General features: G+C 37.0%; 4 protein-coding genes across 11 annotated transcripts; 3 read left to right on the top strand and 1 right to left on the bottom strand.

Annotated features, from left to right (window-relative positions):
* Positions 1-24998: 24998 nt before the first annotated feature.
* LOC138870336 (uncharacterized) lies at positions 24999-25703 on the bottom strand. The gene has a single exon (XM_070148135.1). It carries the CDS (start codon positions 25701-25703, stop codon positions 24999-25001), a length of 705 nt encoding a protein of 234 aa, XP_070004236.1.
* A 31220-nt stretch (positions 25704-56923) lies between these two features.
* On the top strand, positions 56924-59891 carry LOC104214829 (heavy metal-associated isoprenylated plant protein 32). Its single transcript, XM_009764551.2, has 3 exons — positions 56924-57450; positions 57791-57866; positions 57985-59891. The coding sequence occupies exons 1-3, from the start codon at positions 57421-57423 to the stop codon at positions 59505-59507; spliced, it is 1629 nt and encodes a 542-aa protein (XP_009762853.1). The 5' UTR covers positions 56924-57420; the 3' UTR covers positions 59508-59891.
* Positions 59892-83696: 23805 nt separating this feature from the next.
* On the top strand, positions 83697-88054 carry LOC104214830 (replication protein A 70 kDa DNA-binding subunit B-like). Of its 8 annotated transcripts, none has more exons than XM_070159334.1 (11): positions 83697-83921; positions 84048-84203; positions 84321-84591; positions 85137-85199; positions 85321-85445; positions 85528-85612; positions 85760-85840; positions 85935-86089; positions 86153-86273; positions 87209-87402; positions 87677-88054. In XM_070159334.1, the coding sequence occupies exons 2-5, from the start codon at positions 84054-84056 to the stop codon at positions 85380-85382; spliced, it is 546 nt and encodes a 181-aa protein (XP_070015435.1). In that variant the 5' UTR covers positions 83697-83921; positions 84048-84053; the 3' UTR covers positions 85383-85445; positions 85528-85612; positions 85760-85840; positions 85935-86089; positions 86153-86273; positions 87209-87402; positions 87677-88054. The 8 variants fall into 8 exon arrangements, with proteins under 8 accessions (XP_070015435.1, XP_070015411.1, XP_070015430.1 ...); XM_070159310.1 differs by having other exon boundaries at positions 85705-85840; XM_070159329.1 differs by having other exon boundaries at positions 83697-83928.
* Positions 88055-93511: 5457 nt separating this feature from the next.
* LOC138870332 (uncharacterized) lies at positions 93512-97348 on the top strand. Its single transcript, XM_070148129.1, has 5 exons — positions 93512-93908; positions 94004-94358; positions 94506-95064; positions 95494-95563; positions 95667-97348. The coding sequence occupies exons 1-5, from the start codon at positions 93512-93514 to the stop codon at positions 97346-97348; spliced, it is 3063 nt and encodes a 1020-aa protein (XP_070004230.1).
* Positions 97349-144179: the final 46831 nt, after the last annotated feature.

Genomic DNA, 144179 nt, shown 5'->3' with positions numbered 1-144179 from the left:
CAAACGGCATAAGTGCCACTATCGCCGGCCAGAGAATCATGGAAATTTATGGGTCGGTCACAGCTCGAATCACAATGCGACTCAAAGACTAGCCCCAAAAACTGGAATATGCCCAAGGGCACGGCATAAATTCCACTATCGCCGGCTAGAGAATCATGGAAATTTATGGGTCGTTTACAGCACGAATCGCAACGCGACTCGGAGACTGGACCCAAAAGCTACAATATGCCTAAGGGCGCAGCATGAATGTCACTGTCACCAGCCGAGTAAACCTCCGGACCAAGCGCCCATAAGGTCACTTCGACCCAAAGCACAAAAGCCATCATCATCCGCCCACGCAGGCAGGAAAGAGCCTGAGGGTCAATTGAAGCATGAGTCACAATGCGACTCGGAGACTAAGCCTAAACGGCCAGGCCCGGCACAGTGGCCCCAGCACCTACTCGCATCAAGGAGCGCACTTAAGAGCCCCTAGATCTGTCCGATCCATTTTGGACCTATGAGGACCTCGCCAAACACAAAAACCGGCCTGACCGGTCGAAAGCAACAAAAAAAAAGAGGTACAGAAGAAATAAAGCTTCAAATTATTTCTTATATATTACATACGCGAAAAGGGCGCATTCTCCATCTACGAGCATGTCCTACGTATATTAGAGACAAAGCGACAAAACAACAAAATCTACACTCTGCGTTAAAGGGCTACAGCTTGTCAAATTCGCCCTCCGCAACATTAAAAAGAAGTGACTGAGCGACACGCTCGTCCACCCATGCTCGAGCCAATTCCTCCTAGAGAACGAAGCCCCTTGCACCGACCTCCTCGAGTACCTTTCTCCGGGATCTACAGCGAATATATTCCTCGATCCTCTTCTCCTGGTTGAGGGCTCACTTTAGTTTAGCTTGGGTATCAACAACATCTTTCATACGAATTACCATCTCACGATCAGCCTTGGTTCAGCTTAATGCCGCTTCTGCCTGGGCATCGATTATCTCGGCTCTGACCTTCGAGAGATCAAATTCAAGTTTCCTAATCATATCTGCTTGAACTTTGGCGTTGTCATGTGTCAAGCCAAGTTGGGCCTCGAAGGCAGGGACCTTAGCCGAGATGCTCATCTGCTCTAAATCTCAATCTTGCACCTGAGCCCTTAGCTCCTTGCAAGCAACTCTGACGCGATTGACGTCACCCTTGAGGTACTCCAAGGCCTCCACCTTTTTCTACAACTGATACGGAAAAAGGGAATTAGCCTTAAGGTTAGAAAGGAGCGAAGCACACACTACAGGAAGTTACCTGCTCCATCAAATAGCTCTCATAGTTTGAGCTCCGGTACGCCTCATATCGCCAATGCTGCAGCTCAACTTCCTTCTCCTCTTTAAGGAGCATAAGAGATTCGCCCTCACTCAGAATTTTTTGAATCTTGGCCCCTTGATGAAACAGCTCATACCTAAGCCCATCACAGGCCTGCACGCGGAAGATTCAATAGAGGGAGGAGGACACGAGATATAGGGAAACTGTACATAAAACTCACCAAAAAGTGAAGCCGATGGACTTCCTCAAAGTCAGAACACACTCCTGTTGATCCTGCCCATGAGCCCCCAAAGGAACCAACCCCGGGCATAGCATATTCACTCAAAGGAACCGCCAGTCGGGAATCAGGCACTCCAGGAGCAACAGACTCGGGCGATGCCCTTTCCTCGAAAGTGTGAGCCCGACCAGCACCACTTAAGGCTCCCTCACACCACGGGTGCCGATCTCTCTGATCGCCATCGCCCCTCGTCCCGAAAGCCAATAACTCCTTCCCCTCTTCGGAAGAACATTGCCCCATCACAGGAAACCGTCTGATATCTATAAACGGCACAAATGGAAGGGGAAAGGGTTACCTCGAGTATACAAAGGCAAGGCAAAGGTAGCATACACACATACCTTGGTATTGCGCTCCCCATCCGGTACGGAGTACAGCTCGCCATCTGCGCTCGTCGTAGGATGAATGGGTCACCAGCCTCTGGACCTAGCCGGGCAGGTCATGGACCTCACCCGGCATCCACGAAGTTGCTGTAACAAGGGAAACAACATTATTACTCTACTGATTTTTGCTACATGCAGAATCTGAAAAAGCGCTAAACGCCTCACTCACGTGCATAATTCCACCCTTCGGGAAATGGCAAAAACTCCACAGGGATAATATCGGTCATCCGGACCCAGATAAACCAACTGTCCCACTCTCGATCCCCGCCGTCCTCGTCATCAACAATGAAGGGTGTGGACGAATGACACCTTAGAGTTAGCAGGCCTCGATGATGAAAGGGCCGATATAGCCTGACAAGGTGGTCAAGCGTGAATTCAAGCCTGACCTTCTCCATGAAGAATCTCATCATCAGTGCCATTTGCAAAACGACGGATGAATCTGTGCCAAGGTAACACGATACTTCAGGCAAAAATCAAGCACAACCCTATCGGGGGGACAAATACGAAAGGGTATAGGTACACGCTCAAGAACCCATCAGTGGAGTCCATAATGCCCTCATCTGGGGAAAGCACCTGCAGTGTTACCCCCTCGCTCCAGCCACAGTACCTCCTCACCATCTCCATGTGTTCCTCTCTTATCGAGGACGCCATCTCCAAAGCAAAATCCCTCAGTTCCTGAGCACCAGAAGCAGCGCCCCCCATTGCCTACCGGATCGGCCTCGAAGTGATTCCCATGACTATGGTGAAACTAACAGGTCAAGGCAAGGGCGCGCACCAACACTTTTTGCGCCTAAAGAAATGAAGTGCCCCGTGCCAAAACAGAAAGGCATCTATCTAAAGGTGATGAAGTCTTGCCAAGGAGCTGAATCCACCCCACATATATGCGAAAAGCAGTGACGATGCGCCTGCCCGAGGCAAGCCCCGGGTAGCCAACAGACTCGATACAGATTGACGGGTCGATACCTGATCCAGAAAACATCCTCTAACGAGGAGCCAAGACTCAAGGGGTCGTTCATATTATCTCCATGCTCGGGGCAGCACTCTATGTCAAGAACCCCTAGCCCAAAGAAGTTGGACCTCAATGAGCTTTAAACGCTGACACTCGATGTAAGGCAAACACCTAGTCTCGTGATCCCCTCTTCCTGGAAAGAGGAATAAACACAAGAAGCTCCGATCGTGAAAGCTCCACGAAGGTCCGAGGAAGCGCCCAAATACGAGCAAACTCCCCGGTGGAAGTCAATCCTATTCATTCTAAAAAGGTTATCTACATCAAGATCAATAAGGACCCCTGGGTATCCAAAGATGACCTTCATCCAAGGTAACATTCCCGAAAGCCCGGAATTCGACGCATGATCTCCAAACAACTCGGAGGGCCTCAGTAGCCCGGATCTATCAGAATCAATCCAAGATTAGTCCGAAATACGACGACGGGTCAGAGGAAAGCCATGTCGATCAGCATAAGATCAGAATGAGCGCTCGCGCTCAAGTCAGATATCAGCGGTCAAAAAATAAAAGAAGGCATTCGAAGAGCCTCAAAGGGCATGAGAGTATACAGAAACAAAGCAAAGTAAGGGAAGCAAAAATTAGCAAAGTATATTCTTATTCATAAAAATTTGCGTACAAGCAGCCCTCAAGGGGTTGTTACATACAATTACAAAAACCTACAGGAGTCTACACCTAAAGCGGAGGAACGGAATGATGTACATGTGATGAAACCCAGACGCTCGGTCCACCCTCGAGAATCCATCTCCAGTATCAGCATCCTCGGGTGCCGCACCCTCGAGCACGTATCTTCGAGGGTGGCTCCGCCGGAGAAGATGAAGAAGAGGAAAAGAAGGGAATGCAAATGGGGGCAGAGAAAAGAGACATGGCCCACCAAAGCCAAAGGTTGAAGATTCGGTGGGCCCCAGCCTCAACGGCCGGTAGCGCCACTTTATCCCTTGGGAAAGGAAAAACCCTAGGGATAAAGTGCCGCACCAGGCCCGGGTAGGAGAGTGAGCAGTGGTGTATAATCGAACAGTTGTCTATATAAAAAGGAAACCGGCTCCCCGTCCTCCATCACCACGGGCCGACAGCAACAACAAGGGCCAGCATACCGATGACCACAGCAATAGCGGGACAACATGCTTATGTTCGACGAAGGGAGACCCTGGCAAAAAGACACGATGCAGTCTAAGGGAACTCCTCCAAACGGCCTTAAGATCATAAGCCTGTAACATGATGTTTAAGGGTGAAAGAAGATAATAGGAAGGAACAAGCAAGCAAGCCGACGGAAGCATTGAGATAGGGAAAACAAAGCCAAGGCACCCCCCATTTATAGGGGATTATGACAAGGTCATCTAGATTTGGAAGACTGACCGACGGGCGCAGTTAATGCATCTATGAAAAATGGAACCATCGGCGGTACCTGCACCTTGGGAAGCAAAAATCAGGGAGTGCGATGAATGAGATCGAAAAGCACGAGCCAGGGGTCGCATCATCGATATGGCATTACCAAAAGAAGCTCGAGGAGTCAAGTGTCAGAATCATTTCCCATCACTTCGTTATGGGAAACGTGGAGACTATCTGTACGCGACAAAATCAAAAGACTTGATTTCTCGATGTCGAAACATTTTGGAAGCATGCCCTGGGACCCCGAGGGCAGGAGGTCGCGACCGAATTCTCGACCTCAGGACTCGTCAAAGCCTGACTCGGAGAAAACGAAGAACGAATCCAAGACAAAAGAGGAAGCCCTCTAGGCACATGGCTACGTCTGACAGGCCCGGCCTATCCAGAGCCTATGTTGAAGCATCATGTCAAGCCATCCCATCACCGTACTTTGTAATTAATCCCCACATACTTGTAGCCAAGTCTCCCCTCCTATATAAAGGTGACTCGCCCCACCTTGTAAGGGGCTGATGTTGCTCCATTTCTCCACAAGTGCAATAATATCTATCTCTCTTTTCTTCTAAGTGGTTCATTCTCACTGGCCCGAGATCGCCTTGGCATTTATCATTCTCTTATCTGTTCTTCATTCTATAGCTTAATATTGGCTGAAAGAGCCCTATCTAATTATACTTTTAACTGTTATCCCATCCCCGGCCGTCCCTGATAGTTCGAGATCGATACCAACACCGACCCCGAAGTCTCGTCGACCATCTCTACACCCGGGCAACAAGCCCCTTTGGTTTGATTATTGCCCCGTCTTAGCTCGTATTTTATCATTATACTTCACTTTCTTAGCATTAACTACTTTAACAACTAGCTCGGGAATAAATCACGTATTTTTAGAATCCCATTACAAATTTAATTATTGTTACCATCTTTACGATAAACAATGAACTCATGAGAGTATGAGAATTCTGAATTTGTAAATTTTACCCGATCCCGAGACGTGGCCCGAGGGGCATTTTGGTTATTTTTTCTAATTTTGCGTATTAGCTTAGAATTAATTAGTGGAATCAGTTACTTGAAGTTATATTTATATTATGCAATTGTATTGAATAGATTTGGGACATTGGGAGTCGAGTACTCGTGGCAACAGCGTAGTTTCGGGATGATTATGAGCCGGTTCGAGGTAAGTGTCTTGCCTAACCTTGTGTGAGGGAAACTCCCCTTAGGATTTGGTATTATTGATATTTGAAATGCCCTGTATGTGACGTGACGAGTACGTATTTGTGCTAATTGTTGAAAATCCGATTTTCATTAAGTAACTATAATTGTATTTCCTTTCCTGTTTAGACTACTTGTAATTTAAGCCTGTTGTTAGTTTAGGGAAGCATGTCTAATTGACTTAATTGCTTTAATTGCTCAAACTGCCTTATTTGGATTATGTGCAGCATGCTAGGCTAGAAATATCTGTTTTACCTTGGTAAGGAAATTGAATTGAATTGTGTATTCTTCGTGTTGTTGTTGTGTGTTTACTTTAGGACTACGGGACGGTATCCCGAGAGATCCCCCTGCGTGTTTCCTTTGGGACTACGGATTGGTATTCTGGGAGATCCCCCTGCACTTTTATATTAGAACTATGGGACTGCACCCGTTAGATTTCCCCAGTACTGAGTATTTATATTGGGACTACGGATCGGTATTCCGGGAGATCCCCGCGCGCTATGAGTTGGACTATGGGATGGTATCTCGGGAGATCCATTGGATATTTATATTTGGGACTACAGGACGGTATCCTGGGAGATCCCCGGTTGCTATCTCTGTGTTGAGCTATATTCCGTCTGTGATTATTTGTCTCTGTGGGAGTTGTTGTTGTTCTTCCTCTCTTATGTTACTTCTTACTATTGCACTTAATTATGTTGTCTTATTCTATACTGTTATACCTTGTATATTATTTAACCTCAGTAGGGCCTTGACTTTCCTCGTCACTACCCGACCGAGGTTAGGCTTGGCGCTTACTAAGTACTGTTGTGGTGTACTCATGCCCTTTTTGCATGTGTTTTTCATGTGCTAATCCAGGTACTTCGACTCAGTCCTACCACCCTTGAGGCGAGGCGATTTTTCCCAGAGACTTCGAGGTATATCTGTCGCGTCCGCAGACTGGGGAGTTCCTTTCTATTCTTTCTTTAAGTATTAGCCCTTCTATGTTTTCTTTTGTTAGACGTTCTGGAGTTAGATACTTGTAGACATTCAAAAGGTTGCGATTTCATGAGATTTCGGGTTTTGGGAAATGTAGTTCCAGTTTGAGAGTTGTATTGTATATGCCGAGCGGCATCTTAATGTTTCATTTTGATATTTTTCTACAGTTTTGGCTAGTTTTATTCTGTTATTTTCTATTTCCGCAATTTGATAGGCTTACCTAGTCGTAGAGACTAGTGCCGTCACGACAGTTCATGGAGGGCGAACTTGGGTCGTGACACTTGGTTTACCACAAGTAGGGAATCACACTTGGCTTTGGAGCTGCACTCGAGTGGGTTTTGGACAATATTTTTGGAATCAAGTCCTTTCAATACCAGTGGTACCCCGGGGATCCGGTCGACCCTAAAGTTATAAGTTTCCACCTTCTTATCATTTTCCTCGATCTTCTTTTCTCCTGTCTCAATTCGCTTTATCATTTTCTCGAGCATTTTTACGATAGTAGGATTAGTCTCCGATTCTCCTTCATTTGATCTCTATGGCACCGATTTGGCTCTATGAATAACTTCTTGTGATGGCTCGAGCTCGATCTTGCTTGGTGCACGATTTTGATTTTGGAGTTGTGCTATTGTCGCTTGCTGAGTCTGCAACATCTCGAATATCATTCGAAGGCTAAAACTGCCTTCTTCACCTCTCTGTGCATTCTGATCGGTTGTTCGGGCATTTCTGCGTACACTAATCTCAGGGTCGACGCCCAAATTCCCATTAATGATAATATGAGAGCTGGCGTAGATTGGGTCCACTGCCGGAGCCCCATCGGGGTTAATTGGAGGTACTTTGTTTCCTAGGGTGGCTATGTTTTCGTTCTCGCCAAAAAGGCCAAGGCCGTTGTCTGTATGTGTGGGTGCTACTTGAGAGTTTGACAAATTGACCCTGAAATCAAAGATAGTTAAAAGAATACGCGTAAAATAATGTGTGTTACGAAAATCGTACCAGACAATCACTATTATCCTTAACTCCACGGTGGACGCCAAACTGTTTACCCTTGAAATCGGATAACAATTAAACTTATAAGTGATTTTAAGGATATATAATTTCACTTGGCACAAACTTATAAATATAAGAATTAATGCTAGGAATTGGCAATAAAACAAAGCAAACCAATGTGATGAACAATTATGGCCCTCGAACTAATTGAACAAGCTATTGAAAATATGAACTGAACAACAGAGCTTGCAAGGGATAAAAATGTGATATATTGCTTTGATATGCGTGAATGCAAGATGATTACAAATGGCTAAGACCCTCTTTATATACTAGAAGAAATCTATTTACGGAATAATTCTAATTACATAAGGAAATCCCATGATTAGCTAAACAACCGTCCTTGATTTGATCTGTTCCGAAATTTCCGCCATGATCTTCGACCAGTCACGGATATCTCGCATTTTCGTTATTATGCTATCTTCGGTCTTGCTCGATGTCTATCCCGTTCGACCTCGATCATTACTAGTCTCGATCTTGACAAGTACCTTGAATTCCGAACTCGATACTTTATCCTCATGTCTCAGTCTAATATGCTATGAGGCTGATCCTCAATCCATCCCTTGGTCTCAGTTAATCAGTAAAATCGGGTGGTCCCGGTTTTAACCGTATACAAAATTATAATTAGAAATGGAAGTTTTTCCCCGCACAGTTTATATAATTTTTGTTAATTAAGACTTTAGGAATAGGTTCAAATCATATTTATTGCTGAATAATGTTTATTCAGTTTATCAAAGCTTCTAAACTCTTCGAACCCTCCTCAGTTGAACAATAACTTTAGCTAAACTCTTATGCTCTATGGTATTATTGTTGACATACGAAGATGGTTAGGTTACAATTACAAAAGGAAGAAGTTTATTTTCTAGAAATACATTTAGAGGAAAAAAATTCCAATTGAATAATTATGTTCATTTTTAAGAACGATATCGTTTTTTTCCCTAAAGAATTCCCTTTATTTAACAAGAATGGCATGGAAAGTTTCATTAAGCATGGAAAGTGAAAAAGTTATAAAGAAAATTGTCTTGTTAGAGTAACGTACAAGCAATCAAGTATTTCATGTAAGTAGGTATAAATACCTATGATGATCCAAAATGTCATCACTTGTTTTACAAGTAAATTCTGTGATCCGAGGCCTTAAAAACCTCTTTTTTCCTCACCTCGATTTGCATGCGCAGTCCGGGCATGTATCCAAAAAGCTATCATGTGGAAATCTGTGAAAAATGATAAATTTTGCTTTTAAAATGAATTTAAGTTGACTTCGATCAATATTTTGGGTAAACGGACCCAGACCCATAATTTAACGGTCCCGAAAGGTCCGTATGAAAATATGGGACTTGGAAGTATGCCCGGAATCGAATTCCGAGGTCCCAAGCCCGAGAAATAAATTTTTGAAGAAAATTGTTTGACTGAAATTATAAGAGGTTTTAGAAATTTAAATATGTTTGAATTTGATGGTATCGGGCCCGTATTTTAGTTTCGGAGCCCGGTACAGGTCTTACATGGTATTTAAGTTGAGCCTGTAAAATTTGGTAAGAAACGGACTTGATATGACGTGAATCGGACCATCAGTTGATAAAAAATGGAACTTAAGAGTTCATGAGATTTTTCTTTGATTTTGATGCTAAATTCATAGTTATTGATGTTATTTTGATGATTTGATTGCACGAGCAAGTCCGTATGATGTTTTTGGACTTGCGTGCATGTTTGATTTGGAGTCCCGAGGGCTCAGGTGCGTTTTGGATAGGCCACGAAGTGAAATTGGACTTAGGAGAATTGCTGGTGTATTGCAGATTTGTAGCAGGCCTCTGATCTCGCATTTGCGAGATCAGGCATCGCAATTGCGATGTAAGCAGGGTTCGCAAATGCAAGGTTTTTGTCGCAAATGCGAAGAACCCCGGGCCAGCCTTATCTCGCATTTGCGAGGTACACTTCGCAAATGCGAAGTCTTCAGTTAATGCGAGAAATCGTAAATGCGACCCATGTATCGCAAATGCGACATACCCTTCGCATTTGCGAAGTCAGCAGGTTCCTTAAGGGTTCGCAATTGCGAACCCTGGTCGCAATTGCGACATCTGCAACCTGCTAAATCATAACTTAGACGTATTTTCAGCCAATTTTCAAACCTTTTCAAAACCTAAACACCTTTGGGCGATTTTTCAAAGACAAGTACACTTTCAAATCAATTGTAAGTCATTTCTAACTCGTTTTTATTAATCTTTAATGTCTTTTCACATGATTTCAACTCAAAATCAAGAGTTTTCATGGGAGAAATTGGGTGTTTTGGGTAGAACCTAGATTTTTCAAATTTTGGGGATTTGGACCTCGATTTGAGGTCCAATTTCAAAACAAATTATATATTTGGGTTCGTTGGTGAATGGGTAATCGGGTTTTGACCATGTGGGTCCGGGGTCGATTTTTGACTTTTTGGGGAAATCTTTATAAAACCCTATTTTCATGCATTAGAATTGATTCATTTAACATTTATTGATATCTGTAAGTAAATTGTGGCTAGATACAAGCATATTGGTGGTGAAAACAAGAGGTAAAGCGATAGTTGAGGCTTGAATTGTATTCGTGGCATCGAGGTAAGTGTTTCGTCTAACCTTAGCTTTAGGGATTATGAGTTGTCTTATTTTTTATGTGTTAATTGTGGAGTACGTTATATAGGCATGGTGACGAGTATCTATATGTCGGTGTCAAGCATGCCCATGGATCTAGTGTTGTAATTGTTGTGACTCCATTGAGATTTATTCATGCTTAATATGTTGATTATCATTGTTGGTTCCCTTGCCGGGATGTTATTGTTTATGATATTGTCTCCCTTGCCGGGATGTTATTGTTCAAGATATTGTTTCCCTTGCCGGGATGTTATTCCTTACGATATTGTCTCCCTTCCCGGGATGTTGTTGTTATACTCTTGTTCCCTTGTCGGGATTCTTTTATGATTGATGTTGATTTGTAAATGGGATCGGGTGGCACGCCGCTACGGTGAGATTTGAAATAGGAGCGGGTTACACGCCTGCAACAAGATATATGAAATGGGAGCGGGTTGCACGCCTGCAACAAGATATATGAATGGGAGCGGGTTGCACGCCTGCAACAAGATATATGAAATGAGAGCGGATTGCATGCCTGTAACAAGATATATGAAATAGGAGCGGGTTCACGCCTGCAACAAGATATGTAAAATGGGATAGGGTTGCACGCCTGCAACAAGATATATGAAATGGGCGCGGGTTGCACGCCTGCAACAAAATATATGAAATAAGAGCGGGTTGCACACCTACAACGAGATATATGAAATGGGAGCGGGTTGCACGCCTATAATGAGATATATGAAATGGGATCGGGTTGCACGCCTACAACAAGAAATAAATGAAAGTGAATATTGTGTTTGTTTTCCTCATTATTGTTGGCAATTAAATTCTGGTTTCTTTACATTCTTCTTTGGTATTTTATTGTTATCTGATACTCCTCGTAGCATGTTTTCCCCTCCCCATATTTAACTGTGAATATCTGCTTTTATTTTCCGGTGTATATGATTTAACTACACAGGTTTATTTGGTAGTCTGGTCCTAGCCTCGTCTTTATTTTGCCGAGGTTAGTCTAGGAACTTACCAGCATATGGGGTCGGTTGTGATAATACTACACTCTGCACTGTGTGCAGATCCCGGTGCTGCAGCTTTTGGACCGCAATGAGGGTGTTGTCTTTAGTCCATTCAGGCGACCCGGGTAGTCCTGCAGGCGTCCGGAGGCCCTGGCGTCTCCTTTTATCTTTCTATATTGTTTCTCCTATGTATTTCTAAAACAGCTTGTAGTTATCTTTCGAACCCTTATTTGTAGTATTCCTAGACAATCTGCGATATTGTGACACCAAATTCTAGGTAGAGTTGTATCTCGGATTTATGTATCAGTGTTTGGTTAAACCACTAAGTTTTCATCTTTCGCATTTCTGATTATTTTTAATGATTCCGTTGTTGATCACCCATTATAATGATCTGTTAAAAAGTCTAAGTAAAAAGGGTAATGAATCTATAACGCTCGGCTTGCCTAGCTTTCATGAGTATGCGTCATCACGACTCCCGAGGGTAGTAAATCCGGGTCGTGACAAGTTGGTATTAGAGCTCTAGGTTACTTAGGTCTCACAATTCACGGACAAGCTTAGTAGAGTCTGAGGGATCGGTACGGATACATCTGTATTTATCCCCAGAGGCTACAGAATTAAGAAAAACATCACATCTATTCTTTCCTGTCGTGCAGTTTGATTTCTCAATGCTAAATGAATTTCTACTATGTTCCTTCGCAGATGGCGAGAACACGCGCTTTCTCATCCTTTGATCAGCAGCCCTAGCCCCCACCGGTAGCTTCCACAAAGGCATAGGGCGAGGCCGAAGTCGTGCTAGAGGACGAGGTAGGGGCAGAGCTCAGCCCAGGGCAGCAGCACCAGCGGCGGAGCCTCAAGTTGAGTTTGATGATGAGATTTTGGCCCAGGCAGTTCCGATGGGCCCAGCTCAGGTCCTAGAGGGGTTCATTGCTACCCCAGTACTCCAGGATGCTCTGGTCCGTTTAGTGGGCCTTATGGAGAGTGTCACCCGGACAGGCTTACTTCCTGTAGCACCAGCCATTTCTCAGGCTAGAGGAGGAGCACAGACTCCCGCTACCCACACTCCGAAGCAGATGGCTCCCCAGTTTCAGACTCCAGTAGCTCAGCCAGTTGAAGCAGTTCAGTCGGGTATGGTAGCTCAGACCGTTGATGGAGTAGCTATGTCTACTGATGCCTTGTGGAGATTGGACAGGTTTACTAAGCTCTTCACTATCACTTTCAGCAGTGCATCTTCTGAGGATCCCCAGGATTATTTAAAGAGTTGTCATGAGGTTCTCAGGAACATAGGGATAGTGGAGACTAATGGGGTCGACTTTGCTACTTTTCGCTTATCTAGATCCGCCAAGACTTGGTGGAGAGATTATTGTTTGGCTAGGCCAGTTGGGTCGCCATCTTTGACTTGGGATCAGTTTTCTCAGCTATTTCTGGAGAAGTTTCTTCCTATCACTCAGAGGGAGAACTATCGGAGGCAGTTTAAGCGTCTCCAGTAGGGTTCTATGACTATTACTCAGTACGAGACCAGATTTATTGACTTGGCCCGTCATGCTCTTCTTATACTTACCACTAAGAGAGAGAGAGAGAGAGAAGGAGGAGGTTCATTGAGGGACTCGTTCAGCCTATTCGATTGCAGATGGCTAAGGAGACGGGAAGCGAGATTTCTTTTCAGGATGCGGCCAATGTGGCCAGGAAAGTTGAGATGGTTCTATCACAAGGTAGTGGTCAGGGATCTGACAAGAGACCTCATCATTCGGGCAGGTTCAGTGGTGCCTCATCTGGAGGCAGAGATTCATTTGGTAGGGGTCATTCTTCCAGGCCGTTTCATTCAGCACTTCAGGCTTCTCATGGTGCTCCAGGTGGTCGTGATTCTCATATTCAGTATTCTGATCAATTTCCCTATAGTGCACCGCCAACTCCTATCAGTGCACCTCCGCTTCAGAGTTTCTAAGGTCGTCAGCCCCAGCAGCCGAGGGCTTGTTTTACTTGTGGCGACATGAGGCATATTTCTAGATTTTGCCCTCAAGCACCGAGCAGTTCTCAGCACCAGGGTTCCTGTGCTATGGTTCAGGCACCGAGTGTTCCACCGCCCACTTAGCCAGCTAGAGGTGGAGGTAGGGGTGCTAGAGGTGGAGGTAGAGGTATTAGAGTTTGAGCTTAGGCCGCTAGAGGTGGAGGCCAGCCAGCAGGAGGCCGTCCCAGAGATGTAGTTCAGAGTGGTGGGGCCCAGCCTCGATGTTATGCTCTTCCAGCCAGGCCTGAGGCTGAGGCTTCCGATGCAGTTATCACAGGTACTGTTCTGGTTTATAGTAGAGATGCTTCAGTTTTATTTGATCTGGGATCTACATACTCCTATGTATCATCTTATTTTGCACCGTATCTGGTCATGCCTAGTGATTCTTTGAGTAATCTTGTATATGCGTCTACACTAGTGGGTGATTCTATTGTGGTATATTGTGTCTGTCGTTCATGTATAGTTGTGATTGGGGGTCTTGAGACTCTAGTAGATTTGTTACTGTTGGACATGGTTGATTTTGATGTCATATTGGGGATGGACTAGTTATCACCTTACCACGTTATCTTGGACTGGCATGCTAAGACTATGACCTTAGCCTTGACGGGTTTACCTCGTTTAGAGTGGAGAGGGATTCCTAGTCATTCTACCCGTAGTGTTATCTCATATATGAAGGCTCGGCGTATGGTCGAGAAGGGGTGTTTGGCCTATTTGGCATATTTTCGTGATTCTGGTGCTGAGGTTCCTTCGATGGATTCTATGCCTGTTGTTCGTGAGTTTCCTGAGATATTTCCTTCAGACCTGCCGGGTATGCCACCAGACAAGGATATTGACTTTTGTATTGATTTGGTCCCGGGCACCCAGCCTATTTCTATCCCGCTATATCGTATGGCCCCGCCTGAGTTGAAAGAATTGAAGGAGCGGTTGCAAGACTTGCTTGATAAAGGCTTCATTAGGCCTAGTGTCTCGCCTTGGGGTGCGCCGGTGTTGTTTGTTAAGAAGAAGGATGGATCGATGAGGATGTGTATAGATTACTGGCAGTTGAACAAGGTTACAATCAAGAATAAGTATCCATTACCGAGGATTGATGATTTGTTTGATCAGCTTCAGGGTGCCAAGGTATTTTTGAAGATTGACTTGAGATCTGGCTACCATCAGTTGAGGATTAGGGCATCCGATGTCTTAAGACAGCTTTCCGCACTCGGTATGGGCATTATGAGTTCTTGGTGATGTCATTCGGGTTGACAAATGCCCCAGCAGCTTTTACGGATTTGATAAACCGGGTGTTCAAGCCTTACTTGGATTCATTTGTGATAGTCTTCATTGATGATATTTTGATCTATTTCCGTAGCTGGGAGGAGCATGAGCAACATCTGAGAGTGGTTCTTCAGACTTTGAGAGATAGTCAGTTGTATGCTAAGTTTTCGAAGTGCGAGTTTTGGTTGGGGTCAGTTGCTTTCTTGGTTCATGTTGTTTTAGCAGAGGGTATTTAGGTAGACCCAAAGAAGATAAAGGCAGTCAAGGACTGGCCTAGACCCGCATCAGCTATAGAGATCCGGAGTTTTTTGGGTTTGGTAGGCTATTATCGTCGGTTTGTGAAGGGGTTTTCATCTATTGCAGCCCCGATGACCAGGTTGACCCAGAAGGGTGCCCAGTTCAGGTGGTTGGACGAGTGTGAGGTGAGCTTTCAGAAGCTCAAAACAGCTTTGACTACGGTTCTAGTATTGGTTTTGCCCATAGGTTCAGGGCCATATACATTTTATTGTGACGCATCTCATATTGGACTTGGTGCGGTGTTGATGCAGGATGGCAAGGTCATTGCTTATGCTTCACGACAGTTGAAGATTCATGAGAAGAATTATCCAGTTCATGATTTGGAGTTGGCATCCATTATTCACGCGTTGAAGATTTGGAGGCATTATCTATATGGCGTGTCATGTGAGGTGTTCACGGATCACAAAAGTCTGCATTATTTGTTCAAGCAGAAGGAGCTAAATTTGAGGCAGAGAAGGTGGTTAGAGCTACTGAAGGACTATGATATCACCATCTTATATCATCTGGGAAAGGCCAATGTGGTGGCCGATGCTTTGAGTAGAAAGTCAGCTAGTATGGGCAGTTTAGCGTATATTCTAGTCGGTTAGAGACCGCTTGCTTTGGATGTTCAGGCATTGGCTAGTCAGTTCGTGAGATTGGATGTTTCTGAGCCCAGCCGTGTGTTAGCTTGCACAGTCGCTCGTTCTTCTTTATTTGAGCGTATCTGAGATCGGCAGTATGATGACCCTCATTTGTGTGTCCTTAGGGACACGGTGCAGCACGGTGGTGCCAAGCAAGTTACATTAGGAGATGATGGAGTTTTGAGTCTGTAGAGTCGAGTTTATATGCCTAATGTGGATGGGCTTTGAGAGTTGATATTAGAGGAGGCCCATAGTTCTCGATACTCTATTTATCCGGGCATCGCTAAGATGTATCAGGATTTGAGGCAGCATTATTAGTGCAGGAGGATGAAGAAGGATATTGTTGCACATGTGGCTTGGTGTTTGAATTGTCAGCAGGTAAAGTACGAGCATCAGAGACCTGGTAGTTTGTTCTAGAAGATCGAGATTCCTGAGTGGAAGTGGGAGTGCATCACTATGGACTTCGTTGTTGGACTCCCACAGACTCAGAGGAAGTTTGATGCAATGTGGGTTATTGTTGACAGGCTGACCAAGTCAGCACATTTCATTCTTGTGACAGTCTCCTATACTTCCGAGAGGTTAGCTGAGATCTATATCCGGGAGATTGTTCGTCTTCATGGTGTGCCCGTGTCCATCATTTCGGACCGAAGTACGCAGTTTACCTCACATTTCTGGAGAGCAGTTCAGCGTGAGTTGGGCACACTGGTCGAGTTGAGCACAACATTTCATCCTTAGACGGACGAGCAGTCCGAGCGTTCTATTCAGATTTGGAGGATATGCTCCGAGCTTGTGTTATGGACTTTGGAGGCTCGTGGGATCAGTTCTTGCCTTTAGCGGAGTTTGCCTACAACAACAACTATCATTCGAGCATCCAGATGTCTCCTTATGAGGCTTTATATTGTAGGCGGTGTCGGTCGTCGGTTGGATGGTTTGAGCTAGGAGAGGCTCGGTTGTTGGGTACGGATCTAGTAAAGGAGGCCTTGGACAAGGTCAGGATCATTCAGGATAGGCTTCGTAAAGCTCAGTCCAAGCAAAAGAGTTATGCCAACCGTAAGGTTAGTGATGTGGCATTCGTGGTCGGCGAGCGGGTGTTGCTTCGGGTGTCTCCTATGAAAGGCGTGATGAGATTTGGGAAGAGGATCAAGCTTAGCCCTAGGTTCATTGGTCCTTTTGAGATTCTTGATCGAGTGGGAGAAGTGGCTTACAGACTTGCGTTGCCGCCGAGCATATCAGCCGTGCATCCAGTGTTTCACGTGTCCATGCTTCGGAAGTATCACGGCGATCCATCCCATGTATTAGATTTCAGAATTTTCCGGTTGGACAAGGACTTGTCCTATGAGGAGGAGCCGGTAGCCATTCTAGACCGGCAGGTTCGTCAGTTGAGATCAAATAGTTTTTCGTCTGTTCGTGTTTAGTGGAGATGCCAGACTGTTGAGGCAGCGACCTGGGAGTCCAAATCCGATATGCGGAGCCGATATCCCCATCTTTTCTCCGACTCAGGTACTTCCTTCTTATGTCCGTTCGAGAACGAACGGTTGTTTTAGAGGTGGAGAATGTGATGACCCAAAAGGTCATCACTTGTTTTACAAGTAAATTCTATGATCCGAGGCCTTAAAACCTCTTTTGCCTTACCTCGATTTACGTGCATAGTCTGAGCGTGTATCCGGAAAGCCATCATGTATAAATCTGTGAAAATGATAAATTTTGCTTTTAAAATGAATTTAAGTTGACTTTAGTCAACATTTTGGGTAAATAGACCCGGACCCGTGATTTGATGATCCCGGAGGGTCCGTAGGAAAATATAAGACTTGGGTGTATACTCGGAATCGAATTCCGAGGTACCAAGCCCGAGAAATGAATTTTTGAAGAAAATTATTTGACTGAAATTATAAGAAGTTTCAGAAATTTAAATATCTTTGAATTTGATGGTATCAGGTCCATATTTTTTTGTTCCGGAGCCCGGTATAGGTCTTATATGGTATTTAAGTTGAGCCTGTAAAATTTGGTAAGAAACAGACTTGATATGATGTGAATCGGACCATCGGTTGATAAAAAAATGGAACTTAAGAGTTCATGAGATTTTTCTTTGATTTTGATGCTAAATTCATAGTTATTGATGTTATTTTGATGATTTGATCACACGAGCAAGTCCGTATGATACTTTTGGAATTGCGTGCATGTTTGGTTTGGAGCCCCGAGGGCTCGGGTGAGTTTTGGATAGGCCACAGAGTGAAATTGGACTTAGGAGAATTGCTGGTGTGTTGCAGGTTTGTAGCAGGTCTGTGATATCGCATTTGCGAGATCAGGCATTGCAATTGCGATGTAAGCAGGGTTCACAAATACGAGGTTTTTGTTGCAAATGCGAAGAACCCCAGGCCAGCCTTATCTCGTATTTGCAAGGTACACTTCGCAAATGCGAAGTCTTCAGTTAATGCCAGAAATTGCAAATGCGACCCATGTATCGCAAATGCGATGTCACAAATGCGACATACCCTTCGCATTTGCGAAGTTAGCAGGTTCCTTAAGGGTTCGCAATTGCGAACCCTGGTCGCAATTGCGACATTTACAACCTTCTAAATCATAACTTAGACGCATCTTTAGCCATTTTTCAAACCTTTTCAAAACCTAAATACCTTTGGGCGATTTTTCAAAGACAAGTACTCTTCCAAATCGATTATAAGTCATTTCTAACTCGTTTTCATTAATCTTTAACATCTTTTCACATGATTTCAACTCAAAATCAAGGGTTTTCAAGGGGGAAATTGGGTGTTTTTGCTAGAACCTAGGTTTTTCAAATTTTGGGGATTTGGACCTCGATTTGAGGTCCGATTTAAAAATAAATTATATATATGGGTTCGTAGGTTAATGAGTAATCGGGTTTTGCTTCGAACCTCGGGTTTTGACCATGTGGGTCCGGGGTCAATTTTTGACTTTTTGGGGAATTTTTTATAAAAAACTTTTTTCATGCATTAGAATTGATTCATTTAGCAATTATTGCAATCGTTAAGTAAATTATGACTAGATACAAGCGAATTGGTGGTGGAAACAAGAGGTAAAGCGGTAGTTGAGACTTGAATTGTGTTCGTGTTATCAAGGTAAGTGTTTGGTCTAACCTTAGCTTGAGGGATTGGGAGCTGTGTCTTATTTGCTATGTGTTAATTGTGGAGTACGATGCATAGGCATGGTGACGAGTATCTATACGTCGGTATCAAGCATGCCCGTGGGTCTAGTGTTGTAATTGTTGTGACTCTGTTGAGATTTATTCATGCTTAATATGTTGATTATCATTGTTGGTTCCCTTGCCGGGATGTTATTGTTTATGATATTGTCTCCCTTGCCGGGATGATATTGTTTATGATATTGTCTCCCTTGCCGGGATGTTATTGTTTACGATATTGACTCTCTTGCCGGGATGTTGTTGCTATACTCTTGTTCCCTTGCCGGAATTCTTTTATGATTGATGTTGATTTGTAAATGGGATCACTGTGAGATTTGAAATGGGAGCGGATTGCACGCCTGCAACAAGATATATAAAATGGGAGCGGGTTGCACGCCTGTAACAAGATGTGTGAAATGGGAGCGGGTTGCACGCCTGCAACAAGATATATGAAATGGGAGCGGGTTGTACGCTTGCAACGAGATATATGAAATGGGAGTGTGTTGCACGCCTACAACGAGATATATGAAATGGGATCGAGTTGCATGCCTGCAACAAGAAAGAAACGAAAGTGAATACTGTGTTTGTTTTCCTCATTATTGTTGGCAATTAAATTCTGGTTTCTTTACATTCCTCTTTGGTATTTTGTTGTTATCTGATACTCCCCGTAGCATGTTTTCCCCTCCCCATCTTTAACTGTGAATATCTGCTTTTATTTTCCGCTGTATATGATTTAACTGCACAGGTTTATTTGGTAGTCTGGTCCTAGCCTTGTCACTACTTCGTCGAGGTTAGGCTAGGCATTTACCAGCATATGGGGTCGGTTTTGCTGATACTACACTCTGCACTGTGTGCAAATCTCGGTGTTGCAGCTTTTGGACCGCAGTGAGGATGCTGTTTTTAGTCCATTTAGGCGACCCGAGATAGCCCTGCAGGCGTCCGCAGGCCCTGGCGTCTCTTTCTATCTCTCTATACTATTTCTCCTGTGTATTTCTGAAACAACTTGTAGTTATCTTTCGAACCCTTATTTGTAGTATTCCTAGACAGTCTGTGCTATTGTGACACCAAATTCTGGGTAGAGTTGTATCTCGGATTTATGTATCAGTGTTTGGTAACCACTAAGTTTTCGTCTTCCGCATTTCTGATTATTTTTAATGATTCCGCTGTTGATCACCTATTATATTGATCTGTTAAAAAGGCTAAGTAAAAAGGGCGATGAATCTATAACGCTTGGCTTGCCTAATTTTCACGAGTAGACGCTATCACGACTCTAGAGGGTGAAAAATTCGGGTCGTGACAATACCAACTTATTAGCTGATTTGATGGACATTACTATATTTGCTCAAGTTCAAAATTAATCATATTCGATTAGATACTTCTGGGGAAAAAAAACGAAACAGTTAGTAACTTTTGAAGATGAATTACAAAAAAAATTATATAAGCGATGTCAACTTATTGAAAACATGCAAGCGAATTTGAGTTGAAGACCATGATGATTTTAGTGTTTTAATTAATTCCTCTTATCAATAGATATGTACTTTGTATTATTTTTAAAAGTTGTCGGGGTCCTATTTATTTAATTGCAAAGTCGTATCAAATAACATTCCTAATTGAATATAATTAATTTCGATCTCTTCACTCTTAATTAAAAATTCTAAATTCGAGTTTGGTAGTGAAGAATTTCTTTGGCAGAGAATAATTTCTTTCTTTGTGAGCTTGTCTGTCACGAATCCAAACTAGTTAGACAAGTAAATTTCAAATAGAGAACAATTATAAAAGGGTAGAAGCTTCAAAAAGAAAAAAAGAAAAAAGCGAGAAAGTGCTTGTAGCTCACAATAAACTTTTAATTGCAGGTTTACTTTCCAGGTATGGGCCTATGGCTTGAAAAGCTCTTGAAACGCGTTAAATAATAAATTGAATATAAGTAAGAAGTGCAACAAGGACAAAATCACAATGGGGTCTCATCATTAGTTAGGCTTTTAAGAAGAACAAAAATTTAGGTAAATAAAAGAAATATAGGAAAGAAAAAGAAGATGGAGAAATGCTTTGTTCATCTCCATCTTATGGCTAATTTAATTTTTCAACTAATTTCATCCTATAGGTGATAATGTAACACATAATCAAATAGAAAGGGGTTATTTTTTCTTTCCTAAAGCAAGTTACTCATTTCTTGCTTTTAAGAAATGTTAGTTTTACATGTTGATAATTTGAGGGATTTTATTTTATTATTTTTGAAAAGATTGTGAGACTATTTTCACCTTTTAATTTGGTGGTCAAATTGATCAAGCTTTTAGATTAAAAATACATAACAACATATAATCACTCTGCAATAGAGATCTCAAAACTTCATACTAAATTTACTTGAAGATAAAATATAATTCTAAAACATTAATGTGATTAAAAACTTAATTTTCATTAATGTTTACCATGTTAATATAAATGTGAAAAGAATATGATAAAGTTTCAGAGTTGGTTAAGGGATGTATTAGTTAGTTCACCACTATAAATACATATATGTCTGTGCAAAGTTACACAATATGAGGAAATTTCTTAGTTATAAGAAAGAGACTTTTGTTGTTGTTTTAATTATTTCGTGGTTGATACAGTTATTACTAATAAAAAAATTAATTTTTCTTAAATCGAGGCTTGAGGGCCATATAATGCGATATAAAATAAGCGGAAAATTAGTCGCATACTTTGACTAAGGTCACACGCAAGATTAAATTTAAACCTATATATTTCATAGAGTAGGAGCATCATGCATGTGAGTAAAATCTTGAATTCGGTTTAAAGCATCATCCAATTGGCCTAAGGTAATAAAAACTAGGAGTACTTTTCATGCATACCCTAAATTATGCACAAAAGTTAAAGAAAAAGAATAGACCTAATGATTACCAATCCAACAATAAGAAGTGCATGCACTTATAATTCCACGAAAAGTAACCAAAAAAAAATATATTTATTTTTCACATTATGAACAATGACTTTTAAAAATATTCAACTAAATTTACGTACAATTAACTATTCAAATTGTGGTCTTTTGATCACGAAACATTTCTTTTGACACAAAACATAAGCCTATCTAATTTCTAAGTTTGCGAAAGTCAACATTCTCATATTACATTTTAAACAAGCTTGCACTAGTTTTTTAATGTTAAATCATTTGGCGTTTGACTATGATCTATTTTATTAGTACCAATCCTTTTGTTTTGGAGACAATATTTCCAATTTTACGAAATAATAGAAGTGAAAATCAGTTGAATTATCTCTTGAAGAAGTAGATACTATACCTTTTGTTATTCTCATTCAAATAGATTTAATGTTTGGATTGAGCACTTTTTCATCATTATTAATAGTTTACTCCGACAAATTTAACTTCAAAGTTTTCATTCATTTTGAAACTATATTTCCCTCCAACTTTTACTTCCATTCAATCTTCAAAGTCCAACCCCCAAATATTCCCCCCTGCATGCAATCCCCAAATATGATTTATATATAAATAATTGTTAGTCTAAAGGACTAAACCTAATCAAATTACTATTTTGTTTTATAGTTACTACAAAATTTTGTTATTGAAGATAAGTTCAAACTTATATCTCAGCACACCCCTTATGTGCGAGTCTAATTCATTTTCATTGGCTAACTGTCTAAAAATATTTCTTTTTTGCTTTTTGGTGACGATGTGATTTCAATTCTGACCTCTATCTGTCTGATATCATGTTAAAATGCATGACCATCTCAATTTTTTAGAAAGAGCATACTCTTTATTACTTAATAATGTTCAGTATGTCTCAATACCTTCGAACTTTTCTGGTGTACCTTTCCAGTTTCCTTTTGTAATCTATCCAATAAGAATATTTTGAGATGAGCATAATTGCTTGCCCTACAAAACTATTGTACTAATTGATTGGAATAAAGAACATTATTAATGCTACTAATTTAGTTTATAACTCATTCGAATTTTATTTAATTTTAAAAGAAGAGAGGTCGTTTTGCAGTCAAATACGAAAAATGTTGACTGTATTAACCTTGTATTTGTTCTTCCATAGTTTTATGCAACTTTAAAAGTACGTAGTATCAACATAAAAATAGAGTAATAATAAGGTAGCATTTATACATTATATAGATGAAATCTAGTCTTTTGAAGATGTTGTTCCAGACAATATATGTTTTATTACAGTTCAAGACGAAAGTATTTTGTATTTTATAAGAGTAGATTTAGTTGTGTATTATTTTCTGCATTCATGCACTTCCTCAATTGGAGAGGAAAAAATAAAATAAAAAAGAGTTTTCATTTTTATTTTTATTTTTTTGAAAAGGAGTATTTATTTCAATAGTTTGTTGGTTTCTTTTCCCTATTTTTATTTGCTAGTGCTAAAGTAGTTTAGCAACTAGTCCTTCATATGAATTCTGATTTGAAGTTTCATTGCATTTCATTTGCTATATCATAAAAGAAGGGAGTTAGATAAATGAACAAATTAAATTCTGATTTAGGTTTGTAACATTCATTTAAAACTTGAATTAATTAACTATATGTACTTTTGATATTGACAAATTTCAGGTTGTGATAACGAAAGTAAGATTAGGTTATTTTTACAGAAATACAACATGGTAACAATGAAAGAACTAAGACATATGTACCCCTAGAGAAAAATATTCAATTGATATTTGTGCTTTATTTCTTTTCCCTTTTACATCTTACTCATTTTAATATTTGTTAGTAAATTGTATTTGTAAAATAATTCTGGAAATATAAATGAACATAAACAGAAATGAACATAAACAGAAGTGAACAACGAAATAACAAAAAACCAATTCGAACCCACTGAATTTACAGTGTTTCCTTAAGAAATTTAATCCCCTCCTAATACCCAAAGTTATGGATTATTTCCTCCCATGATAGAACGAATTACACACTGGTGTAGTGGTACTTCAAACTCCCAGTGTTTCAGCGAACACAAAGTTCGGTAGCAAATCACACTTACTATTGCTTTGTTTTATGCTAAACGTATGCAGAAGGAGGAGGAGAAACTCAAAAAATCGTAGTGAAATTCTGAGCAGAATAGTGTTGTATTTATAGCCAAAGTTGGGCTGAAATATGAAGAGGCGCAACTCTTCAGAATGGTTGTTTCTGCAAAACGGCCACAACATAAATGTCATTACATAAATGGCTATTTACTTAACAATAAAGAGGGAAAATTGAAGAGGGTAGTTAATTTTCTGTTACCAAAACAGAAAAACGGATTGGATTTAATATTAATATTCTGTTTTTAAAATAAATATTTAATAACATTTCTGTTAATATTTTACTATTAACAAATAAATTTGGTCCAAAAAGTTAATCAATCAATGGATCATTTGACCAAATCCAAATCCAAATCCAAATCCGAATCCGAATCCGAAGTCGAAGTCGAAGCTGAGCCGAGCGAGCGAGCGACGACGACGACGGCGCGAAGCTTGCCTTCTTCTCAACTCTACCCATAAAAAACCTCTTCTTCTTCCAATATGGGACAATGTCCATTTACCAAGGGGGAAAACTTAAAATTTTACTCAAAAATTTCATTTCCTTCCATTTCTCATTCACCACCTTTTAAGTATTTAATATATGTGTAAATTAAGTCTAAATGATTTGAATTCCTTTCAACTGATTTATAAGGATGCTTAATATACTTAGATTCCACACATACTTGACATTTTGATTTGTCACATTCAAACTTAGGCAATACTTCAAAATTAATCATTTTTCGCAAGGTTTTATAATTAACATGACTCAAACGTATATGTCATAATTCATTTGACTCAAGTAAGTACGACGAAACTAAAATTTTATTATTTCAACAACCATTACATTCATCTTGAAAAGGCCCTCGGTGAGGTAACCTTTTCCTACAAATATTTCATTCTTACTTATTACAACCTTATCGGAAACAAAAACACATTTAAAACCATTCTTAACAAGAAGTCCAGTAGAGACTAAATTCTTCCTAATCTCGGGAACATGAAGGACATTGTTCAAAGTCACCACTTTACCGGAAGTCATTTTGAGAAATATCTTCCCACATTCTTCAATCTTGGCCTTTGCAGAATTTCCCATAGAAATCGTCTCATCGGGTCCAACAGGAGCATAAGTAGCAAAAGCTTCTTTAACAGCACAAATATGGCGAGTGGCTCCAGAATCAATCCACCACTCTTTAGATTGCCCACCAAGTTGCATTCGGAAAGCATGGCACATAAGTCATCAACATCATCATGCTTTTCAACCATGTTTGCTTGACCCTTCTTCTTGTCTTTTTTCGGAGCACGACACTTTGTAGATTTGTGTCCGATTTTTCCACAGTTGTAGTAGTTTCCACTGAACCGCTTCTTTCTTGGGTTGTATTTCGGTCCAGAAGCCTTCTTCCTCTTTTTGTTCTCTTCAACAATATTTGCTCCCATTATTGTTGAGTTTTCACGGCCTCTCTTTTCAGCAGCTTTGTTGTCCTCTTCGATTCTCAACCGAACAATGAGATCCTCAAGGGAATCTCCTTGCGTTTGTGTTTCAAGTAGTTTTTGAAGTCCTTCCATAAAGGAGGCAACTTCTCAATTATCGTTGCTACTTGGAATGCTTCATTGATGACAAGACATTCAATGAAATTTTTGTTAGTAAAAATCCTAAGATTACTACTTTCAACATCAAAATTAATTTGATTTATACCTTCAGCAAAGAGATCGTGAATAATCACTTGCAATTTCTGGACTTGGGTAATAACATATTTGCTATCTACCATTTTGTAGTCCAAAAACTTTGCAGCAACAAACTTTTTCAACCCGGCATCTTCGATTTTGTATTTCTTTTCAAGCGCAATCCACAGTTCTTTTAACGTTTCCACGCCACTGTAGACGTTATACAAAGCATCCTCCAGCCCGCTTAGAATATAATTCTTGCACAAAAAATCTGAATGCTTCCACGCCTCAATCACGAGAAAACGTTCAGTTTCTGGAGGTTTGTCGGACAGCACATGAACATCTTCCTTGATGAACTTCTGGAGACTTAGAGTAGTCAAATAGAAGAACATCTTTTGATGCCAGCGCTTGAAATCAATCCCGGAAAATTTTTCGGGTTTCTCCGCCGGTGCCAATGCTGCCGGTGTTGTTCGGCTCGTTGAGGCATTGGCAGTCACCATCGGAACAGCTTGATTTCCGTTATCATTAGTCATTTCTGTAAAAGAATGACACAAACGTTAAAATCACGTAGATTTTAATCTCCAATAGAGTACAAAATCACAAAAGTTTTACTCTTCCAGAAATAGTGAGTACAAATACAAAAATAGTTAAATTCCTTAAGCTTGTTAGTAAACTGTATTTGTAAATTAATTCTGGAAATATAAATGAACATAAACAGAAATGAACATAAACAAAAGTGAACAACGAAATAACAGAAAATCAATTCGAGCCCACTGAACTCACTGTATTTCCTTAAGGAATTTAATCCCCTCTGAGCAGAATAATGTTGTATTTATAGCCAAAGTTGGGCTGAAATCTGAAGAGGTGCAACTCTTCAGAATGGCTGTTTCTGCAAAACAGCCACAACATAAATGTCATTACATAAATGGCTATTTACTCAACAATAAAGAGAAAAAATTGAAGAGGATAGTTAATTTTCTGTTACCAAAATAGAAAAATGGATTGGATTTAATATTAATATTCTGTTATTAAAATAAATATTTAATAACATTTCTGTTAATATTTTACTATTAACAAATAAATTTGGTCCGAAGCTGAAGCCGAGCAAGCGACGACGACGACAACGCGAGGCTTGCCTTCTTCTCGACTCTTTAAGAGCTAGAAGAAGAGCAATTGCTTATATACCCATAAAAAACCTCTTCCTCTTCCAATATGGGACAATCTCCATTTACCAAGGGGGAAACTTAAAATTTCACTCAAAAATTTGATTTCCCTCCATTTCCATTCACCTTTTTTTAAGTATTTAATATATTAATTAAATACATAAAAAATCCAACAATATTGCATAATATGGTAAATCCTAATTTTATCTTTACGTGCAATAAAAATATAAAATATAGGAAAAATCTAACTTCTACTCTATTTTCATCTTCTCGCTAGTAATTTAATTCACCTTTATCAACTATAGGCCACATTAAATTATAAGATGTCTGGCTAATATTGAACGTAACTAATTCCTCTTTTGACATGACAAACCATAATTTTTTTTTAACTCATTACTTATGTACTTTAACTATATCTGAAAAAGGTAATATTTTTTTAAAAAAAAAATGTTTTAGCAAGATATACTCAATCTAATGTATGTGTGATACGAATAACAAGTTTAACACTCTCCATCTATTAACTTCGTATTCAAATAAGTTCATTGTTCTGCTTTGAGAAATGAATAAAGAAACGCAGTACATATATACATTCATTTGTTGGAAATTCTATAATTCTTTTGTGACTTCTATTCAATTGAGCAACCCACTACAATTTGACACCACACTCCCCCAAAATTTGAAAATAGAAGGTAAGCTAGCGTTTCGACATAGATTTGATTGAAACTCGAAAAAAGAGTTTTTGAATTTATGTTGAAAAATAATTTTTGAATGTTGAAGTTGTGGTTGGACATGCATTTTATGGGTGAAATTCAAAAGTAGCCCGATTTACAAGTGGTAATTCAAAAATAGCCACAATTTCAAAAGTAATAGAAACTTAGCCACTTTTTATGTAAAGATAAATTTGAACGAAAATACTGTTCATAAGTACTTCGGTCATAAATACTCTGCTTTATTTTTTGATGATCTAACAAACTTACTATCCAAGTTTCAGATAAGGAACCTGTACACATTTACAAGACCTTAAGATCACAAAGTTCCAGTTTGGGATCCATCTTGCGTTATGATTCAACTCTTCAGAGTGGAAGGAACAGCTGAGGGAACAAGTCCCTACCAGTTCTCGAGGAGACTGTACGAAATCAACTCTCTAGCTGGAAAGTTGCTGCCTGCACATGCTACAGTGCAGGAATAGTATTGCAGTCAACTTTCCAAGGAAGACTTTTTACCTACCTTGCTTACATCATTGTAAGTGATGTCACTCATGAATATATACAATCAAGGAAGATAAAACATATTCACTTGAACACTTAGAGATTTCACAAAAGCTTAATGATGTGAACATCCAGCAAGCAAGTTTCAATTGCTTAAAATGAGTTAAATTTGGTGAAGAATAGTCTGTGTGCTGAGCTTGAGAAAAACAAACAGCTTCAGGAAGAACTAGGGAAGGTAAAAAGTGACCTTAAAAAATCACTTAAGTGGACCCGGTCCTCTGATGCTATTACTACCATATACACCAACAATGGAGGAAACAGGCAGGGGGTTGGGTTTCAAAAGAAAAAAATTCCCTACAACCCTCATAGCAAATATGTTACTGTAACCGATAACTAGTTATGTACCCATTGTGGTAACAATGGGCACATCAAAGAAAACTTCATGGCCAGGGTTCAGTCGCATCAGAAAAATAAAGTCTTTGCTAAGAGAGTAACTATTGCTAGAGGACTTGGTCTGTCAAATAGGAAACGCATTTTGCCTGCTTGGACTAAGAGAGCACTCATTCATCCCTTCTCTCTTAACAAGGGACCCAAACTCGTTTGAGTTCCTAAATCTAACCCTTGATTTCCTTGTGCAGGGAGTGGTGAAGGTGAGCAACCAACAATGACATATGGACAGCAGCTGCTCAAAGCACATGAAAGATAATACGATCAATTTCCTTCACTAAAAGCCCTGCAAGGAGAGAGTGCAACCTTTTGAAAATAGCTAAAAGGGGTACACTTTAGGAGTTAGAAGATATGTGTCAAGGGAAATAAAGTGAAATTCTTATCCAAGATAAGTGCAATCTCAAATCCTGTGACTGGTGGAGTGATGTTGTAGCCAAAAGATACAAGAATACTTATGTTTTTGGGTTTGAGACTCTGTAGAGCGGTGATATAAGTTGGTTGAGAGTTGTTGAAAATAATGCTGAACTATGGGACAGAAGGCTGGGATATGCAGGTGTTTTATCACTGAATAAACTGACCCTAAAGGACCTGGTTCGTGATCTGACCAAGTTGAGTATCAAGGAACACAAAGTGTTCAATGCCTATGCAAAATAAAAGTATGTCAGATTTCTATTTAATCCCAAAAGGGGATAGTCAGCACCTCAAGTCCACTTGGACTCTGCTCTTCAGAACCAAGGGTGAGATCTTTCAAGTAATTGTGGCTTTTGTCAAGAAGATCCAGGTATAAATAAAAATAAACATTGTTGGCATCAGATCAGATCATGGAACGAGTTTGGATAATGCCATAGTGGATGAATGTTGTATTCAAAGAAGAATTACTCAACCACTTAGCTCCAAGAACACCACAGCAAACAGAGTTGTGGAAAAAAATAAAAGGACTCTTGAAGATTGGGCATAGTCAATATTATTTGATAGAGGGATTGCAAACATCTTGACCAAAGTTGCTGACTCAATTGAGGATATCTGGGTACAACTGTTATGCTCTCAACAATGGGAATGATTGTCGCATCTCCTTTTTCCCGCACCCGCGGGGCGCGTGGGGAGTTTTCTCCAATTAAAGGACAGTCGAAACGGGATTTGTTTATTTGTTTCAGAGTCGCCACCTGGGAATTTTGAGGCGTCCCAAGTCACCAATTATAATCCCTGAATCGAGGAGAATATGACTCTGTTTATTTTTCTGCGAACCAAAAATCCTGAGTAAGGAATTCTGTTAATCCGGAAGAAGGTGTTAGGCATTTCCGAATTCCGTGGTTCTAGCACGGTCGCTTAACTGTTTTTATTATTGGCTTAATTATCTTGATTTTTATTAAATACTTTTATTTACATGATTTTTCTACCGCTTTTACTTATTGTGGTTAAGAACCCTTCTTTGAATCGAGTTACGCGTACGTATATTCGTGTTATAAATTTGAAAATACGGAATTGTGTCACGCGTACGTGTACACAATAACTTCGGATAATATATTTATTGAGCAATCATTTTTCGAAATTGTGTCGAATCAAGAATATTTGTTTTTCTGAATAGTGAACCGTACATCTCGGTTTTTTTTTTATGAAATTGATTTAACGCCTTTGGGAAAAATCCTTTTATTAAACATTCGTTCGAAATTGCGCGTACGCATAATCCGAATTTTTGCTTTTAAAAATATAATCAGGGTACGCGAACGTATCCCTAATCGCGCGACATATTTATAATGATATTATGGAATTTCCACATATAACATGTTTATCCAAGACTATTCAAGTTCAAAGAACAGAATAAAAACATGATTAGTACTATTTTTAAACATATATGACATATATATATATATATGCCAAAGAATAAATATATATATATATATATATATATATATATATGCCAAAGAATAAATTGCATATGAAACTGAAAATAAATGATTCATAAAGGAAGGAAATATTTTCCGAGAATTTTCATTATTTATTTAATGCAAATTCTACTTCTAATTATCATTGATATGAAGTGTGGCAATTTATGCTTATACATCTTTTTCATTCTTATATGCTTGCTTTTAATCTAATAAGCCTAATTACTTGGTTAATTTATTTTAAGAAGATAGATAGGCATTCGAGTTTATAAGAAAGGAATTATTATACAAGCCAATTCAACAAAATTACCTTATATGCAACTTAGTTATATGTTGTAAACCTTCATAATATTTTAAACATCGTAACAAGCTATACCATGTCACCTTTCACCAAAGTTTATACACACATCTATTATCTTATCGACATCATCATCTTGACCTTATGTAACAAAAAATATCACTACTATAGTTATCTCGGCCCTTCTACATCACTTCTTACTTAACCAACAACAAAATTTAAATAATGAACAACATTCATACCATATTCCCTACTTCGACAATTTAATATGATTAAACTAGTGAGATAATGAGCTAATGTTATTACAAATCTTTATACGAACTTTCGAAGTAAGACAATTAGCTCATAGCTATCAAATTGAATTCACTACTAATTAACTAACATAAAATAAAAAAACGAGATTTAAATTGATGAATTTGGACAGATAAAAACAGAATTTCAATTCAATCTTCATTTATCCACCATATTGAATCTCTTTCCAACATAGAATTTAAAAGGATATATATACCTGAAAATGAAGGTAGAAGAAGTAAGTTTCAGCAGTTGCAGCAGTAACAAAAACAGCGAAATACCAGTATTCCCTCAAATTTGAGCAATAAGAGGATCCGAAGAAAACAGATACACAGTACAGCTATTTTTAAAGCTGGACACTTCAAATATTAATTGAATCAATGGAACCAAGTAAGGTTGAACAAATTCAACAAAAGAAACAATATTTCAAATTTCAATTCCTTTTCAGTTTCAAAATCCCATTTTTTCTGATTTTTGTTTTTCTGTTGCTGTATATCTGTGTGTGTGTGTGAATGCTCTTTTGTTCCTTTTCTGTTTCTTTTTCCTCTTTTAAAATCTCTCAAACTCTCCTCTTCTGAAAACTGATCCTAAAATCTGAAACTCCCTCTCAATTTTCCTAAAATTTCTTCAAAAGGAACTCTTAAACTTTCTTCCAGTTTTTCTGAAAATTCCTCAAAGACTCTCCTAAATTCTGCATGCAAAACTCTCTCTTAAAATTCTCTCTTTCTCACTCAAAAATTCTGTCCTTAACTGTCTGTCCAGCTCCTGTATTTATACAGGGCTGGTCCTAGGCAATTTAAGTGCTTCTTGGACCCCCTTCTTCTTTATTAAAAAACAGAAAATCCCATTATGTAAAACCTTTTCCCTGATTTTTAGCAGCCCATTATCCCTTGTTCCCCATTAGTATTATTAACTAATAGCAACTAACATTACATTATAATATACTAGTACTAACACCCTGTTTTTACTGTTTCATTCCCATAAGTGCCCCTGAAATCTTAATGTTATTACTGAAAAATCAGAACCTTCAGCAAAACATATTCTAAAATCTGTACAGACTCAGTTATCTTTCTGATTTACAGCTAAATCAATCCTATTAACCTCCTAAACACAATTGTATTTGACCAACTTTTGTAAACTGGAATTCAAACTGGACATTACAACACTGAATTCAGAACTAACATCATAACAGCATATTTCTGAAATTATCAAAATCATTCAGACTGGACTTAACATTAAACCAAAATCAAACACACACAGGATCATTGTCAATACTGACAATGCCCTGAAACTTTTAATGTTCAGACAATAACATATACAACATACATTTGAATTCACTGATTCACAGACAATCATGATTTAATTGACGAGCATTAATCAATTGACTATTTACAACATTTGTCAATAACTAGTCTAAAATAATAGAATCAGACTGTTTCAGTCAACATTTTCAGAAATGAAAAATTCGTAATATAACTAATCGACGAACTTAATCGAGTCGATTACACACATTGTAAACAATCACAAACAATAGAAACTATTCACATTCGGATCAAGTAAATAGGTAGGAGACAGAAATGACAGAATTGATCAAAACAAATATGAAAAATTAAAAAGCTATTAAAACAGACAACAATACACGTAGAATACACAAAAGAAATAGAAAAAATACCTCTGAATCTTCACTCGAACTCAACTTGGATTTGGACCTTTTTGTTTAAAATCAAACTGACCTTAGTCGAAGTATTTTCTACTGAAAATACTTCGACTAAGGTCGATTAAACCTCAATCTTCATTTAATAGGCACAGAATCCGGAAGTTTGGTATTTTTTAGGGTTCTTAAAAACTCGATTTGGGATTTAACCATTTCTGGTCAGATTCGAGAAGAACCAAAGATATTCTAGGCACGAGGGAGGCCAGGAGGGTAACTGGTGTGAGTTTGAAACAGATCTGGGTAAATTTTTGTTTGGTCCGAATCTTCAAAAGAAGATTCGAGAAGTTCCGAACGGATTCGAACCTAACAACCAACAGATCCATACTTAGGATGACTAGGGGAAGCCATGGTGTTAATTTGGGGCTGATTGGTTTAGATCTGAACTTGGCTCGAATCTTCAAATGAAGATTCGAGAACCTCCAGGGAGATTCGAACCAAGCAGGTAACATATTCGGATAGAGGAGGCTCAGGGGGTTCTGGGGTGTTACTTTGGTGACCGGCGGCGTTGATGCCGCCGGGTTTCAGGCGAAGGGGAATAGGGGCGGCTAGGGTTAGGGGTCTGTTTGAGAAGATGATGAACAGGAGAGGATGGGGGGGTGTTTAGTTAGGGGCCGGGGTAAGGGTTTGGGATTTATATAGGGGTGGGATGGATCGATCTCGTCCGTCCGATCAAGCAAGATGAAAGGCCAGGATTAATTCATTAAACCAAACGACGTCGTTTGATTTGAAAGTTGGGGTCGGATTGAATCGGGTTAATGGATCGGGTTATGGGTTGCGGGTAAGGGTGATGAGATCTTGGCCGTTGGTTGTATTTAATCCAACGGCCCTTGATTAGAGATGACCAAACGACGTCGTTTGGTATCAGCTTGGGACTGGGTCAGACTTGGCTGTTTGGATTGGGCTGTGGGGGAGGTTTTAACGTTTTGGGCCTGGATTTTAATCCAGGTCCAATTTTGTATAACTTGTGCTATTTTTTTTTATTATTTTTTTTATCATTATTTTCTAATTTCATTATTAATTAACAAAAATCTTAATTAAAAATTATAAAAACAAAATTACCATTACAAAGATATTAATTACCTTTTTAACAACTATTAACATATAGACAACATTAATCACACAGTGGAACATTAAAAATAGAACAAAAATGCATATTTTTATGATTTTATTTAAATTATCTCTTAAATGCATAATTAAATCCTATATGCATGCAATATGTATTTTATTTTATTTTTATTTTATTATGACAAATATAAACATTTACGGACATAATACAAATATTTAACACCACGCAAATTCACAAATTACACAGTAAAAGAAATTTATTTTGATTTATTTTGGAGCAATTTTTCGTAATGCAAAAATCACGTGCTCACAGCTGCCCCTCTTTGTGCGGAAACTCGAAGAGTTTTCGTGCAAAGATAAAGTGAGCGGATACGAGCGATTTTTGCCCGTTCGAATACTCCGTGGGAAGCATTTTTAGAAAGATTTGACCGAACCTCTGCTTCAAAGGTTTCCTACATATCCTTGGCTATAAAGGAATCAGGTCAATGTAGTTCGGGAATTTTTGGTAGCTGGGACTACCGTGGGACTGTGATGTTACTGCTGTTTCGTGCTGTTTTTACTGCTTACTGACCTCCTTATTACACCTTACTTTAAAGGAAATACAAAAAGCTAAATTAGACTATGGTACATGAATTATAAAAATCTTATCTAGATCATGCCCTTGCGTTTCTTGTTGTCTTGATATCTTGGTGACTCTTGGGTATTTGGCTTATTCCGTATTCCTTTTGGAACTCTTGTTGTTTCTTGCTGGGGATTCTGTTGGACTTCTCTGCTTTATTGATTCTAAGTGTGCTCCTTTATCATATGAGCGGGCTTTTGATTTCAACACTTCAATTGTATTCCCTCGTTCTTCAGGTGGGTGTCTTGACTGCTTTAATTCTTTGTCCTCATTCTCCAGGTGGACGCCTGACTTCTTTAATTCTCATCCTCATTCTCCAGGTGGACGCCTGATTTCTTTAATTCTCATCCTTATTCTCCAGGTGGACGCCTGATTTCTTCAATTCTTTGTCCTCATTCTCCAGGTGGACGCCTGATTTCTTCAATTCTCATCCTCATTCTCCAGGTGGACGCCTGATTTCTTCTTTTCTTTGTCCTCATTCTCCAGGTGGACGCCTGATTTTCTTTAATTCTCATCCTCATTCTCCAGGTGGACGCCTGATTTCTTCAATTCTTTGTCCTCATTCTCCAGGTGGACGCCTGATTTCTTTTTCTCATCCTCATTCTCCAGGTGGACGCCTGATTTCTTTTTCTCATCCTCATTTCTCCAGGTGGACGCCTGATTTCTTCTTTTCTTTGTCCTCATTCTCCAGGTGGACGCCTGATTTTCTTTAATTCTCATCCTCATTCTCCAGGTGGACGCCTGATTTCTTCAATTCTTTGTCCTCATTCTCCAGGTGGACGCCTGATTTCTTTTTCTCATCCTCATTCTCCAGGTGGACGCCTGATTTCTTTTTCTCATCCTCATTTTCCAGGTGGACGCCTGACTTCTTTAATTCTCATCCTCATTCTCCAGGTGGACGCCTGATTTCTTTAATTCTCATCCTTATTCTCCAGGTGGACGCCTGATTTCTTCAATTCTTTGTCCTCATTCTCCAGGTGGACGCCTGATTTCTTCAATTCTCATCCTCATTCTCCAGGTGGACGCCTGATTTCTTTAATTCTCATCCTCATTCTCCAGGTGGACGCCTGACTTTTTCAATTCTCATCCTCATTCTCCAGGTGGACGCCTGATTTCTTCAATTCTTTGTCCTCATTCTCCAGGTGGACGCCTGACTTCTTCTTTTCTCATCCTCATTTTCCAGGTGGACGCCTGACTTCTTCTTCTTTACCAGGTATTTCCAGACACAAATATTGTATTTGCCCCTGTTTTAAATCAAAGAAAACTTCGTTAGTTTAAAGCAGGGTGGCTGGTTGTGGTATTCTTGCCGATGGTGATGTTTCTCTTCGTCTTTCTTTATTGCCTTGGAATGATTGAAAAGACTATTTTGTCTTTGTAATTGATCCTTGACTATAGGATTTCCTTCTGTATGTTTTCCTTTAAAACCTTTTAACTGTAATCAAATGCCTCTTCTGACTTTGCTGATCCACTTTTGATTTCCTCTTTCTTACACCCATATTTTATCTCCCACCTTTCGTGGCCGTATTTTGTAGCCTTGGATCTTGGTAGTATACCTTGACATTTTTTCTTATTTGTTTAGAATAAAATTTATCTCAAAGCTTGGAGAAAGTAAGATTACTAGTAGCGAAATACGCTGATTTTGACAATTATAGAATGAAAAGAAAAATCCAATTTTTGGATGACTGTTGGAAAAGGAATAAAAAGACTTATCTGATTGGAATTACTGGCACCAATGATCAGGGTATGCATTTCGGATTAATCAACCCAGTCTTTTAATCAATCTCCTTTCAATTGTCTCAAAGAGTTTTCATTGATCAATTTTCCTCATTTTTCACTTCTCCACTTCCCTTTCGCCTTATGGTGCCTGCGAAGGTTTTCACCAATAAGACTCTCTCATTTTACTTTTCTCTCAACTTCCGTCGCCTTATGGTGCCCGTGCGGGTTTTCACCTATAAGACTCTCTCATTTTTACTTTCTTTCCTTGTTTGTACCACTTCATTTGCTTGCATCAGCATTTTTCTAAGATTGATCGAAAGGTCTTTTTGGTATAAGGTTAGGAATGGAAAAGGTATTAAAAGCTAAATAGCTGTGGTATGGGTTTAAAATTACAACTCTTGGAATCTTTTCTTATTTCCAATACAATTCCTGCCCCAGTTTCTTGATTGGGGTCTCTTGATATTTCTTTTCCGTGCACATTGTGCATGTTGTGTACCCTATGACCGAGCCGTGAGGCGCCTACGTATCCTTCTTTGAGGAATCAGGTCAAACGTAGTTCACTCCATAATAGTGAAGATTTTTTTTTTTATTGATTCCAAGAGAGGTTAGGAAAGAAACAAGTATGGCTCAAAGGGGAAGCAAATGGTATAGTGTTTGGACAGCAGAATAAATTGCCTTTGTCATTTCAATCTTTGAAATAGTGCTAAATACAAACATTCAAAAGTTATGCATAATATCTCTTTACCGCGTCAGAATTGATCGCCATATCTATGCATTTGCCTTCAATATCTGTTAAACATAGTGCACCATTCGATAATACTCTGGTCACAATGAATGGTCCTTGCCAATTCGGAGCAAATTTGCCTTTTGCTTCAACCTGATGTGGAAGAATGCGTTTCAGCACATGCTGACCTACTTCGAACTTCCGGGGACGCACCTTTTTGTTGTATGCTCTTTCTATTCTTCTTTGATATAATTGACCATGGCATACTGCGGTCAATCGTTTTTCATCAATCAAATTTAACTGTTCTAGACGGGTTTTGACCCATTCATCATCATCAATCTTTGCTTCGGCAATGATCCGAAGGGAAGGAATCTCAATTTCTGCAGGAATTACTGCTTCGGTGCCGTATACCAACAAATAAGGAGTTGCTCCTACTGAAGTGCGAACAGTAGTGCGGTATCCCAATAATGCAAAGGGTAATTTTTCATGCCATTGTTTTGAACCTTCTACCATTTTCCGCAGTATCTTCTTTATGTTTTTGTTGGCTGCTTCTACTGCTCCATTCGCCTTGGGCCGATATGGGGTAGAGTTACGATGTGTAATCTTAAACTGTTGACATACTTCTTTCATTAAGTTGCTGTTAAGATTAGCACCGTTATCCGTGATGATCACCTTCGGGATTCCGAATCGACATATGATATTTGAGTGGACAAAATCGACCACAGCTTTCTTGGTCACTGATTTGAATGTCTTGGCCTCAACCCATTTGGTAAAATAATCAATAGCTACCAGAATGAATCTGTGTCCATTGGATGCTGCCGGTTCAATTGGTCCGATCACATCCATGCCCCAAGCAACGAAAGGCCATGGTGCCGACATTGTGTGCAACTCGGATGGTGGAGAATGAATCAAATCTCCGTGTATTTGGCATTGATGACATTTGCGTACAAAACTGATACAATCTCTCTCCATGGTAAGCCAATAGTAACCAGCCCGTAGGATCTTCTTTGCCAACACATATCCACTCATGTGGGGTCCGCAAACTCCTGAATGTATTTCAGCCATGACAGTTGTAGCTTGTCTGGCATCTATGCATCTTAATAATCCAAGATCTGGTGTTCTTTTATACAAAACTCCTCCGCTTAAGAAGAATCCATTTGCTAATCGCCTGATGGTCCTCTTTTGATCTCCTGTGGCTTGTGCGGGATATATGCTCATCCTGATATATTCCTTGATGTCGTGGAACCATGGTTCTCCATCAAATTCTTCTTCAACCATATTGCAATAAGCGTGCTGATTGTGGATTTGAATATGTATTGGATCCACATAAGCTTTGTCTGGATGGTGCAACATTGATGCTAGAGTAGCCAATGCATCAGCAACTTCATTATGGATTCTTGGAATATGTTGGAATTCCACTGATTGAAACCGCTGACAAAGATCATGTAGACATTGTCGGTATGGTATGAGCTTCAAATCTCGGGTTTCCCATTCTCCTTGAATTTGATGTATCAAAAGATCCGAATCTCCCATGACTAAGATTTCTCGGATACCCATGTCTGCAGCTAGCCTTAACCCCAAAATGCAAGCTTCATATTCAGCCATATTATTGGTGCAATAAAATCGCAATTGAGCCGTAACAGGATAGTGATGCCCTGTTTCAGAAATGATTACAGCTCCTATTCCTACTCCTTTCATGTTGGCGGCTCCATCAAAGAAAAGTTTCCATCCAGGTTTTTCGATTTGTTCCACCTCGTCGATATGCATTGTTTCTTCGTCAGGAAAATAAGTCTTCAACGGCTCATATTCCTCATCGACCGGGTTTTCGGCTAAATGATCGGCCAGTGCTTGAGCCTTCATTGCAGTCCGAGTCACATAGACGATGTCGAATTCCGTGAGCAATATCTGCCACTTTGCAAGTCTTCCCGTTGGCATAGGCTTTTGAAAAATGTATTTCAAGGGATCCAAACGAGAAATGAGGTAAGTAGTGTAGGATGACAAATAGTGTTTCAATTTTTGAGCTACCCATGTTAGGGCGCAACATGTCTTTTCCAGATGAGTATACTTAACCTCATAAGCTGTGAACTTCTTGCTAAGGTAGTAGATGGCCTGTTCTTTTCTGCCAGTGAGGTCATGCTGCCCCAATACACAACCAAATGAATTTTCCAAAACCGTCAAGTAAAGAATCAAAGGTCTTCCTGGCTCTGGCGGGACCAACACGGGTGGGTTTGATAAGTACCCTTTTATTTTATCGAACGCTTCCTGACACTCATCGGTCCATTTGATTGCAGCATCCTTTTTTAACAATTTGAAAATTGGCTCGCAGGTTGTTGTGAGCTGAGCAATAAACCTACTGATATAATTTAACCTTCCCAACAAACTCATTACTTCAGTTTTGTTTCTTGGGGGTGGCAGTTCTTGGATGGCTTTGATCTTTGATGGGTCTAGCTCGATGCCTCGTCGACTGACTATGAATCCCAGCAATTTTCCAGATGGAACTCCGAATGCGCACTTGGCAGGGTTAAGCTTGAGGTTGTACCTGCGAAGTCTTAAGAAGAACTTCCTCAAATCCCCAACGTGGTTGGTCTGATGCTTTGATTTTATGATTACATCATCCACGTATACCTCAATTTCCTTGTGTATCATATCATGAAACACTGTGGTCATTGCTCTCATATAGGTTGCTCCGGCGTTCTTCAAACCGAATGGCATTACCCTGTAGCAATAAGTTCCCCATGGTGTGATGAATGCCGTCTTTTCTGCATCTTCTTCATCCATTAGAATTTGATGATATCCGGCATAACAGTCCACGAAAGATCCTATATCATGCTTGGCACAATTGTCGATCAAGATATGGATATTGGGTAATGGGAAATTATCCTTTGGACTTGCTTTGTTGAGATTGCGATAGTCGACGCATACTCTAATTTTGCCGTCTTTCTTTGGCACAGGAACGATATTAGCTAACCAAACAGGATATCGAGTGACTCGAATGACCTTTGCTTCCAATTGTTTGGTGATTTCTTCTTTAATTCTCACACTCATATCAGGCTTGAATTTTCTCAACCTCTGCTTGACAGGAGGCACTGTTGGATCGGTGGGTAATTTGTGGACCACTAAATCAGTGCTCAAGCCCGGCATGTCGTCATACGACCATGCAAAAATATCTTTGAATTCTATGAGTGCTTTAATTAACTCCTCTCGGATTTTTGGCTCGAGATGGACACTTATTTTAGTTTCTCGGACATTACTCGTGTCCCCTATATTGACATCCTCGGTATCATTCAAGTTAGGTTTGATTTTTTCCTCAAAGTGAATTAACTCTTTACTAATCTCTTCAAAAACCTCATCTTCATCATATTCTGATTCATAATCACAATATGTTTCTTGAATTAATATTTCGGAATCAGATTGATTTTTAAGACTGGGCTGAAGATTCCTCATGCATGCCATATCACTAGAGCCAGCATAAAAAGAACTGTACAAAAAAGAAGAAAAAGAAAAGAAAGCTATTAGGAATGATAATAAAAAGGAAACTGCTTTTTATTGGATAATGAAAAATAACAAGGTTTTGCACGCTTCAAACCAACTGTAAGATAAATTTTGGGATTACAACCTTGAAATATCCCAAACAAACTGAAAAAAATCAAAATAAACTACCAAGACTCCTTTCGAATTGGGAGAGGAGTGGCTTTCCAATTATTGAGCTTTGTTTTTGGTCCAACGAATTGAACTTCTGCGTTGCTACACCCTTCTCCGTCTTCCAGCATATTTACATCACTAAACAATTTCTCGAACCTTTCAATTAATTCCTCCTCAGGATTGACCTGGGATTTAGGAATTGTTGTTATCGGGCGATTTTTAGCACCGGTCTTGACAAAAGACTTCAACAGCTGTGGTACTGGTTTTGGAAGAACCCATGCTTGGTGTTTCAACTTCCTGGCTCTCATCACGTCATTGGCGGTTGGTGTGAATCCTAAACCGAATGTTCCCCAGTTCTCGGGGAGAGATACTGGTTGTACAATTCCTTGCAAAGATAAGCCCAGACCTTTGCCGGGTATAAAGCCATTCTTCAGCATTTCATAAGCTACCATGACTGATGTAGAGGATACCTTTGGATTCGCAAGGTATTTTCCTTCTGGAATTTTCTCTACCGACACTGTGTCTGACACTTGGTATACCCATGGTCCTTGGTCAATTTCTGCTCCCTCGACTGGTACAATGGTGCTGTTGTGAGCATTTAAATTTTCTTCTCCATGCACGACTATTTCTTGATGGTCCCATTCAAACTTGACAACCTGATGTAATGTTGACGGGACTGCTTTAGCAGCATGGATCCATGGTCGACCCAACAACAAGTTGTAAGAAACAGTCATGTCCAAAACTTGGAATTCCATTGTGAATTCAACTGGCCCTATAGTTAGTTCCAACACTATGTCGCCAAATGAATCTCTACTTCCACCGTCAAATCCTCGTACGCAGATACTGTTCTTTTGAATCCTCTCCTCTTTAATTTTTAATTTGTTTAAAGTGGAGAGAGGGCATATGTTTGCACTGGACCCATTGTCGACCAATACCCGGGTTACTACGGAGTTTTCACATTTCACGGTGAGGTAAAGAGCTCTGTTGTGCTCGGTACCTTCCACAGGTAATTCATCATCAGCAAATGTAATCCTGTTCGTCTCAAAGATTCTGTTGGCTATTTTGCCCAAATGATTTACAGAGATCTTTTCAGGAACATGAGCTTCATTCAGGATTTTCATCAATGCCAGACGGTGTTCCTCTGAATGGATCAGTAATGATAACAATGAAATTTGAGCGGGGGTCTTCTTTAATTGATCCACAACAGAATAATCATGGAGCTTCATTTTTCTTAAAAACTCCTCCGCCTCTTCTTCCGTCACAGCTTTCTTCGTGGGCATTGGATTGTTTTTAGTTTTTCTCAACTCTTCGGGAGTAAAACATCTTCCCGATCGAGTCAAGCCTTGTACCTCACACACTTCTTCCTTGATTTCTTTGCCTTTGTACATTACGGTCACCCGTTCATAATTCCATGGGATGGCTTTGTTGTTGATGATTGGCAGCTGAATTACAGGTGCAATAATAACCCGATCTGTACGTGCTCCTTCCACAATTACGACGGGTTTGTTAGCAACCCCTGGTACTATCACCTTTGTCCTCTCTTGTTTTGCGGCAACTTTGTTCGATGATCCCTCATCGACTATCATAGACGGTTCACCACCATTCTTGTTATGCTTAGATACCGGCTTCTCCTCCATTAACTGCTTATCTGGCTTGGTTTCATGAGACTTGATCATCATGACAGTTTGTGACGACTTCTTTGTCTCCCCATCAGCTTGTATGATTTCTATCATATTAGCCTCTTGATGGGCTGGCATTGGATTTCTATTGATATTTGGGGCTTCGGGGGTTTGAACCTCGATTTTATTAGTGTCAATCAGCTCTTGTATTGCATTTTTCAAATGCCAACATTTCTCCGTATCATGGCCTGGTGTACCGGAGCAATATTCACAGCTAATGGTGTAATCCAGATTCTTTGGTGGAGGATTGGGTAGCTTGGATTGTATTGGTCTCAACATGTCTAACTGTCTCAGCCTGTGGAACAGACTAGTGTAAGACTCTCCCAATGGAGTGTAAGTTTTCTTTTTCTGTTCCCTTTCTCCCCTGAATGCTGGTCTAGGCCTGAAACCTGGTCCGGGATAAGCTCGGGGGTAGGTATTTGGTGTGACAGGAGCACGCCAATTGGTGTGAACAGGTGGCTGATTGTATGCTTGAGCGTGGTTAATGGCGAAATGAGGCTCTGAAGGGTGATAGTAATGTTGGGATGAATCATGGTGGTAAGCTGATTGGCGAGGTCGTTGCTGATTATAGTAAAGCGGTGAACCCCTGGGTCCTGGCCAAATTCCTGAATCAACTACGGTTGCTTCCTCCCTCTTCTTTCTTCCGATTCCTCCTACCCCGCCTTGAATAGCTTGAGTAGTTGCCTTAATTGCTGAATAGCTCATGATTTTGTTTGTCTTGAGGCCTTCTTCTACCATACCTCCCATTTTCACTACCTCGTTGAATGATTTTCCAACCGCTGAAACCAAGTGGGCGTAGTAAGTTGGTTCCAAGGCTTGGAGGAAGTAGTCTACCATTTCGCTCTCCTTCATAGGAGGATCCACTCTTGCTGCCTGTTCTCTCCACCGAAAACCATACTCTCTGAAACTTTCATTGTGTTTCTTCTCAAATTTGGTCAAAGATAATCGATCTGGGATGATTTCCAGATTGTATTGGAAATGGTATGCGAATGCCTGTGCCAGGTCATCCCAGGTATACCATCTTCCATGGTCTTGGCGTGTATACCACTCCAAAGCTGATCCGCTTAGACTTTGACTGAAGTAAGCCATCAATAATTCATCCTTTCCCCCAGCTCCTCGCATCTTGCTACAGAAACCCCTTAAGTGGGCTACTGGGTCGCCGTGCCCGCTGTATAGGTCAAATTTGGGCATCTTGAAGCCAAATGGCAATTGTACATTAGGGAATAAGCATAAATCTTTGTAGGCTACACTGACTTGCCCACCTAATCCTCGCATGTCTCGGAACGACTGTTCTAGACTTTTGACCTTCCTGAACATCTCTTCTTGTTCAGCATTTTTGGCTGGCTTGTCAATTTCGGTTGGGAGATCAAACCGAGGAGCAGGTGAATTGATTTCGGAGGCTTTGAAGGTGGGCTCCGGGGGGTAATATTGGTTGTCTTGGGCCTGAAATGTAGGCTCACTAGGAGATTTGTGAAATGTAGCAGGGGGAGGTGCTACAAAAACAGGAGTCATAGGTTTTGGAGGTGGAGACTGTGGTGTCTGAGAGGTGGTGCCTCGGTAGTGCTGATAAATGGGGAAACTCGGGGATAATTCAGTGGTGATATTATCCTGAGTTTGGATTATTGATGGAGCAGGGTTATTTGGGTAAGATGGGGGCAACTGTCCTGTAGACCAAGCTTGGTACATTTCTGCCATTTGCTGCTTGAGCTTAAGCATTTCTTCTTTCATTTTCCCGACATCCATCTCTTCTATCTCCATACTTGTGTCAACATCTGGGATAGACATACTTTCGGGTATTGGTCCTTTTGATCTTGTGTGATAGTGATAATATGCCAGTATACTCTTTAGAGAAACTAACTGGTTGAATTCTGAAAATGAACAAACTTGTTAGTTTTGAGAGTTTAACACATATATAATCACACGTTGAGATGCAATGCTCCTAGACAAATAATCCCTTTCTATTATGCATTCGCTCGGTTGCTTGTATCGTCCCAGCTTTATTGAAATTGAAAAATTGTCATTCGCTTTTATTTACTATAGATATCTTTATCGTGGTGGTCGACTCTTAGAGATTGCCTATGTATTATGTCAAACATGAATCAGACCTTGCGTAGTTCGGACCAAAGTCAATCATGTTTATTTATTACACAAAGATGGAATTACATTCGAAAACTTTAAGAAAATAGCTTGAAATACACACACTTAAATCAGAATAAAAGATACAATTCATAACATCTCACAAAATGCCCCACTTTCCACTTTTGTTCTCTAATATTGGATTATCTGCTCAATGTGGGGCTTGACCTGGATGGCCTCCCAGCGTACGATACATCCTTTCCAACTCTATTGCTAGATGACGAGCAAAAGTGGGCGCATGCTCTGTAAACCTTTCATAATCCATTCCTTGGCAGTTTACATAACTTTGAGATGTGAAGACTGCCAAGTCGTGGACTTGTGCCCTGAAACCTTGGAGACGTTGGTCTTGGTCTTGCAATTGCTGCTGACGAGTGGTGGCTATGTCTCTGACACGGTTTTCACGATCTAAAGCTGATTCTAATAGAGCTCGGAGTCTGGCCTGCTCTAATCTTGCTTGTGATCTTTCCCTGTCGAGGTCTGCTTGTTGGTATTCTCTGTTGCATCTTCTTGCCTCTTCTAGTTGTGCACGAAGCTGGTCTTCTGATCGCATCCAATAGTCTTTTTCCTTCTTGAATTGAGCCTTGTCTTTTTCGGATTGCCTATCCTGGCGTTCCTTGTTAGATCTGGCTTCTTCATTTAATTGTTGGATCCTTTCTTTTGCTTTGCTCAATGCCCTTTCGTTTTCTGCAAGAATGGAGTCAAAATCTTGCATTTTTTCGAAGAGATTGGCGATGGTTTTTTGATCTTTCCAGCTTCTCTTTGGCGTTTCAGAGACTCTTTTCATTTTTTGGAATCGAGCATGAAGATTTTCATTCTCACAAGCTAGACTCTTTTTCTCGCCTTTGGCTTCTTGTTCTTGCAAATCTTTCTCCAAACTGAGGCTTCTTAGATTTTCTTTTAGGGCATGGATAGTGGCTTTGTACCCTTTTTCTTTTTCTCCCCAGATTAACCGTTCTTGGATTTTATCATTGAAATTTTGAACATGGGGTCTTTTTGTTGGCCTTTTTAGCTCAGGTTCCGGTACATCATCCACGCGGGACCGCTTTTCGAACCACCTTGCATATCCAGGATTTATCTCACCCTTGGTAGCGTCTAGGACTTGAGTATCACTTTTCAAGTATCGGCACCCATTCCACATCTGCTGAAGTAGAGCTTCGGGAATAGTGGCTTCTGGGTGTAATTCGATTACTTGCATACTCAAATCTTCCTCATCAGGAACTATTTGATATCTCCCTAGTTGCCTTAGGACTCTTAGTGGTGCATATGGCTGAATGCTTCTCAATCCCAATAGTAGTAGATAACTATTTGAGGTTGACATATGTATTACTTCTCTCATCGGGAGCCATCCCAGAGTCCATTCAATTTGATTTGCCGTTAAAGCCTTTAGATGAGATACCCATGCTTCTATCCCTTCTGGAGCTTGGTAATTTTTTGTTCTTTCCTCATAGCTCTCGATGCAATTAGCTCTGTTCGACCCATACTGTATGATCTTGGGTTGTTGTTGGAGATGTTCAATCACCCACATTTGCAACAAAATTTTGCATCCTTCGAAAACCTTCGCCCCTGATTTGCATAAAGTCAAAGCCCGATAAATATCTGACAGAATGATGGGGACAAGGGTGTGATTTTCTTTAGTGGTGAGGATTTGCACAATTTTTGCGGTGCGAATATCAATTGTTCGCTCTTTATTTGGGAAGACCATGACTCCTAGAAAAGCCACCATGAAAGCAAATCGTCGGTGTATCTGCCAAGTGTCTTTGTTTTGCTTATTAGTAAGGCCTTTCTCATGAATTTCGAACCCATCTGACTTTCCAAATCTGGAATACAAAAAGTTGAAGGAACAACATCCATTGATGACATTGCTTTTCCTGATTTGACTGCTGATGTTCAGAAGACCGAAGAATCGATGTATTGAAGGAGCCTTTGTGAATATCAAGCTTTGATTTCTTAAACTTCCGTCAAAACCAACATAGCCAGCTACCTCCTCTAATGTAGGAGTAAGCTCGAAGTCAGAGAAACGGAAAACATTGTGAACAGGGTCCCAGAAAGTTACTAATGCCGTAATCAGATCATCCCGAGGCTCAACTTTCATAATGTCCGTGAGATTTCCCAAATGCTTGACGACCCATTTTTGACTGTCTTCGCCCAAATCATACCACCACATTTGAAGCTGACATAGAAATTCCTCCGTACTTGTGGATGAGGGGCTTTGTGTGGTGCTCATTTTGTATCTGAAATTTAATTTTAATAAAGTCAAAATTTATTTTGGGAAAATTTATACTAAAATTTATTTTCGATTTTTTTTTCATTAAATATTTTTATTTCAAAATTTAAAACTATTTTTTTTTTCGAAAATTTTAAAACAACCCATTTTATTCCTTGCTTCTTACCATGATTTTATTTAAGCTGGTCAACAAGCATGTTTGAGGCAAATGAATGCACAAGTAGCAAGTAGGATGCATCATGATGGTCTTTTAATTTTGGGTTCACCTGTCCTAGACAGACCCAACCCCTGTGTTGAGTCTCCAAGGGCAAATGCATATGATGCAAATATTCGTTCCTACTAGGGATCCGGTACATGGCTGAGTTATTCTAAGTGTAAAACCTTAGGTTGATTGTTCTAAACCTGGCTTACCCAAACGGACAGTTTGAGCCGAAGCGGGGGCAACGTACCGGGAGCACGAAAGTCTGCCCGGCCTAGTTACTTGTCCCAACTCCGTCTTATTTGGTATGACTTTAACAGAAAGGTGGGTCACGCGCACGTGTACACCATAAATTCAGAAGACTCAGAAAGAAGGGGGTTTCGTAGCAGTTGTATATATTCACAATTCAAATAATATTAAAGCGGTAAAAAAAACATTTAGCATATTAGCATATAAACAGTTGAAAATTATATAGTAAGTAAAGCCAATAAAAACAGATATTTTAAGCTCGAATTCTTTAAACCCTGAACCAATGGTTCTAGGTTAAGATAACATGTTGTCCCCAGCAGAGTCGCCAGAGCTGTCGCATCTCCTTTTTCCCGCGCCCGCGGGGCGCGTGGGGAGTTTTCTCCAATTAAAGGACAGTCGAAACGGGATTTGTTTATTTGTTTCAGAGTCGCCACCTGGGAATTTTGAGGCGTCCCAAGTCACCAATTATAATCCCTGAATCGAGGAGAATATGACTCTGTTTATTTTTCTGCGAACCAAAAATCCTGAGTAAGGAATTCTGTTAATCCGGAAGAAGGTGTTAGGCATTTCCGAATTCCGTGGTTCTAGCACGGTCGCTTAACTGTTTTTATTATTGGCTTAATTATCTTGATTTTTATTAAATACTTTTATTTACATGATTTTTCTACCGCTTTTACTTATTGTGGTTAAGAACCCTTCTTTGAATCGAGTTACGCGTACGTATATTCGTGTTATAAATTTGAAAATGCGGAATTGTGTCACGCGTACGTGTACACAATAACTTCGGATAATATATTTATTGAGCAATCATTTTTCGAAATTGTGTCGAATCAAGAATATTTGTTTTTCTGAATAGTGAACCGTACATCTCGGTTTTTTTTTTATGAAATTGATTTAACGCCTTTGGGAAAAATCCTTTTATTAAACATTCGTTCGAAATTGCGCGTACGCATAATCCGAATTTTTGCTTTTAAAAATATAATCAGGGTACGCGAACGTATCCCTAATCGCGCGACATATTTATAATGATATTATGGAATTTCCACATATAACATGTTTATCCAAGACTATTCAAGTTCAAAGAACAGAATAAAAACATGATTAGTACTATTTTTAAACATATATGACATATATATATATATATGCCAAAGATATATATATATATATATATATGCCAAAGAATAAATTGCATATGAAACTGAAAATAAATGATTCATAAAGGAAGGAAATATTTTCCGAGAATTTTCATTATTTATTTAATGCAAATTCTACTTCTAATTATCATTGATATGAAGTGTGGCAATTTATGCTTATACATCTTTTTCATTCTTATATGCTTGCTTTTAATCTAATAAGCCTAATTACTTGGTTAATTTATTTTAAGAAGATAGATAGGCATTCGAGTTTATAAGAAAGGAATTATTATACAAGCCAATTCAACAAAATTACCTTATATGCAACTTAGTTATATGTTGTAAACCTTCATAATATTTTAAACATCGTAACAAGCTATACCATGTCACCTTTCACCAAAGTTTATACACACATCTATTATCTTATCGACATCATCATCTTGACCTTATGTAACAAAAAATATCACTACTATAGTTATCTCGGCCCTTCTACATCACTTCTTACTTAACCAACAACAAAATTTAAATAATGAACAACATTCATACCATATTCCCTACTTCGACAATTTAATATGATTAAACTAGTGAGATAATGAGCTAATGTTATTACAAATCTTTATACGAACTTTTGAAGTAAGACAATTAGCTCATAGCTATCAAATTGAATTCACTACTAATTAACTAACATAAAATAAAAAAAACGAGATTTAAATTGATGAATTTGGACAGATAAAAACAGAATTTCAATTCAATCTTCATTTATCCACCATATTGAATCTCTTTCCAACATAGAATTTAAAAGGATATATATACCTGAAAATGAAGGTAGAAGAAGTAAGTTTCAGCAGTTGCAGCAGTAACAAAAACAGCGAAATACCAGTATTCCCTCAAATTTGAGCAATAAGAGGATCCGAAGAAAACAGATACACAGTACAGCTATTTTTAAAGCTGGACACTTCAAATATTAATTGAATCAATGGAACCAAGTAAGGTTGAACAAATTCAACAAAAGAAACAATATTTCAAATTTCAATTCCTTTTCAGTTTCAAAATCCCATTTTTTCTGATTTTTGTTTTTCTGTTGTTGTATATCTGTGTGTGTGTGTGAATGCTCTTTTGTTCCTTTTCTGTTTCTTTTTCCTCTTTTAAAATCTCTCAAACTCTCCTCTTCTGAAAACTGATCCTAAAATCTGAAACTCCCTCTCAATTTTCCTAAAATTTCTTCAAAAGGAACTCTTAAACTTTCTTCCAGTTTTTCTGAAAATTCCTCAAAGACTCTCCTAAATTCTGCATGCAAAACTCTCTCTTAAAATTCTCTCTTTCTCACTCAAAAATTCTGTCCTTAACTGTCTGTCCAGCTCCTGTATTTATACAGGGCTGGTCCTAGGCAATTTAAGTGCTTCTTGGACCCCCTTCTTCTTTTTTAAAAAACAGAAAATCCCATTATGTAAAACCTTTTCCCTGATTTTTAGCAGCCCATTATCCCTTGTTCCCCATTAGTATTATTAACTAATAGCAACTAACATTACATTATAATATACTAGTACTAACACCCTGTTTTTACTGTTTCATTCCCATAAGTGCCCCTGAAATCTTAATGTTATTACTGAAAAATCAGAACCTTCAGCAAAACATATTCTAAAATCTGTACAGACTCAGTTATCTTTCTGATTTACAGCTAAATCAATCCTATTAACCTCCTAAACACAATTGTATTTGACCAACTTTTGTAAACTGGAATTCAAACTGGACATTACAACACTGAATTCAGAACTAACATCATAACAGCATATTTCTGAAATTATCAAAATCATTCAGACTGGACTTAACATTAAACCAAAATCAAACACACACAGGATCATTGTCAATACTGACAATGCCCTGAAACTTTTAATGTTCAGACAATAACATATACAACATACATTTGAATTCACTGATTCACAGACAATCATGATTTAATTGACGAGCATTAATCAATTGACTATTTACAACATTTGTCAATAACTAGTCTAAAATAATAGAATCAGACTGTTTCAGTCAACATTTTCAGAAATGAAAAATTCGTAATATAACTAATCGACGAACTTAATCGAGTCGATTACACACATTGTAAACAATCACAAACAATAGAAACTATTCACATTCGGATCAAGTAAATAGGTAGGAGACAGAAATGACAGAATTGATCAAAACAAATATGAAAAATTAAAAAGCTATTAAAACAGACAACAATACACGTAGAATACACAAAAGAAATAGAAAAAATACCTCTGAATCTTCACTCGAACTCAACTTGGATTTGGACCTTTTTGTTTAAAATCAAACTGACCTTAGTCGAAGTATTTTCTACTGAAAATACTTCGACTAAGGTCGATTAAACCTCAATCTTCATTTAATAGGCACAGAATCCGGAAGTTTGGTATTTTTTAGGGTTCTTAAAAACTCGATTTGGGATTTAACCATTTCTGGTCAGATTCGAGAAGAACCAAAGATATTCTAGGCACGAGGGAGGCCAGGAGGGTAACTGGTGTGAGTTTGAAACAGATCTGGGTAAATTTTTGTTTGGTCCGAATCTTCAAAAGAAGATTCGAGAAGTTCCGAACGGATTCGAACCTAACAACCAACAGATCCATACTTAGGATGACTAGGGGAAGCCATGGTGTTAATTTGGGGCTGATTGGTTTAGATCTGAACTTGGCTCGAATCTTCAAATGAAGATTCGAGAACCTCCAGGGAGATTCGAACCAAGCAGGTAACATATTCGGATAGAGGAGGCTCAGGGGGTTCTGGGGTGTTACTTTGGTGACCGGCGGCGTTGATGCCGCCGGGTTTCAGGCGAAGGGGAATAGGGGCGGCTAGGGTTAGGGGTCTGTTTGAGAAGATGATGAACAGGAGAGGATGGGGGGGGTGTTTAGTTAGGGGCCGGGGTAAGGGTTTGGGATTTATATAAGGGTGGGATGGATCGATCTCGTCCGTCCGATCAAGCAAGATGAAAGGCCAGGATTAATTCATTAAACCAAACGACGTCGTTTGATTTGAAATTGGGGTCGGATTGAATCGGGTTAATGGATGGGTTGAGGGTAAGGGTGATGAGATCTTGGCCGTTGGTTGTATTTAATCCAACGGCCCTTGATTAGAGATGACCAAACGACGTCGTTTGGTATCAGCTTGGGACTGGGTCAGACTTGGCTGTTTGGATTGGGCTGTGGGGGAGGTTTTAACGTTTTGGGCCTGGATTTTAATCCAGGTCCAATTTTGTATAACTTGTGCTATTTTTCTTTTTATTATTTATTTTTTATCATTATTTTCTAATTTCATTATTAATTAACAAAAATCTTAATTAAAAATTATAAAAACAAAATTACCATTACAAAGATATTAATTACCTTTTTAACAACTATTAACATATAGACAACATTAATCACACAGTGGAACATTAAAAATAGAACAAAAATGCATATTTTTATGATTTTATTTAAATTATCTCTTAAATGCATAATTAAATCCTATATGCATGCAATATGTATTTTATTTTATTTTTATTTTATTATGACAAATATAAACATTTACGGACATAATACAAATATTTAACACCACGCAAATTCACAAATTACACAGTAAAAGAAATTTATTTTGATTTATTTTGGAGCAATTTTTCGTAATGCAAAAATCACGTGCTCACAGCTGCCCCTCTTTGTGCGGAAACTCGAAGAGTTTTCGTGCAAAGATAAAGTGAGCGGATACGAGCGATTTTTGCCCGTTCGAATACTCCGTGGGAAGCATTTTTAGAAAGATTTGACCGAACCTCTGCTTCAAAGGTTTCCTACATATCCTTGGCTATAAAGGAATCAGGTCAATGTAGTTCGGGAATTTTGGGTAGCTGGGACTACCGTGGGACTGTGATGTTACTGCTGCTTCGTGCTGTTTTTACTGCTTGCTGACCTCCTTATTACACCTTACTTTAAAGGAAATACAAAAAGCTAAACTAGACTATGGTACATGAATTATAAAAATCTTATCTGAAGGCCGGTGTAAGAATTTTGAGATATCTTAGAGGAACACAAGATCTGGTTCTCTACTATCCTTCAAGTAATGGATAGGAAAAGCTTGCCTAAAATGGGACATTCTCTGGGTTCCTGTCTTGTCTCATGAGGCTCAAGGAAGCAAAATTTAATGACACTCTCAACAACTGAAGCAGAATATGTATCATTATCCTCCTGTTGTGCTCAAATGTTGTGGACCAAGCAACAAATTGGAAGAACTTGAGTCCAACTCAAGAGGGTCAAATACATTGATTGTTGAATATCAAGTTGCAGACATCTTCACTAAAAGCCTTGGGAAGAAAGCATTTTGAGAAAAATCGCCTTGCACTGGGGGATAATAAAACCCAACTGAGAACCTGTTCCTCATGATTGGTCATAAAAGTCATAGTCAGGTAAAAGTTAGCTAATGTGTTTTCTGGCTATGTCTAACTCACTTTTATACCGTTATAGGTAGACACGCATGATGACTACAGAAGCAGATGCTGTAGTGCATGATGAAAAAGGGGTTAAACTCACTTGCCAGACCTATCAAGGAACCTGGTTTTCTTGATACATGTTAGTAGCTTTTTTGTTCTTTATACATAATTTAAAATAGGCAAAAACAATGCCACATCATCATTAGCGTGACAGTCTTTTTAATTTGTGTCTTTTCATCCAAAGCGTCACACCTTTTTCTAAACGATACAACTCCCTAAGCAAAAGGTTGTTGCTGTTTTAGAACCGGTCCCTCATCATAAATAAATCAACATCACAACCCTTCTCTTCCAAATTCAAAACCTCCTCTTTGTTCTCTCTCTTCTCAGTCCACAACCCTTCGAGCACCATCTCACCATGGCTGAAAATCAAGCAACCTCCAGTATGCCCGACAATACTGCGATTGAGTCCACACCAGTCATCATTCCAGTGGTGAACTCCTCACCCAACACAATCACTAGTCCAAACCCTAAAGCAGAGTCTCCTCCACACTCCGCTCTCTCTCCTACCCACTCTGATTTTGTTCCTCATCTGAGCAAGGTTGAGATGTTTGTCCTCCTCCAGTCTCTGTGACCAAATAGAGTAAACAGGGTAAACAAGGGAACCTTGTTCAGAAATCATCAACTCTCTCCATATTTGGCTACTCGAGTGAAAATCTAATGATTAGTCATGAAGAGACTGAGACAACCATGACAGGCCATGTCTACTGGTATCACTCCTCTATTTGCTGAAATTTCCATGAAACCACAAGAAAGAGAGGGGATAGAAAATATGCTTTCCATTGCTTCAGAAGGGATTGTTGTAGAGGAAGGTGGAGGAGTGTCTAGGCTTTAGGGGGAAGAACCTCAGTCCATAGAAGACTGGGGAGCACTTGTTCTTTTTGAATAGTCTACTCAAGATGATACTACTGGGGTCCCAAGTGATGAACCTGATCCCTCTGTGGGGCATCTAGATCAGGGGTCATCTCCCCTGCCAGTGTTGATCCTGCTCTTTCTCCCCACTTTTATGTTGAGCCTCTAAATATGGTGGTGCCTGAGATGAATTCTGACAATAAAGAAAATGCAGATGATTTGGCATATGCTAACTTTATCAAGGCTAGAAGTAAGCCAGTTACAGCTCGTGAGTCAACCCCTAAGCAACCCATTACTCGATTGCAGCAAAAAGAGGATATGGAGTTTGCTCTCAGAAAAGTAAAATGAGCAAAAGAAAGAGAAGGCTGGTAAAGGATGGAAAAGTTGTGCATGATAAGGTCTTCCCAATGGTAAATGTGGATGAGAAAGCTGAAGAGGAACCTAGTTCCTTAACCTAAAAGTTCTCGAAGCACTCTCACTCTTACCCTCAATCTATGAGGCACACTTCTACAAATGCTAAAGGTCCTTCCAAGAGTGCTAATGGTGCTTCCAGTGAAAAGTTGATGAAAAATTCAGGTGATAAAATAGTGGAAGAAAGTGGTGACAAGTCTGGTGATGAAAAAGTGGAAAAATCTGGTGAACATATGCAAAAGAGGTCAGTGGAGAAGGGAAAGTCTATTCGCTAGTCAGTAAAGAGAAAAATGGATGATGATGAGGAACCTGGTTCCATCAAGAAAGCTAAGATTAGTGAGACTCCGAGTTCTGAGAAAAGGAAGTTGAGAAATCAGAAAGTACTATGAGGCTACATATTTGCCTCTAGCATTCTAGAACTTGCTGGGATGAGACAATTAGTGGACATTTGTGATTCTCAATAATGAACCAATCTGTTTACAAATGAAACTCCCAAAGTGTATTAAGATGAGGTACGAAGTTTCTATACCAGACTCTTCATAGTAGATGTTGATCAAATCTGTGTGTTGATAAATGAGGTGGACATAGTGATGAACTTTGCCACATTGGGGTCAATTCTGAGTGTTCCTGCTGAAAAACTGTCTTTTGCTCAGGGTGCCTATACATCAAACTTCAGAAATTCCATTGTCAAGGACAAGACAATATATCATGGGGAACATGTGCATAAGAAAGCACTCCTTCCAGTATATCAGTTGCTCTTTGAGATAGTTAACAAGGTGTTGCTTCCCCGCACTGAAAGAAGATCTGTTGCATCTAAAGCCGACCTATTCCTTATGGAAGCCTTGGATAATTTTACCACTATCAATTTGCCTGCCATAATGATTGAGCATATGAAGAAGGTAGAAAACCTTAAGGATGGGAATCCTTGACTACCCTATGGTTTTTTTCTTACAAAGGTCTTTGAGTTCTTCAAGGTACCTCTAGGATAGGCCAAAGTGGGCACTAAAAAACAATCCTTTTCAAAAACTATTCTTGAGGAGTATGAGTGCATTGACAAGGTCGGAGGAGTTGGAAGCACTTCCACTATCTCTCAACTAATAAATGCTTAGAACAGTGCCATAGAGGAGATCAAGAAGTTGAAGACTAGGAAGCAACTTCTTGAGAGTCAACTCAGTCAGTTACAAGAGGCACCTGGTTTTAATAGTTCTCATATCTCAAAAGTTGCACGCCTAACAAAGGAGAATGTTGAACTTAGGAAATAGGTGGAGGACCTGAAGGAAAGACTGCTCAATGAGCAAATGTCCGCGAATGCTCGCATGGATCTTGTTTTCCAAACCCTTGTTGCCTCTTCCAAGCCCCCTTCCTCCAGTATCCCCTAAAGGATGTCCCCTCAGTATCCAGTTTCTAGTGTCTATCTTTTTAAGTTGCTTTTGGTGATGTTTTGTTGTTTCTGGCAATTGTTTTTTTGTTTGTTTTAGACTGTGGATGAAAACAATGATTTTGCTCCCACCTGTAAAAGTCCAAATATGGTTAATGAAAGTGATTTCCTTTTTGTTGTCTATGATGCTGCTCTTTTGTTTCTGTTTTCTATCATGTTGTGTGCACAAGTGGCATGAGTTAGCTATTCTAGACTTCTTCATGGTACTAACTTGTTCTGTGCTTTTTATGATGCCAAAAGGGGGAAGATTTAATTGAATAATAAAGAGCATAAATGAATAATAATCTGAAAGGGGAGGAATAAAAATCCATAGGTACTTATTAAGGGGAATGTAGAGTTTCAGGGGAAAACTTAAGGCCTTTTTGGTTCACAATCTGGTTCTATGTGGCTCTTTTTGGGTTTTTCAATTATAAGTTTGTCATCATCAAAAATGGAAAAATTGATAGGTTACAAGTACTTTGCTTTATGTTTTGATGATCTAACAAACTTACTATCCAAGAACCAGATAAGGAACCTGTACACATTTACAAGACCTTAAGATCACAAGGTTCCAGTTTGAGATCCAGCTTGCGTTATGATTCAACTCTTCAGAGTGGAAGGAACCTCGGAGGGAACAAGTCCCTACCAGTTCCCGAGGAGACTGTACGAAGTCAACTCTCCAGCTGGAAAGTTACTGCATGCACACGTTATAGTGCAGGAACAGTGTTACCGTCAACTTTCCGGGGAAGACTTTTTACCTACCTTGCTTACATCATTATAAGTGATGTCACTCATGAACATATACAACCAAGGAAGGTAAAATACATTCACTTGAACACTTAGAGATTTCACAAAAGCTTACTAACATGAACATCCAACAAGCAAGTTTCCAGTGCTTCAAGAACAAAGATTAAAACAACTATGGATCAGTTCCCATATCGAGTTATTGTATGTCCTTAGTTGAGTTATGACTTTGTAATAGTTCTTCAATTGTAATTCCTATCTATCTTATTTAGAAGCATTCTATAGGAACCCATGTGTAAACCTTAAACCAGTGTGTTTGAGTCTTGGCTAGAGTTAGTCATGTTGTAAAATCTTTGTAATAGAGTTATTACAAAGTGACTTGTAATAGCGTATTACAAGATAGTGAGAGATTAAGAGGTTAATTCCTAGGTTGCATAGGTTGTAATCTAAAAGTTGCTCAGTAGTGAAGTTGAAATCCTACAAGGGTAAGCCGTGGTTTTTAATCATGTTGAGCTGAGAATTTTCCATGTAAAATTCCTCTTGTCATCTATTTACTGCTGTGTGTGTGTACTGTTGAACCTGATAAAGAACCTGGTTCTTTATAGAGTTTGGTAGACCCTTATATTCTATCAAAAAATTTCACCTAAAAACTGAGATAAACTAGGTTTTGGGAACTTGCAAAAAAAATTTGATTTATTTTTCCAAAACATGATCATATTTAATAAACAAATATGTTTTCAGTTTTTTTTGTTTTTGAAAAAATGAAGCCAAAATTTATGGCCAGACGGGAGCTAAATAAGAAACAAGTGTGTTTCATGTACTTGGTCTTATAGACAGGGGTATTCACAAGACACATTTCTGTTAAGTAGATGTGTCTATTTGATCACCGGTTAAGTTGGAACGGCTAAGTGACAATTCGTGCCAAGTTTAGGGGTTATCTAGTAATTTAATAATTTTATGAATTTGGGAATTGACACTTTAAGGACTAGAGATTACACTACTTTGCTCAATATGGTCCGAAATTTCACAGTAATCCTATACATGCCCCATTTGCTTCCTACCCCATTTATTGTATTATCACCTTATTGGGATAAAAATCTGACAAGAGTTTATTCATATCTGTTGAGTAATTAATATTTCACTTATTTATCAGATTTGTTACTTTCTGAGTTTTTACTTTGCTGACCAACTGACAACCAACTCACAACAAGCCATAAACCAACCAAGAAAATCCTCAAGCCAAGCCAAGAAGCCAACTAAGCCACCCAAAGCCCCTCAAAAAAGAAGGGAAAAAGCCAAAAGAGTTTTCTTCTTTGGCTATAATACTCATATTAACTTCCCAGAAGCCCTAAAATTAATAAAGAGAAATGTAAAATTAGTAGTAGTAGCATAGCATTAAATAAAGGCCAAAACAAAGAAGTGTGAGTGAGAACTTTTATAGGCCATCCTCTCCTCTCCTTCTTTTGCTCTCTCTCTCTCTCTCTCTCTTTGTGCCACTCCGCTCTTTCTTTAGTGTTAGCTCTCTTTCTCTCTCTTTAACTCTGAAATAGAGGAAGCAGAGAAGTTATAATGTCTTTACCCACCGCCCCTGAAACTGAAACCTTACTTTCTCTTCCTTTTTCCTTCTTCTAAACTACTCACTTCTTTGTTTGTTTTCAATCAAGTATTTCACTTTGCTGAAGTTCATTTTTTTTTTCTCCCTACATTTTACTCTGTGTTTCTGTTTGGCAGAACCCCATTTGAGGAAAAAAGCAAAAAGAATGGAGAAGAGGGTGTTTAAGTTATAGTTGTGCTAATTCACCATTTCATTGTTAATTTATAATTGTCTTTGCTTTCTCTTAGATCTATTAGTTACAAAAATCACCCTTTTCTCATTTCACGATTACCCCTTTTGTTTGTTTTTTTCATTAGCTTGGAGATATGAGTAAAGAAGAGTTCTTGAAGATCCAGGTACTTCATTTTTTTTTCTCTCAATTTGCTCATTCAAATGTATATCTATAATGTGAGTGTGTGTTTTCTTTTTGGGTGGTGTTAGGGACTTTGTTTGAGTCTCCAGCTCAAGATCCTCTGTTACCCTTTTTAATGTTTTTTTAATTCTTTGCCAATTGTGAATTAATTAGTATCTGTTTGAATGAAAGATCAAACCTTTTTCTGGGTTTTTTTCTTTTTGTGTGTGATTTCTTTGTGTTTCTGTGTCTGTTCTTTCTCATGAGTTTTGTATTTGAATGGTTCTGATAAAGTTAATTACTTTGCTCTGTTTTCTGTTGGCTGGCTTTGCTTGTGCATGCAGACTTGTGTCCTTAAAGTCAATATACACTGTGATGGGTGTAAGCATAAAGTAAAGAAAATCTTGCAAAAGATTGAAGGTATTTTTCCATTTCCCATTCCAAGACTCTTTTTTGAATATCCTAAAATATGGCTTGTTTTATACTCCTTTAGTCTGGCTGAATCTTTTTTTATTTTTTGTTTGTGGTTATTATCCAGGGGTTTATAAGACAAGCATAGATTCAGAGCAAGGAAAAGTGACTGTTTCTGGAAATGTAGACCCTGCTACACTGATCAAGAAATTAGCCAAGAGTGGGAAACATGCAGAGTTATGGGGTGCTCCCAAAGCCAGTAACAACAACCAACAAAATCAGCTCAATAATCAGTTCAAGAACATGCAAATTGACAGTGGTAAAGGTGGCAATAACAAGGGGCAAGCCCAAGGCCAAGGTCAGAAAGGTGGTGGGAACAATCAGTCAAAAGGTGGACCTCAAATGCCAAACCAGCAGCAGCAACTTCAACAGTTGAAAGGGTTCCAAGATCTGAAGTTGCCCCCACAATTTAAGGACCTGAAACTTCCCCCTATGGGTGGCAAAGACCAGAACCTAAAGGCTGTCAAGTTTGCCTTGCCTGAGGATGATGATTTGACTGATGATGAGTTTGATGATGATGATTTTGATGACGATGACTTTGATGACGATGAGTTTGATGATGAAATGGACGATATCCCCATGAATAAGATGAAGGCGATGATGGGAGGTAATGGTGGAGCTCAGATGAAGCCGATGATCGGCGGTAATGGAGGAGCTCAAATGAAGCCGATGATGGTTGGTAATGGTGGAGCTCAAATGAAGCCAATGATGGGTGGTAATGGTGGAGGTCAGATGCCTAATATGATGATGAATGGACTTATGAATGGGCAGCACCCTCAGCTCATGAAAGGTGGAACTGGCGGTAACAATGGTGGGAATGCTGGTGGTGGAAATGGAAAAAAAGGTGGCGGTGGTGGTGGAGGAAATATCCCTGTTCAGGTTAACATGGGTGGAAATAATGGAGGTAAGAAAGGGGTTAATGGGAATAATAATGGAGGAAATCAAAATCAGGACGGAGGGTCCGCACAAAAGGGTGGCAAGAACAGTGGAGGGCAGCCGAATGTTGGTGGCGGCAATGGTGGTGGTAGTGGTCAGAACAAGAATGGGGGTGGTGGTGGAAATCCTAACATGAATGGCAATGGTGCCAAGAAAGGAGGTGGACCAAATGATGGGATGCAAGGCATGCCAAACAGGATGATGGCCATGACTGCTGGTGGAAATATGGGCCAGTTAGGGAACATGCCTAATCCAATGGGCCAGATGGGCCAAATGGGTGGTCTTCCAATGGGCCAAATGGGTAATCCAATGGGCCAGATGGGCAATGTTCCGGCAGTCCAAGGCCTACCGGCAGGGGCGCCGATGAGTGGTGGTGGTAATGGCGGCGGCTACTTCCAAGGTGCCGGTCCTGAAGTTATGGCTGGCAATCCTTACTACCAGCAGCAGCAAATGGCAGCTATGATGATGCAGCAGCAGCAGCGTGCCAACGGGAACGAAAGGTTCCAACCAATGATGTACGCTCGGCCACCACCAGCGGTTAATTACATGCCACCACCTTACAACCCGTATTACTACGGCCCTCCGCCACCACCAAGTGATAGCTACAGCACCTACTTCAGTGATGAAAACACCAACAGCTGCAGTGTGATGTGAGCTGCTGATTGTGGCCTAAGATTTGCTAAGATAAAAACAATGGATGGTGGCTGCATTGATATAGTCTTAAATGACTTTGCTAGTCTTAATTCCATAATATACAAAGGAGATGAATTTTCCCTTTGATCCTTACCTTACCTTAGCTTTGTTTTTTAATTTTACTTTTTTCTTTTTCTCTTCTTCCTTTAATCAAGTCCCTTTTTTAATCCTAAGATTAGATTAGGGTTTATGTGATAGATAAGAAGTCATTAGGAGGAGGAGGGGCATGGATGTTGTAAGGGTGGACTTGGTCTCTCATGGAAGGAGATGTTTGTATATGTTATATATCTTTGAAGAACAAAGGAAAAATAAAATTGGAAGAGATGGGAAAATTTTAAAATCTAATCTTTTGTTACTCCATTCTAAAATCTAAAAAGAGGAATAAATATTTAATATTGGGTGTGGCCATAGCAATGATGGAGCTTCACTCTTTTTTCACTATTGTAAAAGTTTAAAACAATTGGTCATCTCTGCTGCTGCTGCTGCCTGCCCTTTTCAGTTATTATAATGTTCTCCATTTTGTTAGTGAAATAATGGAGGAGCCTATTATGGTGGGGGTACATAGCCCTACATGCTCATGCTCATTCATTATGGAATATCGATGAAAAACTTGCTGGACCCACTCACTCTGCCCTAAAAAAAGAAATGTTTTCTAACTTGAAAATTTATAAGGAGGGAATGCGTCCTCCTTTAATAAATCATACGTAAAGCAAAACAACGATAGCACCTAAGTAAAATCTCATAAGTGGAGTCTGATGATCTTATTCCTATCTCGGAAGAAATCCTCGTCTCAAGAGGATAATAAATAATAAATCATATATAATGCAAATATAAATAAATTGGTGAGTTTCAGATAGCTAATGCATAAAAAAAAGGAGAAAATGGTTCATTTTTAAATTGGTTAAGACATACATTAGATTTATGCTGGATTTTTAGAAGGAATTTGACAATTGTAGTACTCATGCCTTTTCTTACTTCCTTGTTTTCGTATGAAGTATTTTCAAATAATTCAGTAGTCCATCCAATGTACTATATTTTGCTTAAAAAAATCTTGAATAAGAATTTAAAAAAATAATAAATAAAAGAAGAAGGAGACAGTAGTGGATAGGAGTAGCATAATTGGGTATAGTGGGGAAGGCAGATCCATGAATGTAAATGTGGCACACAGTAGCAAATATTAATGAAGAGAGCATGTGATGGGTGATGGAGACAAGCTAACCACTTTTTTATATCGGAAAAAAAATAAAATCTAACGGCGTTGACACTTTGACAGGGATTTCTAAGTGTATGACTTCTCTAGTCTTTTCCATACATACATTATTATACGAAGAAAAAGAATTTATTTAATATATGAGTTATTATAAGGATTTTTTTTTATTTTCTTATATTTCAGCAGGTTACTTTCTTATTTTTGAGTTACTAATACCTTTTATTATGTATGATCTTGCGATTATTATTTTAATAATGTGATAGTATAAAACACTCTTGCATCGTAAGCAAGAAGTGTCTTTCCATTCTTGTTTCCACTGTAGCAACAGTCTATCCGCCCTTGCACGGTAGGGGTAAGTTTTCTCCAAATTTCATTTGTGAAAATTTACTGAGTTTGTTATTATTGTTGTTGTATTCTTATGTTGTCAACGTGCAAAAATTAAACTCTAAGAAGTACATCTTCCATCATGCTTCGTGTTTGATAAATTATTATCAACATTACAATAATTAAAATGTCTTGATTCAAAATTTCAGCATTGGGAATTTGATTTTAACGATCTCTTATCTAAATTGTTTGTCTCTTCTCCCCTAAAATGAAAAATAGAATACTAAATTTTACGTTTTTTAAAATGGAAAATAGCAAAAACAATTTAACGTAAAAATATTATTATTGTAATTAAAGGAAGTAGATTGTGCAATTTATTTACATGTCAAACTAAAGCGGAAAGTCGTTGAAATAAAAGAGGGCTAATGACTAATAAGTAATAAGGAAGAATGAAATGATAATGATATACAGTAAATCATATACTAAAGGAAATCTAATAAAATAAGAGAGGATATAAGTGTAGATACGAAAACTATAGTAAATAATAATGAGACAAAGTACAATACCCCAGGCAATGCAGAGGGTCCCAGTAGAGTGTGATTGGTGGGGCTGTTTGGTACTTTTAGCCAAAAAAGTACAACTCTGTTTGCAGTATCTTTTTCACAAGTCATAACTCATGTACAAATACGACTTACTATGTGTTATGCCCAAGCATTTGCATGTTACCTTTATCATTACTGTCTTACATTGGAATTAGGAGCTTTTTTTTAACCAATTTTTTAATGTACTATTGCTTTTATTTTAAGTTTAGAATGTTTAGGATAAAAGTCACACAATTAAGACTTACAGTGGGATGAATTAGATTTCTGCATTTTTAACCGCAAGTCATGAGTTTGAACTTTAAAAATAAAAAAATCTTAGTGATACACAATTTTACCTCCTTCTTTAATGAACCGGATGTGGCGCAAATCCAAATTAATTGGGTTCCTAATGCGAATGCAGAACAGTAAATAATTAGAAACTAAAAACAATGAGAGTCATAATTTTACAAGTAGAAAATTGTAGCTAAAAAGCAGTTTGGCTTCCAAAATAATAATGATGTATCATATTTAGAGAGATTATCATACTTATTTTTAGAATTACCTTAATTTCTGCTAACAATTACTTCCGGTTCCTAGTAAAGATCTTAGTATTATTTTAACACTTACTTTAACCAATAAAAATGACAAACTTAGGAAATAAAAGGAGAATATACATATAGTTTTTTCAATTTGAACGGCCTATCTTCTTGTATTAGAAAACCATTTTTTTTTTGAAATACAAAATTATCTTATTTAACTATCAAAACTTATAATCTAATGTTTATAACAACGAAAGTTTTCATACAATAGATTTGAAATAGTTCAATAATTATTTTCTCCCTATTCCTTTTCTAGTTCCCTATGCAAATAAGAAAAACAAAAACAAAAACATGGATTAAAAAAAAGGAAAAAAAAGGACTCGTTATTCTTGAATATACTATGTGTTTGCAGAAGCTAATGATTCAACGGCTGGGATTTACGGAAAGGTGTTTGGTCACATGAGGCATTCATTAAATTGTAGCTCCAGATCCAATACTTATTCTTCATTATGGAGAAACCTACCACCCTCTACTACATCTTAATGCTTACCCATTTACCTTATTTTCATTGACTCATCTTAATATTCTTACATTAATTGGTCACAGTCACATTTTACAAGTGAGTTTCCCTTTCCATTCATTTGACCGTTCTAAGATTAATAACTTTGCTTTCAATTTCTACATGTATTTTAAAGTGAGTTGGTTGTTGGTAAGAATGTACCAATAGGATATTTTTACAACTTGAGATCTTAGCTTTGCCATTTTTCACAAAACCTAAAGCGCATAAGCTTCAAGTATTCAGCTCAGGGATTCTCAAAAAACATTGGCACTCTTAAAAATTGTGCTAATCATGTTGATGGACCTCTTCTAATTTGCAACTCTTCCAAAAAATAGCTTGTGAAAAAAATGGTTATGTTTCTTTCCAGCTACACTTCAAAATTTTCTTATAACAATTAGATCATTTATCAAGTGATTGTAAGTAAATACCTTTGCTCAGTATTACTCAACAACTTGGAAAAAAGGTATATAACATGTTGTAACAACAACATACATGATGTATTCCCACAGTATGGAGTCTAAAGAGGATAATGTACGCAGATTGTTCGTACCTTATGGATGTAAGGAGGCTATTTTCGAAAGTCCCTAAGCTCAAGAAAAAAAAAATCTTAGCAGGTTTGAACAAGAAGACAATAATGAAGAGGCTATATTGAAAATTCTAAAGATAAGAACATTAATAGTAACAACAACAAAGCAATAAGAAATCAAAGCAAGGGGAAGAACAAACATTAATGAAAATCGAAGAATAATGAATTATGAGATGATAATACTAATATTGATAATGGAAAAATGGAGCAGATATGGTGTCCCAAACTCCACGACCTACTAACTTTCTACCCTAATTTTCGACCTCCATATCTTCCTATCTAGGGTCACGTCTTCAATAAGCTACATACATGCCATGTCCTGTCTAATAATATCCCCCAAATATTTTTTCGGCCTACTTCTACCTCTTCTAAGACCCATAATAGCCAAACTCTCTCACCTCCTCACTGGGCAATCTGTGCATCTCCTTTTCACATGCCCGTACTATCTCAGCCTCGCTTCTCTTATCTTATTATCTACAAAGGTCATTCACACCTTGTCTGTGATGACCCAAAAGGTCATCACTTGTGTTGCAAGTGCTTTCAGTGTTCCGAGGCCTAAAAACCTCCCTTTTACCCCACCTTAATTTACGTGCGTGGTCCGGACCTATATCCGGAAAGCCTTCTATGTGAAAATATGAGAAATAGAAATTTTAGAGTTAAAAATTTAATTATGGTTGACTTTGGTCAACATTTTTAGCAAACGGACCCGGATCCGTATTCCGACGATCCCGAAAGGTCCGCAGTAAAATATGGGACTTGGGCGTATGCTCGGAAATAAATTCCGAGGTCCCAAGCCTTAGAAATCAATTTTTGAAAGAAATTATTTTACTGAATTATCTAAGAATAAAGAAAAGAATTAATGTTTGAAACCAGTGTTATCGGGCCCGCATTTTGGTTCCGGAGCCCGGTACAAACTTGTTATAGTATTTGAAAGATAACTGTAAAGTTTGGTGAAAACAGAGTTTATTTGACGTGAGTTGGACTTCCGGTTGGAGAGTTATGAACTTTGAGAGTTCTTGATGAAAATATTGAGTTTTGAGGTTTAATTCATGATTTTTCATGTTACTTTGATGATGTGATCGTACGAATACGTCCGTGGGATGTTTTTGAGGTTGTGTGTATATTTGGTTTGGAGCCCCGAGGGCTCGGGTGAGTTTCGGGTAAGTTCCGAGGTGTCTTAGGCTTAAACATGGCTATTGGAGGTTCAGAAAACTGCAGCTCTCTGAACCTGCTAGTGCGGCCCGCACTAGTTTTGTGCTGTCCGCACTGGTGGCTGTGCGGCCACAGTGGATCTTGTGCGGTCCGCACAGGGAGTCTGAGAGGAGTATATTTAGACGATATTTTCAGTTATTTTTCATTTTTCAAAATGCCAAATACATAAGAGGCGATTTTTCAAACAACCTTTCTTCTCCAAAACGTTGGTAAGTGATTTCTAACTCATTTCTTTCACTCCTTAACATCTTTTAACATGATTTCAACTCAAAATCAATGATTTTTATGGGGGGAAATTGAGTGTTTTGGGTAGAACCTAAGTTTTTCAAAAATTGGGGATTTGGACCTCGATTTGAGGTCCGATTTCAAAACAAATCATATATTTGGGTTCGTGGGGGAATGGATAATCGGGTTTTGGTTCGAACTTCGGGTTTTGACCATGTGGGCCTAGGGGCGATTTTTGACTTTTTGGGTAAAACTTTAGAATACTCATTTTCATGTATTCAAATTGATTCATTTAGCATTTATTGATGTAATTAAGTAACTTGTGACTAGATACGAGCGAATTGGCGGTAGAATCAAAGGGTAAAGCTATAATTGAATCGTAAATTATGTTCGTGGCATCGAGGTAAGTGTTTGGTCTAACCTTAGCTTGAGAGATTAAGAGTTGAGTCTTACTTGCTATGTAGTAATTGTTGAGTACGACGTATAGGCATGGTGATGAGTATCTATACGTTGATGTCTAGCATGCCCGTGAGTCTTTATATTGTGATTATCATGACTTTGTTGTATCTTTCATGCCTTGGTGATGGTTTCTAATTGTTATATAAAGTTTGTGGAAAGAATTGTGACCTATGAACATTGAGGAGCGTTGTCTCAAGTTGTATAACAAATTGTGAAGGTATAAGTGACAATTGAACCTTTAGAGCATTGGCTCGAGTTGTGAAATGAATTGTGAAGGTATAAGTGATAATTGAACCTCTAGAGCATTGGCTCGAGTTGTGAAGTGAATTGTGAAGTAAAAGTGAGAAAGGGAAGAGGTCGTCATGTTGTCACCCTTGCTGGGCTATTGTTGATTTATTTGTTATCTCCCTTGCCGGGATTCTTATTGCAAATTTTCTTTATTTCCTTACCCTATTGTTTGTGATTGTTGTTTGGGTGAGGAAGAGAGTTAAAGCACGAAGGGTGTTGTCGTGCATTGTTTGTTTTGTGAGGAAAGCGTGTAAAGCACAAAGGGTGATGCCATGTATTATTGCGAGGAAAGAGTGTAAAGCACGAAGGGTGATGCCGTCCCGCACGATGTACCATTCAGTGCTGATTTTATTGTTTATATGGTGAGGAAAGAGAATAAAAGAACGAAGGGTGATGCCGTGCACATTTTTATTATATGATTGCTTTGGTGAGGACGAGAGTAAAAACACAAAGGGTGATGCCGTGCATTTGTTGATTTCTGCTTCCTTGTTGATATCCGAGTTATGTTGTTTCTTTCATTACTTGATGTCTTTCTATTCGGAATTGTTATCTCCCCCACAGCATGCTTTCCCTCCCATATTGACTGGTTATTTTTGTATTTCTTTTCGCTGTATATGTATTTAAACTGCACAGGTTATTTGGTAGTCTGGTCCTAACCTTGTCACTACTTCGCCGAGGTTAGGCTAGACACTTACCAACACATGGGGTCAGTTGTGCTGATACTACATTCTGTACTATGTGTAGATCCCGGAGTAGCTTTTGGACCGTAGTGTGGAGGCTACCTTCAGTCCACGCGGAGATCCAAGGTAGACCTGCAGGCGTCCGCAGACCCTGGCGTCTCCTCTATTCCTATTTTCTGTTTCATTTTCCTTTTATTCAGAAACAATGTATTGTCATTTTCTTCAGACTTTGTATGTAGTAAATCTTAGACCGTCTGTGACACTGTGACACCAGGTTTTGGGTGCTTAGGGTTTTAAGAGTTGTAATAGATGCAGATTTCAGATATTTGGTCGTTACCTTCCGCTTAACTATTTAAAGTTTCGCTATTTTCATGTTATTGTCTTATATTTGTTTTAAAGAAATAATTGAGTAATGAAATAAGTAGTTAAATGATTGGCTTTCCTAGCTCACATTAGTAGGTGCCATCACGACTTCCGAGGGTGGGAAATCCGGGTCGTGACATTGTCATGAATAACTTCGTTCTAAAATATATCTTTATTAGTATGCTCACACATCTACCTCAACATTCTTATTTCCGCTGCTTTCAACTTTTGAGCGTGAGAGTTCTTGACTGGCCAACACTCCGCCCTATACAGCATAGTTGGTCCAACAACCACTCTATAAAAGTTACCTTTAAGTCTTTGTGGTACTTTTTTACCGCACAAGACATCAGATGCGAGCTTCCATTTCGTCCATTCTACTTCAATACGATGTGTGACATCATCGTCAAACTCCATATTTTCTTGGATTATTGATCCAAAATACTTGAAACTTCCTCTCTTGGGGAAGAATTATGTATCAATCCTCACTTCAACATTTGCCATCACTGAACTTACACTTCAAGTTTTGTCTTAGTCCTACTCAACCTGGAGCCTTTAGACTCTAGAATCTGTCTCCAAACCTCCACCTAGCATTAACTTCGCAGCACGTCTCGTCAATAAATACTATATCATCTGCAAATAGTATATACCATGGAACCTCCCCCTTTAGATATGCTGCATCAATACATCCCTCACCAAAGCAAAAAGAAATAGGCTAAGAGCTGATCTCTAGTTCAACCCCATCACTCTGAGTCTACTCCCACTTCTTTTACCTGGGTTTGGCCCCATCGTGCATATTATTAATCGCCTAATGTATGCCATAGGTAATTCTCTTGCATCTTAACATCTCCATAGATCCTCCCTTGGAACTTCATCGTATGCTTTTTCTAGGTCAATAAATACTATATGTAAGTCACTCTTTATTTCCCTATATTGCTCCACTAATCTCCTAAAAAAATGAATGGCTTATGTAGTAGATTTCCTGACATAAATCTGAATTGGTTTTCGGAATAAAAACCCCTTACAAATCGTTATCTTTGTCACCCTCTCCCAAATTTGTATCATGTGGTTAAGTAGCTTGATATCCCTATAGTTGTTGCAATTTTGAATATCGACATTATTCTTGTACAACAAAATCTTTATACTCCACCTCCATTCTCGGGGCATTTTTTCATCCTAAAAAACATTAAATAACCTAGTTAGATATTCCATACATGCTTCGCCTGCGCTCTTTCAAAATTTGATTGGTATCTCGTCTGACTGGTCGCTCTTTCCTCTGTATCTTATACATAACCCCTTAACCTTCTCAAATTTTATATGCCTGCAATACCCAAAATCATAATACCTTTTAGAATATTCAAAATCATTAAACTCTATTCTTGTCTCCCTCTTTATTCAAGAGATTATGGAAGCATGTCTGCCATCTTTACCTAATATGTGTCTTCTCCACTAATACTTTGTCTTCCTCATCTTTGATACACTTCACTTGGTTCAAATCTTTCTCTTATCTCTCGACTTAGCGAGTCTGTACAACTTCTTATCCCTATTTTGTCCTCCATTTACATATAGAAGCATTTAAATGCAGTCGTTCTGCAGCCAAAACCGCTAACTTTGTTTCTTTTTTCGCCATCTTATACCTCTTCCTATTCATCCTCGTCTTTGCTCTCCATTTACTTTGTATAGGCCATCTTGTTGGATTTCACTTTTCCTTGGGCCTCTTTATTCCACTACCATCATGTCATGACCCGGAATTCATATCTTCGGGACCGTGATAATGCTTAATATTTCACTTGCTAGGCAAGCCATTGTTAGAGGATCTTTAAGCCAATTTTAATCAATTTCAATAAGTAAAATCAATTAAGCCGAAATGAAACTAAAACTGAGTGCGGAATGATATAAAAATCAATAATATCTAAGTACAACCCGGATCTGGAGTCACAAGTTTACGAGTTTCTAGAGTTTCTACATATAAAGTTTGAAATAAGTACAACTGTCTTGAATGATAAGAACAGTAAATAAGGGGAAGGTGGAAGGGGACTTCAAGATCTGCGGATGCCAGCAGATCTACCTCGAGTCACCAAAAGCAAATCCGAGCTGATACGCCTTACAGACAACTGGGACCAGTTCCAAAATATACACAAGAAGTGCAGAGTGCAGTATGAGTACAACCAACCCAATGTACTCCGTAAGTGTCAAGTCTAACCTCGATGAGGTAGTGATGAGGCTATGACAAGACACCCACGTAAATAAACCTATGCAGGTAACAGTATATGTGCAACTTAATAACAAATAAAGGCTAAACATGTATTATTGGGAGAGGACATGCGAAAGGGATACAAGATACGATAACCACAACAGAGAACATTATCAAGAAATAGTCAATAAGCCTTTAACCAACAAAATAAATACTCATGATGAATAAAACTGCACGACATCACCCTTCATGCTTTTACTCTCAACCTCACTATGAAACAGAAATAATGGTACGACATCACCCTTCGTGCTTTTACTCTCACTTTCATCATAAATCAATAGATACGACACGACATCACCCTTCGTGTATTAACTCTCAAATATGACACGACATCACCCTTCGTACATTAACTCTCAAATATGGCACGACATCACCCTTCGAGCATTAACACTCAAACATGGTACGACATCACCCTTCGTGCATTAACAATCTCCCTTACCCTATATCAATAAACATATAACAATAGGGAGATGAAATAAACGAGGACAAACTTTATGTCAATAATGATTCCACAAAACCAACTTCAACTTCAGAAACAATACTCAATTATCTTACAGTCCATAAATGCGGAAATAACTATCAATTTAGTAATTAAACATCTAAGCATGGATATCATGATCAAATAAAACAATAAATTACAAGAAACAAGTCTCACCCGCATGTTTTAACCCAACAACAATGCATAAGTACTCGTGACCTCACATATACATTGTAACCAACATCTAAACATGTAGAAAATAGGCAAACAAGTCTTAATTCCTCAAGTCAAGGTTAACCACGACACTTACCTCTCTCCAAAGATCAACTCAAATCTCAACAGCGGCCTTGCCTTTCAAACAAGCCTCCAAACCAATCAAATCTAGCAAATTATCAACCAAATGATTCAAAATAAGCCTTAGGAACTACCCACGATTGCAAAAGATTCAATTTAGATCATTATTAAAAAAGTCAAGAAAAATCAACTCCTGGGCCCGCTTGGTCCAAATCTGAAATTCGGACCAACACCCGATTACCCATTCGCCCCCGATCTTGGTTATGCAATTTGTTTTGAAATCCGATCTCAATTTGATGTCTAAATTTCAATTTTATAAAAATCTCTAATTCTAACCAAACCCCCCAATTTCCACCATGAAAATCCTAGTTTTAGGTTGAAATCTTATGAAATGTAATGAAAAAGTAAAAGAAAGTAGGTTAGAATTACTTACCAATGAATTGGGGGAGAAGGGTCCTTGGAAAAATCGCCTCTAGAGTTTTATAAGTTTAAGAATTTGAAAGAATGAAAGAAATCACATCTAACTCAGATTTTGACCAGTTGCAGATGTCACAATTGCGACCTGAGATTCGCAATTGCGAACCCCACAAATGCGAGACATACTTCACAAAGCCCCATCTCTGCTATCATTGCATTTGCGATGATTTGTTCGCAATTGCAAATAGTGGCCATTCTGCAAATGCGACCTTTTGATCGTAAATGTGATCCATTGCTGCCCAGTTCTTCTTCGCAAATGCGAGGAAGTGGTTCGCGAATGCGAACCTGACAGGAATATTAAATGCTCGCAAATGCGAAGCTTTCTTTGCAATTGCGAGGCTCACATTTGCGATCCAGACTTCGCAAATGCGAGATCTGCAGCAGACACTAGAAACCAACAAAGTTTTCTAAGTTCTAATCATCCGTAGCCTATCCGAAACTCACCCGAGCCCTCGGGGCTCCAAACCAAACATGCACACAAGTCCAAAAATATCATTCGAACTTGATCACGTGATCAACTCGCCATAATAACACCTAGAACTATGAATCAGACACCAAATCAAATAAAAATTTTAAGAAAACTTTAGAATTGCTATTTTAACAACCGGAAGTCCGAATCACGTCAAACTTACTCCGTTTTTTACCAAATTTGACAGACAAGTCATAAATATAGTAATGGACGTATACCGAATTCAGAAACCAAAATACGGATTTGATATCAACAAAGTCAAATATTGGTCAAACCTTCAAAGTCATTAAGCCTTTTAACTTTCAAATTTCGACAAAAAGCGATAACTCGAGCTAGGAACCTCCTACTTCGATTTCGAGCATACACCCAAGTCCCAAATCACGATACGACCTATTGGGGTCGTCAAAATACGAATTCGGGTTTGTTTGCTCAAAATATTGATCGAAGTCAACTCAAATAAATTTTTAAGGCAAAATTTCATATTTTATCAATTTTTAACATAAACGCCTTTCGAGAAAAAAAAACTCGACTGTGTACGCAAATCGAGGAAGGCTTAAAGACGTTATCGGAAGTTTCAAAATACAGATTTAATGTTTAAAACTCTAGATGACCTATCAGGTCATCACACATCCCCTTGATGCCTACGAAAGTGACCATTCAAGACCTCAAACACCTCTTTAGCTACATTCCTAATGCAATTAGCTTTTCTATCCCACATACTATTTGCATCCCCTTTACTACCTTAAGCCCCCACTGCCTTTAACTTCTCCCACATCTCCTTAGACTTGACCTTACTCAAACCACCCCATTTGATCCTTGGTTGGCCATACATAGCTCTCTTCTGCTTCTTCCTCTTAATCAATAAGTACATAGCCAGGAGCTTGGGTTGGGCCGTATAAATATTTTCACTGGGAATAACTTTGCATTCCTTACATAGACTTTTATCACCTTTCTTAAAGAGCAAGTAATCTATCTGAGTCTTAGTCGCCATACTACGGAAGGTAACCAAGTGCTCTTCCTTCTTCGAAGAATTGGAATTAGCTATCATCAAATCATATATAACATGTTGTAGGAAGGCAATTTATTTTGACTTCATAAATCTTTTTACACTACTAACGAATAGTACTTAATTAAATTCTATTAAAGAAGTTTTTAGTTGCATCCAAAGATGGAGCACGAAACATATACATAATTGCATCAATTAAAAGCCAAATTCCTACTATACTAAATAGTTATGACCTAGGTTCATTCGATTATATAAGCCTATTCGTTCCTCTCTTTGGCAGATCGTCTTCAAACATTCGCTTAAACTAGTTTTTGGTTTGTACTCTGAACAAGCGGTAGGCTTACGTGTTATATATGAACATATTATAATGAGTGTTTCATTGATATTTCTGATTTAGCAAATGGGATCACATATACCATCACACATAATGTAATGTCCTAAATTTTTTCTCCCCAAGCATTATGTCCCGGTTTGTATTGGAAAAAAACTGAGTTTATATTAAAAGGTGATATGACATGACACGTGGATTAGTTAAATGGTCAAAGCGCAGCAATTGACTAAGAGGCACGGATGGAAACATCCACGGGAAGAAGAATTTAAATAGGCACGAAACGACGTATAGATACGAGTCTCGTACCAATTTAAATTATTTACAGCCAACAGATAGAAGGCATTGAAGGCAAAGATCTGGTGACAGAAAGGAGTCCAAATTCATTATTAAATACTTGATACGTTACGAAAGTGGTATTTAATAGGAATGATTGTATAACGGCTTATTTAATATCATTTATTACTCATGATTATATCATTAAAGCTGAGGCTTCATTCCTTTACCTAGAATTATCTATAAAAGGAAGAAGTATCATCATTTGTAAGGACACGGAATACTATTGAGAATTTATTGAAATACACATCTATTTGCTTCTTTACCATCGTTCTCAAAAGTATTTTATTTTTGTCTCCTGATTATCAGTAACCCGAATTTCTTTTTAGCTTTGACCAAAGACTCAGATTTTTGGTTAAACAAATTGGTTCCGTTACCGGGAATCTGATAATCTTTCCTTTTAAGCTATATCTTATCTATTGTCGTCACCATGTCAAACAACAACGCCGACAACAATAGTAATAACACATTGGGAAACCATGAGAATCAAATACATCAAAATCAAGATAACGTGGTTCCCTCTCCTCTAAATTCACCACGTCAATCTCGTGAAGGCACTCCTGTTACTGAATCCCGTGCTGATCAACAAGAGCAATCTGAACATTTTGAAGGAGTTACAACTGAAGCTTTGCAAAAGCTAATTGATGCACAGGTCGGCAAAGCTCTTCAGGCACTTGTTAGTCGATTGCCTGCTGCGCCACCTACACCAACTCCTAATAATAATACATTGGAGAACCCCCGTTCTGGTCTTGATAATTCTGGAAACGGAGCAACCCCCAGTGAACCACAAGAAGGGGGACCAGGTAATTTAAATAATTCGTATTTGCAAAATTTAGTACTAACCTTGCAGAAACAGCTTAAGGAACAAAATGAGCGTATTGAACAAATCCCTGGAGTTCCACCTGTAATAAAAGGAGTAGACATGGACAAATACTCACAACAACCATGGAAGCCTAGTGCTGCTCCCCTTCCAATTCCGAAAAAGTTCAAAATGCCTGACATCCCGAAATATGATGGTACTACAGACCCACGTGACCACATGACTGCATTTACAACCGGCGTAAAAGGCAACGACTTGACCAAACAAGAAATTGAATCAGTATTGGTCAAGAAATTTGGAGAAACACTCACCAAGGGTGCATTAACCTGGTATTCTCTTTTATCTGAAAATTCTATTAATTCTTTTGTTGAGCTTGCAGATTCTTTTATTAAAGCACATTCGGGAGCACAAAAGGTTGAGAAAAGGATGGAAGATATTTTCAAAATCAAACAAGGGGATTCGGAGTTGCTTAGAAACTTTGTTGATAGATTCCAGCGTGAAAGAATGACTCTACCTCGTGTGCCTGACAATTGGGTTGCTATAGCTTTTGTAAGTAATTTAAATGACAAAAGTTCTGAAGCCACGAGACGACTTAAAGAAAGTCTTCGAGAATTTCCTGCAACCACATGAAATTATGTTTACAACAGGTATAGCACCAAGCTGCGAATCGAAGAAGATACCGTACCTAAGCTCCATCATGAAGAAAGAGGCGGTACCCGAAGGTCAGAAACCGAAAAAAGATCAGGTAAAAACAGGTACGATCCATATATGGGACCCGCAGGAAAGGACCCACGGTCGAAACAAGATAGCCAGCAATACGATCAAAAATCAAGGAACCGGGATTCTGGCTCTTCTTCAAAGTTCAGGAATGATCGGAACAGACAAGAATCATGAGATGATGACAGGAGTTTAAAGGCACGATTCGGTGGATATAATTTTAATGTCTCTACCTCCGAGCTCGTAGCTGTTTTAAGAAGCATGGAAGATAAGGTACGGTGGCCAAAAGAGATGCGATCAAATCCAAGTAGACGCAATCCAGATCATTGGTGCGAATTTCACAACGATCACGGACACAAAACTTCAGAATGCAGATTCCTGCAGAGTGAAGTGGATCATTTATTGAAGCAAGGGTACCTCACCGAGTTATTTAGTGAGAAAGGAAAACAAGCTTATATGAAAAACAGACAAGAGCCACCACAACCTCCTTCACCCAAGAGGACAGTGAATGTCATAAGCGGGGGAGAGGACATTCACGGCGTAACCTACACAGCCTCCAACAAGGTTTCTAAGGTAACAATTACACACGGGAAACGGGTGCGGCAGGTCCTTGAAAATGAAAGTATTTCGTTCGATGACGCAGATACCGAAGGAGTGACAACTCCACATAATGACGCACTGGTAATATCTTTACTTGTACATGATACTAATGTAAAACGAGTTTTGATTGATCCAGGGAGTTCTGTAAATATTATATTACTAAGGGTACTACGAGAAATGCAAGCTGAAGACAAAATGATACCCAAGGCGCACACCTTGTCAGGCTTTGACAATTCAAGTGTAGTAACAAAAGGTGAGGTATTTCTAACAACTTTTGCTATGGGTGTTGTGAAGGAAACTAAATTTCAGGTAGTTGATATGGAAATAGCCTACAATATGATCATTGGGAGACCATGGATACACGATATGGACGCTGCCCCATCAACTCTACATCAGGTTATTAAATTCCCATCACCATGGGGAATTTGCCAAATTCGTGGGGATCAGCAGATGGCTAAAAGTGTCAACGCTGTAACAAGTACGAGCGCCGAGAATAAAGAAAAGTAGCAATTACAGGAAACAGTTGAAGGTAAAAAAGATCAAACTTCAACTGAACAGGAAAAGACGGATTTGGACTCAAGACCTGACACAATTCAAGAACCTGAAGAAAATGAAAGCATCAAAACGACAATTGAAGAGCTTGAGGCAGTGATGTTATTTGATCAATGGCCTGAACGGAAGGTTTATGTCGGGGCCAATTTAAGCACGAACATGCGAGGTATGATAATCGAATTTTTAAAAGCTAACTTAGACTGCTTTGCTTGGTCCCACGCTGACATGACAGGGATTCCCAAATGTGGTGACTCACAAACTCAATGAGGACCCTTCTTTCACACCAATAAAGCAAAAGAAATGGAAATAAGGTGCTTTCAAGAACCAGGTGATTCAGGAGGAAGTCCAAAAATTATTAAAAATCGGATCAATCCGTGAGGTAAAATATCCTACTTGGTTAGCTAATACGGTAGTCGTACCCAAGAAGAATGGTAAGTGCCGTGTTTGTGTAGATTATACCGATTTAAATAAAGCCTGTCCAAAAGATTCCTTTCCCTTACCGCATATAGACCAACTAATTGATGCAACCGCAGGTCATGAACTTTTAAGTTTTTTAGATGCATACTCAGGATATAATCAAATTAAAATGGATCCTGGTGATGAAGAAAAAACTTCTTTCATCACAGACAGGGGGACTTACTGTTATAAAGTAATGCCCTTTGGCCTCAAAAATGCTGGGGCAACCTATCAAAGGTTGGTCACCAAAATGTTCCAAGAACATTTAGGGAAAACAATGGAGGTATATATAGACGATATGCTCGTCAAAACCCAGCAATCTCACGACCATATTTCTCATCTATCTGTTACTTTTGAAATTTTGCGAAAATTTAATATGAAACTCAACCCAGAAAAATGTGCATTTGGTGTTGCATCAGGTAAGTTTTTGGGTTTTCTTGTTTCTAATCGTGGTATTGAAGTGAATCCTTCTCAGATCAAAGCAATAGAAGAAATCCCGGATATACTTACTAATAAAAAGGAAGTACAAAGATTAACGGGAAGAATTGCAGCTTTGGGGAGATTTATTTCCAAATCCTCAGAAAGGTGTTTTAAGTTTTTCTCTGCACTTAAAAAGCAAGATCATTTTGAATGGAATGAAGATTGTCAACAAGCCCTTAGAAATTTGAAAGCTTATTTGTCAAAACCACCGTTGTTGGCAAAACCGAAGGTGGGGGAAAAACTTCTCATTTATCTGGTCGTATCTGAAGTCGCAGTAAGTGCTGTTTTAGTCCGCGAGGACCAAGGTAAACAATCTCCTATTTATTATGTAAGTAAGTCCTTATTGGAAGCTGAGACACGATACCCACAGCTAGAAAAATTAGCATTAGCTTTGATCATGGCATCTAGAAAGTTAAGACCTTATTTTCAATGTCATCCCATTGTAGTAGTTACTGCTTTTCCACTTCGAAATATTTTGCATAAACACGAACTTTCAGGAAGATTAGCAAAATGGGCTATAGAACTAAGTGAGTATGAAGTTATTTATCAACCCAGGACCGCTATAAAGTCTCAAGTACTAGCTGATTTCGTGGCTGATTTTAGCCAGGGGATGCATTTAGAAGCAGAAAAAGAATTATTAGTTTTTAATGGTGCGAACCCGGGGACTTGGGTTTTATACACTGACGGTTCATCTAATGTAAAAGGGGCAGGCTTAGGAATAGTCCTCGTACCACCTGCGGGTGAGACCATTAGACAGGCTATAAAATGTCATTCTATAACTAACAATGAAGCAGAGTATGAGGCTGTAATTGCAGGTTTAGAATTGGCACGAGAACTCGGCATAACACAGATTATAATCAAGAGTGATTCTCAACTCGTGGTTAATCAGATGCTGGGGACTTATACAGCCAGAGAGTCACGAATGCAAGAATACCTCGCAAAGGTACGAGAGTTAATAAAGCAATTCCAAACTTGGAAAGTAGTGCAGATCCCAAGAGATGAGAATGTAGAGGCAGATGCTTTAGCAAACCTTGCATCCGCAGCAGACGTGGCAAACAATACAGATGCTTCAGTCATACATCTATTTCATTCCGTTCTTGAACCTGATAAAAACGAGGTAAATTTTAATCATCTAACATGGGATTGGAGAAATGAAATTGTTGCCTTTTTACAGCACGGAACCGTGCCTAATGACAAAGGAAAGGCTTACGCGCTTCGCAAAAAAGCTGCACGATATTGTTTATATCAAGGTAATCTTTATCGAAAGATGTTCGGCGGACCACTAGCAAGGTGTCTCGGTCCCTCTCAAACCGAATATGTCATGAGAGAAGTACATGAAGGACATTGTGGGAATCACGCAGGAGGACGGTCACTGGTAAGAACGTTAATTCGCACAGGATATTATTGGCCTAAGATGGAAGAAGAGGCAACCAGTTTCGTGTCCAAATGTGATAAATGTCAAAGGTACGGCAATAATATGCACAGACCAGCTGAGTTACTACATCCTGTTTTAGCCCCTTGGCCCTTTATGAAATGGGGAATGGATATCGTAGGTCCACTTCCACAAGCAAAAGGTCAGGTAAAATTTCTACTTGTACTTACAGATTATTTCACTAAATGGGTAGAAGCAGGGGCATTTAAACAGGTACGAGAAAAAGAAGTTAAAGACTTCATATGGCGAAATATAATATGCCGCTTTGGAGTACCAAAGGAGATCGTGTGTGACAATGGACCACAATTCATTGGAGCACAAGTTACAGAATTTCTTCGAAGTTGGCAGATCAAAAGAATAACGTCTACGCCATATCATCCAGTGGGGAATGGACAAGCAGAATCAACTAACAAAGTTATTATCAATAACTTGAAAAAGAGGTTACAAGATTCAAAAGGTAATTGGCCTGAGGTGTTACCTGGAGTACTATGGGCTTATCGTACAACAACCAAAATAGGCACTGGAGAAACACCATTTTCGATGGTTTATGGTACGGAAGCCTTAATTCCAGTTGAAATAGGTGAGCCAAGCACACGATACGATCAGGCAACGGAGGAATCTAATAATGAAGAGATGCGGGTTAGCCTAGATTTACTTGAAGGAAGAAGAGAAGCTGCTTTGATAAGGATGGCAGCACAAAAACAAGTAATAGAACGATATTACAATAGGAAAGCACGCCTCAGATTTTCCAAAATTGGGGACTTCGTGCTTAAAAAGGTGTTCCAATCTGCAAAAACTGCTAACTCAGGAAAGCTAAGTCCAACATGGGAAGGACCATACAAAGTCCGTGGCATTGCGGGAAAAGGAGCATACCAGTTGGAAACAATGGATGGTAAAGTTTTACCCTCACATTGGAATGTTGTCCACTTAAAAAGATATTACTTTTAAGAAAGTATCTACGGTCAGGTATCATCATGTTAAAATTTCTCTCTTGGTTTATTAATATTTTACTAACGATTTTAGATGCTAGGCAAAATATCCTAACTCGTGCCAAATGATGAGTCACAACCTGCAAGGCAAAATGGAGTATTCTTAAATTCCTAGCCCAGGGTTACAATTAATCTGATGGAAATACACACGAGTTAGGCAGTCTTCATCTATAATCGCACCGTCGAGTCCCGTATATCTTTCTGTTTCAGGAAAAGGGCCAAAGTAAAAGAAATAAACAAGTGCTCGAGGCTTCATACTTCACCGCTCAAACACTTGGGGGACTACATATTATACACAGATATGTGTAGAGAAACAGATACGAGTATCAAACAAAAATCGGCCACAAAGAAGCAAGTGTTGAGAAAAAGTTACGAAGTCTTCAGCATTCATGAGAACAACAGAGTCATCTCTCAAACTCATAAACAAAGTCACCTCTCAAACCCTTCTTAACATGTAAAGATAGGGTCATGACTATGTACTGAAACAGGTTATGAAGAAAAACCTTGTTTATTTTATGTTATTTACAAATCTGTTACAAGAAAAACAGTTACGAGAAAGTTGTAGATGTATTGTAATACATGTAACAGTCAAACACTTGTTAAAAGTTTATGAATAAAAACTTGCCAAAGTTGTTTCATACAAAACGTGTGTTTTCCTATTACTTTCATCGTATTATAACACCATTATGAAGTTGAGACGTCTTCTTCATTAAGTGTCGATAAAATAAAAGGGCCCTCTTTTATAAGCCTCATGTTAATAAGTCATGAGAAGAATCATAAAGCATTTTCAAAGGATAAAAATGCTAAACTATTCTATAAGTCCTAAATAAGTAAGGAAAAGGCAAGAATAGAACACATTGAAGTACTAACAAAACTTCTTAATATAATTAAAAAGACTAAGTAGAAACTTAGTCAATAAAAGTTTATACAAGTGCCCCATTATGATAACTGAGGACTTTCACCAAAAAATCCCTTAAAAATTAAGGGATAAAACCATCATACAATTGAAGGGGTTAGCACATCATAAGTTGCAATATTTATTTCACTTTCAGCCACAGGCACGGTGGCAACTTCTGAAGAAGCAGCAACAGGAACGATTTCAGCAGAGCTTGAAATGTTAGGATCAATGAGGGAAACAAGAGTCACGGAAGCTTCAACAGACTGGGTCATAGAAGTTTCACCCTCTGAAGCTGGAATTGCAACATTTTCAGCTGAAGCAGGAATTGTAATCCCAATTGCTGCAGTATTCACTTCTTCATTTACAAGTTCTTCTGTTCCAGGAACTTCAAGTGCAGGAGAAGGAGTATCAGTAGACTGTTGGCTTTTCTCGATGGTATCTATGACTTTGGCCAGTTCAGACTGCAAGTCAAAACCTTCTTGAGCAGCTTCCGTCAAAGCATCACGACGAGATTTCAGGAAAGCCCAACTCACTTCTATGTTAAAATTTTCCTCTAGAAGTCCATATTCCTTTTCCCACATAGCAAGATCGTTTTTTAAGATTTGATATTCAGCTAAATGGGAATCAAGGGAAGCTTCAAGAGAAGCATGAGAACTCTTCAAGGCATGAATCTCGTCAGAAGAAGTCTGTAAGTCAGCCTGAGCTTGAGTCAAGCTTTGCACTAACTCTCCTGCATATTCTTCCTTCCTAGCCAAAAGTGCCTTCAGCTCTCTAACTTCTTCACTAGCCCTGGATAATTGTTCTGACAAAGAGCATTCCAAAAGCTCTTTGTCTCTTTTCAATTGGCTTGAAGAGGCTTTGACAGTTGCCAGTTCAGAAGTTAAACCACGGTTTTGCTGCTCCAGGAGATTTTTATCTTCTTGCAACTCCTCTATGGTCCCTTGAGCATTCTCGAAGTGCTCCTTCCAATTGGTTGCTTCAAGCTGGGCTCCCCTAACTATTTCCTCGGCCTCGTGGACAGTCTTTTCAGACTCACGAGCTTTTCTTTCCAGTAGGGAAATTCTTCCCATGAATTCTGTGCCAATAAGGTTAGCCTACAGAGGTAAGTCATGGAAATGAGAGATTGAAGATAATTAAAAAAAAACTTGTTGGTAAAAATACCTTCAAAGTAGAATGAACTATGTCATTCATCAGAGTTAAGCAGCTATGGCTCTCCATCTTCTTCTTCTCGATATCTCCAATTAGAGGTTCGAGCCAAACATCGGCTCTGCCGGTCTTCCTCAAGAGGCTATGATTGGTAGGACCCTCCAAAGTAACACTTCTCATAGTCATACTTCCACTGCTAGAACCTGTCTCTGTATGATGAACAGAGGGAAGAGGAGCAGTGGAAGGAATGGAATGAAAAGATGTAGAAACCAACACCGGAGCGGAAGCAGGTGCGGAAGAAACAGCCAAGGGAACGGATATAGGAGCGGTAGAAACTGGCAAAAGAACGGAAGTCGTCAAAACTGGTAAAGAAATACTTACGGTTGGCAGAGGAATGGAGGAAATAGGAACAAACAAGGAAAGAGGAGCTTCATCAAAAACAGGGCCAAGCTCGCCACTCCCGAAACCACTTTCAAAAAGATGCTGAATTGACTCATTATTATCTCTTGGTTCGGCGTCCTCATCAGATTGAATCAAAACAGGCTCGATGGCGGAGGTACGAGCAGGAGTGTTTTCAATTTCATCATCAATGATTATTCGTCTCCTGACCCTTGGCCTGGTAATTAGGGAGGTACCCTCCTCTTCTTCTTCAGAACTTTCCTTTGTAGCTTTCCTTTTAGGCAGCAAGGCTCGAGCCTTATCCAAATCAAGAGCAGCATTCGCAGACATGCGAATGGCCATAGCTACTTCAGCCGTCATTCCTCTAATGCCAAATCCTGATTAAAGGATGGATATACATGATTAAAGTTGAGGAAAAAGTGCTTAACATGTAAAAAAAAATTTCATGTAAAAGGGGGATACCATGTGTTTTGACTTTCCAGCCATGTAAGGAAGAAATTGATTTCCAAGTTCTCTGCTCCCTAGAAGCAATCTTCAAAAGTGAGTCTACCCAACCACGAAAGTTGGGAATAGGTTCCACATCTCCCATGGTTGCTACAAAAAACCAAGAAGGGACGAGGTTAAAAACAACTTTCTTTTGAAATTCTCAAAAGTAGGTACGGTAAATAAAAGGAAACCTACGTTCAAAATTCCACTTCTCAGGGAAGGGAATATTTGTTTCGCCAATCAAGTCCACTGTACGGACAGCAACGTAACGGATATACCATCCACGATCTTTGTCATCCTCAGGATTTACCAAAACTTTTTTGCTCCTTGCAGTTAAGGTAAAAACCCCATGGCGTATTAAGTTAGGATGGTATAGATGAATGAGGTGAGAAAAGGTGAAATTGACATTGGCCTTGGAGGATAAATATCTCAAACAAGCCACTGTTCTCCACACCAATGGACCGATTTGGGCCAAACAAATTGTAAAGAAACGACAAAAATCGAGAATAACTGGGTCAATCGGAGGATTAAAACCTAAAGTGAAGGGGTAAGTGTAAACAGAAGAATACCCACTTCTAAAAGAGGAAATTCTTTGATTTGGGGAAGGAATTGACATTCGGAGACTATCCTTCCAGTTACAATCTCTTCTTATGGTGGGGATTGTAAGCTCGGTTACTATTGTTGGGTAAGTATCGGCTCTTTCTAAATTTTTAATTTGTTTTTGAAGAGACGTTTTGTCACTTTCAAAAGACAAATCGTCGGGAACTATATCATCAACTGAGGGTTCTTGAGAAGGATCAAGAATTTCCCTACTTTTAGAAGAAGGGGCTTTTGGGACAGAACTCCTTGAAGAACCAGAGGAGCCGCCTCGCGTAGATACTAACCCTGTTCAAAGCCTACCTCCTCCGCCTCTTCTGTGTCTAACAGGGGCGTTGGGGAATTGATCTAGAATTGGAACCTTTTTACGGTTAGGGTTTGAAGAAGACATTGTTAAGAAGGAAGTATGTGCTGAAGATTTGTGAAGAAGACAAAGGAAGACAAAGTTATGTGTAAAATGAGAACCGTCAACTTTTTAAGTGTAATGATGAAAAGCCTATAATAAAGGCAGCTATCACTTCGTAAATAGTGAGAATGAAGAAGTCTCGAAAAAAGGGTATGAATAGCAGAATCAATTAGAAAATGACACATGGGCAGAACATTAAATGGAAAAGACTGCTGAGACGTTAGTACTGTCATGAGTATTAATTGTGGCAAAAATTCCTTTTACATGAAGATCCACTTCCCAATTATTTAATTGATAAAAAAAATGGAAAGTGGGGGACTATCTGTATTGGAAAAAAACTGAGTTTATATTAAAAGGTGATGTGGCATGACACGTGGATTAGTTAAATGGTCAAAGCGCAACAATTGACTAAGAGGCACAGATGGAAACAGCCACGGGAAGAAGAATTTAAATAGGCACGAGACGACGTATAGATACGAGTCTCGTACCAATTTAAATTATTTACAGCCAACAGATAGAAGGTATTGAAGGCAAAGATCTGGTGACAGAAAGGAGTCCAAATTCATTATTAAATACTTGATACGTTACGAAAGTGGTATTTAATAGGAATGATTGTATAACGGCTTATTTAATATCATTTATTACTCATGATTATATCATTAAAGCTGAGGCTTCATTCCTTTACCTAGAATTATCTATAAAAGGAAGAAGTATCATCATTTGTAAGGACACAGAATACTATTGAGAATTTATTGAAATACACATCTATTTGCTTCTTTACCATCGTTCTCAAAAGTATTTTATTTTTGTCTCCTGATTATCAGTAACCCGAATTTCTTTTTAGCTTTGACCAAAGACTCAAATTTTTGGTTAAACACGGTTCAGCCTCTAACAGCTTGTTTGGATGGTTGTTACGTATCGTTTCATAATGAATCATAACGTACTGTATTGTATTGTATTGCATCGTTTGATAAATATAATGTTTGGATAGATTGTATCGTTTGTCATCATTTCATGATATCACACACCAGCAATATGAAGAATAAACTTGCAATATTATAAAGAAAAATTATGATATAGAGTAAAATCTATATCTATTTAAAAGGAAAGAAGTCATCCCTAATATTTTGACAAGTGTTAGTGTCCATAAAATGCCATGTGGCAACTTTAGGACAAATTAGTTATTTTAGGTAAAATTAGTTTCTCTTTTTAAATTTTGAATTTGAAAACAATTAGTAATTGGGTATTCTATATTTTTTTTTTTAAAAAGCACGTTATTCTATATTTAAAAGAAGAAGAAGTAGTTTCTACGTTTCTTTTAAAAGATTAAATTTTTAATTTGAAAACAATTAGTAATTAGGTATTCTATATAATTTTTTTTAAAAAGCACGTTATTCTATATTTAAAAGAAGAAGAAGTAGTTTCTACGTTTCTTTTAAAAGAAAAACCCATTCCTATTAAATAGGTATATAGATATATTTTGAAACCTTACCCGCTGGCAATTGGGAACGCCATTTTCATCTCTTTGCCCTAAAAATTTCATCCTCCAAATTCGGCACCTCAATCACACGATGTCTTACCACGATATCAACTCCTTATCCACGAACTCTTCTGCCCACGATTCCAGTAACATGATTTCACGATTTTATCAAATTAGTTCTACTTTTACAGTATATAGTTCTTTTCTTTCTCCATCGGGTGCATATCAAACAATAATTTTATACTACAAGAGGTGATTGGTATGATTTGTATTTCATGAACGATCTTTATTCCAGTTGAGATTGTATTCCTTTAACACATAGTTTCCGTGAAGTTTTAGTTTCTACTTATATTTACACATACCTCTGTCTATTTTCAGGATATAATGGCGTCTGAAATCAATTTCATTAGTGAAATTAACAGCAAATTAATGAATTGGAAGTTAAAGGTTCGTATTGTGAGGCTTTGGAAAAATCCGGACCGCGACATGCCTGACAACCCCTTTTCCATTGAGATTGTTCTGATGAATGAAAAGGTATTGTTTAAAACATTATAATTACTTTCCATTTATCATTGTTTACATATGCCGTAAGTATATTACAGTCGTATACGGAATAACTTAGTCATTTTAACTAATTGAGTTTTTTTGTAGGGCGACCGCATTCACGCAAGTATTGGCAGGTCTTTTATTCAAAGGTTCAAACAAGAAATTGAGGAAATGAGTTTGTACCTCATGAACAATTTTGTGGTTTGTTCAAATAATATGAAGCTTAAGACCAAAGACCACAAGTTTAAGTTGATGTTCACGCATAAGACCACTGTTGACGAAATACATGATCCACAATTCAACATGTGTATTTTCAAATTTAGAACCTATGAGCAGCTGTCAAATCCCCAAGAATTTGACAATACTGAGTTATTTGGTAATTAAATTTCTCTCATTTTTTCCACTTTCATTTTACTTTGCCTTATTTGTTCTCTATCTTATGAATTCTAAGTGTGAATTAAATTAATACTAATCATAGTACATAACATTAAAGATTAAGTTTTAGTTAAAGCTGAATTTCTTGATATTGTTAAATCATCTGTCGAAAATCATAATCTAATTTCTAGAAGGCCTTTGTAGGCGTATGGAACTAAATAAAGGTCAATATTGTACTATTTCTTTGAACATCTCTATTACAGGTGTATAGTCTTGGTACTACTTTATATAGTATTTACAGATAGTTTTTCAGTGGTTTTATGAAGGCCTAAGGTTAGCTTTTGATCTCTTATTCCATAGGTAGCTGATGGAGTTCATGCCTACAGTTTACTTTGCATTCTCTGAAACCTTCCCTTTTCACAAAACTCATAAAAATTGATACATGTTGCCTCTGGAATATACATCTAAGTATTTAATTCCTTTACAATCTTCATTTATATTATCTATAATGATTACTAATTTTGCACATATTTCCTTGCTTTGTAGATGTCATTGGCGAAGTTGTGAGTTATGAGGACGTACAATCTATCAAGCAAGATGATAACATCCGTATGTACATGAATATTGAGATACAAGATTATGAGCAAGCTAGCCACAATTTATTCAACTAAGTAAACATTTCAACAATTCTTTATTTTGATTCCTATGCTTAACCTTATAATAATTGTAGGAGTAACAACATTTCTGCAACTCTTTGGGGAGACTTTGTGGAACAGATTAAGCCATATTTGAATGGATCCAATGATAAGCCTGTTATCGTCGTTATGCAATTGGTTAGAGCACATCGATTTCGAGGTTATTAAATTGTCTACTTACTTTGCAATACAATATCTCTATACAATTAGTAAACTCTTAAAAATTACTTTTAAGCGTGCAGAACAATATTCGGTGAGGAACACTTGGCATGCGTCGAAGCTTTGGATCAATTCAAATCTTCCTCAAGTTGTTGACTTTTGCTCCAGGTCTCTATAAGTTGGGCTAAATTTAAGTCTATTTCATCCTAAATTTTAGTCTTACAATTTATTAACGTATCTCAAGTTAAAAAATGAAACAGAATGGTTTCTGTGCGTAGAGAAAGCTCACAAAGAATTACTCAAATTTCATCTCAGAAAACTCACTCTGTTGCTAATAAGCTAGCATCTGGAAGTATTGAAGTTAAAAATGTTGAGGATTTGAGTGACTGTAACCATGTGAGTACCTACTTTTTATTTTATTTTTTTACTTTTTAATTACTTATCTCATCTTTCTCTACATAACAATTGTATATACAATTTTTATGAGCAGCTAGGAAATTATTGGGTTGTAGCAACTATTATACACGTTGAATTAGACCGTGGATGGTGCTATTTAGCATGCAAAAATTGCTCAAAGAAACTAGAAAAAGCGGGGAATAAATTCTATTGTAAAAAATGCGAGCAGATTCAATCTGTCACTCATAGGTATGACTGTAATTTATACTTTCTTTACTATTATATGATTTTAAAAATACAAACTCTTTCCAGGTACAGGCTACAAGTTAAAGTGATGGATTGCACCGGCACAATTTCTTTGCTGTTATGGGATAAGGATGCAACTAAGATTATCGGAAAGTCAGCAAATGATTTAAAGGATGTTGTATTTGAGGTATAATACAATTGCTTAGAAAAATAAGACCATCAACGTTGAAAGAAGTGGTACCTGATCCATTCCCCTGCATCTCCTTCCCGTTTTATTGATGGGGTAGTTCACTTTGTGTCTATATGCATGTGAGGACTGATGTACTTGAAAGAACTTTAAGTTAACCAAACGTCAAAGTTCTTTTAAGTTTAAGTTACAAAGTGATTAAGATATGATTTTTAAATTTCAAATAAACTTATTACTAAATCTGTATGCCTTTGCTCTTATTAGTTTTACTTGAGAAGTTTGAACTTTGAAAGTATGACAATATTTCTCTGTTTTTTGGTGTCCTTGAGTTTCGCTAAAGTTAAGATATTGTAGTTAAGGTTAAGTTCTATTTTTAACTTACCCCTAAAGTTTCATTTTGTTTTGAAGTTCTTTAAAATCTAGGTTTGTTCTTTTGCAGCTAAACACATAAAAAACAACATAGACTCAAGCAAATCTACTTTTGTTTACAAGTATTTTATGAAATCTAGAATAATTTTGACATTAACACTACCTATTCAATCTTTATAAGATAGTGATTAACAAACAACAAGAAAAAATGGTTCCATCTCTGATGACGATGTTGCTGAATTTGAGGTTACAAAATATTATTAAAATGGTTGGAGTTTGGCGACAAAATTCAGGAATTGTTAATGAACAAAGAGGCATTTTGCATAAGAAAACTTATGGTTTCATTTTAGTTTCCCATCTTCTACTTTAGTCTTTTTATATTAATAGCTTTATTTAGTGTATTATTCCTCGCATTTAGCTTATGCTTAAAAACACAGTTACTATGAGAATTGAAGCATCGTCTTTTTCACAATATTCTTATAAGGAACAAACAAAATGATTACATTTACTTTTTACTTTTGTTGTTGTAGCTTCTATTAACCACAATCATTATGTCTTTTTGTTAGACTTCTGGTGCTGCAGACGACTCTTCATGTCCAATGGAGATAGAAAATATTGTTGAAAAAGGGTCATGTTTAAAGTTGAGGTTAACAGTTCCAACAATCAGAATAAAGATGTAGTCTTAAGAGTTGTTACACTTACTGACGACGAGGAAATTATAAAGAAATATATTCCTTCTCCACAAGAAGAGACGTTCAAAGTATGTTTCTATACTCAATTTTTATCAGTTTTCCTATTTGTGATTGCATTAATTTTAATTATGATAGACATTTCTTTGTAGGATCCAGATTTCAATAACAACGAAGTCATTCAGGAAGATAACGAAATTACGGCGATTTTACAACTCATTATAAATATTATTTTACATAATTCATTCTTTTAATTTAATGATTTGCAAGTTATAAAATAATAAAGCAACTAGAACTTTAGATTAAGTATTGATTTTCACATGTTTTTGTGTTTTAAATATGTAGGATTCTACTGAAGATAATGAGTTGATCGATGTTGCACATACATCTGCCAAGATAGGTTTAACTAATTTTGTAGCAGTGGTTGAAGAAGATTCGAATGCACAGTTATCGGGAAATAAGATCAAGAGAGTATTTAAAAAGAAGAAGATAACATAAGTTGTTTGCATATGTACGAGTTGTAGAAACTAAGAACTGTCTTATTAGTTAGTTTATTAGTTTTATTAGTTATGAACAACATGTTTGAATCATTTCATGTTTTTCTTGGTATTGAACTTTTCCTGTTTAGTTAGTTTGGTATTTTCATTTGCTATGGACAAGATATTTGAATCAGTTCATGGTTATTTCAGTTGTTAAAATTTTCCTATATAGATACGTAAGACAGTCCGCAATCTTGAATTAATGTTAGTTAAATTATCTTATTTTGTTGATAGATTTTTACGTTAACCATTGATAGCTTGCATCTTCCTCCAGGGATGGATCATAAAGTTAGTTGACGAACATTTCAACTACATGACTGAACTACTTTCCATAAAGTGCTAAGTTTGCTGAAATATTAATAATAATTTTACATGACTCGAAAGAAGGAACAAATTTATTCTCTTCATGACAGGTATATTTTCTTAGGTCGGGTGAGAGCATTGGAGTCGTTACAATCAGTATCGATCTTAAGGCTACTGGATCTAAATTGTATTTAGTAGTTTTAATTATTTTGCTATTACTTGATAGGACCATATTTTGTAAAATCAACTTAGAGTTAGAGATACTCTAAGTTCGTCATGACACCAAGAACAATTGTGGTGGAAATAGGAGAATCTGTTTCAAGAAATTCAATGGCAGCACATGTATACAACAACGAGCCAGGCCAATAGCTTGAATGAGGGTAAAAGTAAAGATAGTGCCTTTTTTGCATTCACAGTTGCTTATTTTATTCATCCAAAATACAAAACACCAAGAAAAAATATTTATCATATTTAAACCACATAAATGAACAAAATGTAACCTTTTCTTTTGGATAGGCAACTAAGAATCGTAACAATTGACCTTAAGACAACATAATGGACACATAGATTCAAAATAAAACTAGCCAAACTCTTAATTGAGCACAAGGCATCACTTTGATCGACCATCCTATCATAATCAGAAAGAGGGCTGATCTTCGACTTTCAGTTGTTGAATTTGGTATTGCTATGTTTCGATGAATTGAGGATCCAAAAAAAGGGTGGCATATTGGTTAGTAAGACGAAGCCAAAGGAATTGACTTACAAAGTTTTGGGAACTAAACTGTTATCGTGCAGAAAACTATATAAGATCAGTATAAGAATTGACAATCATTACTAATATAGAATGATCAATAGACGATAAACCTTTTTAATGGCACTATCAATCAACATCGATGAGTCCATTATTGTCTTAACATTAAGTTGACATCCAAAAGCAGTAGCAAAGAGCCAAAAACCGCAATGCGCAGATTGTAAACATATTATAGATAACAAAATTTCATGTGAAAAATCTGAAACAAATCATATCTTTTGTGATTGTTTATGAAAGGATAAGTGTTATTTTTTATTTTTTATTCTAATAAGCAAGTTATTTAGAAGGCCACTAATATAATGTAATTTTTAATTAAGGGGTTATATAGATAGATAAGGGAGAAAACGAATAGTCAATGATTTCTTCTATGAGTATACATGAATTTAATTTCTTTTCCTAAATTTTAATTATAAAAGTTATGGTTATTGTCCTTTATTTATGATGTAAAGATTTTTTTTGCACATATAGAGCAAACAAAAACTGCTTCTAATATTCATTAATAGTTAATTCCACAGAGGCTACAACTAGCAGTTAAAGAGTCATAAACCGTTTCCTAATTCTCAACGTAAGTTTATCTTTTTTGGAATTTCTACTTTCCATCTTAGAATAACGATCATCAATACAATTCATCTTTCTTCTAAAGTCTTTCAAAATGGCATACTAAATCCAGCTTCTCAGATCCTTCTCCATGAAAAATCAAAAAATTCCACTTTCTATACCAAGCAAATACACGATACAGAATCAGAAAAGGCGCAAAAAAACCTTTGTTACCAAAGGTATGTTCTTTGATTAGCATTATCATATCTGAAATACTTTTTATATTTTTTTTATTGCAAGCTTATAAGTAGTAAGATCAAATAGAGTAAAAAAAAATTTATAATCTCTGATCAATTTGTAGATAAATGGGGTAAAAACATAATTTTGGCGATGATTATGGTATATAAAATTATGGTTTAAGTTATGAAGTCTTTATAGTGAAACATCTACTGTAAAAGAGTAGATAGAAGTATTCATATAAATTTAACTTCTAAAAGGACTTGACAACATGAAGTTGGTTGAAGAAGTTCAACAGTAATCGAGTTCTAACGTTTGCATTTCAATAGTTGCAAACTACAGAAGGGAGTGGAACTATAGTGTTAGGTTATTTCTACTCCATATTCATGTACTGAGACTAAATTTTAAGATAATTGATTTATTCTTGAATTTATATCCAAAATCATGTATTCCTTCGGACTCGTGTGCTAGATGCGCTAGCAATTTTTGCTGGTCTTTGAGGAAATCTTGATCATCTAAATATCTGCTTAAGTTTATTTTGTCGCCAAATTTCTTTTCCTATCATCTTCTACCTTGTGTAATTTATAATTACTCTGAATTTTAGCATCTGTTATTTTATAAGATTATAGATTTTCTAATAATAATCTTCTGGTACCTTCAATTTTTGTGCTTCATTCTGTTATTGATGTGAGAATACATAAAAATAATTTAGTCCGAAGGATGAAAAACATGTGGTTCAAAGGAAGAAAAGGGTTAGAGGTACCGGTTCAACAAGAACAACTAAAAGGGACGAAAAATTTATATAGCTTATATTTTGTTAGTTCTCTGTTTCACTGATCATTAGGAAAGTTGTGCATATTATTGCCTCTGAAGTCTCCTCCTTCAAAATTCTGCATTTTATATTTTTATATTTTACTAAAATTTATTCTTATTTGAATGTTTGGTTTAGTTAATTATTAGTTATATAACTAATAATGCATATTAAATATTATTTTGTAGACATGAGAATACATCATATTGAACCTTCCAATAATACAAACTATTCTGTCGGAAGTGAAGAAAGAGTTCCTCCTTTGTCCGATATAACAAATGGTGAGTGAAAATATCACCTATTTAATATATTAGTTGTGTTGTTACAACTTACTTTATCATAATTTATTCTTATTATAATGTTTGGTCAAGTTGATTAATAGTTCTACAACTAATGATGCATATAAAACTCATTGTGCAGACATGCAAATAAATTATCTTCTCCCCGATTTAAATACAATTCCTATATGGCAAGGTTAGTTCCTCAATGGTGTTCTCTATTTAACACCTTTATTGTATACATTTTTTGTTGACTTATTTTATTCTATCTGTATTACTTTTAAAATTATACATTCTCATCATAGGTGCGCACAGTGACAACATATTGCCTGATTTAAATGACACTCCAACTGAAAAAGGTATTAAAAGTTTGATTCTCATATTAATTTTTCGTCTAAAGTATATCAAAAGTTAAAAAAATTATTATTTAATAGGAACTCTTTCAATTAATACTAACAATCCTACTACATTGTAGATGTGCAAATGCATAATTCTCTGCCAGATTTAAATGAAACTTCAATAATGCAAGGTAAGCATTTGAAATTCATATTGTTATTAGTTAAAAGTAAAATACAATGTTAAGATTAATGAAAATTAAATACTGCAACTCTCTTACTAGAAATCGGGGTTGCAATAAACAACACTGTCATTCAGTATGTTTCTATGAGATATTGGTTTACCTTTAAATAATGACCTTATACTAGATGTGGCTATATGAATCTAAAGTTACTTAATTGACTATCTTCAAGAGAAATATTTTGACATTGTTTCAAGTTCTAACACCCGAAATATAGGAACTATTTTTTTTCAGAATGATAGTATACTAAGAAGTAAATTGGCAACTAAAAGTTGTAAGTTTAGGAGTATATGTCAAAATATTGTACGTTAACGCATTGTATCATCTTGATGTAATAATGGAGATTGTTGAGTTGTCTTTACCAATACTTGAATTATGGATTCAACTTGCACGTTTCGTCCTCTAATGTTTATGAATCGTAGTAAATTAAAAAGAATGGCAGTGTTCCATTGAAGTCTTAACTGACTAGAAAACTTAGTATGTCTGTATAGACTACAAGTAGAGTGTGCAATAAAAGGGAAGCTTCTCTAGGAGAGCCTATGGATGATCAGGGGAGTAGAAGTAGGAGTAGTAATAGTCTTAGATCAATATACACTTACAAATTATACATGTAACAGGGTAGTTGCCAAATAACATAGGATATGAAGATGATGAAGAGTATCCAGGTATGACAACCATATCTTTGCACTTTTCTATTATTATTAAAGAAAGAATCTATATTGACAAACATAGATGTATATATTAATAATCCACCCCTATTAATTGATTTAACTAATACTTTTCTTAGATGTGGATGTTGAATGTGACGAAATTTACACTGAAGGTACTTATCAGATACTCCTTATTCACTCAATGTAGTTGGATAAAATAAATCAATAATCTCTGTCTTTGACTTTGTATATTATTGCAAGTATAGATTACTGGGACATAGGAGATTCTACATATAAATGCGAAAAGTGCGGTGCTCTTTTTTGGTATGAAGAAAGAATCCGCAAGCATTACAACTCAAAAAAACCTATTTTCACAATGTGTTGTGATCGTGGAAAAATAAAGCTTCTAGATCTTAAGAAGCCTCCTGAAGTTTTGAAACAACTTTTATTTGGATCAGGTTAGAGGAATTATAACTTTTAATATCAACATGTTCATATCGTCTTATATTCACATTTATCATTTTGCAATGGTTTTAATATAGGTCCTAAAAGTAGCCATTTTCGAGAAAATATTAGGAGTTATAACTCTATCTTCTCATTTACGTCAATGGGGGGTAAGGTTGATGTCTTTATCAACCAGAAAAGAGGGCCAAGAACGTTCAAATTATGTGGTCAAAACTATCATCAAATTGGGAGCTTACTACCTCCTGAAGGATCTACTCCAAAATTTGCACAGTTATATATATATATATATATATATCCAAAATTTGCACAGTTATATATATATGACACAGAGAATGAAGTTACAAATAGAATCAATGCTTTCAGGTTAGTCTTATACCTTTATTATATAATACTATGCAAATAACATTTAATTTAAAAACCTTTATTGATATCATATATTTTTTCAGTCGTGGCCAAGATATTAATAAACTTCATGCTGAAATTGTTTCTGATCTAAAACAAATGCTTGATGACAATAATGTTTTGGCAAAGACATTTAGGATGGTTAGAGATCGATTCCAGGAGAATATAGACTCCAATGTTAAGCTCAGATTAATAGGGAAAAGAGGTACTGATGGTAGAAGATACAACTTACCAACAATACTAGAAGTAGATGCTTTGGTGGTTGGTGATTTTGAAGTTTCTGGAAGTGATCGTGATATCATTATAGAAACACAATCTGGACAGCTACAAAGAATAAATGAACTAAATGCTGCATATTTAGGACTACAATATCCTTTGCTTTTTCCTTATGGTGAAGATGGATACAGAGAGGATATTCCTTTAAGTCATGGCGATGAATCATCGAGAGGAAGGCAATGTGTTAGCATGCGAGAATTTTTCGCTTATAGAATTCAGGAAAGAAAAGATGAAGTTCCCACCATTGTGTCTTGAGGAAGATTATTTCAGCAATTTTTAGTTGATGGTTATACAATGATAGAATCTTCTCGATTGAAGTTTATCAGGACTCATCAAAAGCAATTAAGAGTTGATTCTTATAAAGTCCTAGCAGATGCTATTTTGCATGGTGACATCGATCCTTCATCCCAAGGTAAAAGGATAATTCTACCTTCAAGCTTTACAGGGGGTGCACGATATATGGTTCAGAATTATCAAGATGCTATGGCAATATGTAAATGGGCTGGGTACCCTGATCTTTTTATCACATTTACTTGCAATCCTAAGTGGCCAGAGATTACTAGATTTGTGGAGAGCAGAAACTTGAATCCTGAAGATCGTCCAGACATTTTAAGTAGGGTGTTCAAAATCAAATTGGACCACTTAATAAAGGATTTGAGAGATAATCAAGTTTTTGGACAAGTAAAAGCATGTGCACAACATTTACAATTTATTTTAAATAAAGATGATAATTTATATGAATCAGATAATTGTTTTTTTAATAAACTTGCTTAATTTCCAATGCAGTGATTTATACCATTGAGTTCCAAAAACGAGGACTACCTCATGCTCATATCTTACTTTTTCTTCACGAGTATAATAAATTTCCATCTGCGTCAGATATTGATAGAATAATTTCGGCAGAAATACAAGATAAAGTGGATGATCCTAATTATTACAATGCCGTTAAAAATTTAATGATGCATGGCCCATGTGGTTCTGCTAGGAAATCTTCTCCTTGCATGCTGAATGGTAGATGTACAAAGCACTTTCCTAAAAAGTTTGTTGAGGCCACAACGGTTGATGAAGAAGGGTATCCTGTTTATAGAAGAACGGATAATGGTAGAACAATTATGAAAAATGGTATTGATTTCGATAACAGGTATGTGATACCACACAATCGCTTTTTATTATTAAAATATGGCGCTCATATCAATATTGAGTAGTGCAATCAAACAAGATCCATTAAATATTTATTTAAATATGTCAATAAAGGTCATGATCGTGCAACTGCTGCTTTTTCTCAAAGTACTCATGACAATGGTTCATCAACCGTTGATGAAATCAATATGTATTATGATTGTCGCTACATATCACCATGTGAAGCTGCTTGGAGAATATTTAAGTTTCCTATTCACCATAGAGAACCATCAGTGGAAAGACTATCATTCCATTTTCCAAATGAACAAAATGTCATTTTTTCTGATGATGATCCAATTGATAATGTTGCCAATAGACCAACTGTGAAGGAATCAATGTTTTTAGGATGGTTTGAGGCAAACAAAAATTTTTCAGAAGCAAGAGATTTGACTTACGCAGAATTCCCTCTTAAATTTTGGTGGAACCAAAAATTTAAAAAATGGGAAAAGAGGAGAAAATTTGGATTTTCTATTGGTAGGATTTTCTTTGTTACTCCTGGAAGTGGAGAGATATATTATCTTAGATTGTTGTTGAATGTAATCAAAGGTCCAACTTCATATGAACAACTTAGAAGAATTAACAATCATGACTATCTTATTTTTAGAGATGCATGTTATGCACTTGGGTTGTTGGATGACGACAAAGAGTATGTTGATGCTATAAAGGAGGCAAGTACTTGGGGCATGCCATATTATCTAAGATAGTTATTTGTCATGTTATTGTTATCAAATTCAATGTCACGACCAGAAATTGTTTAGCAATCATCGTGAGAGTTATTGTCAGAAGATATTCTCCATGAAGAAAGAACATTATTGAGTAATCCAGGTATTAAAAGATAAAATTATTAGATTAAATATTTTTTAGTGCTATATGTTAAACAAGGAGGAAATATTAATACTTCATAACTTCTATAATATTCTACTTTGTTGAATTTGGTATTTATATAGATGAAGACCACTCTCTGTTTTTAACTATTGATAAAGTCAATTTCATTAATTTTATAATACCATTCTTTTCTCGCTACATTTTGTTTTTATATGTTCTAAACGACATCACAAATTTCAGCTTTTTCTTTTGAGTTATTGTAATACATGTAGTTAAAAGAACTAAAATATAGTACTCCAGATCAATGCTTAGATATGTTATTCTATAACAAATTAATGATCTGTATGCAAAAGCAAACAACCTACATATACATAAAACTACATGGTTGAGTTTTAAATATGAGTATATATTTTATTTTGAACTTTAACATTTTTATGTCATGCAGCGGTAGAGTTAACAACTTATGAATTGAAAAATTGTTACTTGAAAAAGCTGGACAAGATTTTAAAAAGTTGTGGAAAAAGCTTTAACGATTTTCCGACAATGCCAAGACCATATTACAATGAGGAAGAATTTGATGGTGCTAACAGACTAATTAATGAGGAATTGCACTATAATAGGCGCTCTTTGACACAAGAGCATGAACAATTAGTAATGAAATTAACAGTCGAGCAGAAGTCTGTTTATGATAAAATCATATCTGCAGTGAATGAAGACAAAGGAGGGTTATTCTTTTTATATGGTTATGGAGGAACTGGCAAAACTTTTATCTGGAAAACATTGTCTTCTAGCGTACGATCTAAAGGTGATATAGTGATAAATGTTGCTTCAAGTGGTATTGCTTCTCTTTTGTTACCAGGAGGTCGAACTGCACATTCAAGCTTTGCGATCCCTCTAAATCCAACTGAAGATTCAACATGCAATATAAAGCAAGGTAGTCCTTTAGCAAAGTTGATTGTGAAGGCAAAATTGATCATTTGGGATGAGGCACCAATGATGCATAAATACTGTTTTGAAGCTCTTGATCAAACTCTTAGAGATATTCTAAGATTTAAAGATCCGTCAAATTTAGATCGGCCATTTGGAGGTAAAACAATTGTTCTTGGAGGTGGCTTTAGACAAATCTTGCCTGTAATTACAAAAGGTACTAGGCAAGAGATTGTTAAAGCAACTCTAAATTCTTCATATTTGTGGCCCCACTGTCAGGTTTTAAAGCTAACAACAAATATGAGATTGCAAGAAAATAGATCTGGTGCAGATTTGGATGATTTTAAACAATTTTCTGATTGGATTTTGGCAATAGGTGATGGAAAGATTGGATGTTCCATTGATGGCATTGAGAAAGTAGAAATACCCGACGATCTTCTCATACATAATTGTGATGATCCAATATCTGGAATTGTAGAAAGTACATATTCTGATTTCTTGAGACATTTCACAGATATAAAATACCTTCAAGAAAGAGCAATTCTTGCACCAACTCTTCAAATGGTGGAATCGGTGAATGATTACATGGTTTCTCTCAACAATAGCCAGGATAAATCATATTTAAGTTCGGATACAATTTGTATGTCTGATCATGCATTTACATCTTTGGAACATGTACATACACCTGAATTCCTAAATAGTATTAAATGTTCAGGTATTCCAAATCACTCTATCACTTTGAAGGTAGGTGTTCCTGTGATGTTGTTAAGAAATATAGATCAATCGTCAGGATTGTATAATGGTGCAAGATTGATCATCACAAGACTTGGAAATCGGGTAATTGAAGCCAAAGTATTATCAGGAAAAATGGTTGGAGACAAAGTTTTTATACCAAGAATGACACTTACTCCATCTGATGCAAGAATTCCTTTTAAGTTCCAAAGAAGGCAATTTCCAGTCATTCTATCTTTTTCCATGACCATCAATAAAAGTCAAGGTCAATCATTATGTAACGTGGGATTATTTTTGAAGAAGCCAATGTTTACTCATGGACAACTATACGTTGCACTTTCAAGAGTAACAAGTAGAAAAAGGTTGAAGATCTTATGTTATGATGAAGATGGGAAAGTAACAAATGAAGCTACAAATGTAGTGTATAAAGAAGTCTTCAGAAATTTAGAGGATAGAAGTTTTGAATGAGTAAGTATCAAATGAGTAGCAACAATGACAAGTTCAGTGTACATACTCAGTATATAGTTTCTCATGCTACAGAGAGAGATAAAGTTGAATGAGGTAAACATTCTTCCAGATTTACTTTACATTGATATATCCTGTTGCAGTTTAGTCACATGTACTTTATTTGTTAAATTGTCTATCTATATTTGCAGTCAATCAATTCAATTAAATTGTGGACTTGCAAGAATATGGATTACCAACCAAGCATTTCCATTCATTGACCGCTACTATGTATGAAATGTTACTTAGAAAGAATTTTATTAAAAAAATATATAATAGGAGTAATACTATCGCTTATCAATCACAGCTCCAAGCTGTTGGGGAACTAAATATTTTTCAATCTGGCATCAAATGTGGCACTGGTTATTTCTTGAAATCCAGTTCCAAGCATAATCGCTTCTATATCCACGTTAGTCACAATAGTTTTCAAGAATATTGAAAATTAATTTTATTCTAAGTTTCTCGAGAAACATATGTTTGTTAAATATTAAACATTTAATTGTGTATTTTTTTAACGCTGGAGATCTAATAAAAGATCATGAATGCTGGACAAGGCCAGATAACATGAAAACACCACAAATTGTACTACTGATAGATCAAAATAATCGTGGAACAGAGATTGTTGTTGAGAGGAACTGACGTTTAGTTGTATTATAGAAGGTGGGCTTCACTGCTTATTTTAAGAAGTATGAGTTCTGTCTTGATTTTGTCCTACATGAGCATGTTATAAATGATCGGGTATCTTTTCATCTCATACGTAGAAGTTTTAGCTAACAAATTCAATACAAGATTTAGTTACAATGACTGTTGCTTTATACAAAGATTGTGCAGAAAATTTTCATAACTGATTTTAACTACCTTTTTTTTCCTTCTCAATACAAGATGATTTATCACCTGTTAGTTCAGTCTTGGTAATTTTTGTTCATAGGGAATGTCCTGAGGAGTGTAGAGAAGTTGTATCATCTATGATTTTTGTAGCAGCAAGATTTGCCGACGTGTCAGAATTACGCCAACTAAGAAGTGTATGTTGTCACACCTCCTTTTTCCTCCCCCGCGAGGTGTGAAGGAGTTTTTCCAATTAAAGGAAAATCGAAACGGGATTTATTTATTTATTTCAGAGTTGCCACTTGGGAGATTTAGGGTATCCCAAGTCACCAATTTAATCCCGAATCGAGGAAAAGAATGACTCTGTATTACAGTCCGCGAACCAGAAATCCGGATAAGGAATTCTGTTAACCTGGGAGAAGGTGTTAGGCATTCCCGAATTCCGTGGTTCTAGCACGGTCGCTCAACTGTCATGTTCGGCTTGATTATCTGATTTTTATACAAATAGGAACTTATGTGCAGATTTTAATTCTTTATCGCTTTTATTATTATTTATTCTTCTTCTTATTATTATTATTATTATTTTTACAGGGAGTTGCAACGTTGTGAAAATGTATCTCGAACCTCGTCACAATCAATGTACCCGTGGTCGTCAACACAGTTTGACTCCGTTGAGATTTGGATTTGGGTCACATAAATGTGCACCCGAGTTTAAGAAAATTAAATTATTAAAGGCACGCCTAAAGCGACTAGCGTATCATTTACTTTGGGTAGGGCCGTGAAATTTTGCTAAACGGTCCGTCCCGAAATCTAAGCAATTTTAGAGCAACTATTTACTGAGGGCCCCGCAGTTTTATATTTTTTATTCGACGAGGCTCATCTCATTCTTATTTTTTAAAGGAATTTGCAACGTCATGGACACGCATCTCAAACCACGTCACAATCAATGTACCCGTGATTAGAGACACATTTCGATTCCGCTGAGATTTGGATTTGGGTCACATAAATGTGCACCCGAATTTAAGAGAGTAAGATTAATTAAGACGCGTCCTAAAGAACTAGCGTGTTGTTATTTTTGGGTAAGGCCGTGGAGTTCGCTAAGCGGCCTATCCCGAGTTCTAAGTAATTAACACATACATTTTTTGTGAGGGCCCCACAATCTGTGTGTTTTATTTGGCAAGGCTCGTCTCATTTTTATTTAAAGGTCGTCCTATAGTGGCTATGTTTTCTATTTTTGTTTGTATCTAAAATAAATGAAAAGGTCCTACTTTATTTACATACTTATGAGTTGTCATATTTAAGTTTCGAACGTGATTTGTTGAAAGAGGGACGTGATACAGGCAGTTCGTTTGGCAGTTATGGGCCCAGGCCCAGCGCACACTGTATGAACTGGACCTGGGCCATTCCTTTTCCGATAAGGGCCTGTTAATTCATTTGACTCAGGCCCAACATTTATAAGGATGAAATGGGAACCGGTGTTATTTTATTCTAACGGTATTGTTGCAATTTATAACGAGGTAGCCTACTAAATGAAGTGAGATTAACTAGCAATGGATAGTTCAGTACTTAACATGCGTTATTAGATATGCTAACCATAAACACAGCTAAAATTCAAGATATTGCTTACTACATTATCACCTTCTTTATCTACCAGCATACATACATAGTATGACATTAAGTTGCCATACATGACGTCTAGTTATACATGATGACTACCTTCATTATCCTAGAAGATATGAACTATTATACACAACTTATTGTTCAATATACAGACTATGTATGATTCAAAAAAAACAACAACTTCAACTCTTCCTTTTTTGTATTCATGTTTCAACTTTCAGCTTACATTGACAGTGTATCAGTGGTGTACCTGGTATTGAGAAAAGCAAGAGAAGAAAAGGAATGATCAGTGGAAGCAGTAGCATACACAGCAACAGCAGCAACAAGAGAGGCAACACTCAGAAGCAAACAACCCAGCAGGCAGATTTTTAAAACCAGTACAAACAAAGCAAGAAAATCCAATAATAACCAGTAGGAGGAAACAACAACAGATTTAAACCAAATAGGAATCCAGTGAACTTTCAGAAAACCCACAATATTCAGCTGAAACAGTGTTGTACCAGCAGGGAAACCAGGGAAAACTAGGCTGAAAACCTAGCAGTGTACCCAACAAAGACAGGCCAAACAGAGAGGGAAAACAGGTGCAGAAACACAGTGACTTCTGCTTGTTATATTCAGAAATCCAGCACCCTTTTAACTCTCAACACTTAAAAATTGTCCAACCTCTGATTTATGATTTTTTCCCCTCTTAAACTCTGATGTCTAACCTTAATTTCTGATTTTTCTCCCCTCAACTCTACCTTAAATGAGCCTATTTATAGGCAGAATACAGGCAAGCCCCAGGCTGCCTTGAACCCTTCAGTCTTTTCCTGCCCATACCCCTTTAATTCCCATGCCTAAATGTCTTTTATTGATCCCCACTATATTGTTCCCCATGCTTGTCCTATTTGTTTTAATCAAGAGTCATGGGTGTATTATAATACTAACTTAATTCCCATGCTTGTTGTTTTGTTCCCCATTGTCATTAGGTTAATAGTATTTTAATTACCACTTGACATGTTTTTAACTTAACCCCTGATTAATCTCTGTTAAATGCCAAAATTAACCTTAACAAATACATATTACTGTATTACCCTAACTTTAATAGTCAATATATAAACCTCCTGGATATAGCTAATCACTGACTACTAACTAATCAACTTAAACTCAATACTGATTTTCAGGTTGGCCTGTCAGATTTCTACAGCTATACCCAACTCTCAGCCTAAGTTCAACCAAGGATTCGAACTCCATCAGACAAGTGTATCAATCAAATGGTATGAGTTGGTCATATTGGGAGCCAATCCTGACCAACTCAAAACCAATTTATCCAATAGGCAGTTGAGGATGCAAACTAAGATCGAAGCACTACTGCAACAGGCCCATTGATACAAGTCTCACCATAGGTAAGAGGAATAGGCTAGTAATCACATTGAAAGGAGCAGACTCCTGATTTTCTAGTTTTCAAGTGAACTCCGTTGATGACACTTATTCAATCGACTATATGCACACAGTGGATAACAAGAAACAGACTAAAACATAAAGACAGAGTGATTCATATCTCTGGGGCAAGACAGGGACCTTAAGTATTAACTGACTATTGGACGATTTTAATCAAGTCGCACACACACAGTTCATCTTAATAGAATAACAAACGAATAAAAGAATTAACTAAATAAGATGTCTACTTGAAGATGGATTGAACTGAAACAAAATGATAGAAAGAATCATCAAACTAGCTAGACATGCTGACAAAACACAACTAGAAATTCAAACACTGACGGAAAGGACAAGGAAACTTATCTTGGGAGCTCAAAACAAAACGAACCAGGCTGGAACTCGGACTCGACCATTTTTGGGGTCAAACAGACCTTAATCGAGTGTTCTCAACTGAGAACACTTCGACTAAGGTCGATTAGACCCCATATCGTCTTTCAATTCAGACAGACCTCCATTTTTGGTCCTTTTTAGGGTTCTTGGTGGTCTGATTAGGGATTCGTTCAGTTCTGGTCAGATTCGAATGGAACCAACAACATTTAGGGTATGAGGGAGGTCAGGAGGTGTTGTGGTATGAGTTTGGGGTCGGTGGGTGTAGATCCGGTTTTTGCTCGAATCTTCGATTGAAGATTCGAGAAGCTGCAGGGTGATTCGAGGTAAACGGTTAGTGGATTCGTGTTCAGGGTGGTTGGGTGCCTCAGGGGTGTTGTTTTGGTAGCCATCGGAGTCCGGGTGGCCGGGTTTATGGTGGGGGAATCCTAAGGCGGCTAGGGCTTGAGAGGGGGGTTCTGGGGACGAAGGTGAACAGTGTGTGAAGGGGGGTTTGGTTTGGGGCGTGGGGTGACGGATTGGACTTATATATGGGGTGGGTGGTTTAATCCTGGCCGCTAGATCAATCAAGATCGATGGCCAGGATTAGGGGAGCTTATCAATACGGTGTTGTTTGGTTAAGTAGGGGGTCGGTTTAAGACGGGAGTGGGTCGGGTCATGAGGAAAGCCAGGGACCGTTGGATCAATGTAGATGAACGGCTCAGATCAACTCACCTAAAATGACGTCGTTTCGACTTAGCAGGGGCTGCATTGGACCGTTTGATTGCAACAAATCAACGGCTCAGATTGAGGCGCCAAAACGGCATCGTTTGGTGCATCTGAAGGGTCAGGTGATCGGACTGGATCAATGCAATGGATTGGGCCTGATTTTCATTTGAATTTTTGGCCCAAATCCGGTATTTTCTTTCCTTATAATTAAACAAAAATTCCTAAAAACCAAAATTAAACTACACAAATATTAATTAACACCTAACAACAATTATCACACGAATTAAAACATTTAATAAAATCACCATGACAACAAATAGAATAAAAATGCATATTTTTGTGATTTTTGCTTTTAAAACCAAATTATGGTTAATTAATTTCTAAATGTACCATTTATTCCTAAATGCCTGCAACATGTATCTTTGTATTTTTAACTATAGCGAGGCGAGCGTTTACGGACAGAACAATTATCAAAATGTCACGCAAATTCTCAAAAGTGTACCTGAAGGCAACTTGTTTTATTTATTTTTCGATTTCTTTTGGAGTAGTTTTCGTGAAGCAAAAATCACGTGCTCACATATGTACTGAGAGATTTGGAAATTCCCTTGAATGTTATGTCAGTAAAGAGGTACTGACTTATCTTTTCACTGTCATAATATTTGTGCTTAAACTTACAATTGCAACTTTACTTTTTTCCTCTAGCTTTAAAAAACATAACAAATTTTCTTTCATGACAGTTTGTTCAAAACTTAAACCAGAAGCTACAAAGGAGATGAAACTTCAGTTGATGCAAGACATAACATCAGATTCTGGTAAAGAACGTAATTCCAAGTCTTTAGAGCAGAAGCTTATAATCCACTTGTATCAGAACAAGTACGCCTTGCATAGAACCTCATAATCTCCTCTTTGTGTTATGTCGTTCACTTTTTATATTATGTCATTAACTCTTTTAACATTCATCGGTCAACTTTTTTTACAAGGGTGTACGATAAGAGTGCTATAAAGTGCAATAGGATGGAGGCACATACTAATTTTAAACTAAACACATATGAAGGGGAATTAACTTTTAATGCTGATAATAGAGGTAATATATTAAGGCTTTACCACAAATTTTAAATAATTTATGATTGTTTCCCTTCTTCACTTTGTAATTATCATGTTTAATTATATATTTTTCTCATTCGTGTGAGGCTGCCATCCGTAATTCATTGAACATGTAAATAACCCTATCTATTTTAGCTAATGACCAAAATGACATCACATGACACTCTCCTTCGGCGTAAAGTTTCAAATGTATATCTCCTTTTTGTTATGAGTCATATGTCTAGAATGTTGTTCATTTTTCCCATCCGAAAGTCTATGCGCTCTTTTACATTTATATTCATTCCCGTTTGGGCTCAGTTCGTTAGCATATTTATCAATATGATGGTAATATGACTGCTAGCAATTCATGAAACCTATGACTATTTCTCAGGTCCTTTTTAATTTGTGGAGTAATCTCTTGAATGTTGCTTAACTTTGGTGCACTGATATTTTTAGATTGTTTTAGATATCTGTTTAATAGAAAAACTTATCATCATTATGCTTAATTGAGAAACCTGTTGTTATTTTCTCCAGATGTGTGAAACAGTACAAAAGAGAGTTGCTTTTTTCCTCTTTAATTTCCTTCTTTTTTCTTGTGATCTGCAGAAGTACAAAATTTTTATATATAGTAGTCATTAGACAAAATTCTCCTAACTAACCTTTTAAAGGCAAAGTTGCATCATTCTTTCTCCTTCTCTTTATCTTCTTACAAACATATACAAGAATATCTTGGTTTGCAGAGTCACTTTACTACAAGCCAGCATGGCATTTTATTGTAGCTACTTCGGAAATACTTATGTATAGTCCAATTCTTGATTTGTATAGGTACTAAAAGTATTACTTTTTATTCTAAAATTATGTTACTTTTAGGTGTTCTTTGTGAATCTCTTTTCTTTTTTGGCTTGCATCATTACTATTACTAAGTAAAACAGTACAAAAGAGGGTTGCCCTTTTTTTTCTTTTTAATCTGTAGAAGCAGTACAAAAATATTATAGCATTCATTAGACATACTTCTCCTAATTAACTTTTTGAAGCAAATTTGTTGTGTTTTAACTCCTCTTTGATAATGGTTTTCCTTAGCTTAGCTTTTCATCTTACAACTTAAGGACTGATAATAGAAATGAAATCTATACATGGATTAAGATTGTACTGCTACTATTAAGAAACGCCTAGCCGTAAGAAAGGGGCGAAGTTCAAAGGTTTGAAGCTACATGGAAATATCATTATTCTTCAAACATTAAATATTTATAGGAGCTGTTTGACTTAAAATCTTCTATTGTTTTACGCCTCTTAATTTATCATTGTTCTAACTTCTAACATAAGTATTCAATAATTAATAGTGAATGATAGTTGAAACAGAGTATTCGATCAATAAGATTTAAGAATTTAACTTCCTGGTAAAAGCTTATGTTTACTTTTTTCTTTTGATTTTCTTTTTTTTCCTGCAAGAGGAATTGCTTATTATGATATACATTTGATCATGTAGGCTTTAACTATACATTCCTTATTTAAGATATTGTGGTTGTAGCAGTAATTGCTGACTTCTATTAAAGCAATTCATTTGCTTCATGTTTTTAGTATTCCAAATAGACTAGGGTGATGTAAATCTTATATTCTAGACTAGATTGCAAATGTAGTCTTATAGTATTTGTCCTTTAATCACGTTTTTTGATTTCTACAAATTACAGAGTATTTTCTTCCAAACAAGTACTATTCTTTTAGCGTTAGTCGATATCCATGATGAAGAAATGATCGGAAAGACAATTGTCAATGTTGGATAATTTACTACAGATTCGTCTTCTCCGGTAAATTACATCTATTCTTTAATATTGAATAGCCTCCATATGCCACTAGCAGCTTTTTTGGTTACAAGATTCAGAACATACTATATCCTTCAATACAACAGACTATAATGAAGTAGTTCTTATCCAATTTAACCTCATGATAATTGAGGTTCTTGAAAACTCTATTTATGGTAATTCAAGTAAGTTGGTCGATTTATTGAGCAACTAATATAGAAGCATACTTTAACTCCTTATGGATTAGTAGGAGTATTTTTTTGGTCTCTATTTTTTTTTTTTTTGCCAGGTAGCTTATTAAAAGTTAGTGGCAAGTCGCTGGATAAATTAGCAAAGCTAAATAAGTTAGTTGATTTTTCGCGTTACCAAGAAATTAATTTTTTTTATCATCATCATCATTATTATTATTATTATTATTATTATTATTATTATTATTATTATTATTATTATTATTATTATTATTATTACTTATAACCCATAATGAGGAATAAATATTTTACCGATCAAAAACAAAATCAAATATTTCATGCTCAGGCCTTCTTTTAAAGAGCCGCTTGGGATTGGTCGGTGGCCCTTGATAATAATAAATATTTATCTTTTATTTTAATTATTTTGGTCGCAATTGCTAAAATTAATTTGCAATATGCATATGTTTTTATTATCTCTCTTTGCTCTTTTTTTCTTTGAATCGATCCGCGCATCGCGCGGGTACGTACACTAGTTATTATATAAAAAGGTAGGGTAAATGATAAAATAAAATTATTTAATAATAATGAAGGGTGAGATTGAGAGAAAAAGACAGGGTAACAATGCGACCACACCAAATTGATCGTTACATAAATTGGCACATTTCATCATTATGTAACGATTAATTTAACGATACGATACAATAAAATTTAAATAACAATCAAAACAAATATCGTATTTAACGTAACAATACGATACAATTAATACAATGGGTAACAACCATCCAAACAAGCTGTAAGTTAAACACACGAATATTCGAAGAGTTTTGAAGGTTTGTAATACCTAAATCTTATTTTTGAAAGTCGGTATAGATATTTAGAAGAGGCGAGAGGTGGATGGTTTAAAATTATTTAAGAGAAAAAAGTGAATATAGTCGCACATGTCTCAATTTCAAAAGATCATATCTTCTAAAGTATAATGAATTGAGCTATGAGCAATATATCAGATGAAATTCTTTGAGTCTATTTTCTATAACTTCAAATGGTCTGTTATTATTACATTTTTATAAGAAGTTATATTTTACTAAAGAATAGCAAAACAACCAACAAAGCTTGTGCCAACCATAGCAATGGTTGCCCCAACCGTGGCAAATTCTAGCAAGGAGCGATTAGCGAAGGAGAATGACTTGAAGGTATAGGCTAACCGTGGCCAATGATTGGTTCAATCGTGGTAATGCTCACTCCAACCGTGGCAAAAGTCGCCCCAACTGTGGCAGTGGCCGCCCCAATCGTGGCAATAGTCACCCTAACCGTGGCCAACGGTTACCCCATTCCTCTAAAAGGCCAAAAATATAATTTTCTCATTCTTAACATCCGAAAGAGTTTGGATTTGTTCCTTTTAAGGAGTTATTAAGCCAAGATCATCCCACGCCACCTAAGGTAATTTTTCAAAAAGATTAAAGTTAAGAAATATTACATTGACATCATTTAATATCTGTAAATTTCAAATTCCTAAATATCTATCAGAGATTGCGAGAGTTCTTCAATACCCAAGGCCTAGTGTTTTCAAGAACAACGTTAACATTAATTTCTTTGCTTTCTGCTATTAAAATTAGAAACTTTACGGCGTTTAACAAATGTCTGTATCATAAGAATGATGAAGTTCAAGGGTAGGAACGATGCGAATCATTTATGGCCAAGTAAAACCTAAATTTAGGAACATAGTTTGAGTTTGTAGTTGGATTAACAGTTTTAACTGTTTATTATGGGTTTTCGAAGGGATTGAATGGACGAGCCCGTTGGTATTTAGTAGAGGTTCTTCACCGTTTATTCAAGTGTATATATGTTTCTTCCCTAAGTCAATGGCTAGATTAAAATGCACATAATGAATCACTTGTTTGTTTGCCCTATTCTTTTCATAATAAACTATATATACAATTGTAACATCTATGACAGAAAATAATTAGATTGTGTGACTTGTTATAGTATTTGCTTATGTGTAACTATTTGTTTGTGTGTAATTGCTTGTAATGCTTGTAGGTGCTAATTATTTTATGGGGAAATATGATGGTATTTTCTAGTGCAGGTTCTCAGATGCTCACGTATACAGGCCACTATGTGCAAAGTTTTCAAAAAGGTTATCTCTGTAAGAAGGCATACCATGCCTCACCTTATCAACCAACAAACTTTTATTTCATACACCTTATGGAATATTTGGCTCACAAGAAATGATAATAATTTTAATCAGCACCAGCGCCCTATATCACTCAAATACATACAGAGTCAAGCCCTAGAATTCACCTACATGGCCAGCCACCAAACCACAAATAGCCCCGGTAGTCAGGTCGATCCTATTGGCATAGTTGAGTTCAACCATCATGATAGCAAAGAACTTGTTAAATTTTATACTTCCTCGGGTGGTCCAGGCGTTTAGTGTAAAATTGAATAATTCTTTCAATCCATACATCTAATGCAATAAATAATTTTAACATATTCTCAAACTATAAGTCTCCTGGTAGTCAGGCCGCTCCTTATAAACAAGAAATAAGTAAAATTATTTACCTTGATGGATAGCTCCATAATAAAATATCTTATATTTTATTATTTAAGAACTCAAATTTTAGTAAGAGGGAATTGTTACTAAAACAATTTTTAATAACATGAAGATCAAATCTTTTATAGCGTGTGAATTTAGTTCAAGTTGTCTACACGCTTAGTCCTTAATTAATTTACATCACATGTAATAAATAATTCAGAATTATGTAATGAACAAGCACATGACATAAAAACGAAATTCAACATCCTCTAACATGTTTATCTTATATATCACATAAAAAGAATTCATGCCAGAATATTATTATTAATTAACATCTCATGAATTAATAACAATTAAAATAACAATAGAATCATGTAACCGATTATAGATTCCCATCGTATCTAATACATAATTTCAAATTCAAGTTATGAACTATCTCAATAGTTATATGAATACGTATTTTATCTACAATAAAATAATATCAACATTTAAACGATTTGACTATCGCACAAGACACATGTATTATGGTTTGAACTTTTCAAATATGATATTAAAATATTTCGTAAATAAATTTTAGACACAATAAACCACTGCTCTGATACCACTGAAGGATTGCGTATAGGTGTTCGTAACACGCAGCGGAAGACAATAACAATCCTAGGTAGATCTTCTCATGCTTAAAATTTATTTACATATCAATAGATCGGATCTAAGACGTACCTGGTGAAGAAAGTCTTGTTTCAAATTCTTCGATAGTGCGAAGACTCTATGTGTATCCACACCGAGACTGATCCTTGCTATCAACTCTTTGATCAACGAAACCCGCGAACAAATTGAACAGAAAACTTGTGCTGAAATTTTTCTCAAAAATCTCAACTCAAAGATAGAAGAACAAGAAACACTTTTTTTGTAATTGTATTTTCTCTCTTGGCTTTGTATTGCACTCTCACTTTCACAAAGTGTTTTTCTTCTCAAGAATAATAATCTTCCGGCAAATTTTCTCCATCACCCTTTATATAGCATCACCTATAAACCCTTTTCCTATTTGGGTGAGGTAATGATTTACTTAGGGTAAATTTATTCCAAAAATAAACTTTGTATAATTTTCCACAAAAATTCGAATCCCATTCAAATGGGTTTTGCCGAACAGTCACGTGATTGTTCCAACTCAAAATTGGAATCAGTTGTTTTCATATTTACAAAATATTAATCCCATTCCAAATGGGATTAATTGCACGTGAAATAATCCAATTCCAAATTGGAATTACTTACCAAGCCATTTATTAATATTATATTTTATATACATCTTATACAAAATAAATATTAATTATATATATATATATATATATATATATATATATATATATATATATATATATATATATTTCAACCAAGAGATATAATTCAATTTCTATTCCAAATAGAAAATTTTAATTTGTTCACAATATTAATTATATCCTCTGTGCTAGCAAAGATTATAATAATATTTCATTTGGACTAATAATTTATTTGACTAATTAAATTCTATAATTTAATCATCAAATAACAAAATAATAAATCCTTTAGCAAAGATCAGAACACTCGTTAGTGTGCGACCCCATAGGTTCAATACTAAACCGGTAGTAAATTGATCACATCAATATACTAATCAAGGGTGGCGTCTAGCAACACTCCTTAACGACCGGATAGAATGAAGTATACAATTTACTCTCAAGAACCAGTAGAAGAATAATGTAGTAATTCCTTCTGTCCTTATAGCTCTGGATCACCCTAGGATATGGTTCAACTGTCAAATCCTAATAGGCGACCAACTATGTGTCCATGTCAAATATATTCGACCATTGAATGACCTAAGAAACTCTTTTCTTCTTTCATTCAATCGCCCTGGCCAAGGTCTTAGTTTGGTCGTTTATAATTCATGACGACATGGAGCTTAAACTCATTACCAAGAGTTGACAGATTTCATCTTGATCAATCACTAATTCTACAAGCATTTAATCATACCCAATATCCTTTCAACTATCGCCCTAGGGCCATAGGTGTCTAGTATCAAAGCACAATAAATAACTTGTCAATTACTATGACGATCTCAGGTCAAAGGAAACGGTTACATCACATTCTTCAAGAGAATATCCTATTGACAGTTTATGGTAATTCTAACCATTAGGAATTATCCAATGAGTCGGTTCAATGATCATATCTCTATATGCATCATCTATCTATGTAATTTAGTTAATGAGATCAACTAATCTTTATCCCATAAAGACGATCACATAAATATTGATCTAATCGGATTACTAATGTCCAAATTAATAATCCTACGATCAAGAACAAATTTAGATTAAATTATAAGAAACTTCACTCTCATTATCATGATCTCCATCACAATGTCAAGTCTCAAAATTTAATCAAGGACCTTATCAAATTAATCAAGCAATTAATAACAATGATAAAAGAATATCAAATGCCATATATATTTTATAAAAATATGTTCAAAACATCAAATGTGATATTGGATCTAGGGCATATCTACTATATCCCTAACAATCTCCCACTTGCACTAGAGCCAATCGCTCTTGTACTTCATTCCCAATTTCCACTTGTACTTGTCAAACTCCTTTACGCCAAGAGCTTTAGTGAATGGGTCTGCAGCATTTTATTTTCCATCAACCTTTTGAATCTCGACATCTCCACGTTCAATGATCTCTCTTATCAAGTGATACCTTCGCAGAACGTGTTTGGACTTTTGGTGTGATCTTGGTTCTTTTGCTTGAGCAATGGCTCCAGTATTGTCACACAACAGTGGAACCGCACCTTCTATTGAAGGAACCACACCAAGTTCAGTTAAGAACTTTTTCATCCATACAACTTCCTTAGCAGCTTCACTAGCTGCTATATATTCTGCTTCAGTCACTGAATCAGCTACTGTAGCTTGTTTGGAACTTTTCCAACTCACTGCACCACCATTTAAGGTGAATACATAACCAGAAATAGATTTGCTATCATCTCTATCTGAAGAGAAACTTGCATCAGTATAACCTTCAAGTTTCAACTCAGAATCTCCATAGATGAGGAATTGGTCTTTAGTCCTTCTTAAGTACTTAAGAATGGTTTTCACCACCTTCCAATGTTCCTCACCAGGATCTACCTGATAGCGGCTAGTCACTCCAAGTGCATAAGCCACATCAGGACGTGTACATGTCATGGTATACATGATAGCTCCCACTGCACTAGCGTATGGGATCCTACTTATGCGTTCTCTCTCTTTAGGTGTTTTAGGACAATCCTCCCTACTGAGAGTATTTCCAGTGCCTATCGGTAGATAGCCTCTTTTGGAATTATCCATATTATACCTCTTTAAGATGGTATCAATGTACAAAGACTGGGAAAGTCCAAGCAGCTTCCTAGATCTATCTCTATAGATCTTTATTCCTAATATATAAGCTGCTTCTCCCAAGTCTTTCATGGAGAACTGTTCAGATAGCCAAATCTTGGTACTTTGCAATGCCGGTATATCATTCCCTATGAGCAATATATCATCAACATACAACACTAAGAATATAATTGTGCTCCCACTAACCTTTTTGTACACACAAGGTTCTTCTTCGCATCTAACAAAATTGAACTTTTCAATTGTCTTGTTAAATCGAATATTCCAACTTCGAGAAGCTTACTTTAATCCATAAATTGATCTTTGTAGCTTATAAATTTTATTATGATCAGACGGAGATGTGAAACCTTCAGGTTGTGTCATGTACACATCCTCTTCTAGCTCACCATTAAGGAAAACTGTTTTCACATCCATTTGCCATATTTCATAATCATAGTATGCTGCTATAGCAAGCAAAATCCGAATTGATTTGAGCATTGCCACGGGAGAGAAAGTCTCGTCATAGTCGACTCCTTCTTTCTGACGATATCCCTTGGCAACAAGACGGGTTTTATAGGTCTCCACCTTTCCGTCTACTCCAATCTTTTTCTTAAAAACCCATTTACAACCTATAGGTTTTATATCCTTTGAAGGTTCAACTAAAGTCCATACTTTATTTTCCTTCATAGATTCCATTTCGGATTCCATGGCCTTTTGCCACTTCTCATAATCAGAACTTTTGTATAGCCTCTTCATAGGTCTTAGGGTCATCATCATTATGATCAACCTCATTTGATACATCATCTTGTACCAATAAATTTAATCTAGTTGGTACATGACGTTCTCGTGTAGACCTTCTAAGAGGTACTTGTACAACCTCTTCACCTTGTGCTGGATTTGGTTGTTGTTCAATTTGGTTTAGAACTGGTTCATTAACCTGTTCTTGAACTTCAGTTAGTTCTTGAACTTCAACCGTTGAAGATGGCAACTTTCTTGGCAACTTCAAAACATCCAATAAAGTTTCTTCAACTTGGGTCTCATGATCTTTATATTGTGTTGATTCATTAGTTTCTTGAACTTAATCAAGTTCTATTTCACTATTATAATTTCCTTCTAAAAGAAATTCCCTTTCCAAAAAGGTTGCTCCTCTGGCCACAAACACTTTATGGTCAGAAGGGTGATAGAAATAATATCTCATTGTTTCCTTGGGATACCCAATGAACCTACACTTATCTGATCTTGAGTCAAGTTTATCAGACTGTAGTCTCTTAACATAAGCTGGACAACCCCAAACTTTAATATGTTTAAGGTTAGGCTTACATCCTTTCCATATCTCATATGGTGTTGTAGAGACTGACTTAGTGGGAACTTTATTAAGTAAGTATGTTGCTGCTTCCAAAGCATATCCCCATAAATTTATTGGAAGATCAGTGAACCCCATCATAGATCTCACCATATCTAATAAGGTTCGATTTCTCCTTTCAGACACACCATTATGTTGTGGTGTACCTGGAGGTGTCCACTGTGAGAGAATCCCATTCTCTCTGAGATATCAGGTAAAATCTTCACTAAGATATTCTCCACCTCTATTAGACCTTAGTACTTTGATACTTTTACCAGTCTGCTTCTCAACTTCACTACGGAACCTTTTGAACATTTCAAAAGATTCAGACTTGTGTTTCATAAGATACACAAATCCATATCTTGACATATCATCAGTGAAGGTGATGAAGTAAGAATATCCACCTCTAGCTTGAATTTTCATGGGCCCACAAACATCTGTATGAATTAGTCCCAATAATTCAGAAGCTCTTTCTCCACTTCCAGTAAATGGAGATTTGGTCATTTTTCCTTTGAGACAAGATTCACAAGTTGGATATGATTCAAAATCATATTTGTCAAGGTACCCTTCCTTGTACAACTTGTTAATTCTTTTCTCTCCAATATGACCAAGCCTACAATGCCAAAGGTATGCATGATTTACTTGATCATCTCTTTTCCTCTTAAGACTTGAAACATGCATAATCGAATTAGCATTCACATTAGGTAAGACATAAACGTCATGTTGGAGATAGCCATTCACATATAAATTATCACTATAATAAATAGAGCAAATACCATTGCCTATATTAATGCGAAAACCACGTTTGTCTAACATAGAAGCTGAAATTATGTTCGAAACAAATTTAGGAACGTAATAACAATCATCCAACATAAGTACTTTGCCCGTAGGCATTATTAAAGAAATTGATCCTACAGCTACGGCCGCAACTTTTGCACCATTTCCAACTTGTAGATTAACTTCTCCTTTCTTTAGCCTCTTACTTATCTTAAACCCTTGTAACATATTACAGATGTTATAACCAGTGCCAGTATCTAATACCTACAGTGAAGAATTAGTAGTAGCTAAAGAGACCTTGAAAACATTTTTCATTAATATCTCACCTTGTTTCTTGTCCTTTAGAGTTGCAAGATACTCCTTGCAATTTCTCTTCCAATGCCCTTTCTTCTTATAGTGAAAACATTCAGCATCATATACTGACTGCAAGATCAAATCTACAGAAAGCTCTTTACCAAGCTTGTACCCCAACTTCTCATGTTCTTCTGTAAGAACAATCATATAATTGACAAGGGGTACAACTGGAGAGTTTTCAATGTCCAATTGTGTATCAACCATCTTCTTAAGATATTCAATGATTGCAATTGGATCCATATTCTGATGTTTCCTCTGGAGTTCAGAACTCATAAGAAGCGAGAATGATGTGTTTAATAGCAAGACATTCTTCCAAGTATTTCTGATAAACCTTGGTGCCTTGAACATCATTCTCTGGTGGGATTATCTTTGCAGGCTTATCGATCACATCAATGAGCTTTTCATGCATGAGAACAATTCTCAAATTTCTATACCAGTCATCAAAGTTTGGTCCTACCAACTTGTTGGTCTCAAGTATTTCGCGCAGTGATATAACAGACATATTGAGAAATCTAAAATATAGAAAAGAAAAGGCAATAATATAAGAACATATTTGCATATATCATAAAGACATGGACTTTTATCTAAATGATATTTCCACTAATTATTTTAAACTATTTACCCTCATTATAGTTTACGAAATCTTTATTTCTATTAGTGGAGTAAAGGAATCCTTTAACAATATGTATGAGCCCCTTGGAAGTCAAGTCGTTTCTCACATATATTTTAAAGGTAGGTACTCTTACCAATTGTATCCCCATATAATTTCCTTAAATAGCTCTAGGTCAAATAGCCCCCTGGTAGTCAGGTCGATCCTATTGGCATAGTTGAGTTCAACCATCATGATAGCAAAGAACTTGTTAAATTTTATACTCCCCGGGTGGTCCAGGCGTTTAGTGTAAAATTGAATAATTCTTTCAATCCATACATCTAATGCAATAAATAATTTTAACATATTCTCAAACTATAAATCTCCTGGTAGTCAGGCCGCTCCTTATAAACAAGAAATAAGTAAAATTATTTACCTTGATGGATAGCTCCATAATAAAATATCTTATATTTTATTATTTAAGAACTCAAATTTTAGTAAGAGGGAATTGTTACTAAAACAATTTTTAATAACATGAAGATCAAATCTTTTATAGCGTGTGAATTTAGTTCAAGTTGTCTACACGCTTAGTCCTTAATTAATTTACATCACATGTAATAAATAATTCAGAATTATGTAATGAACAAGCACATGACATAAAAACGAAATTCAACATCCTCTAACATGTTTATCTTATATATCACATAAAAAGAATTCATGCCAGAATATTATTATTAATTAACATCTCATGAATTAATAACAATTAAAATAACAATAGAATCATGTAACCGATTATAGATTCCCATCGTATCTAATACATAATTTCAAATTCAAGTTATGAACTATCTCAATAGTTATATGAATACATATTTTATCTACAATAAAATAATATCAACATTCAAACGATTTGACTATCGCACAAGACACATGTATTATGGTTTGAACTTTTCAAATATGATATTAAAATATTTCGTAAATAAATTTTAGACACAATAAACCACTGCTCTGATACCACTGAAGGATTGCGTATAGGTGTTCGTAACACGCAGCGGAAGACAATAACAATCTTAGGTAGATCTTTTCATGTTTAAAATTTATTTACATATCAATAGATCGTATCTAAGACGTACCTGGTGAAGAAAGTCTTGTTTCAAATTCTTCGATAGTGCGAAGACTCTATGTGTATCCACACCGAGACTGATCCTTGCTATCAACTCTTTGATCAACGAAACCCGCGAACAAATTGAACGGAAAACTTGTGCTGAAATTTTTCTCAAAAATCTCAACTCAAAGATAGAAGAACAAGAAACACTTTTCTTGTAATTGTATTTTCTCTCTTGGCTTTGTATTGCACTCTCACTTTCACAAAGTGTTTTTCTTCTCAAGAATAATAATCTTCCGGCAAATTTTCTCCATCACCCTTTATATAGCATCACCTATAAACCCTTTTCCTATTTGGGTGAGGTAATGATTTACTTACGGTAAATTTATTCCAAAAATAAACTTTATATAATTTTCCAAATAAATTCGAATCCCATTCAAATGGGTTTTGCCGAACAGTCACGTGATTGTTCCAACTCAAAATTGGAATCAGTTGTTTTCATATTTACAAAATATTAATCCCATTCCAAATGGGATTAATTGCACGTGAAATAATCCAATTCCAAATTGGAATTACTTACCAAGCCATTTATTAATATTATATTTTATATACATCTTATACAAAATAAATATTAATTATATATATATATATATATATATATATTTCAACCAAGAGATATAATTCAATTTCTATTCCAAATAGAAAATTTTAATTTGTTCACAATATTAATTATATCCTCTGTGCTAGCAAAGATTATAATAATATTTTATTTGGACTAATAATTTATTTGACTAATTAAATTCTATAATTTAATCATCAAATAACAAAATAATAAATCCTTTAGCAAAGATCAGAACACTCGTTAGTGTGCGACCCCATAGGTTCAATACTAAACTGGTAGTAAATTGATCACATCAATATAATAATGAAGGGTGGCGTCTAGCAACACTCCTTAACGACCGGATAGAATGAAGTATACAATTTACTCTCAAGAACCAGTAGAAGAATAATGTAGTAATTCCTTCTGTCCTTATAGCTCTGGATCACCCTAGGATATGGTTCAACTGTCAAATCCTAATAGGCGACCAACTATGTGTCCATGTCAAATATATTCGACCATTGAATGACCTAAGAAACTCTTTTCTTCTTTCATTCAATTGCCCTGGCCAAGGTCTTAGTTTGGTCGTTTATAATTCATGACAACATGGAGCTTAAACTCATTACCAAGAGTTGACAGATTCCATCTTGATCAATCACTAATTCTACAAGCATTTAATCATACCCAATATCCTTTCAACTATCGCCCTAGGGCCATAGGTGTCTAGTATCAAAGCACAATAAATAACTTGTCAATTACTATGACGATCTCAGGTCAAAGGAAACGGTTACATCACATTCTTCAAGAGAATATCCTATTGACAGTTTATGGTAATTCTAACCATTAGGAATTATCCAATGAGTCGGTTCAATGATCATATCTCTATATGCATCATCTATCTATGTAATTTAGTTAATGAGATCAACTAATCTTTATCCCATAAAGACGATCACATAAATATTGATCTAATCGGATTACTAATGTCCAAATTAATAATCCTACGATCAAGAACAAATTTAGATTAAATTATAAGAAACTTCACTCTCATTATCATGATCTCCATCACAATGTCAAGTCTCAAAATTTAATCAAGGACCTTATCAAATTAATCAAGCAATTAATAACAATGATAAAAGAATATCAAATGCCATATATATTTTATAAAAATATGTTCAAAACATCAAATGTGATATTGGATCTAGGGCATATCTACTATATCCCTAACACTTGATGCATCAACCTCTCTGTAGTACCTACAAACAACGATATGATGCTCTTGATGCATCAACCTCTCTGTAGTACCTCGTTTACTAGTTAAATTCATATTTGTCTTTCGTACAAAAAAAAAAAAAGACTCAACTTTCAGTTAGCTTTTAGTTATCAGATACAAATTCAGCTTCAGCTTCAGCTTTTAATTGCTTTCAGTATCATATACAAATTCAGTCTTTAGCTTTCAATTATCAGTTTTAAATTCAGTTCTTAGTATTAGTTTTAGGCTTTAGATTATTCATCAGTTTTTTTATTATGTGAATTGCTTGCTTTATTTACAGCCCATGCTAGTCTTTTTCTCCGTTTAGGGGCTGGTGAACAAGACTTTCTGGGTATTTTTGGTGATACTTAGCTCGTTTGATCTGCCATATCATGTGGCAGGCGTTGAGTTTGTAGGTGACGAAGCACGTGACTAGGGACACATTCAATAGATTCAGTCGGTGAGCCGTTGATTTTATCCAATTGACCAATATTTTTTCAGTCCATTAGTTGTAAATAAACATTTATATTATTCCAGGATAATGCCCCGAATACTTACATATTCAGATTTTTCAGATAGAGGTTCATGAACTTATCGTAGTGGGTTTAGATCTTCGACTGCTTTTCGTCAAATATTATTAAATTAGTTTTTGATATCTGTAATTTAAGGATTTTCGAACTTTAACATGTTCATTATGCTCAGTATTACTTTTCAGATAGTTAGGACAGGATCCACTCAACGAGTTCGTATAGGTTGGGTGCCATCACCTTCCACCTCAGTTTTGAGGCGTGACTCTCAATTTGATGAACTTGTATGATCTTAAAATGGATATTCTATAATATTGCGAGTAACTTGATTATTTTTTTAAAGAAAAGAAAATAGAAATCGAACTTGTACTGAGTCACTATAAAATAAGATGGATTGACCAGAAGGAAGAGAATCACATGAAAACTATGGAATAATGGGTTTTTGGTGGAAAGAAAGGTAAGTTTACAAACATTGAGCTGCTTATGTGAGTGGCACACAAATACAGAGACCCAACACACGTTGATTTTGTGTGTTGCCGTTACAATTCAATGTCGTTTTGTTTCAAACCTAAATCTCACTTTTAATACGAGGAATAACTTTTCATCCAAACATATCCCTCTTTCCTCTAGTATCTAAGACTATAAATTCCTATTGAACTTGTTAAAAAGATTTAAAACAAAAAAGAAATTGGGATGAAACTACAATATTCTCCTCGCCTTGAGCATCAAATAAATGGGAAAAGTAAATCTGATTTCAAAGTATTAATAACGGTGAGATATTTTGGGTGTGTTTGACCTGATGGAAAATATTAAGGTTGATTTCAAAATTAAAAAATATTTTTTAATTTTCTCATGTTTGGTTGTATTAAATATTTTAAATTTTTTTTCTTCTTATAAACTCAGTTTCCTCCAATTAAATTTCCTACCAAAAGGAGAAAAAATATTTTTCAAAACTTTTTCTCAACCTTCCCCCATTCCTCACGCCCACCCTCCACCCCACCCCCACCCCACCTCTCACCCCGACCCACCCCCAACCTGAGCACCCCTCACCCCCCTTGCGCTACCTCCCTTCGAACCCACCCCCTAATAACGTCACCGGTACTTCGGCCCCTAGACTTTGAGCTACCACCCTCCCCGCCCTTTCCCATTTCATCTCATATAATGTTTGCCTAAATTATATATATTCTAAAAATATTTTCTGCTATCTAATCAAACACCAAAAAGTACCTACAAAATCACTTATTTTCCAAAAGACATATTCTAAGGAAAATATTTTCCTTTGTACCAAGGCACTCCCTTTGACATTTGAATCTTCACGTTTGAACTTCACGAGCAAGCCTCAAAGGAAGTTCTTTCTTTAGGCATATATATTTTTTTTTTCAGTGAAATCTTTTGGCCTTTCCTTTACCCCCTCCTTTTTTTGTTCTTTAAAAGCATAATTTTAGTAAGTTTAAATTTAGAAAGTAATTTCAAGGAACAATATTTTATTAAATTGTATTATATGTGGAAAATTCAAACAAGGTTAAGAAAATACTAGAGCCTGTTTGTATTAGCTGATTGTAAATAGTTGATAAGCTTGAAGTGTTGAAAAATATTTTTAAGTACTGAAATTAAATAAGCATTTACGTGTTTGATAGACATGCTGAAATTGATAATAAGCCGTTGATGTGTTTGGAAGAAAAGCATTGATAAATTGTTCTTTTATTAAAATGACTAAAGTATCCTTAAAAACTTTACAAAAAATTATAAATTAAAAAACTTTTTTGTAAAGAAAAAGATGAACAAAAATATGGAATGAAAAGAAAGTTAGAAAGTTTATTTTGGGAAAAATATTTGTGAATTAGAAAATATTATTAAGGATAAACTAGTAAAATTTTGGTCAAACTAAAAGTGTTTATAAGCTAAAAATTCATAAGTTGGGGGTGACCAACTTATGAGTGATTTTAGCTTACACTTGGTTCATAAGTACTTTGGATATTTACCAAACGTGTAGATAAACAAAAAATACTATTTATGAATTTCGACGGAGGGTTTTGAAGAAACAGTTTATAGTGGAATTACTTAAAAACGAAATGTCAAAATTAGAATCCATAAACAGGAAGTATGAATTTTATTGGTACTTTTTCTTATGGTCTAGATATTCAATCATTTCGAATCACAAGAATTGCGGCCATCTTGAAGGGAGATAAAACTTCTTCAACATTTAAGAATAAGCTTCTTTGGTTTGATTATTTTTGTTTAACTATATGTTATTTTAAACCTATCAGATTCACTAATTTGGATCCGCAGCGAAATAAATATAAATTGTTCTAGAATTCAATTCAAGGTCTGTGCCAAAAAATACATCTACACAGCCGGTTAGGTGGAGAGAATTTTATGTTCAATCTATGCTGTATTTGGGGAGAAGATTCAGGGTTGTTGTTTTTTTACTTTATAAAAGTGTATCTCTGCCAAAAAATACAAATTAGTAGTACTAACATAATGATGATGAGAGAAGAAGTTGACAAGCAGTCCTCTTCACTAGGGGCGTGCATTCGAATCGGTTTATCTATAAATCGAATTAATTATTTGTTATCGATTTATCGATTTCAATTTCAATTTCGAAATTTTCCTTATCGAGTTATCGATTTCGATTTCGAGTTTGTCCTCTTCGGTTATCGGTTTATCGATAAACAAATAAGATATACTAAAAAAAAAAAATTACCCTTATTCTATAATACCCTTTCCTTTACCCTAACTATCTAACCCTATTATTTCATATGCCAAATTTAAGGAATGATTATATTTAAAGCCCAAGGGAATGAAGTTCAAATTAATAGAAAATAGAATTAGCCGCAATGATGTATTTTTATTTTTTTTTATACCGTTGGAGTGTTGGTGGCATACATTTGATCTCTTACTTTAGTTTCGTTGCATGTGCTTGTTGACACAATTTTTATGTTATAAACGGTGTTCGTCTTATTTTAGCTTCTTTTTGTCCATATTAGTTATGTGTGTTTATAGCGATATACTTTTGGTGGAATCTCGCAAATTTTCTTATTGGTGTAATCGATAACCGAATCGATAAGCCCCAAAAATCGATAAATCGAAATCGAAAAAATCGAAACCTTATTGAAACGTTAATGATAAGTATATGTACAAATCGATAATCGATAAGTAATTATCGATAATAGTCAAAATCGGATGCACGCCCCTACTCTTCACTCTTTACTTTCTCTGCATATCTCCTTGAGTTTTCAGTCTTCATTCGCATTATTTCAGTTTTAGCCCAACCACTTATCCTAATCAATCGTCAGTCACACACGACCACCAGCTATTTTTCAGGAAAATTTCTACTGCTAGTTGAAGTCTTGAAAGGATTCTTGTAATAAGGTACACTTGATCCAAATTCAATAAATGGTATTTTCAGAATATTTTTATAAAAATAGTGAAAATACCTATACGAGAGATAAGAAATAATTAATCATAGAATTAAATTTAAAATAAGTTTATTTCACATTTGATAATTGCGCATTCACTTTAATTTTAGGTAGACGCTACATTGGAATTGTACCGATTTGACAAGCCACAACAGTTTTTTGAGACACAAAATAAAATTTTCGTCTTCTTTGTTTTTCTTGGAAACAACGCAAATTTCTTTATATTTATTCGGGGTTAAATTCATAAATGGTCGTATAACTATTAATTTTTTTCACCAAAGTTATATAACTTTGTTTTCTTACATAAAAATTATATAATTATGACTTTTTTTCCATCAAAGTCATATAACTGTATTTTCTCACACAAAAATCATAAAACTTTTACTAACTCACACAAAAGTCATAGTGATCGAAAATATAATTTTTAGTAGTATTTTCTTATTTTGTATTTTTAGTCTAATAAATAATAATCCAATTAAAAGAGGAATGACCCAACCCGACCTGGCCCATCCAAATATAAATTAAAATAATACTAAAAGTGAATAATAAATCCTTCAAAACATGATTCTACTTATCTTGTATTCTTCTTATTTTTATTTAAATTGATAGCATTTTTATTTCAAGTTCTCTCAAATTATAACTTTTATTTCTTTATTTTTTGTCAAAACTCTCATGCATTCCGAACTAAATTTTTTATGGGGAACGAATTCGCTTTTAGAATTATTTTAACTTACGTATACGGGTATTTGGTTAGGCTTGGTAGGGTCATTCATATTTTAAGAAAAAAAATAAAATTAACATGTCGACTGAAACTAATTGTATTTGCTAGCCAAAATATATATAGAATGTGTATTATATGTATATAATATACATATATATAAAAAAAATATTTTATCGACTATTATTTTTAGGAGCGGCTAAAAATATATTCATATTTTTTATTTTAATTGGGTAATTATTTATTAGACTAAAAATAAAAATAAAAAACTTAAATAAGAAAATACTACCGGAAAATTTATTTTCTATCCACTATGATTTCAGATTTTTGTGTGAGTTAATGAAAGTTTTATGATTTTTGTCTGAGAAAATAAAGTTATATGACTTTGGTGAAAAAGAATGATAGTTATATGACCATTTGTGAAATTTACCATGTTTGTTCGTCAGCTCTTATTAACCCCGGGTTCTATATCACAAAGTTCATAAAATACCATATACATTGTATTTGAATACTTCATTGATATTATGAAGAATAAAAGAAAAGAATATTGTAGAGAAAAGTAGGGAGAGAGAATCCTTATTGATTTGGGATGAATTACAATGAAATAGAAACTTTCTATTTATAAGGAAAAAATGACTTAGCCACCAAGTAACAACCCTAAAATCTCTCTAAAATATAGACATTCACCATAAATAAAATAGTATTTATAACACTCCCCATTGAATGTCTATTCAATAGATAATGTGCCTCATTAAAACCTTAACTAAAATAAAATTCAGTGGGAAAATTTTTTACAGAAGGAAAAATAGTACGCATATCTAACAATACGCCTTTTGGTTGCCTCATTAAAAACCTTGCAAGGAAAATCCATTAGGACAAAGCCTTGTAAGGGAAAAAGAGTACAACGCGTATTAACTCCCCCTGATGAGAGCATCAATTCACATCCTTGAGTCTTCGCATTTCAATCTTGTGCATCATCTTCAAAAGATCGTTGGTAGAGATTTGATAAATAAATCAGCAATATTAACTTGAACGAATATATTGCATCTTGAAATCATCCTTCTCGATAGATATATAATGTCTTTATATTATGTCGTGGAATTGCTTTTCAATATTTACATAGAGGTATTCTTACTATCACATTATCATGCTTATAGTTATAGTTCTACATATGTGCACAAATTGCACTTAGGATGTGGTACTTCATGACCATGAATTCCATATGCTTTAAGCAATTTAAATTCTTCAAGGATTGTTAAGTCATATAAATAAGCTTTAGATGCATATCAAATTTTCATGTCATGCTAGACAAATAAGATATTAAAAACTGATTGCACATATCATTGACTTTATACTTTCAAGTATTTGAACAACATGTTCAAAAGTACATGTCTTTCATATGAAACCAATTATATTCGAATTGTTTCTCTTTCATTTGGCCAATATTTTTGTGTCTATATTCGACAGACTTAAGATCCTCATCTATACTTAGCGCTATCATAGATGTTGTCGACGAACATTTTATATGGGTTCCAACCTCCTTATTTTCATATAGACATAACATAGAGATCTCTCCATTCATATATTCAGGTACCAGAACCTCTCCTGAGATTTTATGAAGTATTATGTCATATGATCTTCTAGATCACTTGCCTCCTTTATTATGATCATTTTGATCATTTGCTCATCTTCTTTATGAAGAAGTTTATTTGAAATTGATTTATCTATACGCTTTAAGCGTACCATAGACTTTGTCTTTCTAGGACTTAATAGGAGCATTTGCAATGATAATATAGTTACTTTCTTTGGGTCAGCAAATGCGTCTAGCATGCTTTGCAATATATTGCAAATGAATTATCTTTTTATGAACTTCAAATTCATATTATCTTATTTGAGGATCTAGATGTACAAATGATAATTCTTTCCACATAATTTTTTCTCAACTGTTTATCATGTCTCCCCCTCATGTTAGAAAAACCAACTTGTTTTCTCAACTTTGAGAACCCATCTTTGTGCGTTATGGTGTTAATCAAAATATACACCGCACATTAATAATAATAAGATGGAATTATTTAGTTCCTGACGCTAAACCACTTGCGAGGGGAGAAAATAATATACTTTCGAATATAACGCATATCAAACTGATATAGATAACTTTGTTCTTATAAGTAATAGTTTAACTATTAAGTGGATGCACTCAATAAATTATTTTGCTAAACCAGCTGTGATATAAACCAACTTATCAAGATGAACTATCTTGAATAAAAAATCTGAAATATGCTCAAAATTAAATTATTGAGCAAGTTATCTGGCAAACACCATGTTGCGGGTTAATAACAATTGTACATGTAACCATCTCATAGATGCATCTTATGTGGTATACATGGCAGACGAATGGGCTCATATTCACCTTTGATATTTCCAATATTCATGGAATTCAATCCCAATTTTAGTTGGTCTATTGATTAATGAGAACATCATAAGAGAATTCGTACAGAATTTTCTAGTTCTTTAATATTTACCCATGTGAATTCGCTTTTATTTTTGCACATTATACTTAAATTAACATGGCTAAACCAATTATGCCAACTAAATATCAATATTGATAAGCTTCAGGTTTACCATGACGTGTGCAATTATCAATAAACTCTAAGTTTATTTTGATATGGGTTTTTATATCAATAAACATCCATTTTAGTGTGGTATTGTTTTATTTTTGTAGTACAAACTAGAGAATAAAGCGAGTAGTTTTTCACATACATATTATCCTGGTACAAGTTGTAGTAATAGAAGATATTAAATCTTTCTTTTATTTATAGTCTCAATATAATCAACCGCTTTCGCGTATACTTTGGAAACTGAATAAGTTTCTTTGAGACTTACTACAACACAATACCTTGTTGGTAATCAATTGTGTTTCTCCAAAATAGTATAATTGGCTCTTGCAGAGTTCTCAATTAATTTTGTAGTACCACATATTCATATCTCTTTTAAAGAGAAAGTTATACCGTTATGGTTATGGTCAAAATTATATACAAGATCTGTTTCTTGCATTATCGTTGTCTTTTAATAATCACAATGCCAAAATATTTTGGCGTACAATAAGTACGTAATGACCATTTATGCCATAATAATGACATTATTTTCTTATTTCCTCTCAAACCTCCTTCTAGATGTGAGTGTGGTATATACCACTAGCACGCTCATATTCTTCCAAAAATGAATATATATATTAATAAGTCACATGTTGTCACATTCACATCATGTTGAACCATAATCATTTATATGTGCTTTACAAAATCTCATGTCAAATCGATGACAAACATTACTTTCACAGAGTGAAGGATTATTTCGGGAATCCTTATTATTCTCATTACCACAATGATGACGATTATAATTTCGTCTATTGCAACATCCACATCCATTGATACATTCATAGTAATAATTTTGTCTTCTTTCAGATTTATCACATACTGCTATCACATTCTCTTAAGAGAATGAGAATGGTGCAAATTTAATGGGACGTGTTTTCAATATTTTGCTCACAATTATACATGAATTTAATCATGGCAAGGCATAAAAATTTTACCACTTCAGGTGGTTATAATTTCTTACAAACTCTATTAGAGTTATAATCAAAGTTTATTATCTTTGCTTGTTTTTAAAATCAAATTATAGAATTTAAAAGAGAAAAATAACATAAAATACTTACCTTAAATCCAGAATTTAATCATGAAGGAAGTTAATTGAACAATTGATAATCATTATGCTCAATCCTAAAGCTTCTACTCAATTGGTTAGAGTCTCATGCAGATAACGTGTTATGAACAATAAAAGAAGAAAAGAATATTACAGAGAAAAGTAGGGAGAGAGAATTCTTATTGATTTGAGATGAATTACAATGAAATAGAAACCTTCTATTTATAGGGGAAAAGTGATTTAGCCACCAAGTAACAACCCTAAAATCTCTCTAAAATATAAATATTCACCATAAATAAAATAGTATTTATAACAATTGAAAGATAATATCATATCTCCTAATTCAATGTAAGGATTAATGCAAAGTCGTGATGATGTCCTTTAAGTATTTCCACGAAAAACACGCAATGTTGAAGACATCTTGGACCAAATTCAATCCGGGTCACACATTTTTGACGTATAAATATCTTATGAGTAATTAATTAATATGAATACGTATGTTTAGTGTATCTACTATTCAGTACTATACCAACTGATATAATTGTTGTTATTTTTAAATTCGTACGATAAAGATTCTTGCCATTTCAAGGACTGGTATAATGAACCATGGTAGCAAGAATACTACAAATCGCTGCAGTAGAACTATTTTATGGGCACCGACGAATATGGAAAGAAGATAGATTTACTGAAAATAATTCAAAGAAGCTGAAGAAGAGAATAAAGAAATTCAGATGGTTGGAGGAGAAAACACTTTGTTGAATCTCTTTGTTTTGTTTTTGATCTATGAAAAACTTATTTTAATTGTGCCTTTAATTCAACTTTTGTATGAGCGATTTTTATATGTATTTTTTCTAATCGGTGTATTTGATGAATTTTATGTATTTTATCCAGAATATTATTTACTATATGAATTATGTTAATTAAATCGAACTGGGCATTTATATGTACTGATTATAGTCTCCCAATTATGTCAATTGTCAATCAATTATCGCATACATAAAAACTTTTGATTGGCTGAAAAATATACTAAAGGCTAGTAAAAGAAGACAGGCGTTGTACTTGAGAACAGCTTTTCAAGGCGCATGGACATGCTAGAGCCTTCTTTTTTCTTGAAAATGCAAATTTTGAGCTCGCCGGACTCTATAACAGTCCATCTTCTCGCTATTCATACCACTAAATTCATACAATTTCATATACTTTGTGTTTGAGTATAGTTCATTGAAGATAATAACATCTAAACCTGGCTGAAATGTTAGCAATTTTTTTTTATATTTTATTTCGTACGGTTTAACTTTGTATAGGATAAAACATGATATGTTTAGTAATTGTATAAAAGGGTGACGCGTGGCATCGAAGGCAGAGGATAGCTAAGACCGAAGATAGCTGTTTCGTTTGCTACCGAAGAGAATAATGCTCATAAAGATACAATAAATATCAGCCACCCGGTAGCATTTAATGGAGAATATTCTACGGCATTTAGTGCACTACCCGTTACAGAGAATTTTTGTAGTTATGCTCACCGTTACACCTTATTCAATGGTCCTCATAATTGACAGTAAAGAAGGACATGATCCTAGGACCTTGTTTACTAGGTATAACTATAAATAGTGAGCTCTGTTATCATTATAGGAGAGACAACTTTTCTGGCAAATCTACGCTATAATCGATTCAAAGCTTTACACAATTCTATCTTCTTAGTCTTTGATTTCATTATTGTTGTACCCGGAAGCTCTGCTCCCGGAATTACTATTTCTGCGATTTTATCTTCACTTCAAGGCTAAGTATTGCGTGTTTCTTCAATTATTTTATTACATTGGGATCGAATTAATTCACTTGTCTAGAAACTACATATAAATTTAACTGTACCATTTTACAGGTAAATAGTTTGGCGCCCACCGTGGAGCCTAGACACTCGTGTAATTAAGTTGATTCTTGCCTCTTTTACTAACGTGTTTTGATTATTTGTCTTAGTAAAAAATCGCAAAAATGACAGATAATGGTTTTAACAACACACACAATCTTGAGGTTTAAGGAGACCAGCCTCATCATACGGATTCAGTCAGTGACACCCACAATAAGGGGAACGGCGCCATGCCGGTCCATGATAGGTAGTATCCGCGACATGTACGAGGCGACTCCGGATGATGTTGAAGAGGAGAATGTTGTTGATGCGGTAAGGGTCCTACAAGAGCAACACACGATCATTCTAGGCCACCTCACACGACAGGATAAGGTTATGACATAGTTGAAGCAGGAGATATCGCGGGCTTCCAATAACGCGAATAGACGAGGTCCAATTCCTCCTGGCGCTCTCGCAAATCAAACAACGCAGAGGGTCGACAACAACACCCCTAGGGGCGAGGTTGGCTCTGATTGGGCTGAGTGGAGCGCATTCGGTCCCAACAACAAGAACGATCCTTTTAAGAGCAAATTCTTACGGTTAAGAGGGAAGTGAACGCCCGATGGACCAAATCCCAAGCGCATCACCGGCGCTGAAAGGGCCGGACTCGAAGAAGTATATTTAGTTGCCGTACAAACCAAGCACGACACCAGAATTAATCCCGAAGCGGTGCCCGACGTGCCAAAGTATATGATGGAACTTGAGACCCTCAGGAGCATATTACCACTTATACAACGGCGGTGAAGGGGAATGACTTAGCTCCCCACGAGATTGAATTTGTTTTGCTGAAGAAATTTGGAGAGACTCTCACGAGAGGAGCCTTGACGTAGTATTTGCTGTAACCCGAGCATTCCATAGATTCTTATGAGATGCTCGCAGACTCTTTTATTAAGGCTCATGCTGGGGCCAAAAAGGTGCAGGCCTGGAAGGCCGACATATTTAGAATTGCACAAGAAGATTCTGAGTTGCTGCGGGAATTCATCACTCGGTTCTAGAAGGAGGGGATGTTGCTCCCGACTGTTTCGAATTAATGGGCGGCTGAAGCATTCACCAAGGGTCTAAATCCGAGAAGTTCAGACGCTTACTGAAAATTGAAGGAAAGCTTGCTCGAGCTCCAAGCGACGACTTGGGCGGATGTCCACAATCGGTACGAGTCTAAGATAAGGATTGAAGATGGTCAGATTGGCTTCTCAACGTCGGCAAAGGGACTGGAGAAGAATAAAGAAAAACCAAAAGACGATTTCGGCAAAGATAGACGATATTTGAGGTGCTGGTTTATGCCTTACGAACGAACTAAAGAATGCGACAGAGGTTTTCTGTTGGCAGACAAGTCGTTACTAATAGAAGAATTGATCATGGTCAGAACAACAAATCATTGCATGACAAGGAAACATTAGGTACAAGGGATCCTTCCTACCCAGGCTATCAGAATAAAACTTCAACATCAGTGTAGTAGAGTTGGTATCGGCTATGAGGAACATGTAAGAAGCACGATTTCTGAGGTCGATGAGGTTTGATTCTAGCCAGAGGGATCCCAATTTGTGGTGCGAGTATCACGAGATGAGCGGCCACCGGATTGGGGACTTTCTACATATGCGTGAAGAAGTGGTGAAACTATTGAAGGATAAACATCTCAAAAAATTCTTAAGTGATTGGGCGAGGAACAACTACGGTCGTAACCGTGATGATGCAGGACCCTCGAAAGCAGGGGAAGATCCCCCACCCCAAACAATCAACATGATCTTTATGGGGAACGAGATCAACGGGGTCACCTTCTCGGCAGCAAAAAAGCCGAAGGTATCAAGAACCCATAGCAAGAGACACCGGGAAGTCGCTGAAGATGATATCACTTTCATGGAGAAGGACGCAGACGGATTGTTGCTACCGCACAACGACACATTGGTAATTCTTTAAATGTATTAGATTTTAATATCAAATACGTTCTAGTGGATCCAAGAAGTTCTACCAATATCATGCAATGAGGTATGAGTGTACATAATATCATCAAGTCACTGAGGGCATCCCATCATATCGTCTCGGCCACTGTGGGCAACATCATCAACATTTACCAGCTGATCAGGTGGTGGTGCGTATATAATGCCATAACCTTTTCCTATATCCCATATACATATATTTACATATATACACGTATATAATGTCATCTGGTCATGGGTCAATGCACATGTATAAATGGGTAAAATGCATGAAAAATACGTAATAATCTCAATATTCCTTCCGGACAAACTTTTTCAATTGTGTATTATTTTGAGACCCATGAACAGAAGATAATAATAATTCTTATGGGAAATCAAGAATATAGACACCCCTAGTATCTCTATGAATAGAGTAATTTATGGAAATTGTGTGTTTGCTTGTTTTTTCAGTATAATTTGGACCATGCCAAATGAAAGAAGGGATGGCCTAAACATACCCGTTTCTTGAATTATTTGCACGAAATGAAGCTTATGTTTGAACGAAAGAATGAAGCTTCTGCTTGAACGAAAGAATGAAGCTTCTGCTTCTTTGAATTTGCACGAAATTGTTGCTTGGATTCTATAAAATTGAAACGAAATTGTTTCTGCTTGTCTAGATTTTTGGGACGTTAGTCCCTTTTGTCCAAATTAAGAAACTTAATTCTGATCTTTCACGTTTCTTTGAATTAGAATTCATATGTCAAGAATGAATAATCCAAGTCCTTATCCTAATTAGGTAAAACTTGTAATCAAGTCTTACTTAGTTACATTATTAATGAAATCCTACATAGCCATATGGGATAATGACTTATGAGTCATGTTTAGCCATTGTGGCTTTACGCCACGTGGGTGGGGGGCATAATTTATAATTTTTTTATCCACTTATTAGTTAACTGAGTAATGTCCTATTACCCGATAATTAATCAATTACTCGCATAATTTAAAAATTATCTCAAATTACCTAAAATACTACTTATTTTAATATACTTTATACATCGTACTACCGTGGTCATATGGTACATTGCATGGTACTAGTCCATAATTATCGGGTATTATCGCTCGACCCGTATTTTATCCCAAATTGGCCACTTTCAACGAAACTCGTTTTCTTTAATTCGTGTACCTTTTATTCTTCATGACACTTATTTATCGCTTGTTACAAATAGCATAAATACGTTAACATCAAGATGATCTCTTCCCCGAGTCTACGTCAATTAACTGAAGACGAAACTTTTAACGTACGAAAACGCGAGATGTAATATCTTTCCCCCTTAGAAACATTCGTCCTCGAATGTTTAACTCCCCGTGATCTATGTAACTTTGGCAGGGTCGCCTCTATAACAACACCACTACCAACTCTTCCTATAAAAGCTTAATAACCCAATGCCACACAGGACCATAATTATGAATAACGACAATGGCCTCACATGACCAACAACAATAACCAACACATGAATTTATACACGTACCTTATGATTATGACGTCTCAGTCGGACCCTTCTCTAGAGGATGAAATAAGTAGGGATATCTAAACTTTATGTTTTCCTCGACCTCCCAAGTCATTTCTTCCATATTGTTGTTCCTCCAAAGTACTTTCACGAAGGCTACCTCTTCCGCAGCTTGTGGATTTATCGGTCTAGGATGACAACCGGAACTTCCTCGTATGATAAGTCTTCTGTAATCTGTACCTCATTCGTGGGCACTACTCGGGTAGGATCGCCTATGCACTTCCGTAACATAGATACGTGAAAAACCGGATGGACAGATTCCAACTCTGAGGGCAATTCTAACTCATAAGCTACTTGGCCCACTCTCCAAATGATCCTATAAGTCCCAATATACCGTGGGCTAAGTTTTCCTTTCTTGCCAAACCTCATCACACCCTTCATAGGTGACACCTATAAGAATACCCAGTCATCAACCCCGAACTCTAAATCTCGATGTCGCACGTCAGAATATGACTTTTGACGACTCTGAGCTGTCAATATTCGATCCCGAATCAACTTTACTTTTTCTATGGCTTGTTGAACCAAGTCTGGCCCATCTAATCCAGATTCTCCAACATCGAACCACCCTAAAGGCGACCTACACTTCCGTCCATAAAGAGCTTCGTATGGAGCCATCTGAATACTGGAATGGTAACTATTATTATATGCGAACTCAATAAGCGGCAAATGATCATCCCAGCTACCTTTGAAGTCTATTACACAAGCTTGTAATATATCGTCCAGTGTTTGAATAGTACGCTCAGCCCGTCCGTCTGTCTGGGGATGAAATGCCGTACTAAGACTTACTTAAGTCCCCTATACTTTTTGGAAGGACCTCCAGAGTTAGCTGTAAATTGAGCTCCTCTATCCGAGATAATAAATACAGGGACACCATGCAGTCGTACTATTACCTTAATATAAAGCCTTGCATAATCCTCTGAGGAATATGTAGTCCTAACGGGCAGAAAATGGGTTGACTTTGTAAGCCTATCAATAATCACCCATATCGAATCGAACTTATGCTGGGTACGAGGTAAGCCTAAGATGAAGTCAATATTGATTACTTCCAATTTCCAAGTCGGAATCTCCATAGCCTACAATAATCCACTAGGTTTTTGATGCTCAATCTTAACCTGCTGACAGTTAGGACACTGAGCAACAATTTCTGCTATATCCTTTTTCATTCTGTCCCACCAATATACTTCTTTGATATCATGATACATCTTTGTCGTTCCTAGATGGATAGAATAACGAGAATAGTGAGTTTCTCCCATAACCTGCCGATGCAGCCCTGCAACATTAGGAACACATAATCACCCTTGATATATGAGGACCCCATCTTCTGTAATTTCAAACGGCGTCTTCTCCTTTTGAAGGGTGGTAATAATGAACTAACATAGGATCCTCGTATTGGCGTTCCTTTACTTTAGTTACTAAAGAGGATGTTGCCGTATCCTGAAGAGTAATTCCAATATCACCTGAGTCCAGTAACCAAACTCCAAGACTAGCTAGCTGATGAACCTCCTAGGCTCCCCTCTTTTCTGGCTGTAAATACGACAAGCTACCCATAGATCTGTCGCTGAGGGCATCGGCTACTACGTTCACCTTCCCTGGATGGTATAAAATATCAACGTCATAGTCTTTAAGTAGCTCCAACAATCTCCTTTGATGTAGATTCAATTCCTTTTGCTTGAAAATGTACTGGAGGCTTTTATTATACATATAAATATCAACATGAATGCCATACAAGTAGTGCCTCTATATTTTTAGTGCATGAATCACCGCGGTTAACTCTAGATCGTGGGTCGGGTAGTTCTTCTCGTGCTTTCTTAGTTGTCTAGAAACATAAGCCACAACCTTACCATTTTGCATCGGCAACCCAATCCAACATTGGAAACGTCACAATAGATCACATAACCATCGGTCCCTTCTGGGAGCGTTAGAACCGGTGCTGAAGTTAATCTGTCCTTTAAGGCCTGGAAACTCCGTTTGCAAGCGTCAGTCCTTAGAAACTTTTCTCCCTTCTGAGTCAACTTTGTCAAAGGTGCTTAAAGGGAAGAAAATCCCTCTACAAATCTCCTGTAATAACCTGCCAAACCAAGAAAGCTACGAACCTCCGTCGGTGTTATGGGTCTAGGCCAAGTCTTTACTACCTCAATCTTTTGTGTATCCATCCGGATGCCTTCACCCGAAATGATATGCCCAAAGAAAGCTAATGAGTTTAACCAGAATTCACATTTAGAGAATTTTGCATACAACTTCCCTATTTGTTGAACTCTGAGCACAGTACGCAGTTGATCTGCATGCTCAGCCTCTGAACGAGAATACACCAATATATCATAGATAAATACAATTACGAACAGATCTAAAAAGGGACTGAACATATGATTCATCAAATCCATGAATACTGCTGGGGCATTGGTCAAACCGAACGACATAACACGAAACTCAAAGTGCCCATATCTAGTCTTGAATGTTGTGTTCGGAATATCTTCATCTTTAACCCTTACCTGATGATACCCGGACCTCAAGTCTATTTTTGAAAACACTTGGCACCTTGCAACTGATCAAATAAATCATCAATCCTCAGGAGCGGGTACTTATTCTTGATCGTTACCTTATTCAGCTGTCTATAATCAATACACATCCGTAAGGAACCATCTTTCTTCCTCACAAATAACATAGGTGCCCCCATGGTGATGTGCTAGGTCTGATAAACCCCTTTTCAAATAAGTCCTTTAGTTGTTCTTTCAACTCTTTTAGCTAAAGGGCGCCATTCTCTAGGGAGGAATAAATATTGGATGAGTATCTGGTAGTAGGTCAATGGCAAACTCAATTTCTCGTTCTGGCGGAAGACCCGGAAGTTCATCGAGAAATTCATTTACCACTGGGATGGACTGAATGGTTGGTGACTCCACTTCCACATCCTGAACCCGAACTAAGTGATAAATAGAGCCTTTCTGATCATCTTCCTTGCCTTGAGATAGGAAGTGAATCTTCCTCTCGGTGATGTCGTATTACCTTTGCACTCCAAAATAGGTTCCCCTGGAAATTGAAATCGGACTATCTTTGATCTACAATCAATGTTGGCATGATAGGAAGACAACCAATTCATACCTATTATAACATCAAATTCTACCATATCCAACTCGATTAAGTCTGCTACGGTAGGTCGACCATGAACTACTATTATACAACCCCTATATACCTACTTAGCTATCACTGAGTCCCCAACATGTGTAGACACCTTAAAAGGTTTAACTAGTTCAGATTTTATATCAAATTTACTAGCAACCAACGGACTAATGTATGATAAGGTGGAACCTGGGTCAATCAGTGTATACATCATATAAGGAGATTGATAATATACCAGTAACAACATCAGGCGATAACTCCTAGTCCTGTTGTCCTTCCAACGCATAAATGCGGCTTTGAGGGCTGCTCGAGCTAGATGCTCCACCTCTTCCTCTACCACGACTCATTGGTGCTTGGGAACCTTGCCCAGGAGGGCTTACTGATGATGACAAACCAGCTGCAGATCCTAACGGCTGAGCTATGCTTGCATCACCTCTTATCGGACAATCCCTCATAAAGTCGCCCGGAAAACCATAAGTATAACAGACACCTAATCCCATACGGTACTACCCGATATGCTGCTTACCACATTGAGCACATCATGGCAAGGGTGGCCTCATCTGATTTGAGTAACCCCTATACTGAGCACCTAAGGTCCTGAAATTCTGACCAGACCCTAAATATGTAGAATGATCAAATCTCTTACCGCCAAACTGAGGGGTGCGTTAGCCGAGGGATGGGATGGATACCTCAAGTATTGCTGCCTCTAACCACCTCAAAACTCACCAGAAGGACCCGAAGACTTTGCTCTCTTATTCTGGGCCCTATCATGCTCATAATCGGCCCTCTGTTTCTATTTACGCTCCTCTACACCCTGAGTGTATGCCTAAATACAAGAAATATCCATGTCTGGCTAAAGTGAGACTAACATACAATCGTTAAGCAAGTGAGGCTCTAATCCCATCACGAACCGGTGAACCTGATCCTCCATCTTAGATATAATAGTGGGAGCATACCTAGCCAATGAATCAAACTGAAGATTGTACTCCCGAACACTCATGTTACCCTGTCGAAGGGTCAAGAACCTATCAACTCTGGCTCGCCTAAGCTCTGGTGGCAGATAATGACGAAGAAAAGCTTCCGTAAACTCCTGCCATACTGCTGGAGGGGCATCCTCACCTCTAAACAATTCAAAAGACTCATACCAATTAACTGCAACATCTCAGAGTCCATAGGAAGCTATCTCAACTGACTCAGTCACAATGGCCTTCATTACCCTTAACGTCCTATGTATTCTATCAATAAATACCTGAGTGTCCTCGTTTGGATCTGATCTAGTGAATACCAGAGGGTTTAAATTAATAAATTCACGAACCCTTGCACTAACAGACCCTCGCATTGACGGTCAATTCTGAGTGTGGCTGCGTGGCTGACTTCTGCGGCCACACAATAATTATGGGGTCTGCATTTCCTTTAGGCCTTAGATGTTAACTCTCGGAACTTCTGCTCTTACTTAGCTTTTGCGGCCGCACATTGCACTAGTACTCTAAAGGACTCCCTTCACATTCTACGGTTGCAGATGGAAATCTGCGGGTCCGCACTTGAGCTTTTGTGCCTGCTTTTTGTCTTTGAGGTCACATTACTCCTTCTTGAGTTGGATTTCATCTTAGTAGCTCATTTTCCAATACTCCCACAGTTAAGCATATTTCACAGTTTTCGAGAATACAATTAAACATTTTTGGACTAAAACAAAAGTAAAAAGGCGCTAATAAGTAGTCAAAAAATCCCCACTTATCAACTCCCCCAAACTTAAGCTTTTGCTTGTCCTCATGCAAATAAGATAGTTCCCACCTCCACAAGTTAAAACCTATTCAAGCTTATCTAAGGTGTATCAAATACACATCAATTGGGACCAACAATTACCCGCAACACATATAAATTATCAACACTTATGTACCCAACAATTACCCACAACACTTATGAACGGACTCATGAAGTCAATACCCCACACATTGAAAATATCTATCTCTAAAATGGTAGTGAGAGGCATTTCATTTTTCTTTGAGATTCCGCCGGCCCTTTGACATTCATCATAACGGTTGACAAGATCACTAGAATCCTTGTAGAGAGTGGGCCAATAGAAACCGCAATTTGACACTTTGGCCGCCGTTCTTGCTCCACCATGGTGATCACCATAAGGAAAAAAATGACAAGCCCCAAGAATTTCACTTTGCTCCTCCTCCGGTGCACATCTTCTAATCACTCCATCCGTACAAATCCGAAAAAGGTACGGTTCATCCAAATAGTAGTCTTAACAATCCCGTTTGAGCTTCTTTCTTTGGTTTGAACAGAACTCAACTGGAATGATACCACTCACAAGATAATTTGCCAAATCCACGAACTATGACACCTCTTTTGTTAAAATAGACAAGAGTTGTTCGTCAGGGAATGAGTCATTGATTTCAAGGGAATCATGCGACCTCTCCTCCTCCCATAAACGAGACAAGTGGTCTGCTACTTGGTTTTCACTCCCTTTTAGATCTTGGATATCAATATCAAACTCTTGCAACAAAAGTACGCATCTCATCAACCGGGATTCGAAATCCTTCTTGCTCATGAAATAATGGAGTGCCGCATGATCCGTATGAACAATCACTTTTGCGCCCATCAAGTACGGGCGAAACTTCTCAATAGCAAACACAATGGCAAGAAGCTCTTTCTTCGTAACAGTGTAGTTGACTTGGTCACTATCAATGGTCTTTCTTGCATAATAAATCGGATGAAAGATCTTGTTGATACGTTGCCCCAAAATAGCTCCTATCGCTACATCACTTGTATCACACATAAGCTCAAAAGGACACTCCAATTTGGAGCGATGATGATGGGAGTGGTATTCAACTTGAGCTTTAGCAACTCAAAGGATCTCATGCAATCATCATTGAAATGAAACTTGACATCTTTCTCCAAAAGCTTGCATAACAGGTTTACCACTTTAGAGAAATCCTTGATGCAACACCGGTAAAATCCCGCGTGGCCTATGAAACTCCGCACGCCTTTGGCTGAAGTTGGAGGTGGAAGTTTAGAAATCACCTTAATCTTTGCCTTGTCGACTTCAATGCCATTCTTTGAGATCTTATGGCCAAGGACAATTCCTTTCTCAACCATGAAATCACACTTCTCCTAATTGAGCACCAAGTTTGTTTCTTCACATCTTCATAATACTTTGTGCAAGTTTGCTAGACAATCATCAAAAGAATCCCCGACCACTGAAAGTCATCCATGAAGGCTTCAAGGAGATCCTCCACCATGTCCGTGAAGATAGCCATCATACACCTAAGAAAAGTTGCTGGTGCATTGCACAACCCAAATGGTATCCGTGAGAATCTGAAAGTACTATAAGGACATGTGAAAGTAGTTTTCTCTTGATCCTTCAGAGCAATAAGAATTTGATTGTAGCCGGAATACCCATCAATGAAACCATAGAAAGCATGACCGGCCAATCTATCAAGCATTTGATATAGGAAGGGAAGTGGGAAATGATCCTTCCTTGTGACTTTGTTGAGCTTGTGATAGTCCATACACACTCTCTACCCGATCACCGTTCTTGTAGGAATCAACTCGTTCTTGTCATGGTGACCACCATCATGCCCCCTTTCTTTGGGACACATTAAACCAAAGAAGTCCACGAACTATCTAAAATGGGGTACACAACCCTTCATCCAACCACTTGATGACCTCCTTTTTGACAACCTCTTGCATGGCTTCATTGAGTCTCGTTTGATATTCAATAGATGGTTTGGTTCCTTCCTCCAAGTTGATCTTGTGCATGCAAAATGCAGGGCTTATCCCCCGAATATCCACCAAAGTCTATCCAATACCTTTATTCTTCTTTTGTAGCACCACCAATGAAGAATCTACCTACACGTTTGTCAAACCAGAGGAAAGAATAACCGGTAAAGTAGAAGAAGCGCCAAGAAATTCATACCAAAGATGTGGAGGCAATGGTTTCAACTCCAAGATGGGAGGCTCCTCAATGGAAGGCTTTGTTGGAAGAATGGTTCTATTCTCAAGATCCAAGGACAATTTGCGGGGCTCATAAGCGTATGACCCCATTACTTGAAAAGCGTTCACACATTCCACGTAAACCTCCACTTTTTCGTCATCACAATTGAGCAAGACAACCTCCAAAGTATCATCAACATTCATCACGGCATTTGTTTCATTAATAATCACATCGGTCACCAAGTCCATAAAAGTGCACACCTCATTGCTATTGGGTTGCCTCAAAGACTTACACATATGGAAAACCACTTTATCATCACTAACCCAGAAAGTAAGGTCTCCGGCTTCTGTATCAACTTGAGACTTCCTCGTAGCAAGGAAAGGTCTCCCAAGAATAATCAGCACCTCATAGTCAACCTCATAATCAAGAATAACAAAATCCGCTGGGAGAATGAATTTATCAACATGAACCAATTCATCATCAATTATACCTAACGGTCTATTTATGGTATGACCCGCCATTTGTAATCTCATAGATGTGGGTCTTGGTTGCCCAATTCCCAAGGTCTTGACAACTGAATAGGGCATCAAATTTTTACTTGCCCCAAGATCACAAAGAGCTTTAGCAAATTCGGCACTTCCAATGGTACAAGGGATTGTGAAAGCGTTAGGATCTTCCAATTTAGGATCCATTGGATGTATAATTGCACTCACTTGATGAGTCATTTTTATAATTTCACAATTCATCCACCTCATTTTTGTCACCAAGTCCTTCATGAACTATGCATAACCAGGTATTTGCTCCAAAGCCTCAACCAATGGCACATTAATAGATAGACTCTTCATCATGTCAATGAACTTTTTGAATTGATTCTCGCCATTTTTCTTGGAAAGCCTTTGAGGGTATGGAGGAAGGCCTAGGCATTGGTGCCTTAGCCTTTGGCACTACCGGTTCCGATATGTCAATAATTTGCTCCCTAGACGGGTTCATTTCCTCTTGAGTCTCCTCCATATTATCATCAATATCGATCCTCACTTCATCATTTGCTTGCACTTCATTGCTCGGGATCTCATCTTCTTGTACTACTTGCTCATCATCCACAAATTTCTTTTGACTTGAGGTGGTTGCATCCCTACCTTTTCCACTTCTTGTAGTAACGGCCATGACATGTCCCATGTTGTTCCCACCCTTTGGGTTCACCACCGTGTCACTTGGTAGTGCCCTCTTAGGATAGGTGTTTAAAGCTTGTGAGATTTGCCCCAATTGAACTTCTAAATTGCGAATTGAAGTGTTGTGAGAGGTTAGTTGAGCATCGGAGTCGGCATTCTTTTCCATCATTTGTTTGAACATGTTCTCAATTTGTCCCATCTCATTGTTGGAAAACTTTGACCATGGGAAAGATAAGAAAGGGGGTTGCTCGGATGTTGATACATCGGGGGCCTTTGAAAACCCGACCTCCGATTCCCTTGGTTATTATTCCACCCTCCTTGGTTGTTGCCTCCCCAATATCCTTGATTTTTTCCACTCCAATTGCCTTGGTTATTTTGACCATTCCAATTTCCTTGATTATTTTGATTGTTCCAATTTCCTTTGTTGTTACCATTATTCCAGTTACTTTGGTTGCTAGAATTCCAACTCCCCTGATTTCCTTGAGGTTGTCGTTGTTATTTGATCCTGAAAATTAGTTCAGAGAATCACAAATGAGATTGAAAATCATAGGGAATCAGCACTAACTAAGGGAAGTATCACAAAAGTAAGGAAGCAATTTCGAAAAATCAGTACAGAATTATAAGGAAAATACACAAAATCAAAGTTCTAGGTTTAAGGATATTACACAGAATCACCATAAATTATGTGAACAATCAGTAAAACAAATGGTCGGACCCATAAATAACACGAGTTTGGACAAAATCAAAGAAACCTTAAGAACAAATCAAAACAGGAAGCACAAGAGCATATAGAACACACATAAAGCCCAGAATGTTCACGATAGTCATGCAAACACACCGCAAACAAATTCAAACTTCAAATTGAACCCTAAAGAATTAGGGTTTCTTGACAAAAAATGAATCGAGCTAAAGGAAAGACTCAGGTAATGTTTAAACATGCTAAAAATCACAGTATCGTTTTTTGCCCTAAAGGGTATTGAAACCCTAGTTTGGAAAATGAAGAAACCGTTTGAAATCGGAGAAACATTTTGAGGAAAACAAGTGAAAATATTAAGAAACCCATAGATTTATCACAGATCTAAAAAGATCGGAGGATTTTTAGCTAGGTTTTTTTTCAGAAAATAAAAGAGACGAAAAAAAGATTGGTTAAAACCCATGGATACACCTAGATCAAAGACAGATCTAAACAGAAATAACAAGTATCAATAGCTCGGGTTTCAGAGAACCCAAAGAAGATGAGAAACGTTAGATCATTACCGGTTTCAGCTGGAAAAGCCATGAATCTTACTCGAACGATCATGGATGGCCAGAAAGTAGCATAAAAGAATATGGATAGAAGTTGAGCAAGATATGGACCAGATATCTTCGAGATCTTTCCACGAGATCACAAAAACGGGTCACCAAGAGACGTAGGGGACAAGTACACGTCTCAAACAACCATGCGAGTTCATGGATTGAGTGAGGATTGAAGGGATTAAGTTTAGTTTGAGTGCGGCTAGGGTTAGCTTTAGGTTTTAGAGAGAGTCGGAGAAGAGAGGGTATTCAAGGGCGGCGGATTGTAAGAATGAGAGGGTTTGGTGGTGGGGGGGGGGGTTGTTTGGGTTAAAAAAGGTAAGAGTGAACGGTGGCCGTTGATCTCTGTGATCAACGGCCAGGATGAGAAGGGGTCTGGGTCGGGTAGGATTTAATTGGGTTAGGGTCGGGTTTTAATTAGAATTGGGTTGGGAAATTGGGGTCCAATTTTGGGCTATAATTGAAAGCCAATTTGGCTATATTTTAAATAGCCATTTTCCATATTTAATTTATAAAAATAGTAAATAGTTTCTGATAACTAATTTAAAGTACTAATGTGACTTATAATACCTAATTAACAATTTAAAAATACAGAATCCAATTTTATGCGTATAAAACATAATTAAACTTTAAAATGACTAATATTGCAATTATGAGCAATTTAGCTTTAAAATAGGAAATATAATTGTAAAAAATGTGTAAAAATTACGTTAGCCATATTTGGCATAAATATAGAAATCCAATAGGTGAATTATCAAAATAATAATTTTAGAAATAATTATTGGGGATTTTATGGATAAAAAAGGAGAAAATAAATCAATTAAAACCCTTTAAAATTATGGAAGAAATAATAAAATCTTTGGACATGCTTATATATGCATATATATGCTATTTTAAAGGTATTTTGAATATTAAAAATATATAGGAAAAAATTGGGTATCAACAGCTGCCCCTCTTTACCCGGGAAGGATGAAAGAGTTGTCGGGTAAAGATATGATGACCAATTTTCACTGAGCGAAATAGTTGGGAGGATTTAGGCTACACCATGGCTTCTGAGCTGCCTACATATCCCTGATTTTACAGGAATCAAACCGTATGTAGTTCAGGATCCGTTGGCGGAGTATGCCGATGAAGACATTTCAGGAACGGATGCAATATCTAGGGCTGGGTAAGTGAAAGGTTTACGGGAATGGTTAGGTTCGATATGGCTGCGGGAACTAGAGCGGTATCGCTCCTGCTAGGATAGCCATTGCTCGTTGTCTTTCCTGCAAATAGAAGCAATACAAGCGTATACTGTGCATAAATTTAAACATGATGCAAATTCCCGTTGGACCATGAATGTTGTCTTTGGACGATGAGGATGACGTCCTTAGACCATGATGTCCTGGGCCATGAAGCGTATGATAAGGGATTCACAGGCCATGAAATTATGTTCTCGGGCTATGAGGATGGTGCTTCCGAACCATGACGCCTTTGAATAATGATATGCAAGAGATCGAAAGAGATCCTCAGGCCATGACATGGTATTCTCGGCAGTGGCGAAGACAGAAATGTTTCTAAGGGTGTTCAAACTTGAAAGAACTAAAAAGAAATTCCCGACAAATGGTATTCAATATATATTTTATACATATAAAATCAGCATTTTACTTATATACACAGTGTAATTTTTCATAATATTTTGGTGAAGGGTGGTCAGTTGACCACCCTTTGTAAAAGGTGGCTTTGCCCTTAGTTCTCGGGCTATGAAGATGGTGCCTTCGAACGATGACGCCTTTAGATGAGTTTGCGATATTTCAGCCCATGAAGGATGCAGTAGTATGATGCGGGCAAGACAGAGCTTAGTCTTGCGAATTGAAGGGCAGAGCTTAGCTTGTAAGAGAAGTGAGATAAATAGTGCTTGAGATAGCGCTTAGTTTCGAAGAAAATTGGAGGCAGAGCTTACCTCGGAAGGCAGAATGATAGCCTTATGCAAAGATGCGAATGCAGATGGAGGTAGAGCTTAACCTCGGAAGGCAGAATGGTAGCCTTATGCAAATTGGAAGGTAGAACAGTAGCTTTATGCAATGCAGATGCAGATGGAGGTAAAGCTTAACCTCGGAAGGTAGAATGGTAGCCTTATGCAGATTGGATGCAGATGGAGACAATGTTTAGTCTCGGAAGGCATAATAGTAGCCTTATGCAGATTGGATGGGGGTAGATCTTAACCTTGGAAGGCAGAATGATAGCCTTATGCAGAAATATAGATGGAGACAACATTTAGTCTTGGAAGGCAGAATAGTAGCCTTATGGAGATTGGATGGAGGTAGAGTTTAACCTCGGAAGGCAGAATGATAGCCTTATGCAAAAATGCAGATGGAGACAACGTTTAGTATTGGAAGGCAGAATGGTAGCATTATGCAAGTTGGAAGGCAAAATGATAGCCTTATGCAAGTTGGAAGGCAGAATGATAGCCTTATGCAATGCAGATGCAGAGGGAGACATCATTTAGTCTCGGAAGGCAGAATAGTACCCTTATGCAAAAAATAAGATAATAAATGACAGTAGAGTTTTCTTAGCTGATAGCAGATTGCGGTGTTGTGATTATTGAGAGCATTGTGACATACGGAATGTCACTGGTGTGCGCTGATAGCAAATGTTGGCAAGTGCAACGGTTCTGAGAATCGTATTCTTGAACAATGTTTTGTTCCATGGGTGTACAGTATGTTTAATGATTTCACAATCCTAGTGCCTGCATCCAAAGAATAATTGTGAGTTTTGTAAGGGGAAGGTTAGTTCGTATCCCTGCTGGATTTGCTTGACTCGTTCGGCTTTGATCTGGTGATACCATTTGTATCATTGGGGTAGCATTGCTAAACAAAGCAGTTTCAATAATAATCATGCATGATTTTGTAAAAGTATGACATAAATGTGTTATTAGAAATAGCCTTTAGATGAACCGACGACTGTTACGTAGCTCGGGACATTAAAACCTCTCCCACTACAGAATTTTGAGGGTACTCCTCAAAATTCTGCCCTAGTTTGATGGGTTGATGTTTCTGATTGTTGCTCGTGTGGCGATCGACTGAAATTACTTCAGAATTTTGAGGGTCCTCCTCAAAATTCTGCTCCAGTTTCCAATTGCAGGGGGAAATAAAAATTTTATTGAATTGTGATCGAACCCATTGGGCTTCCTACATATCCCATCTTAAACGGGAATCATGTCAGGCATAGTTCAATTTACATCATAAAGATCACACATAGTAATGCTTGACTGCATCTGAATTGATCAGCTTTGGCCAAACTTCTCCATCCATTTCTGCAAGTTTGAGGGCTCCTCCTGTCAGAACCCGGTGAACCATCAATGGACCCTGCCAGTTGGGAGAGAACTTCCCTTTGGCTTCATCTTGATGCGGAAAAATTTTCTTCAACACCAGCTGCCCCGGTGTGAACTGTCTTGGCTTGACTCTTTTGTTGAAGGGTCTGGACATTCTGTTCTGATAGAGTTGACCATGACAGATTATATTCATTATCTTTCTGTCTATAAGGGCTTGTTGCTCATAATGACTTTTTACCTACTCTGCATCATCGAGCTCAGCTTCTTGTATGATCC

Source organism: Nicotiana sylvestris, chromosome 1 (assembly GCF_000393655.2).
Source record: "Nicotiana sylvestris chromosome 1, ASM39365v2, whole genome shotgun sequence".
Lineage (NCBI taxonomy): Eukaryota > Viridiplantae > Streptophyta > Magnoliopsida > Solanales > Solanaceae > Nicotiana > Nicotiana sylvestris.
Note: the sequence above shows the minus strand (reverse complement) of the source record. Positions and strands in the feature narration are given on the sequence as shown.

Excerpts from the sequence above, each read along its gene's own strand:
- LOC138870336 (XM_070148135.1), bottom strand. The coding sequence starts at position 25,703 with ATGACTAATGATAACGGAAATCAAGCTGTTCCGATGGTGACTGCCAAT.
- LOC104214829 (XM_009764551.2), top strand. The coding sequence starts at position 57,421 with ATGAGTAAAGAAGAGTTCTTGAAGATCCAG. Across the intron at positions 57,451-57,790 it reads AAGAGTTCTTGAAGATCCAG|ACTTGTGTCCTTAAAGTCAA; the intron begins GTACTTCATTTT and ends TTGTGCATGCAG. Across the intron at positions 57,867-57,984 it reads AATCTTGCAAAAGATTGAAG|GGGTTTATAAGACAAGCATA; the intron begins GTATTTTTCCAT and ends GTTATTATCCAG.
- LOC104214830 (XM_070159310.1), top strand. The coding sequence starts at position 85,415 with ATGCAATTGGTTAGAGCACATCGATTTCGAG. Across the intron at positions 85,446-85,527 it reads TAGAGCACATCGATTTCGAG|AACAATATTCGGTGAGGAAC; the intron begins GTTATTAAATTG and ends TTAAGCGTGCAG. Across the intron at positions 85,841-85,934 it reads ATTTGAGTGACTGTAACCAT|CTAGGAAATTATTGGGTTGT; the intron begins GTGAGTACCTAC and ends TTTTATGAGCAG.
- LOC138870332 (XM_070148129.1), top strand. The coding sequence starts at position 93,512 with ATGATAGAATCTTCTCGATTGAAGTTTATCAGGACTCATCAAAAGCAA. Across the intron at positions 93,909-94,003 it reads TTTTGGACAAGTAAAAGCAT|TGATTTATACCATTGAGTTC; the intron begins GTGCACAACATT and ends TTTCCAATGCAG. Across the intron at positions 94,359-94,505 it reads GGTATTGATTTCGATAACAG|TACTCATGACAATGGTTCAT; the intron begins GTATGTGATACC and ends TTTTTCTCAAAG.